The sequence below is a fragment of the Callospermophilus lateralis genome, chromosome 15 (assembly GCF_048772815.1).
Source record: "Callospermophilus lateralis isolate mCalLat2 chromosome 15, mCalLat2.hap1, whole genome shotgun sequence".
Taxonomy (NCBI): Eukaryota; Metazoa; Chordata; class Mammalia; order Rodentia; family Sciuridae; genus Callospermophilus; species Callospermophilus lateralis.
Genome location: NC_135319.1, coordinates 20,599,724 through 20,742,439, shown reverse-complemented (window position 1 = coordinate 20,742,439; position 142,716 = coordinate 20,599,724). Strand labels below are relative to the sequence as shown.

The window sequence follows — 142,716 nt, the reverse complement described above, 5'->3', positions numbered from 1 at the left end:
AGACCAGAGGCCCCATGCCTACTAGAATAAAAATAGGCCCAAGTTTCCATCATATTGCCTTAGGAATCAAATTCCTCAACAAGACTTCTAAAGCACAAGAAGTAAATCAAAAATCAATAAGTGAAATAGTATCAAACTAAAAAACTTCTTCACAGCAAAGGAAACAATCAAGAAAGTGAAGAAAGAGCTTACAGAATGGGAGAAAATCTTTGCCACCTTCACCTCAGATAGAGCATTAATGTCCAGGATATATAAAGAACACAAAATACTTAATACCAAAAAACAAATAATCCAATAAATAAATGGGCAAAGGAACCAAATAGACACTTTAACAGAAGAAGAAATACAATCATTCAAAAAATACAAAAAATGTTCAACATCACTAGCAATTAGAGAAATGCAAATAAAATCTACATTAACATTTCATCTCACCCCAGTCAGAATTATCAAGAATACAAGTAACAATAAATGTTGGTGAGGGTGTGGGGTAAAAGGTACATCACTGGTGGAACTGAAAATTGGTGCAACCACCCCAGAAAACAGTATGGAGATTCCTCAGAAAACTTGGAATGGAACCATCATTTGACCTAGTTATCCCACTCCTCAGCATATTCCCAAAGGATTTAAAATCAGTATTGCCACCACATCAATGATTATAGCAGTTCAATTCACAATAATTAAGCTATGGAATCGATCTAGGTGCCCTTCAATAGATGAATAGATAAAGGAATTGTGGTGTATGTACACAATGGAATATTTCCCAGCCATAATGAAGAATGAAATTATGGCATTTTCTGGTAAATGGGTGGAACTAGAAACTATCATGCTAAGTAAAATAAGCCCATCCCCCAAATCCAAAGGCCAGATGTTCTCTCTGATATGCAGATGCTAACTCACAATAGTCAGAGGGGAGAGAGGAGTGGACCATATTGAAACAGGAGGGAGTGGGGGAAAGGGGGGGGGGATAGGAATGGGAAAGACAGTAGAATGAATTTGACATAACTTTCCTATGTTCATATATGAATAAATGACCGGTGTAACTCCATATAATGTACAACCACAAAAATGGAAAATTATACTCCATGAATGTATGTGTTTTAGTCATTTTTTTGTCATTATGAGGAGAAAAAGTTTATTTTGAGGCTAAAGGTTTCAGAGGTCTCAATCCTCAGACAGCAGTCTCCATTCCTCGGGGCTTTAAGTGAGGCAGAATTTCATGGTGGAAGAATATGGCAGAGGGAAACAGCTCACAAGTTGATCAGGAAGGAGAAAGAGAGAGAGAGAGAGAGAGAGAGAGAGAGAGAGAGAGAGAGAGAGAGAGAGAGAGAGAGAGAAAGAGACTGATTCCACTCAACAGATATAAATATATACCCCAAAGCTGTGCCCCAATTCCCACCTTCTCCAGCCACACCCTACTACTTCAATTGCCACTCAGTTAATCCCTACCAGGGGATGAATTTATTGATTGGGTTAAGATTCTTACAATTCAATCATTTCTTCTCTGAACTTCTTGCACTGTCTTACACGTGAGCTTTTGGTGGGACAACACATCTAAACCATAACAGTGGGATGCCTCATATCCAAGCCATAATAGTATGATATGTCAAATACATTCTACTGACATATATAACTAAAAAAATAAAAAAATAAAAAATAAATAAAATAGAAAAAAAAAGAATCAACCACCTGTATCCTATAGACTTTGGGTGATAATGATGTGTTAATTTTGACCAATGTACCTCTCTGGTATAGAATGTTGATAACAGGGGAGTCTATGCTGGTATGGGGCTGTAGGGGCAGGGAGAATATGGGAAATCTTTTTTCCTTATGCTTACTTTACTGTGAACTTATAACTGCTCTAAAAATAAAGTCTTTTAAAAGTAGTAAAAATGGGGGGGGGGCTTAGCATATTGGGCTCAGAGAGGAGATAAGCAAAAATAAGAGAAGATAAACCCGGACACATGGGGCTGAGTGGTAGGGGAAGAATGGAGGGATGGATGAGGATAGCTGGGGAATGAAGAGGCTTGGCTTGTCAGCAGGTATTTGTTATAGTAAGAACTCAAGTTAGAAAAATTAATCTGGATTGTGGAGTGGAGAAATGAGAAAACTCTGGAGATCATTTCTACTTCCTGAGAAGAAGGAATGGTGGAGTCATCACCTGATTTGGGGACTGCTTTAATTTGGTCTTGGACGCTTCTCAAAGGTCCACTTGTTAAAGGCTTGTCCCCCAGCATGGTACTACTGGGAGGTGGAGGACACTTCAAGGGTAAGGCCTGGTGGAAAGTCCTAAGTCACTGTGCCCCTTGAAGGAGGCTGGTTTTTTCTCTTTTTGCTTCCTGGACACCATGAGGTAAGTGGCTTTCTCCATTACATGCTTGCCCTATGATGTGCTGCCTCACCACAGGCCCAACTGACTGTACACTGAAACTTTCAAAACTGTAAACCAAAATAAAGCTTTCCTTTTTTAAAGTTGATTTTCTCAGGTATTTTATTACAATAACTGAAGGCTTATTGACATAGAAATTATGGAGGGATATCCTATTTGGTGATCAGTTTGATTCTGTATATAGAGATCTTTCTGGATATGGCCTAATCTAGAGGGATATTTTCACTAAGGTGGGATCACACTACATTTCCTTGTTAAGGATGTAGTTACTGAGCTCTCAAAGCTATGCTGCACCATATTTTTATCTACCAAAATAGAGAGTTGTGCTCTGGAGCACTGACATACAAAGAGAACAGCAGAGGACATTTTGGAGGTGAATGTAAATGGACATATGTCAAGGTTATGGGTGGAATAAGGATAGAGGGCAAGGAATGCTGTGTATGTCCTCTGTTTCTTTATTATCCTCATCACTGACTGGCTTGACTAAATCATCCCCTCTACTTGATAAGAAACATCTCAAGACTAACAGGTTTTAAACCTCCTCTCTATCTCAGTTCCTAAAACCAGGCCTGCTTACTCTCGGTGGGTACTGACTAGATTATGAGCTATAACTTCAGTATCCTGTCCTCCATCTTCCTGTCTGGGTAAGGCCTGGTTCACCAGGGAACTTCTGAAATGATAGTAATGATGGTAGTCATTACTATGGCACATGATCGAGTAGTAGTGATAGAACTGATGATTACATTTAAGGCAGTGGAATACATAGACATGTTGTAGGGGCTTTTAGAAAAATATCCCTACATATCTTCAGAAAAAATTTTCTAGAAGCAGTTATTTATATATTCCCTTTGAATAGCTTCTGACAGCTGTTCCAGGACCTGAAGAGAGGTACCAGTTTTAAATGAAATTAACACCATGGATGTCAGGGTAGGAAGATGGAGAGGACTGGGGTCCTCATTGACATACTGAGATACTGAGCTACATAATATTGACATAAATGAGCTACTGAGCTACATAACTAGAGCCCTGCCCTGCAGAGGGTCTTGGAGTTCTCATGGAAATAACTTTGCTCATGTTCAAGACAGTTCAAGTCTTTTATTTGCAGCTGAAAGCCTTCTAGCTTACACAAGGGATTCTTAACTTCATTGCTCCCAATTCTATCTTCAAGATAGATTGAAGATTCAAAGAGAGACATTTGTTAATTCTAATCTTCTGAGATTTCTATTTAAACTATTCTTTTCTTTACCAGAACTTTAATTTTTTTTTATTGGAAGAATTTTTAAAAGGACAGTCCAATGTCTAGTTGTGTTATTGAAGATAAATCCTTTTCCTAAAGTACTTGTCAGTGAGAAGCTGGAAGTATTAACAATTGCTGTGGGTGGAGACTGTTTTTTCTAGAGGAACTTTATCAGAACCCCCAGTTTGAGCTCTGCTCCAGGCACTTTGTGTTGAAACCACATTTAACCTTCACCATTGCTTTGCAGATTGGGTGTCTGGAGCAGTCACACAGGGCATCTTGAGGGTGGAGTAGGACTGTGTGATTTCTGATCAAAGAGTTGTGAACATAAGTGATGCATACCAATTCCATGCTGGTTCATTTAATAGCAAGTGTGGGACCTGCCAGAATGTTTTATTTTTCCCATCTGCCACTGTGGCCATAAAGTGATCAGGGATGGTGGGTGTGTAAAGTCAGATAGCATGGAGCAGAGCTGCCAGCTAACCCACTTTTAGCAAGTGGCTTGAAATTTAGTGCTTATTTATTATATCAACATCATCTAGTTTACTCTGACTCCCATAACATAATGCTCATTTTTTATACTAGAGAAAATGAGACCCAGAGAGGTTCAATAATTTGAGGCTGCATATAAATATTGTCATCGCAATAAAACCCGGGCCACTCTGGAATAAAGGGCATGCCTTTCTCACTCAGTCATCCTGCCTCCCTAGGGATCTGGCAGACTATTTTATAATCTTTTATGATGCTATTAGTCAAGGTGTGTCCACAAGAGGTGTCAGAAGGGGATTGGAGCAACAGTGTCTATTATACTCTATTATACTCCGTTTTATAGAGGAAGCATGCCACATGGGATCATATGGGGAGGCATCAGGGCAATCACAAGGCAGAAGACAGGAGCTTGCCTTTGATATGTGAGCTAACTGGTGCAGAGCCACACCTCTTCTCTGACTCATATAGCCCAGGAGGTAAAATTCCTCTTCCTAATCATCCCAAGACCAGGTACCAGGCAATAAGGAACCACCCCTCTAGCCCAAAGCCTGCTGAAATTATTCAGATTGGCCAGTCCCAAACTGCTTATACTGTCCTGCCTAGTCTTTCCCGTGGAAACCTCAATAAAGGGCATGGCCTAAGTGTTCCTCTTGCTCCTGTCTTCTGCCTCTGGACCATCCTGGCATCTTCCTCCTGCAGCCCTGAATGGCATACCCATAGCTCCTGCCCACACCTGTCAAGCCACATCATGAAAAATTATAGAACATGAACCACAGAAAATGACTGGCTCTCATAACTATTAGAAACCACTTTGAGAAATGGGAAAAGGTGAGCAATTTTTTTTACTCTGATTGGAAGTTTACAAAAACAGTATGCTAAGAATCAAATAAAAACTTGCACTTCCCCATTTTCTGTTTTTGGATGGCTGATCCTATGGTATAATGTTCACATTTTTTAATATGGCATTCAAAACACTGAAGCATCTAGCTGCAACCCAGCTCTCCAATTCCAATTCCATATTTTTGACACCCCCCATCCCTGCAAACTCTCTTCTCTCACAATCATATGGAGCTCCTTGTAGGATCCTTGAGTATGCCATACTGTCTCATCCTCTTTCCACTCCGTGCTTGAGATACCCACACAGCATAGTTTCCTGTCTCCATTTGATTAATATCTACTCATGCTTTAATAAATGGCTTTAGTGCTTTAGTCAGTAGCATGGTTATTATCCATAGTCCAAAAGGATTTAGAGAGTAAGGAGTCCAGGAGTAGAATATCCCTTTGAAAAGAGTAGTTGGAATGCCATGACATTTCTCCTTCTACACCTGTTTCCTCTCCTAGAGGAGGAGAGGGGAATAAGGTCTTTCTATTTCATCTCTAGCCATGTGAGAAAGACTTTGAGAAAATAATGTATAAGGCTTGACATGTATTTTCTGCAAGGACTTGGTGTTTGGCATGTTGTCTGAGTATCCTAATGGTGAGAGGTGATGCCTGAAACCTTGGTCTGATGGGAGAGCAAAGAAAAGTAGAACAGCCCTAGGACACTGCCAGTCTCCAGTTCTGGACAAGGGTGCAGAAGTCCTTTTTCTTAGTTTATTCCTGCTGCTGTAAAAATATACATTAGACAAAGAATTCATAAACAATAGAAATTTATTTTTTCACAGTTCTGGAAGCTGGGAAGTCTAAGAGGAGAGTTTCTCAGGGCCTGTTTCTTATTGATGGCATCTTTTATGTGTCTTCACATGGAAGCATGAACATTGTGATATCACATGGCAGAAGAAGGAAACAGTTCCCAACCATATATATGTATGTATGTATATATATATATATATATATATATATATATATATATATATATATATACACACACACACACACATACATATATAAACTATATATATGTATATACGTACATATATATGTATAATACATATATATATACATATGTGTATGTATATACATATATTTATATTTAAGGAAATAGAAGACTTTAAAAAAATTCTTTATTTTTGTTGTTGTCAATGGACCTTTATTTTATATTTATTTATATGTGGTGCTGAGAATTGAATCCAGTGCCTCACACATGCCTCTAAGCTACAACCCCAGCCTCCCCTACATCTTTTATAAGGTCACTAAATCCCTTTCTTGAGGGCTCTGCCTTCATGACTTAATTATTCCTGAAGGCCCCGTCTCTTAAAGCACACAGGGGTGACATGCACCAAAATTGGAGAGAGAGCCAGAGCCCCAGTTCTTACAGTGGATGCTCTGGTGAGGGTCACAAAAGGCACCTTCCCGTGACTCACAAATTACACAAAGGTGTCCCTTTCTCCCCTTGAGCTGCCCTCATTGGGCACAAAGCTATGCCCACAGTTCAGCCTCAAGTTACCCATTTGATGATGCAATGGCATCATTCATAACACTTTGGTAGCCCTGGTAAGAGAAGGGTTTTAAGCAGCTGTCCCGAGATAGGATGGCCCCAATGGAGTTGTACTTGGAGATTTCCTTCAGGGGATTCCTGAGAAACTACAAGAGTGTCTTTCAGGAGAAACAGTTCAAAACATCTGCCCACTGTGGATTATTCAAGATGCAGATGTGTCAGATCCTGAGTTGGGAGAGTGGATATGAAATTGGGTGAGAAAGGAAAAGACCTTTTCCCAGGTTTGGAGGCCAAGGAAGCATAGAAATTAGATGAACCAGAGGGAGTCTTACATTGAAATGAGACTGTTCTGGCTGCTCGATGAGATAGACCAGTCCAAGATTTTGCATGCAAGGGCTCAGGTGATAAAATACTATAGGCAGTAAGTTCAAATGACATAAGAAGCAGACAAAGAAGTTGACTTTTGCATGCACTCTATTAAGTCCAGTTAATAAGATATAATAGCATGGCAGCATCTGTATTCTTGCTATAAAGCACAAGGCTTGGCAGCACCAAACAGTAATACGTAAGCATTTAAAGCATAAATTCAGCTCTCTCTAGAATTTGGCAGTACTTGTACTTTGCTTTCTGCCACATCATTATTTTACAGTTAATAAGTAGAACTGGAAGTGGAAGACAGGGCATTTATGTGTAAGAGTTTATGGCAGACTCTCTTGCCAACTTAGCAACTCTCTCCAGTGAAAGCCTATGGATTCTCTCTTCTTGTGATATATGTAAACAGACTGATGGACTGGTTGAAGCTATAAATGGGCGAGTGGCCAACTAACGGATCAATCAACTCATATTTGTTGGGCATTAGCCATACAACAGACTCAGGAACTAGGAAGCCAGAAATTCACAATGAGCTAAATGTATGTCGTCGTCGTCCTCCTCCTCCTCCTCCTTCTTTTCTCTCTCTCTTTTAATATTTTTTAGTTGTATATAAACACACAATATCTTTATTTATTTTTATGTGGTGCTGAGGATTAAACCCAGTGCCTCACACATGCATGGCAAGCACTTTACCACTGAGCTACAGCCCCAGCCTCCTTCTTCTCTTAAATAAAATTATTTTCAGACTCCACTGGGATTTTTATTGGCATTGGGATTTGCACAACTTATATTTATAGAGTCTTTTATGGAAAGTGTCTTAAAGTTGGGTAGCAAGAAAGAAACTTACAGAGAGGCCACACAGCTTACTCCAAATTCACAGTCCTCATATACTCATACTTAGGGCTGGGAGTGAAGAACTCCATCCCAAAACAACCAGGGAAACCAAGCAGAGCTCTTTACTAGGGGGTGCTGTGGAAGGGTAATGTCTCTGAAGTGATTGTTTTTAGTGATTGTTTTTCTTTGTCAAAGGTTCTTGTTCTTTGTTATCTGCTCTTTCTAGATCCCACGACTGGATTAGAAAACTGAACTTGAGCATGGGCTTTGGGGACTGTGAAGAAACAACTTAGGCTCCTCAAGTCCCAGGTCCAAGCTGCCCAGTGAGGTCCTCATTGACTGTATCTAGAGACCCATGTCTTGGGATGAGAGGCTATTGTGGCAACCAGTTCTTGCACTTGTAAGAGGTGGATGGGTCCCACCTCAGTAAAGAGCGGACATTTTCTTGGACTTCAGTGTCCTTTCCCAAGGGATTTTGCATCCCAAAACCAGAGGCAGAGACTATAAAGACTGTGAGACTACAGAACCAGCATTACTTCCCTGAGATTGTCACTAATGCTCCCCCAGCTGAGTTTCTCTGGTACTGATTTAAATGTCTGACCCTTCCAGATAACATGTTAAAATTTAGTTGACATTGTGGCTATATTAGGAGGTAGGACTTCCAGGAGGTGATAGAGCCATGAGTGTTCTGTCCTCATGGGTTGAATCAATGCTGCTATCAAAGGGGCAGTTTGGCTTCCTTTCCCTCTTTGCTCTTATGCTCTCTGCCATGTGAGAACCCAGTGTTATTCTCTTCTGGAGGAATGCAGCAAGAAGGACCCTGCTAAATATTGGTACTTAGTCTCTAGAACTATTAGAAAATAAATTTACATTCTTCATAAATTATATTATTTCCCCTATCAATAGTTTTGTTTTCTGCAGTTTTAGTTACTTATGGTCAATCACAATCCAAAAATATTTAATGGAAAACTCCAGAAATGAATAATTTGCAAGTTTAAAATTATAGTTCTGAGTAGTGTAATGAAGCCTCAAGCTGTCCCTCTCTGTGCTGCCTAGGATATAAACCATCTTTTTGTTCAGTGTTTCTATGTGGTATATGCTACTCACCCATTAGTCACTTAGTAACTTTCTTGGTTATTAAATTGACTGCCATGATATTCCAGTTCTTATGTTCAAATAACCCATATTTTACACATTTTACTTAATAATGGGCTCAAAGTGCAAGAGTAGTGATTATTACAGTACATTGTTATAATTGATTTATTTCATTATCAGTTACTGTTAACTCTTACTGTGCCTAATTTATAAATTAAGTTTTATCATAGGTATGTATGTATAAGAAATATATATACATACATATCATAGGTATGTATGTATGTATATACAAAGTTTGTCAGTATCTGTGGTTTCAGGCATCCACAGGGGGCCTTGGAACACTGCATCCCCACAGATAGGGAGACTACTATACTCAGTCTTAAAATGGACCAGAACACCCAGGAATCACCAGATGGTATCTGGGGACAGCAAAGAGGGGTAAGCCAAGAGACTCCTCAGTCAGGCTAGAAAGGGGACCTGGGGGGATGGACTAGGAGAACAAAGTGTGACCTGGTTGGTGGACCAGGTAGTGGGACTGATACTGGTCTTGGAAATCAGGATTGGGTCTTTGTTCCCTTGGTGTTGAATGCTGAGGCAAGCATAGAAAACATGTTTTATTTAAGAGACAGAACAGAGATAGTAGACTTCTCTGGAAAGGAGTGGGAACCCACAGCTGGTGCTCATCAGAGTGGGGTCATCTTCCTTTATTTACTGACCCGCTCTTCCCTTCTTTCCTGTGGGTATGCCCAAAAGCAGGAAAAGACCAGCCCCAGTGGGTAATTGCTTGTGTTGAAAGTGCATCCTAACCCTCTCCTGGAAGTGTTAAGAGTGTTGAGAGGGAAAGTGCTATCTGGATATTAGCAGTTAGCAACCCATTTCCTTTTCTTTGAATAATTAACTATCTGTACTTTCCTCCACCTCAGGAACTGCATGGAGGAGTGAGGGTCTGGAGCTATAGCGGCAAGCCCAGTGAGCTTGATTCCTGGGGCCATGAACAGAAAGAACATTAGCAACAATGTCTTGGGCCTGTGATTTTAGAATTATTGTCTGGTGTTTAAATGTGTTTGGCTAGTAGGAATCCAGCATTACTCCCAACAGGACAGAGAAGGAGACTGTGCAGGGTCCCTCGCTCAGAAATAGAGAGGATGGGCACAGAAACCCTGGGAGGGTGTCTATCCTAGAGAAGTGTAAGAATCAAACTTCCTGGGAAAGGAAAGCAGCATTTACTGCCAGGCATAGTACAGGATGTTTCCATCCTCTCTCTTATTAAACATTCACAATCCTATGTTCTCTTTTTAAGAATAGGAAAATTAAGACAGAAGTCAGGAAATAGCTTACTTGAAGTTACCAGTTATTTAGTAGCAAAGCAGGGAATTATGGCCAGGCCTACACTAATGGTAACTGGCAAAGGACAATAGTTTTAAAAGGTCTCAGAGGAATGGTAGTAATTGTGAGGGACACTTAAACTATATAGTTCTTGGAATTTTCACTGGTTAAAAAAAAAGTAGAAAGCAAAGAAGAACCTTCTGGGTCAGTGGCCTCTGGGGCTAATGTGTGGTCTCGCAGGTAGTGTTGGAGAGATGGGATGAAACTTTAGAGTCCACTTGTACCCAGGGTTCATTTAGTCGCCATTCAGGGATTTTCTGATGCTATAAGAGGAAATACTTCCCTTCATGTGTCCCTGCAGCAGCTGTGTATATAGGAACACCTCTATCTATAACATTTTGATTTGTTCATGTTACTCATTTTGTCAAATGTGCAGAATCCTAATGTTATGAACTATGAGGAAACACAGGACCATTACACATGTGGACCATCTTTAAAAAACTTATTGATGCATTACAATTATACATCATAGTGGGTTTCATTGTGATATAGTCCTCTATGCACATAATGTAATTTTATCAATTTAATTCCTCAGTACCTCCTCTTGCCCTTCCTTTCCCTCCTACCCCCTGCTACTCTACTGGTTGGTCTCCTTCTATTTTGATGAGATCCCCCCCACCTTTTTTTCCTGCTTGTTTGTTTGTTTATTTATTTATTTATCTATCTATCTAGTGTCCACATAGGAATGAGAGAAAACAGAACACTGGGGCCATTTTTAAAGGGGGATCCTATGCTGGCAACAGCATAGCTCTTCTGCAGGGAGCCCTGGTTGTGGCAGACAGAGGAGGCCTCGGATGGAGAGAAAGTATCTACCATAGTGAGTCCGGGAACTCTTAAGAAGCTGGCTGCTCTGTACCTGGACAGAGGGTGGCCATTGCTAGCTCCAGTTCAGCTTGAGCCTGTGGCTTTCTGCTTGAACCAGTATAGAAGGCGGCCGCTAACTGCAGCACATCTTGTCATATCTTCAAGGGAACTGGACCCCAAACATGGCATGATCAGGAACAAATGAATAGAGAGGTGTGTTCATCAAAATAAAAGATTCTGACTTCACGTTTTTCAGCAATGTCTACACCTTGAATTCCCTGTACTCTGACCACTCTAACTTGAAACCATCTCATGTTGCATTGTAGTCAAATGACTTCATATTTGGGCACAGGTTAGTGACTCCTTTTGCAATAGTCTGCCCTGCTCTGATACTGCAAAGGGACTCTCCACCCCAGTCCCTCAGGGACTCAGTAGGCATTTGGGTGACTATCCTTGGATAACAAAGTTCTCAGTGCTTGGGGTGGCGTGGCGGGAACGCCTCACAGAGCCATTAGTCTTTTGAGTCTAGCCTGGGTCCCAGGGCATGCGCAGTGTGCACTGCTTGGCGGGTGCTGCATTGCCTCGGAGGACCAGCAGGGGGAAGCACTGACTGCGCAGGCTCCGGGGCTTCGCCAGGATTGGACGTCTTGTCTGGGACTGTGACGGCCATCGTAACTGCCTGTGCTTCAGGCCCAGGTGAGCTGCGATGACTGGGCAGGAGGGCAGAGAAGGACATGTGAGGCTTGAGGGCGGACTTGAGCTCCTTTCACGCTGCACAAGGGACTCAAGCATGTGGTCTGGGCCCCCGGGAGGCCTGCATCTGGGTTCTGTGCACTGTGGCAGAGAGAGGCCAGAGCCTATGTCTTCCTGCTGCCAGGGGCGGACTCATCCCCGCAGCATGAGGCCTGGCCGCGCGACCTGGTCTAGTGTTGTGTGAGACAGGTTTGGGGTAGCAAACACGCTGGCTCTGTGGTAAAGAAAGGTTCAGGACTCTGGCCGAGGAGGAGCATGGATCTGATTCCACTGCTAAGAAACCCCAGTTTCTCCTCTGAGCAGAGGTCGGGGTTGGTTTGCAGGCGGAGGGCTCCATTTTGACTCTAGTGCCAGTAAAGAACATTACTTAATCAGTGCATTCAGCAACAAATTTTGAACATCTCTTGTGTGCCAGGCACTGTTTTAGAAGCTGGGAATATCGAGAGACAGGCAAGGGCCCCTGCCTTCATGGAATTACAGTCCAAGTGGGAGATACCCAGGCAAGGATGAGCCCTTGACCCAAGGAAAACTACAGAGATGGGGGTAGGTTTCAATTTTGCAAGTTATGATATCAATAGTGATATTTTGAATGTTAGGTTTGACATACCTGTTGGGTGGTTTTAAAATAAGCAGAAGAGGTTTACTGTCAACTCTGTACACCTACTACCTAGAGCCTACCATTTAGCTGCACTTGCTTTTTCACATTTTATGTTTCTCTCCATCTTTGAATCACATGGTAGTTCTATTTTTGTGTGTGTGGTAAAATACACACAAATCATCTACCAGTTTTTTAGATTGAAATGACAAATGGGGTTTAGTAATCTGAATCTGAAGTCCTGGATGGGAGTGTTGGGCAGTGATGGATATAACTAGAGTTAACTTTTGAAATCATCACCATATCTTCTCCAATGCCATTCATTTACCTGCAAATGCCATGGTTTTATTCTCTTTTATTGCTGAGTAAAATTCCATTGTGTATATATGCCACATTTTTTATATCCATTCATCCACTGAAGGGCATCTAGTTTGGCTTCACAGTTTAACTATTGTGAATTGTGCTGTTATTAACATTGATGTGGCTGTGTCGCTGTAGTATACTGTTTTTAAGTCTTTAGGGTATAGTCCGAGGAGAGGGATAGCTAGGTCAAATGGTGGTTCCATTCCCAGATTCCCACTCCATTCTTCTTTTTATATTGGCTGCACCAATTTGCAGTCCCACCAGCAATGTATGAGTGTACCTTTTCCCCCATATCCTTGATAACCCTTATTGTTGTTTATCTTCATAATAGCTGCCATTCTGACTGGAATGAAATGGTATCTTAAGTGAAGATAGCCTATCCCCAAAAAACAAATGCTGAATGTTTTCTCTGATATAAGGAGACTGACTCATAGTGGGGTAGGGAGGGGGAGCATGGGAGGAATTGATGAATTCTAGATAGGGCAGAGGGATGGGAGGGAAAGGAAGGGGGCAGGGGATTAGCAAGGATGGTGGAATGTGACAGACATCATCATCCAAAGTACATGTGTGAAGACATGAATTGGTGTCAACATACTTATATACAACCGGAGATATGAAAAATTGTGCTGTATACATGTAATAAGAATTGTAATGCATTCCGCTGTCATTTTTAAAAAAATCATTAAAAAAGTCAATAAAAAAGAAATTATCACCATATAGATAGTATTGAAACTTAGGGACTGAATGAAACTGCCTGAGAGATCCATAAAGAAGAGGAGTAGCAGAAAAAAAAAAAGGGAGGGGAAAGTGTGGTGGTCACCTGGACGGAACACTACTGTATAAGATGTTTTTGACAATTTGGAGGATTTTAATCAGTTTAATAAGAATTATTTTAGTGGAAGGGGCCTTTAGGAAATTGTATTTTTTTAAATAGGAGAAACTAGAATATGTTTGTATGCCAATATGATAGAACTATAGGAAGAGGAAAATGATGCAGATGAAAGAGGGGAACATTTATCTTTGAACATTTGAGAGGGGGAAAAGACCTCAGAACCATTGGGTCTTGATTTTGAATCGTGTGGGACACATTCTGTTTAGATAGAGGGGAAGCCCAGACAACAGTTGTGAGTCAGGTGGGTGGTAGAGGGAGGTCTTTCTGTGGGGAGTCCTAGATTATAGGATAACATGGGACAGGAGAAGTGTTGCTGGAGGAGAGACCAGTAACGTAATCCTTCTGGAGAGTGGGAAAATTAACTAGGGAAATGGAATTTTGTGTGTGTGTGTGTGTGTGTGTGTGTATGAAGAGACAGGAAGAAACCCTTTCTAGAACCTTCAGAGAGAGCATGGCTCCTCTGTTCCCACGATTTAAGACTTATAGTTTCCAGAATGGTGAGAGAATACATTTCTTTTAAGCCACCCATCTATGGTACTGTAGCAGTCTGTGGATACTGATATAGTTATATTTTTTTAAAGTTTTATAATAAGTTTTTGTGCTACACCTTTAGGTCTGTGATCCATTTTGAGTTAGTTTTTTTATAAGAAATATGATGATTTTTTTGCAAGTAGATGTCTAATTATTCCACTACTATTTGTTGGAAAAGAATATTCACTCCCCTTTGAATTGCTTTGCTTCCTTATTAAAGATCAATTGACCATGTTTGTGAGAGTCTCTTAAGGGCCTCTATAATTCTGTTCCATTGATCTGTCTATTCTTTCAATTGTAACATGTGGTCTTTATTATTGTAACATTATAGTAAGTATTGAAATCAGATACTAACAGTCTTACATTTTTTTTGTTCTTTTGTATTTTGTTGGTTCTGGGTCTTTTACCTTTCCTTATAAACTTTTGAATGAGTTTGTTATATCTATGAGAGAACTAGCTAGGGTATTTGGGAGGATTGCATTGACTCTATAGATCACATTGAAAAGAATTGAAATCTTAATTATTTTGAGTCTCTATCCATGAATATGATACAGTATCCCTGATATCCATCTACTTTGCTTTTTCTTCATCATTTCATAGAGTTTCTCATATAGATCCTGTATATATGTTACATATTTAGCTATGCATTTCATTTTAGGGGAAGCTAATGTAAGTGATATTTTGTTTTTAATTTCCAAAGTTAATTATTGTTTTATAGGAAAGGAATTGACTTTTATTTATTAACTTTGTATTCTAAAGTCTTATTACCATTGGTTAGTAGTTACAGGAGTTTTTATTGTTGCTTATTCTTTGGGACATTTTATACAAATAATCAAGTCATGTGAGAAATAAGATAGTTTCCTTTTTTCCTTCCAGATCCATATTATTTTCTTTTTCTTGTTTTATTGCAATATCTAGAACTTCTAATATTATGTTGAACAGGAGTAGTAAGAGAGAGGACATCCTTGCCTTAAACTCTAGTTTCCCCTCTATTTGATTACTTTTTTTTTTAAGATATTCTTTAATAAGTTGAGGAGATTCCCCTTTAGACCTAGTTTTCTGAGCTTTTTTATCAAGAATGGGATTTGTCAAATGCTTTTCTCTGCATCTGTTGATATTATATGAATCATTAAGAATCAGTGAGCTGCTTTGCCAGGTATCCATGAAACAGAGATCCTTGGAGGCAGAGGATATTGCATTCATCTCTATGCCTTCATCTCTAACACAAAGCTGGCTGAATTGATGTAAGATTTTACTGTTCATAGCTAAGAGCTGTGATCACACTTCTGAAAGACATATATTGTAACTCAGTGCATGGAAGGTGCTAGGCAACCATGTTCATCCTTGGTTGTTGGTGACTGAATAAAATATTGGGATTGGAAGCCATTATCTTTGAGACTTCCTAATTACTTTTTAAGAACTATCTGATTGAGGCTGATACTTGCCTCCTCATCTTCATCTCTGATGTTTTTTCCTTTTCTTTGTCTCTGAGTTAGTCACTGGGGAACTTTAGCCACTTCCTAATAATGCAAGACACCCAAAGCGTGAGTTCATTTGTCATTTTTTAAAGAAACAGCTTTGTTTTAAGAAGTGGGAGGCTGAGCCATCACTACCTCATCATAGGGCAGCAGTTTTCCATTTTTGACCTCATACCTGACTATGAGAGACCACAGAGGAGGGAGGAGGTGGGAAGAGGAGCTAGAGAGGGAACAGTTTAAGATATGAAGAATTTTCTTTCTTGACTAGTCTGCATAAGCTCAAGTGATGTTGAAAGCTAGTGATGTTGAAAGCCATCTTGGGTCTCTCTTTTTCCTGTGAACTTCTTACAAAAAGATGCCTAATAAGGATAGGGGAGTAGAAACGTGCCTTTTTTTCCCTCTTTTTGTGTCAGAGATCATTTTTTTTAAAGAAATTTTTTAGTTGTAGATGGGCACAATACTTTTATTTTATTTATTTATTTTTTGTGGTACTCAAGATTGAACCAGTGCCTCACACATGCTAGGCAAGTGCTCTTCCACGAGCCACAACCCCAGCCCTTGAGTCAGAGCTTTTTAAAGGAGCTGACTATAGTTATCATTTCAGAGAAGAGCATTATAACTACAACAAGTGATCTTTGGTGTTTTAAGGAGATGGTTTAAAAATTTCCTATCTGAAAAAGATCCACTTTGTTAATAGTCCTGTTTTAAATATTTTATTTTACATATTAAGTGACTAAAGATTAAGGATGATTTTTTAAAAATCTGTTGGAGGAAATATGCTAAAGCAATTTATGTCATGAATGGAACAGACAATAGAAGATTACTTACCTTGCCACCTAAATAACAGAAGCCTACAGATTATGAGGTCACTTTAAAAGATGTTTAATGTGATTAGTTAGTTTCTTTACTTTTATAGTCTAGTAATGTCCTACTTTTAAGAATATCTGGATGTCACATGAGTGAGGTCCTTTATGGGATTACTGTGAGCAGGTTTATATCTCAGAGGAGTCAGAGTCTTGGGGGAATAAGCAGTATAGGCATGGTGGAAAGAGATAAGTCTCAGGTGAAAGAGACAATGATGCTTTACTTGGGGTCTGCCCTGACTTAATGATCTTTTATTGAGTCTGTTATTTTTATACCTTAATTACATATACTCATTGGTTGTACAACATGGGGTATATGACTGGAGTTCCTTTCTTCATAATAGCAGAATAAGTTGAATTTTGTTGGAAATTTTTATATAAAGAAAATATTAGCTTTTTACTTCTTAAAACATTTTTTTTCATAAAAGTGGTTAGTGTAGTCAGGTTTTTTTGCAAAATTATTACAAACATTTTCTTTGCAGAGATAGTTGTTCTGTAAAGGCTCAGAGATGATGTGCAGGCAATGCTGTGCAGACTTTTTATCCTCTGGGAAGTGTTGGGCAGAATGAGATAACCAAGTACAGTCTGTTCATGAAGATAGCCTCTCCTCTGAGAGGTGAAAACATACTCTGTCAGGGCTCTCCAGGACCATCCCAGTTTCAGTGTTTGGCTAGGAATACTCATTGAACTCAGCATACAGTTCTTTTCATGGCTAAGATTTTTTTATAGTAAAAGGATAAGCAAAGTCAGCAAAGGGAAACCAGACACAAGATTTCCAGGGTCTTTCCTTGGTGGGGTCATTTGTGACTCAATAAATTCCCATAGCAACAAGCTGTGGAAACTTATATGAAGTGTTGTCTGCCAAGGAATATCACTTGAGCCTGGGAGTCCAGGGTTAAAATCAGAGGTTAGTCATGTAAGCACAGAGTGCTAGTGTAACTGAGATTTTGCATACTCAGAAGAAAAGCAGGTGTTTAGCATAAACCACATTGTTTATAGAGTCTAGGCACAGTGACCAACTCCTAACATGTTGAGAAAGTTTTATATCAGGATAGGTGACTGGTTCCTGGCTGTCAACCAAGGGCTCTATTTGCAAGTGGGCCTTTATCAAGAGAACAATAATTGTCCTGTTATGTGTACATTTTTAAAAAATAAATTTATTTATTTTACTTAGGTTTATAGGACAGCAGAAATGCATTTTGATCCATTATACACAATTACAGCACAAATTTTCATTTCTCTGATTGTACACAATGTAGCTGTAGCATTGAACTATATGTGCAGTCATACATGTACCTAGGGTAATAATGTCCATTGCATTCCACCATCCTTTCTGCCCACATACCTGTCTGTTATGTGTACTTTTGTCTGCACATGTGATACTTGTACATTCCTGACTGACATGATCTCAGTTACAGGAATGGTTTAGGTGTACCTTATAAATCAGTAGTTCTTTGGGTTATGAAGTCAAGGTCTACTGATTGGATATATACATGGTGTATTTTGAAATTAAACCCTTATGTAATTACTGACATACTTCTGTAGGAGAGAGAAATATAGAGAGGGAGGGAAGAAAGACCTTAGGGACAGACAGAGAAATTAAGAGACGGAGATGGACTTGAGATTCAGGTGGTTAGAGGGACTATGCCAAATATACTAAAATTATGTCATGCATTAAATGAACAGTAGAAGATTATTTGTCGGCACTTAAATTCCAGATTATGGAATTACTTTAAAAATATGTTTTAAATGATTGTTTTTTTTTTAAGTATTTTCTCAGAGTGTGTCTCATAGTAACTGTGTCAGTCCCTGGATTGCAAGTTGACTAAGAATTGTTGATATGAGGTTCTGATGCTTTTGGAACCTTAGATCATCATCTTAAAAGGATGGTTATAGCAATCCTTGCTGCTAACACATGAGGAGTAGCAGGTTGCTCTCATCTATGATTGGTGGGTGACAACTAATTAATTTTGAAGCTTTCATTAATAACTCATTGTTGATTTTATACCATTTTTTTTCTGTGTATTTAATTTTACTGAAGTTTATTTTTTATGGCTTAAAAATCAACTGTATTGAGTTTTTCTTGTATTATTCCTAATCCCTTTATTTCTTTTTCTTTTTACCTGATTGTATTGCACAGAACTGTCAGTGGCTCTGGAGGTAGCATCTCAACCCTTTACTCCCCTGAATTCCTTGGCAACCCCAAACTTCTTGCATCCATGTTACAGAGAATGATTAATAAACCACTGAATAAAATTTACTGATGATTACTTTTACTATAGATATTGATTATCTTTATAATTGGAAAAAGCAACATTATTCTTTTTGTATGTGGTGCTGAGGATTGAACCCGGGCCGCATGCACACCAGGCGAGCGCGCTACCGCTTGAGCCACATCCCCAGCCCAACATTATTCTTTTTAAAAACCAACTAAACTATAAGCAATTCTTAAAAAGTATAATATATGCCAGATAATTAATATAGTCCAAGAAGCTTGTACTGGGAGTTTGGTCATAGAAAATATAGATTTTACAAGAAGAAACCCTAGTGTGACTGCAGGTAAGGGGCAGCAGGAAACATTTTTAAACATTTGGGGCTTCTTGCTTTCTTTTCTTTCTAGGTGGGTATACGTCTTTGAGAATTGGTCAGGATAGCATTTTCACAAGTACTTGAAGTAGTCTTAGTCCTGGAGATAAGAATTGCCAGGGCAAGGGGCTGAGTGAGTAATTTTCAGTTCAATGTTTTGGCATCATATACTCAAACTAAAGTCCACTATGAAGAGTTAGTCTTTGTTAGTATTTGCTTTAGTTTTGAGAGAGGGAAACGGACTGAAAATGGCACCCCAACTGAGAATCTGCAAATATGTACAGTATCCATTAATTCTTTTTAAAGGCATTCTAACTCTTTTATTTTATTTTTAAATTCTTACATACATGACAATAGTGGAGTACATTACAATCATAATTGCATTCTAACTCTTGAAAAAAAAATACTTTGCTTTTGTTGCCTGTGCAAACTAAACACTTGTGTTTTTGTCCTTCAAATCAATTGGGATCACTGTGTGCCATGTTGGAGCTGTTTTTCCCTTATCCTGAGCTGTATCATAGAACAAGTATTATGTATGTGTATGTGTGTGTATGTGTGTGTGTGTGTGTGTGTGTGTGTTTATGGGCATACATACACATTTTTTAAAGTTTTTCTTTTCTTACAGTTAATTCCTTAATTTTCTGTGCCACATCATCTTCCCTAGGAGTTGGAGGAAAACTTTTATCTTAAGGACTTGATCATAGGTCTCCAAATGTCATTTATAATCTTTCCCTCAGGGACCAAGTTCATAGCATGTAACTAATACTCATGTGACTTCCCAGTCTTGATAATAGGTGTGAAGATTACCTGGTGATGTCTACATATTTTTCATGGAATTAATGAATTAATCAACCTGTTAAACATTTCTTGAATGTCTTCAGTGTGTTATTCACTATAGATATAAAAGCAAAAGAGTAATGTCTTCAAAATGCTTATGGTCCCACTTAAGAGTCTAGAGATCATATAAAGCATGGACATTATAGGGGAATCACTTATGGATGTTTATTTAGTCAAGCTTGGAGGGAGGTGGGAAAAAGTTTTTACTTTATTTCCTGAAAAGTTTTCTCTTGCTTCATAATAAATGAAGATGTTTTTATTGTATATTTTACTTTTGTAGACTTTATAGACACTGAGGCTTTCAGTACATATGTATACTTATGGTGAATTGTGTGATTGTATATAGCCTTAACCCCAAAATTGAATTGTTAATCAGCTTAACATTGATTTTTTGATCTATTTTAAGATATACTTAATAATAAAGGAAGAGAAATTCATCCAGTTCAATTCTTGTGTTTCTGTAGGGTTATCTCTGACTCACTACACTGCTGTTTGTGAAAATGCCATAAATGTGCATGTATTTCTAATCAAAGCTGTTTGCTCTGGAAGTGTTGCTGACTTTTATGGAAGATTTGAAACTAGCCTCTGTTGGTATGGATTGATAAGAATTTTAGTCTATTCAAGTATGTGCTACAGAAATCTTATTAATGTGTATGTATGTGTATATTTATATAAAAAGTACAAATCATTAGAATCAGGGGTCATTCACGTATTTATTTAGTGGAAGGCAGGTATTGCATATTTAAACCTTGGTATTTCTGTAAATAAGCATATCTCTAGTCTTGAAGGAGTATCTTAAAATTATTTGATGGAATTTAAAAATCTTTTTGCCTTACTCTCATATTTTAAGTAAGTTTTCTTAAGATCCTATTTCTGCAAGTTTTAAAATATACCTATTTTAAGACATTAACTTTAGATTCAGTTTGTAGTAATCCCACTTTATTTTTAGGTGGCTAATGAAAAGGTCTTTAGACAAAAATATTTTGAATTTTAACTAGCAAGAGCAATGTAACATGTTCTATTATAAGCCAGTTATGGCAAATATTAGAAAATAAAACTCCTTAGCCTATGTGAGGATTGAATGAACATGAATTCCTTGAAGACAGGCTTTGCAAGTAATTTTTATTTATTCAGTATTGAATTTTCAGCATCTAATTCAGCATAGATAGCTGTGACATTTAAAGAATTGAGTGCCCATTGAATGACACTGACTGAATTAATGAGTAATAATATGTCAAAGCCATGAAAATTCCAGTTGTGTAATAGAAAATTCTTTGTTTTGTATATTTGATCAGGTGAACATCAATCGTTTGCTGGCCCCTGGATGCTAATTAGACCTTCTGCCTGATTCACAGGACACTTAAGGCTCAGTATCTACATAAGCCTTTTACCTATCTTGTTTGGGCTGTGGTGACATGTCTTCACCAACCGAGGTTAGAAAAAAATCTGGTAGGTTCTGATGCATCATTTACTTTGGGGGATATAGGAACAGAAGGAGTTGGATCAGTGCCTCTCAGATTGTAGCTGTGTAGGACCAGGCTTTGTTAACTAGCCCAAGACTGCATTTCTAATAAGCTGTCAAATATAGAGCACCAAGGATTAGTAGTCTTTGACTACTGTTTTTAAGTAACATTTTTTTCCTGATTATAGTAGTAATATAGGTTCATTTTGAAGAATTTGGGAAGTACAATAAAAACACAAAGAGGACAATAAGATTTGTAATCTGTCACAACGCTTTGATTATTTCCATAATTTTCATAGATATGAATTGAGGGCACAGAGATTTCTAAGGCTTTTGGTTCATAATACTAATGGAGTACTTAGTTACAATAAAGCTGTCCTTCAAATGACCTATGTTGTCATTGTGTTGTTCCAAACATTAGTAGCTTGAAATCATTTTTCAATATTCCTTTCTTTATTCCTTCCATGTCCACTTAGGAGTTTTCTTTTCTATTCCATCTCCTTGTTATCAATGCTGCTCTCTCTCCATGGAAGTAATTCCCCCCCCCCACAGCTTTATTGAAGATGTACAACTTGATGTTTTTTTATTTATTCTAATTTGTTATATATGACAGCAGAATGCATTACAATTCATATTATACATATAGAGCACAAATTTCATATCTCTGGTTGTACACAGAGTCACATCCTTCATGTCTTCATACATTTTCTTAGGGTAATGATGTCCATCTCATTCTACCCTCATTTCTACCCTTTGTGCCCCTCCCTTTCCCTCCTACCTCTTTGTCCTATCTAGAGTTCATCTAATCCTCCATGCTCCCCCTCCCACTATGAATCAGCCTCCTTATATCAGAGAACACATTTGGATTTGTTTTTTTGGGATTGGCTTACTTCACTTAGCATTCAGTTTTCCAACTCCATCCATTTATCTGCAAATGCCATGACTTTATTCTCTTTTAATGCTGAGTAATATTCCATTATATGTATATGTGCCACATTTTCTTTATCCATTCATTTACTGAGGGGCATTTCAGTTGGTTCCACAGTTTAGCTGTTTTGAATTGTGCTGCTATAAACATCGATGTGGCTCCATGTAGTATGTCGTTTTTAAGTCCTTTGGGTATAAACCAAGGAGTGGGATAGCTGGGTCCAATGGTGGTTCCATTACCAGTTTTCCAAGGAATCTCCATACTGCTTTCCAAATTGGCTGCAGCAATTTTCAGTCCCACCAGCAATGTGTGAAGGTGCCTTTCCCCCCCACATCCTTGCCAAAACTTATTGTTGTTTGTATCCTTAACAGCTGCCATTCTGACTGGAGTGAGATGAAATCTTAGAGTAGTTTTAATTTGCATTTCTCCAATTGCTAGAGATGTTGAATATTTTTTCATATATTTGTTGATAGATTGTATATCCTCTTCTGAGAAGTGTCTGTTCAGTTCCTTGGTCCCATTTATGGATTGGGTTATTTGTTTTTTGGGTGTTAAGATTTTTGAGTTCTTTATATATCCTAGAGATTAGTGCTCTATCTGATGTGTGTATAGTAAAATTTGTTCCCGTTCTGTAGGCTCTCTGTTCACTTCACTAATTGTTTATTTTGCTAAGAAGAAGCTTTTTAGTTTGAATCCATCCTATTTGTTGGTTTTTGATTTTAATTCTTACGCTAAAGGAGTCCTATTAAGGAAGTCAGAGCCTAAACTGACATGATGGAGATTTGGGCCTACTTTTTCTTTTATTAGGTGTGGTGTCTTTGATTTAATTCCTAGGTCCTTAATCCACTTTGAGTTGAGTTTTGTATATGGTTAGAGATAGGGGTTTAATTTCATTTTGTTGCATATGGATTTCCAGTTTTCCAAGCACCATTTGTTGAAGATGCTATCTTTTCTCCACTGTGTATTTTTGATGCCTTTGCCTAATATAAGATAATTGTAATAATGTAGGTTAGTCTCTGTGTACTCTGTTCTGTACCATTGGTCTATAAGTTTGTTTTGGTGCCAATACCATGCTGTTTTTATTACTACTGCTCTATAATATAGTTTAAGGTCTGGTATAGTGATGTTATCACTTTACTCTTTTTGCTAAGGATTGCTTTAGCTATTCTTAGTCTCTTATTTTTCCAGATGAATTTCATGACTGCTTTTTCTCTTTCTATGAGGAATGTCATTGGAATTTTGATTGGAATTGCTTTAAATCTGTATAGTGAGTTTGGTAGTATGGTCATTTTGATAATATTAATTCTTCCTATTCAAGAACAAGGTAGATCTTTCCATTTTCTAAGATCCTCTTTAATAATTTCTATCTTTAGTGTTCTGTGTTTCATTGTAGAGGTCTTTCACCTCTTTCTTTTAGTTGATTCCCAAGTACTTTATTTCTTTATTTTTTTAGGCTATTGTAAATAGGGTAGTTTTCCTCGTTTCCCTTTCAGAGGATTTGTCAGTGATATACAGAAATGCCTTTGATTTGTGGTTGTTAATTTTATGTCTTTCTACCTTGCTAAAATTCATTTATTAGTTCTAGAAGTTTTCTGGTGGAATTTTTTGGGTCTTCTAGGTATAGAATCATATCTTTGGCAAATAATGCTAATTTTAGTTCTTCTTTTCCTATCTGTATCCCTTTAACTTTTTTGTCTAATTGCTCTGCCAGTGTTGGAAGAACTATGTTAAATAGAAGTGGTGAAAGAGGGCATCCCTGTCTTGTTCCAGTTTTTAGAGGGAATGCTTTCAGGTTTTTCTCCATTTAGAATGATGTTGGCCTGGGGCTTAGCATAGATAGCTTTGATAATGTTGAGATATGCTTCTGTTATCTCAAGTTTTTCTAATGTTTTGAACATGAAAGTGTGCTGTATTTTGTTGAATGCTTTTTCTGCATCTATTGAGATGATTGTATGATTCTCATCTTTAAGTTTATTGATGTGATGAATTACATTTATTGATTTCTGAATGTTGAACCAGCCTTGCATCCCTTGGGATGAACCCCACTTGATTGTGGTGCACTGTTTTTGGTATGTTTTTGTATTTGATTTGCCAAAATTTTATTGAGAATTCTTGCGTCTATGTTCATTAGAGATATTGGTCTGAAGTTTTCTTTCTTTGATGTGTCTTTCCCTGGTTTTTGAATCAGGGTGATATTGGCCTCATGGAATGAATTTGGAAGTGCTCCCTCTTTTTCTATTCATGACCTGATTTGAAGAATATTGGTATTAGTTCTTTTTAAAGGTCTTGTAGAACTTAGCTGTGTATTCATCTGGTCCTGGGCTTTTCTTCGTTGGTAGGCTTCTGTTGGCCTCTTCTGTTTCATTGCTTAAAATTGATCTATTTAAATTGTGTATATCATTCTGATTCGATTTGGGCAAATCATATAACTCTAAAATTTGTTGATACCTTCAATATTTTTTATTTTATTGGAGTACAAATTTCCAAAGTAATTTCTAATTATCTCCTGTATTTCTGTAGTGTCTGTTGTGATATTTCCTTTTTTATCATGGATTTTAGTAATTTGAGTTTTCTCTCTCCTTCTCTTCATTAGCATGGCTAAGGGTTTATAAATTTTATTTATTTTTTTCAAAGAACCAGCATTTTGTTTTGTCAATTTTTGTTTCTTTTATTTCAATTTCATTGAATTCAGCTCTGGTTTTAATTATTTCTTTTCTTCTGTTGCTTTTGGTGTTGATTTGCTCTTCTTTTTCTTAGGCTTTGATATGTAATGTTAGTTCATTTATTTGTTGACTTTTTCTTCTTTTAAAGAATAAAATCCATGCAGTGAACTTTCCTCTTAGTACTGCTACAATAGTGTCCCAGAGATTTTGATATGTTGTATTAGTGTTCTCATTTACCTCTAAGAATATTTTAATCTCCTCCTTGATGTGTTTTGCAATCCATTGTTCATTCAGTAGCATATTATTTAGGCTCCAGGTGTTGAAGTAGCTTTTATTTTTTTTAAATTTTTTTTTGTCTAAGAATTTTATTATCTTAAATATCTTTTTGTTCTTCAACCTCTTATACAGGGGATCTATTTACAGCACTCAGGCTTGTAACAGAAAAATTCAGACATGCCGATCTCAGTCTCAGACAGGTACTTCCCAGTCTCTGGTTGAGCTGGTTTCTCTTCCCATGGAGAAAGATTTGCTAATCCACCATTATCAGCCTTATCTCTTGGGTGGATGCATCCCAGAAGAAGCTATGGGGCGATGCCCATTTGTACTCCTCCTTTGTAAACCCCAGTCATAAAATCAGAGGAAACTGGAAACAGCACATCTGCCACTCATTCATTTACACTCCAAATTTTTAAACCTGAAGATGCTACGAGAAACATAAAGGCAATGAAAACCCTATGTGTGTTTATGTGACTATTTCCCCAGAATTGAAAGTGCTGGCCTTTGTGAATCTGAGGATTGTTTTTTAAATATCATATTCTTTTCATTCAATCACTAAACATTTACTGAACTCCTACCATGAGCAAACACAGTAGCCTTTTTTCATGTCTCCAAAATAGAAAGCAAAGGAGGTCTTTATGCTGTGGGCTACAGCCACAGATGGGCATGACAATTTACACTTGAGTTTTTAACTCAGTTTTAAAGTAATCTGTTCCACAGAAGAGAAAATAACAGAAAGTCAGGAAGGGAGGGGAGACAGGAGTCGGCACCTACTTCATGCCAGTCCTGGACCAAGAACTACAAGTGGGTATAAGCCGTAGAGGTCTTGAGCCTCTTAAGAACTGTAGGAGTTACTGTATTTATTTCTCCCATTTTATGAACAAGGGAAAAGAAGCTTTAGTAGTGTCCTCACCATTCAAGATCCTTTCCCAGGCTACACTACAGCTTAGCCTCTTAACAGGTTCATCATGGGAAAACACCATTAGGAAAACTCTAGGATCCGAACTGAGATCTGAGTAATTCCAAAGTGAAAACTCAATGCCTCCTGTGTTCACGTCACAGCAGCAACATGCAGGAGATTTCTCTAGACTGAGAAAAAGCCTGAGTTCTCTGAATGGAGAAACTACTTTTGTTGCTATACATCCAGTTTTCCCAAGATTGTTGGTTCAGCTCTCCCTCTGGTGAGGAAAGAGCCCTTAAACGTATGTGTCCCTATGCCAAGAAATCTTTTTTTTTTTTAAATTTATTTTTATTTCTTGTATATATGACAATAGTGGAATGCATTACAATCATAATTTTCCATTCACAGCATAATTTTTCATAACTCTGTATATAAAGTATGTTCACCCCAAATTATGCCATTTTACATGAGCATTACAATTCTTAATAAACCTTTATACCACAATTTATCATATCTCTATTTGGTCACCAAATTCACATCTTCATACATGTATTTTGTATAATGATGAGGATCTCCTTCCACCATCCATGCTATTCCCCTTCTCTCTCCCTTTCCCTCCCATTCCTATTCCCTATCTAGAGGTAATCTTCCTCCCATGCTCTCCCTCCCTACCCCACTTTGAATCACCCCCCTTATATCAGAGAAGACATTCAGCATTTGTTTTTTTGGGATTGGCTAACTTCACTTAGCATAATCTTCTCTAATGCCATCCATTTCCCTGCAAATGCCATGATCTTATTCTTTTTTAATGCTGAGTAATATTCCATTATGTATAAATGCCACATTTTTTAATTCATTCATCCATCTAGGTTGGCTCCACAGTTTAGCTATTGTGAATTGTGCTGCTATCAGCATTGATATGGCTGTGTCCCTGTAGTATACTGTTTTTAGGTCCTTTGGGTATAGTCCGAGAAGAGAAATAGCTGGGTCAAATGGTGGTTCCATTCCCAGATTTCCAAGGAATATCCATACTGCTTTCCAAATTGGCTGCACCAATTTGCAGTACAACCAGCAGTGTGTGAGTGTACCTTTTTCCTTGCATCCTCGCCAGCACTTGTTGTTATTTGTCTTCATATATGCTAGGCATATATGTTGTTATTTGTCTTCATGTATGTTAGGCATTTTCATTCTAATGGCCTTGGTGTGGATCTGTTGTGATTTTGTGCATTTGGTGTTCTGTAACCCTCTTGTATTTGGTTTTCCAATTCATTCTTCATGTTTGAAAAATTTTCTGATATTATTTCATTGAATAGATTGTTCATTCCTTTGGTTTGGAACTCTATGCCTTCCTCTACCCAAACTCTTAAATTTGTTCTTTTTATGCTATCCCATATTTCTTGAATGTTCTGATCATGGTTTCTTACCATCTTCACTGTGTGGTCTACATTATTTCCAAGATTGTATATTTTGTTTTCATTGTCTGAGGTCCTGTCTTCCAAGTGGTCTAATCTGTTAGTAATGTTTTCAGTTGAACTTTTAATTTGGTTTATTGTTTCTTTCACTTGAAGGATTTTTTTAAAAGAACCTCTATCTCCCTTGAAGTAATCTTTTGCTTCTTGTATTTGCTCTTTATCAAATGATCTTTTGCTCCCTGTATTTGCTTTCTTATATCATCCTTTAATTCACATAACATTTTAATTATATTCATCCTGAACTCCTTCTCTGTAATTTCTTCTGCTGTGCTGACCATGGATTTTAATAATGTAGTATCTTGATTTGTTTGGGGCACTTTCTTCCCTTGTCTTTTTATGTTATTTGTGTCTCTTCCTTTCTAGCTCTATGGATCTTAGGCATTACCGTTTTACCCTATAGGCTTATAGTGCCCCTGCAAGGTTCCAGTACATCTCCTTTGAGGGGAAGGACAATGTTAACAGATCCCAATACAAACAATATACAACCTTAGACCAAATAGTTGCTATTGAGACATTTACAGTTTGGTCACAATATATAGAAATGGTGAGTTCAATTATTATCTATAATATAGACACTAGGTTTGCAAAAGGGTTTACAGTTTCTGATATGGACAAAGAACCAGGGGTTAGGTGTAGGATGAAATGTTTAATGGGTAGGAGGTGAGGATATAGAGTTATTATATCTTAGGAAGTGTGAAAGAGGAATCTAAAGAAGAAGGTTAGTAGCAGAAAAGAGAGGTAGTAATTTTGGGAAGACAAGTAAGTGGGAAGAACATAGGGTAGATAAAAGAAACACACATAAATACTAAGAAAAAAGAAAAAAATTAAAAATAGGATATAGAAGAATATACAAAACAACTGTAATATACTATTCAGATATCCCAGTCCTCAGTATCCTAATTCATGGAAAATACTTGGTTTCATATATGTTGGGGATGTGAGGGCAAGAGAATGGAGAGGGAGAAGAAAAAAAAATCTCGAAGGAAGAAACAAGGATTGTTTTGGTTGGGAATCAGTATTTTTCCTGCTTCCCTTCTCGTCCAATAGGTGGAATTGTCTGTTATTAGCTGGTATCTCCACCCTCAGGAATAATGAAGGTTACCAGGGTAGAAGGGTTGGACTTGGGTGCAAGGCATCTGGAAGTGGGGTGTGGCACCTGCTGTCCCTGATGGAGACTACACCCCAAGGATCTCCTTTGGGGCCTGTTTGTAAGATGTGAGCACCTTGTCTTACCACCTTATCTCGCTTGTGGACCTCACAGTTCCTGGTCTCTAAATTAGTCTCTAAACTGGATCTCACTCATCCTCTCTCTTTATATTACCTAATCAGGGACTTTGGGGACTGAGCATCTATCTTGGAGAGCTGTTTTGTATTGGACAGTCACTGTGCTGTGTTAGCGGCTGTTGTGGAGAGGGGGAAGTTGGGAACTATGGTACCTGCCAAGCCAGTGTTCCAAACTAGGAGTTGCCCCAACTAAAGATGGAGATGAAGGTGATTCAAAGTGGAAGAGGCTTCTTTCAGCAGTGGGGTCTTGAGTCAGGTGGGGTAGCTGGGCGATGGCATTGGGTGATATGTTTAGAGATGAGTCTGTGACATGCAGTCTTGTGGCTGTTGGCAGTCTTAAGAGCCTGTTCTATCACTCACAGCGAAGCAGTATTTCCACTACTTGAGTCCCCGGTCAGTAATGACACAGAATGCTGCCTCCCTCTGGCCTGCCATCTTGGATCCCTATGACTTGATGTTTTCATATGCCTATATATTATGAAATGATCACCACAGTCAAGCTAATTAACATATTTAACACCTCGCGCAGTTACCATTTTATTTTTTCATTTTTATGATGAGAACACTTAAGATCTACACTTTTAGCAAAATTTAATCATACCAGTAACAGTATTATTAACTGTAAGTATCATGCTGTATTATCAGAGCTTTAGAATTTATTCATCTGTATAACTGATACTTTGTATCATTTGACCAACAACTCCCCATATCCCCCTCACCATGGCAATCACCATTCTACAGTGCTTGTATGAGTTTGATTATTTTATTTTTTGGGTACTGGGGATTAAACTCAGGGGCATTTGACCACTGAGCCACATACCCAGCCCTATTTTGTATTTTATTTAGAGACAGGGTCTTAGTGAGTTGCTTATCACCTCACTTTTGTTGAGGCTGGCTTTGAACCTGTGATCCTGCCTCAGCCTCCTAAGCCACTGGGATTATAGGCATGTACCACCATGCCTGGCTAGTTTGATTATTTTAAATTTCACATATAATCGAAATCTTTCTGGGTATAGATTATTTCATTTAACATAATGTCCTCTAGGTTCATCCATATTATAATAAATTGCAGGATTTTATTCTTTTATGTGACTGAATACTATTCCATTGAATACATGTACAACAGATTTTTTTTTCATTTGCTCATTGACAGATATTTAGGTTGATTCCATATTTTGGCTATTTCATAATAACATGAGAGTATAGATACCTCTTTGGGACATTCATTTCATTTCCTTTGGATATATACCCAGAAGAGGGTATATAAAAATTCTGTTTTAAATTTTTTGAGGAAATTCTTTATTATTTAAATTCTTTATTATTTACCATAATGGTTGTACCAGTGTATGTCCCCACCAACAGGTGCAAGTCTTCCGTTTTCTCAACATCTTTGTCAACAACTATACTATATTTTCTATATTTAATACCATATTTTCTAAGGGTTTTGAGATGATAATCCCATGTTTTTGATTTGCATTTTCCTGAAGATTAGTGATGTTAGCACCTTTTCATATACCTGGTGGCTATTTGTCTTCTTTGAAGAATGTCTATTTAGGTTATTTATTTTACTTGCTTTGGAGTTGAATATTTCCTTATGTATTTTGAATATTCATTTCTTATCAGATAGATGGCTTGCAAATGTTTCCTCCCATCCTATAGGTTTTGTTTTCATTCTGTTGTTTCCTTTGCTGTTCAGAGTGGCTTTATTGTTTGATGCAATCTGTTGATTATTTATTTTTACTTTTGTTTCTTGTGATTTTATTCCTTTCTGATTTTTTCATATACAAAAAAATCATTACCCAGGCCAATTCTAAGAAACTTTCCCTGTTTTATTCTAGTAGTGTTATAGTTTTATATCTTATGTTTAATACATTTTGACTTGATTTTTTTCTTATTGTGTGAGGTAAGGGCCATATTTATTCTGCATGTGGATATCCAGTTTTTATGATACCATTTATTAAAGAGAGTATCCTTCCTTCATTTGTGTATTCTTGGAATCCTTGTTGAAGATCAGTTGACAGTAAATATGTGGATTTTTTTTTTTGGGGGGGGTTCTCTATTCTTTTCTGTTGGTTTATGCATGTGTTTTTATGCTAGTACCAAACCATTTTGATTACTGTGGCTTTGTAATATAGTTTGAAATTAGGAATGTTATACCTCCAGCTTTAATCTCCTTGCTCAAGATAGCCTTGACTACTCTACTTTTTGTGGTTCCTGTTCCAGAGTTATAAGCCAGGTTTTCTGTGGAGCAGGGATTTCTTGACCTTGCAGCTCTGACCACAGAAGTCCTCTTAGTCTTTTTAGTCTTTCTACACTTTAAAACTTTTTAAGATGAGAGGCAGCTTTCTTTCTCATTGTGATATTACTTATCCATAGCAATATGTTGTTCCCAGTTTTTTTTTGTTGTTGATACATTATTGACCATAAATTAATAATTATAGCCTCTATTTTTTGGCTGAATAATTTTATTCCTTAATTTAATAAATTCTCTGGATTGGGATAATTGAAGTAATGGGTCTGAATTTTGCTTTTTTTCTTGGATGTCATATCATTTTCCCAAAGAGGTTAAGCACTTTACCCAAAGTATACCACTTACACTGTAACCTACCAGCATTTGTATTATCATACCAAAAAGAAATGTTACTAATTTAATTGTCATGAAATGATATTTGAACTTTCTTTGATTTTCATTTCTCAGATTACTATTCAAGATTATTTATCTCCTTTTGTTATAGTTTGTTTTATACCCACTTAACATTTTTTTTCTTTTTGAGTTAAGTTTCATCAATTAATGGTTGATCTATTCTGTTTTGTTCAAGACTCTGATGAAATAATCAGTTTTTCTAGAATCTTTTAAATGTAGTTTTGAGTCAATTTCTTTTTGATTTTACATGTTAACATGTCTTGCCTATGTTTTAGATTCCTTAAAAGGGACAAAAGAAGCAATAGTTGAATAGTTGAGGTACCTGCTTATTTAAAACATTTGCAAATTAATGTCACCAGCCCAACTGGGTAGACTTCTTGATAGGAGCAATTCTGATGATATTCTGTTGGAAGAAATTTTAAGATTATAATTATATTTTTACATTAAAAAGTGTTGTATTATGTAATGGTGATTTTTAAAAATTGTTTAATACTACCTGGTAATGGTATCTTTTCTCAAGGAAAGAAATGGTTTGGAAAATTAAAAGGTTGAATGTATAAATGAATTTAAAGTCCAAAATGAGAACACAAAGTTACTTTATTATTATTATTTTTAAGATGGCATCTTAACATTCAAGGCCCAGATTGGACTTGAACTCATGATTCTGCTGCCTTAGCCTTCTGAATAGCTGAGATGATATGTGCATGTCACAATACCCAGCTGAAAAACATTTTTTTTTTTTTTTTTTTTTGCAGTGCTTGAGATTGAACCCTTGAAAATGCTGGGCAAATATTCTTTCACTGATCTACAAGTTTCTTTAAACTATAATTCTTACCCTGACACAAGTTCCAAAATTACTTATTAAAAGTATTGATGATATTAGTAGGATTTGTATTCTTTCTGTGTTCTCATAGGTTTTATTTATATCCCTATTAAGGGATATATTGTTTTATTGTCAAATATTATAGATATTTTCCTATTTCTCTACTGAAATGTAAGTTCCCTGTGGATAAAGTTTGAGTCTTTTTCTGCTTTGCTTAAGCAAACTCAGTATTTTGTATATTTTAGGTGTTTAATAAATGTTTGTTGAATTGAATATTACCTTAGAACTGCTCTTGAATATAGAATAAAGCAGAGAACAAAAGAGGTGTTTCTTACTAATTATAATTTCTGTACTATGATGCCCCTTAAGAAATGATAGTTTAGCCATCTTGATTTATGTTATATTTCTATTAACAAATAGATGGTTTGTGAGCCCTTAAGAAAGAAAGGAATGATCTTTAGGAACTGATTTTCATTAAGAACAAGGCAGGTTAAACCAGATTTTAACCAGAGTAGTGTAGGGCACCCCTGAATCAAAAGCTTAATCAAGGGGAAGCTCTTCTAATGCTGATGAGGTAAATGCTTTCTCCCCACTCCTCCCCACCCCCGTCACTCGTAATAGTTCTGATTAGATGGCTCAAACTGCCAAACCCCAGGAAATTTGCTTGGGGTATTTAGTAATCCTAATCCTGGTTTTCTGTTTTAAGACTAGATAAATAAATGCTTGAGTCTACCAATACTTGCTAAAATAAAAAGTCATCCTTTATGATATGGACAAATGATAGAATGCACATATTTATTTAGTATTTATTTGCTTTGATGATCCATTGGTAAAATCTATGTAAGGATCCTCAGCCTTCTTCATGTTTTATAATCCCTTAAAATCTAACTCTGATGACCTAAGATTTCTAGTGATTTTGCCCATCAGGTCAATATTCTAAAGTATGCAGAACCACGTACATACGGCCCATGTCAACTGGCCCAGGGTTTATGCTTCTCATTTTCCATTCCTGAGTGTCCTGGAAGAGTATTCCTGTAACTATAACATAATTCTTGTGGTAGTAAATATTTTTGCCAAAACAGACCACTTTTTTCTTTGTGCTGGTTCATCTCTGGTGCCTTATATTTGCTTAAGAGGCAATTCTTTTTGGCCTTCCCACTTGTGTATTTGAGAGAGGGTCACATTTGTATCTTGTACTTTGTAAGACCCTCCAAATTCATGTCTACCTGTTAATAAACTTAATATAGTCACTAGAGGTATTTGAAGGAGTCTTTGGGAAGTCTGTTTTGTACCATGTCTTGTGTGAATAAAATGACAAGCAACATAGCTCCCAAATGCTGTATTACTATCCAACAAGTAGTTACATCATTGCATACATCTTTCATAGTAATTATATCTCTTACTCCTTATGCTATATAAATATCTGTAGAGCCATTCTAACTCTTACTTTTTGCTAGGGAGTCAGAGTCTTCCTGATTCTGGTCATTGCTCAAGTCATCTTAGTCCACAAGAAAGATGTATATGGTACCACACCAATGAGTACTACTACTACTTCAAATGATACAGCATGGCTCATGAAGATATTCTTTTGTATTTTACTCTAAAACTTTATTGCATAATCTTTCAAATTTTAAATCTATGATCCTTCTAGAGTTGAATTTTGAATATGGATATCCAATTGAATTAGCATCAAGAATTAAAAGACTGCTTTTTTTGGTATGTTTATGAGGGATATTGATATGCTTTTCTTGTATTATTTTTATATGTTTTTTGATAACAGGGTAATTTTGATGTCATAAAATGTTTTGAGAAGTTCTCCATCTTTCTTTATTTTCTAAAACAGTTTGTGTAGAATTGGTATTATTTATTTCCAAAATGTTTAGTGGAAGTGAAGTCGTACAGGCCTGAGGTGGTTTGACTTTCTTTTACAAGGTTTTTAAAATGCAAATTCAGTCTATTCAGATTTTCTATTTTTATTGTGTCTATGTTTGTAATTTATTTTAAAAGAAATATATTTTCCTAAATGATCAATTCCATTAACATAAAGTTTTAATAATATTTTCTTATCTGCTTATGTCTTTAGGATATGTAGTGATATACCATCTTTTATCAACCACCAGGCATTGCAGGCCTCAGTACCTTTTACTTTATTTTCTTTGCCCATTTTTCCAACTTACATGCCATGTACATATCCTATTTTAATTCCATATACTTCTTATCATCATATTATCATTAATTTAGATAGTAATTAGCTTTACCTATGTCTTTACGATTTCTTTCATATACATTTACTGTTTCTTTCATATATATGCCTTTTCACATCTTTGTTCATGTGAGTTTTTTTTCCTTTTATTTGAAAATAGCCTTTAGTATTTATATTAGAGCACATCTGCTACATATGGATTTTTCAGTTTTGATAGATCTTCAAATATATATGTTTTAATCTTTGTCCTTGTAAGACATTTTCCCTGGCACAAATTCTAATTTGGCAGTAACTTTATTTCAACAGTATTTTTGGGTTTTTATTCTTGCTGTTGAGAAGTTAGCTTTAGCCTGATTATTGCTTCTTTAAAGATGATTTGTCTTTTTAAAATCCTGTTATTTGTTTCTCATTGTTTCTCCCCTCTCCTTCTAATATTTCAGTTTTACCTAGTTAGACCTTTCCTCTCCATCTTTCCCTCTCTTCTGTATTTTTCATTTCTAACTCCATGTTTCTTCTGACTTTTTCTAGTTCATTAATTCTCTCTTTAGTTATATCTGTTCTGCTTTTAAGCACACAATTTATATCTTAGTTTCAATTGTTACATTGTTTAGTATTAGTCTTTCTATTGGATTCCTTTCAACCACTGAACTTTCATTCTGTTCCTTTATAAAATTTTCATTTTGTCTTTTATGTCTTAAGTAAAATTTAAAAAATCTTTTAATATTTAGAATTCTTTTCTATTTCTTCTGTCTCTTCTTTTTCTACCTCCCTGTTGATAATATATTGAATGGATAGCAAGAGTACAAATAGAGAGGCTTGTTAAGAGACTGTGGCACTAATCAAAGGACAAATGTTGGATAGTAGTAGGGACATTAAGAGTGAAAATGATATTTAGGAGGTCAAAACAAGATCAGTGGCAGATTGCACATTGGAGTTAAATTATATGTGTTAAGGATTTCTAAGTTCTTAAATTGTGTAACTTGATGCATACTGGCATATCTTTCATTGAGGAAAAAACAATGGAAAGGTTAGTTGTTGGTGCTGATGGTTATTGTGTGGTAGAAATCATTAGTTCAGATTTAGACTTATCAATTTGATGTTCATGAGACATCTAAGTGGAGCAATGTACTAAGGAGTTTTCTATGCAGAAGATAGTTGACATGTCTGTTCCAGAGATAGAGTTTGTGATTCATGTAATTATGTCAGTATAATTAAAGATGAGTAAAGATGAAACAGACCATCCAAGGAGATACTGAACAACTTGAGATGAGAGGAGTTCTTAGAATTACATCATTTAATGCCTAGGTAGAAAAAAATATGGCAAAGGTGATAGACAATGAGCTGTAGTGGGATGACAGGAAAATCAGAAGTGGTGTCCCACAAAAGCCAAGGTAAGAAATATTTTAATAGGGAGGTAATGTTCAACAATTTGATATACTGCTGAGAATACTTTAAAAAAGCCATTTGTTCAAAAAAGTTTGAAGCAAGATAGTAACATAACTGAGATTATTGGTAACTTAACAGAGAACTATTTTAGTAGTATGTTTAGACTGAATGTAGGTTTCAGTGGGATGAGGACTAAGTGGGAGGTGATAAAATAAATAGTTGAGACAGCTCTCAGGAAATGAGACGGGGGAGAGAGAGAGGGAGAGGGAGAGGGAGAGAGAGAGAGAGAAGAAATGGGTTGATATCTAGAGGATGTTGTGGGGTTGAAGGAACATTTTTTGTGGGAAGGAGAGTTTAATGTAGGAAGAAATGAAAAAGGCAGAATATGGAGAGGGATCTGAATTCCAGATTGGAGGAGTGGTTGTTGTGTTATTTTATTAGAAAAGGAAGATAAGGTGTGTGCAGAGTTGGTGGATTGGTCTGTTGTGTAGCAATAAACAGGGGAATAGCTTTATTTAATTTGTAAAGTATAGACCAATCATCTGCTGATGTGAGGAGGAGATATGGAGGTGTTTAAAGGCTTAGGCAAGTAGGAAAGGGTTGAAATTATTTTCAAAAGTAGGAGAATAAATTAATTCCTGAAATCCTCTAGACCACTTTGAAAGCCCTTTGGAAGTGTGTGTGTGTGTGTGTGTGTGTGTGTGTGTGTGTGGTGTGTTGGGATTAAATACAGGTGTGAATAGTAGAACTAAAATATCAGTGGCTTTATAGAATGTTAAGTTTATTCATTTCCCACATAGAAGCCTCAGGTAGGTAGAACAAGCCTAGAATGCTGGTTCTGCTCCAAGAAGTATAGGGACCCAGGCTGTGTCTGGCTTTCTACTTTCTTGTTTTAGTTAGCTGTTTAGGCCAAAAAACAATTTTTTTTAATTTATTTTTTTTATTGATTGTTCAAAACATTACAGAGCTCATGATATATCATCTTTCATACATTTGACTCGATTTATGAATTCCCATTTTTTCCCCAAATACAAATTGCAGAATCACATTGGTTACACACTCACATTTTTACATAATGGCATATTAGCAACTGTTGTGTTCTGCTACCATTCCTATCCCCTATTATCCCCCCTCCCCTCCCCTCCCCTCCCATCTTCCCTCTCTACCTCCTCTGCTGTTGTTTAATTCTCTCCCTTTTTTCCCTCCTCCTTTCCCCTCACAACCTCTTATAATATTGTGTAACATTGAAGGTCTCCTACTTTTTCCATATGCTTTCCCTTCTCTCTCCCTTTCTCTCCCCCCTCTCGTCTTTGTTTAATGTTAGTCTTTTCCTCATGCTCATCCTTCCTGTTCTGTTCTTAGTTGCTCTCTTTATATCAAAGAAGACATTTGGCATTTGTTTTTTAAGGATTGGCTAGCTTCGCTTAGCATAATCTGCTCTAATGCCATCCATTTCCCTGCAAATTCTATGATTTTGTCATTTTTTAGTGCTGCATAATATTCCATTGTGTATAGATGCCACATTTTTTTTATCCATTCATCTATTGAAGGGCATCTAGGTTGGTTCCATAGTCTAGCTATTGTGAATTGTGCCGCTATAATCATTGATGTGGCAGTATCCCTATAGTACGCTCTTTTAAGATCCTCAGGGAATAGTCTAACTGTAGTTTAACTGTAGTTTGATTTTTCTATACAGACAATTATAATAGTGTAAATATTGTAAAAATTTTGTAAAATTGTATATATTATAAAAATATTGTAAAAATTTTTCTATACAGACAATTACAATATTGTAAATAATAGTTTACTTTCTTTGTTACCAATCCTAGGGTTTTTTTTCCTCCTTTTTCTCTATTACTTAGATGCTATATCATATATGTTAGATAAGAATAGAGATAGCATGCATTCTTTTATTTTGCTTAAATAATGAGACAATATTTAAAGTCTTACCATTATGTATAATGTTAGCTTGATATTTTGGATAAACTTTATTATAAATTAAAGCAGTTTCTTCCTTTTATTTCCAGTTTGATAGACTATTGAATTTTTAAAATGATTTTTAAGTGTTTAGATGATAATATGATTTGTCCTTTATTTTGTTAACATTTGTTAACATGCTAATTCATAGAAATAGATTTTTTTTCTGACATTGAGTATACTTTGAATTCTTGAGATAGATCCACTTAATCTGGACGCATTTTTCCCCACTGCAGCACTTAGTATTGTTTTATTTAGGTATTTTGCATCTGTTTGTTATTGAGTTTGGCTTATCATTTTTCTTACATGTATTTTATATTTTGTTTTCATGTCAGGATTTTATTAACTTAATATAAGTTAATAAACTTTTAAAGAAAAATTCTCTAAAACAATTTGCATAACAAAAGGGTTTTGTTCATTAAAAGTGTGGTAAAATTTTATGTGGAAACTTTTTGGGCCCAGATGCCTTTTCCCCTGGAATTGATATTTTTGATTATTATTTTAACTTTTTAAGTGGTTATTATACTAGTTAGCCTTTCTGCATCTTCTTGAGTAAATTTTTATAATTACAATTCTTTTATAAAGGTTTCTATTTAATCAAATTTGTTTAAAGTACTGATAGTATTTGCTCATTACTTTTTAAAAAATTATAGTTGCATTTTTAGCTGTGTTTCTTTTTCTTTTTAATATTATTTATTTTCTACCCATGGATTAGTAGTGAAAGAAGTTTGTATATTTTTAAGTCCTTTTCAAATAAATAATTTTATTTAGTTGATTATTCTTTTTTTACCTTATTTTTTATTTATTATTTTTATTTATGGCTTGTTCTTTTCTACTTACTTTGAGTTTCCTGAAATTTTATGTTTGTTTGGATCTGTGACTGAATGTGAATCTAAGTTTTGTCAGTATTTTCTGTCTTTTTTTTGTAAATGCATTTAAAACCTACCTAAACACTGCTTCGGCTATTTCATGTAAGTTTTGATCTGTTGTCCTTTCATTGGTATTTAATATTCTATATTTATTTTCAAAAATTAACTCATGTTATAATAGTTCTTAATTTCTTTTCTTTTTTCTTTTTAACACATTCAGTGATTCACTTTTTAGTTTCCAAAGTACTAGCTCACTATATTTTTACTTAGTTTTAAATATGCTATATCACAAAATTTCTAAATCATTTTTAAGGCTATCATGATATGGGAAACAGTCCCTTGAGTGCTTCATTCTGAGATCAGAGAATAATTTCTACTTTGGCTTCTTATCTGAAAGGTTCTGTGCAGTGAAATTAACAAAGCAATTAGCAATAATCATAGAATAAATTCAGCAGTGAGTTTTCTTAAGATGATTCATATTTTGTTCTTCAATAAATCCTGAAACAACAATGATCATATAACTGATTTTTGAATCATAAATACTACAAGGTGTTAAAGTGAGAAGAATTGTGTTCACAATGCACAGGTTCTGCGAGTTGCATAATTTATAATTCACCAGAAGAATACTTTCTTGGATATTTTGGTAATTAGGAACAAAGGAACAAAATCAACAAAAATCAACTCTTTGGGTATGAAAAGATGCAGGTTCTTCTTTGCTACTGTTTTTTTCAAAGCAGGAGGAAAATAGATTAATATAGGAGATAAAGATGAGATGATTTGAAAAATAGAAAATGTAGGTGAAAACCACTCCCTTCATATAGCTAGATTTTTTGCACTAAGACTTCAGCTTCTGTGTAGTGGTTTCCATTTGATTGATTCTTTTCTTTTCTTGTTCAGGAAATGGTAAGGAAGAAAATGAGCCTGATTCAGAACAACTGAATTTCGGTAAGAGTTTGCCTTCATCAAGTACGAAAAAGACAACTAGATCAAAGGTAAAATCTAAAAGGAGATAACTGTCAGCTAATTGATGGTAGCTTATAATGAAATCATTGACTTCACTCTCTAGGGAATTGATATCTATTTTATTGTTCTCACCACAATGATCTCTCTCTCTCTCTCTCTCTCTCTCTCTCTCTCTCTCTCTCTGGGGATTGAACTCAAGGGCATTTAACCACTGAGCCACATCCCTGGCCCTTTTTGTATTATATTTAGAAACAGGGTCTCGCTGAGCATTGAGTTGCATAGGACCTTGATAAGTTGTTGAGGCTGGCTTTGAACCTGAGATTCTCCTGCCTCAGCCTCCTGAGCTGCTTGGATTACAGAGTGCACCACCACACCCAGCACCAGAATGATTTCTTAATTTTTTTTTGTCACTCTGATGTTGAAGATGACCAAAGTAGGGATTTAAAAGAGTGAGGCTTTTTGAAACTCTGAAGAAAACTCCTTTTAATGCTGCTCTGTGAAAGTGTTGTGCACGCTGTTCCACTCCACCCTACTCCCATTTTGGGTGGGAGACAGGGCATTTCCATCTACAGAGTTTACTCTGCTGGTTCCCACTTCAAAACCGTTCTCTATGATGCTGTAAACTGGTATCTCTAGGGTAGATGTAGGTGTAGAGACTTAATTGTTTCTTAAGCTGTTAGCTTAGACATGAACTTTGCAAAAATGATTGTCACCACAATTCTGTGCCAGTAGATTGAAAAAACTGGAGCCTTTATCATTGACCAGGTGGTTTTGTACCTTCAGTCCAGCTTAATTTAGTCTGACTTTCTTTTCTTCTGTTTTTGAAGTAAGCTTGATAGGACGGTTTGCTAAATTAATGGTACTGGGTATAATTTATTATTTCAGCAGGGAAAATAAAACTTATTGTCATCTGAAAGTAAAAGTTAACAAAACATTTTTTTTCTTTTTGAGAAAATAATTTTGTGCTAGTTTTATAATCCCCATTTCCTTAGAATCAGATGAAAATAGAATATCAACTGTGTTGCCAGGCAGTATTAGTTATGGTAAAATGACTCTTGTACTGGAAGGATTGTGACAAGGGATGATAAGTGTCTTCTTGAAAGTACAGATGGGCTCTTGCCTGAATGTGGGTGGCAGGTAATACTGGTTTCTTTGTAACATGAGGCTTCTAAGCCAAGGTGACTCTTGTATTCATCCATGTAATCTCACTGTCTGACACCAAAATGAAACTAGATTACTCTTAGGACATTTGATGCTTCTGCCTAAGACTGTCCATGGTTCCTTTCCTGTGCCCTGCAAAGATCCCCTGGTACTTTGAGTGGACTTTCAGATCTTGTGAATGTCCAGGTAAATGGAAGATAACTATTGGTGATTTAGCAGGGTGGGAAAATTATACTGTACCCTGAAATTTATTCAAGGTGGATTAAATCCCCAAATGTGAAAAACAAAACTTAGAAAAATATATAGTAGAATAATATTTTTCTTAATTAGCTAAGGAAGCATTTTTAAAAATTTGTATTTTATGTATTATTCAAACTGGCAATTACTCAGTCTATTAGAATTTAATAAATCTATAATGGTCATGTTATTGATAAAATATACATTTATATTTCAGGAAATGTTTATTCATGTTAAGATGAAAACTCAATTTATATATTTTAACCTGTTCAACAAAATTAATATATTTGATAAAAGTGCCAGGTGGTTGTTTACATGTATTAATGTCTTATTTTTAAAAATAATTGTTTTGGGGGTCAGTGTTCTGGAATGATGACTGTATTAATGTCTTCTAGGATTAGGACACATACATACAACACACACTATCACGAGAGGAAAAAATTAATAAAGTTTACAAATAAAAATTATGAGAGATATTTACAAAAAGATGAAAAGAATACCCAGATTGTAACTGGAGATATTGTATGAGAAATAGGCATGAATTAAAGAGTAGAAAATAAGGCAGAAGCCAGAGGTATTTGTGTATGTGCATATGTGTATGTTTTTCCTCAGAGTGCTTTCTTGTTCCTTTGTTCAGCCTCTTCTTTTTCATTTTTTATATATACAACAGTTACCTGTTATCATACTCTGTTACTAAATTAACACAACATTGGCTACAATTATTTTTATGCTTACTTGTTTTGTATCTGTCCATGAGAATATAACCTTCATAATTTGTCAGAACATATGCTTCTCTTGTTCACCATTTGTCCTATCAGGACATGTTTCTCTTGTTCACTGTTTTGTTCTAACACTTATAATAGTATCTGTACATACTGGGCCCCCCCAAAAGAATTGTCAAATTAATAAATTTTGAGCTTTAGGGGGGGGAAAGGAGGGGGTAGGAATGATGGGAGAATGAGTTAGACATCATTACCTAAGTAAATGTATGAAGACACGGATGTTGTGAAAATACTTTGTATACAATCAGTGACTTGAGAAATTGTGCCCTATATGTGTAATATGAAATTAATTGCATTCTGCCATCATGTATAACAAATTAGAATAAATAATAATTTAATTAAAAAAATAAAAATTAAAACGAAACAAAAAATTAAGAAATGAAGCAAGGGCTGGGGCTATAGCTGAGGGGTAGGGCATTTGAGACACTGGATTACATCCTTAGCACCGCTTAAAAATAAACAAATAAAACAAAGACATTCTGTCCATATACAAGTACAAAAAAATTAAAAAAAAAAGAAATGAGGCTGAGTCAAGGCCTAAAATACTAATTACTGAATCTCTATTTTTTAAATAATTTATTTGTTTTTATTTTAATTTAACTCATGGATGCTTTACTACTGAACCCCAGCCCTTTCATATTTTATTTTTGAGACAAGGTCTCACTAAGTTGCTGAGGCTGGTCTTGAACTTGTGATTATCCTGCCTCAGGCTTCCAAGTTGCCCAGTCTCTGAATACTTATTTTAATGTGATTTTCTTCCTCTAATTAAATTTGATGTAATCTACCATAGAGCCAGGTACTATGGAGAATGTTTAGTCAAAGAGGACTAAAATCTTTCCATTGGATATTACAAAATCTCATGGGAGGGACATATGTAGAATTACTGGATTAGATGTTGCAAATACTGAAGTAAAGATAAATCTAGTGTTAAGGATTTTATCTTCACAGTAAATTAAATGTCATAAGAACTTATAGTAATCTATTCTGGGCTGCAATAAAAAGCAATCTGTTTCAAATTAAGTTTTTTTTATTAATGAGTAATTCAATATGAATCACTTGTATTTACATAAAGTACTCTACACTTTGTTTTGACCCATTGGAAAATATTAACTAGGTAGATATACATTTCAAGAGATTTTCTAGGAGTATAAATAACATCATTATTATGTTTTAATTCCATCATGGAAAATCTTATCTTAAGAAGCTATAGAAATAATATTTCATTTAACTATATTTCTTAAAATCACAAGGTTTGTTTTCTTTCTCATGCCTATAGGTTTTACAAAATAAAGTTAACTCAGAGAAGGTGAAACCTTCTAAGAAATTCTCACTCAGAAGTAGTGCTGCTGAGGATCTTTTTCAAGAGCTTTCAGAAAGGTATAACTAATGTACTTATTTAGTGAATTTTGTTTATCCTATTCATATTCACACTTTATTCATATCCCTTCATCTGAATGGGAATAGTGAATAATGGCCCTCAAATGTTGGGTTATTTACATTTCTTTGTAAGGCTGATTTAGTTTTCTTGGAAATATGTTGCATTTAGGATCTTATAAATACAATATTGACACAAGGAAAAGATATTATCAAAGATTCAACTTCTCTATCTTTTCAATAGTTACACAGCCTCCAAGCCTTTGGAAATGTGCCTGGAGCTGTTAGAGGGGACAGTGTACTGAAGGTAGCATAAAACTCAGGATAGCTTTAAATTTTACTAGGAATTCAATCTTTCCAGAAAGATAATTATGTACTAAAAACAATAAAACTGTTAATGTGGTGAATTCTCTGGTCTATATATGAAATAAAAATTTAAAGAAACAAGAAAGCAAATTTTTATTAGGAAAATGAAAGAAACAGTAGTTGTTATGTTTATAAAATGTTCAAATTTAGGCATTACATGTAAAAAAGCGATTAATAAGGAGACATTTTGTAAAGTCATGTTTCCTTAGAAATTTATTAGTAATAGCTATAGTCACTGAAATAGTACTGCATAATAATGTGCATATTGTTTATATTGTGTGTATGTGTGTTTATATACATACATATATGTGTATATATATCTGTATATGTATATGTATATATATATATATATATATATATATATATATATGTATATATGTATATGTATGTAGGTTGCCCTTTAAGAAGCTCATTAAATGAACAAATAATAGTAATTCCAAGGCATCTTGACATTTTATACTAAGCACTGTACTCAAATACAAAATATCACAGTTTGCTCTTTGAATCACAATTTAATTGGGAAACAGATATGTAAGAGAAATTTAAATACAATGGTATAAGCATTGTTATAGAATCAAAATCCAAAGATGTTGAGTATAGAAGACAGAGAATATATGCCAGAGAAATTTATCACAGCCTTTTTTGATGTAAAGATATTTTGGTTGGGTTTAGAATTTAAATAAATAGAAACCTAGCAGATGAAAAGGGAGGGAAGAAAATTTTAGGCTGAGGGAAGAAGTTTGAGCAAAGGTAAGGACTTGTGGAAATACCTCATTGGTGGTGAGAAATAAGTGTCAAGAGTGATAGGAATTGGAGAAGATATCATTTGGGCCTGTTGTGTGAAGGAACTCAATATAAGTAAAGCGAAGTATACATTTTATTAGTTTATTGACTTGAAAATGAAGCATAGGTAGGGTCTGTCTGTATTTCTAGAACTAAGATTTCTGTTAACAAAGGCAGGATAAAAGTGGTAGGAAATGAATGTCAAGTAGATGATTGCAGTAGTCAAATAATAGTGAGGAGAAAAGAGAAAGAAATGTAAGATTATTCACAGAATAAAAATAAAAAGGTAATAATTTTTGCATAAAATACATGTAGGAAATTAGTACAGATGAGATGAAAAAGTAGGCAGGGGCTTGTTTGCCAGCGTCCTTAAAGTGTCCAACAGGGAGCCTTGATTTATTCCAAAGTTGACTTGCAGTTATAATTAAATTTGTGTTTTAGGAATAATTTTATCTAGACATTGATTATTAGATCCAGAAATCAAATTAGGAGACTTTTGCTAAGTGAAGTTGAAATAAAAGTACAAGAGCCTAGCAGATAGAAGAGGTGAATAAATTGAACAGTGAGAGGTTGGAAAAGAAACAGAAAGTGAATATGGTTAGTGTTTAAAAAATCTTTTAGCAATTATTAGCATGACAGAGGTTGTTTAAAGGGTTTCCTGTATTTATTGGCATGTTATAATTATGCATAATAGGGGATTCATTATATTATATTCATACATGTACATAATTTGATCAGTCTTATTCCCCAGTGCCTTTCTGTCCCTCCCCTTTTTCTTCCCCTGGTAAGCTTATTCTACTGATCCTCCTCCTTATTATTATCATCATTATTTCGTTATAATTTTGTTTGTACACATATACATGGGACTCATTGTGGTATGTTTATTCACAGATGTAGCATAATTTGGTAGATTTCATTTACCAATACTTCCCCATTTTTAAGATGAGAGAAAGTTGAATTTTTTATGTGAAATAATCTATAGATAATAAGAAAAGATGAGTTGTAAGAAAAATTTTTCAGAGGAACCAGAAGGTATGGGATTAAGAAAGTGCAAGGATTAATTCTAAACAGGGAAAAAGTAAAGAGTAATGAAGAATGTTGATGCATTTGAGTGTATGTTTTAAAATAGTAAATTTTGTCTTGCATTGTCTAGGAGGGACTACTTTTTTACTAAGGCAGAGGATTAAGATAAGGACCATATGAGGGTAGAGGCTTGGAGATAGCTGCAGTGGACAAATTTTAGAGGAAATTGACCAGAGGCATACCAGTGTTTTCCAAGTGGCTCTTTTCTAGTGTCAGAAATCCCAGTGACTCCAGTATTTCTCTTTCACTGCCAAGGTAAGGAGGAGAGAAGGTGAGTAGATATAGATTGAGACAAGATGATTAGTTTGCAAGCCAGGTAAAAGTGATAGGAGATGAAGTTTGTAATCAGACATAGAATTTTAAAAGTATCTCAGAAGGCATCAGTCCAGTTGATGACAATGGAGTAGGTGGTTGAACTGAAATAGATGTGACTCTTTATTGAATAATGAATATAGATATTAGAGATACATATATTAGACATAATGTGTGTACATATTCTTTGAACAACATACACATTTTTTTTTCTAGTGAGAGTGATCACAATGTGTGGAATGCCAGTGCTGCCTTGAAAAGAGACAGGTGGAACAGTGATGATGAAGAGTCTGCAGGGACATCAAAGACTGACTCTCCTGAATTTGCTGGTATGATGTAATACTATTTGTAGTAGTAAGCTCTGGAAGGGGCTCTACTTCAGACCAATTGGAGGTCTGTGAGATTGTGTCTGTGAGTATGTGTCAACTTTCTTTGTGTCTTTAGCTTCTTGGGGTTATGTACTGTTGTACTGACCCTACATTTTCTTTCAGCAATATGTTGCTTATGTCTAAATACTTTTTTTAGCACTTGTGCTGTTCCTGACATCTCTTTCTGTCATTGACTACAAGTGAGCCAGTGTTATATGCTGTCACTTTTTAAATGGACTCCTCCTGGGGTCTGTTATTTAAGTCTATAATAACAAAATATTAATACCCAGAAAATATAAAACTGCATTTTGTTAAAATAAAAGAACCAAATAGAAAAATGATCAAAAGCCATTAACAGGTACTTCACAGAAGAAGTATAAAAACGTGTTTCAACTTAAGTTTGAATCAGATAATGAAAAATCAAATCACAGTGAGATAACAATATACACTGGTTAGATTGTTTAAAAAGTATTATAGTTAATATTGGTGAGTTTGTGGCATGATGCAAATCATTTTGAGTTACACACAGGGTAGTCCTATTCCTTCCCTAAAAGAGGATATAACATCTTTATGTTTTTCTTTTTTTCTGTCTTCTCCAACTTTTTCCCTTTAATATTTTACAAAAGAAAACAAATGTTTAGTTAATTTATTATATCAAATATTCATATCAAAAAAGAAGAATCCTGCATTTGGATTTGATACAAATCCTTGATTTGTATCAAGTATGTTTTTGTGATATTTTATAAAAATGGAACTTATGAAAATATTTTAACTCCATTGTTGTTAATATGTAAACATATAATTAATTTTTGTATATTGTCCTTGTATCTTATTTATTTATTTATTTATTTGGTACCAGGAAATGAACTCAGGGGCACTCAACCACTGAGCCTCATCCTTAGCCCTGTTTTGTATTTTATTTAGAGACAGGGTCTCACTAAGTTCTTAGTGACTTGCTAAGTTGCTGAGGCTGGCCTTGAACTCAGGATCTTCCTGTCTCAGCCTTCTGAGCCTCTGGGGTTAGAAGCGTGTGCCACCATGCCTGGCTGTCCTTGTATCTTTCAAAAACCTTCCAAACTTATTAATTTGAGAAGCTCTTTTCAATGTAAATATTCATGTTGTCAGACAGTTTTATTTTTTTACTTTTCCCTGTGTGTTTACCTATCGCATCTTTTACTTGACCTAATGTACTAGCTTGGAACTTTGTTATGATGTTAAAGCCATTTATTAGCTGAGGAAGTGCCTTCTAATTCAAGTTTGCTGAAGAGTTATCATGAATGGCTTTTGAATTTTGTTATATGAATTGAGATGATCATGTAATTTTTCAGAATGAAATACCTATTTGATTTTTAAAATGTTGAGCCTGTTTTACATTCCTAGGAGAGGTCCAACTAGGTCATGGTATATTATTGTTTTTTATGCTATTTGATTTGCTAGTATTTTCCTGAGGATATTCATTTGTTGTTTTGTGTGTGTGTGTGTGTGTGTGTGTGTGTGTGTGTGTGTGTGTGATATTTCCCTGGTTTTAGTGTCAGGTTTTATTGCTGACCCTACAAATTCAGATGGGAAGTATTTTCTACTCTCTATGTTCTGGAAGATTTTACATAAAATCAATATTATTGCTTCTTCATATGTTTGGTGGAATTCATTTAAGCCATCTGGGCTTGGAATTTATTTGCTTGTGATGTTTTAAAATACATAGTTTTAGATTTCTGAGGTTTTATAGAAAAATATCCCAGACTAGGTGGCTTGAACAACAGAAATTTATTTTCTGACAGTTCTAGAGGCTGAAAGTCAAGGTGTCATAAGGGTTGGTTTCTCCTGATGCCCTGTCTGTGGCTTGTAGAGGTTGCCTTCCTTCTGACTTCACATTATTTTCCACTTATGTATGTCTGATTCTTGTTATCTTCCTTTAAGGACCTTATTTTCACTTAGTTAACATCTTCAGAGATCCTATCTCCAAATATAGTAACATTTTGAATTACTGGAGATTAGGACTTTAACATAAATTAGGGAGCGGGCAGACATAATTCAGTCCATAACAACATTCTGTTTCTTTGTTACAGTACAGTATAGTTTTAGGTTCTCTTTCTTGCTTTAATGAGACTTTACAGTTTGAATTTGTTCCACATTCAATGAATTTGTTCCATCCATGTAAATTGCCTAATTTATAATAATAGAGTTGATCATAATATTACCATATTAGTTTTTTAATATCTGTAATGTCTTAATTGATCACTGTTTTAGTCAGCTCTTTCACTGCTGTGACTAAAAGGCCCATTCAGAACAGCTATAGAGGAGGAAAAGTTTATTTGAGAGCTCATGGTTTCAGCTTTATTCCCTGGGCTCGAGGTGAGGCAGAACATCATGGTGGGAGAGTGTGGCAGAGGAAAGAAGAGAGAGAAAGTCTCCACTTGCTTTAATCTGTGGAGTTAGGGGAAATTGATCCTGGGTGAAGCTTTGTACCTTTCCTGCAGAAGCTGCTACATCCTAATGCACTCATGCACTATGAGGGAGAATATTTTTAGTTCCTAATTCTGTCTCTAGTTGCTCTCCTGAGCCTCTCATTAGGTCCTTGTAAAGTATTTTTCTGTTTTTTCCCCTTTCTATTAATTTATGTATACATGCATCTGTCCCATCAATAAGTTTATTTTTAGCCATCTGCTTTGTTTTTTGAAGTGTTTAATTATAAATCAGCAACAGTTTCTCTTTAGGTAAGCAAACTATTGCTCACCTCATGATATTGTTTTATTATCTTATTTTAAATTCTTTTAAAAAAGTAATTCATTTTCTTTTCTTTTTTTATGGGGTATGAATTCTTATTTTTCCCACGTGTACATATTGCAGGATCACATTGGTTATACAGCCACGTTTATACATACTGCCATACTAGTGTCTATTGTATTCTGCTGCCCTTCCTATCCTCTCCCTCCCCTCTCCTCCCCTCCCATCACCTCTCTCTACCCCATCTACTGTAACACATTTCCCTCTCTTTTTTTCCCCTACTTCCTCACACTATCTTATATGTAATTTTGTATAGCAATGAGGGTCTCCTTCCATCTTCTGTGTAATTCCCCTTCTCTCTTCCATTTCCTCCCACCTCCTGTCCCTGTTTAATGGTAATCTTCTTCTCATGCTCTTCCTCTCTGCTCTGTTTTGAGTCGCCCCCCCCACCCCCTTATATCAAAGAAGACATTCGGCCTTTGTTTTTTAGGGATTGGCGAACTTCACTTAGCATAACCTGCTCTAATGCTATCCATTTCCCTGAAAATGCCATGATTTTGTTATTTTTTAGTGCTGACTAATATTCCATTGTGTATAAATGCCACATTTTTTATCCATTCATCTATAGGGCATCTAGGTTGATTCCACAGTCTAGCTATTGTGAATTGTGCTGCTATGAACATTGATGTACCTGTATCCCTGTAGTATGCTCTTTTTAGGTCTTTTGGGAATAGTCTGAGAAGGGAAATAGCTGGGTCGAATGGTGGTTCCATTCACAGCTTTCCAAGGAATCCCCATACTGCTTTCCAAATTGGCCGCACCAATTTGCAGTCCCACCAGCAATGTACAAGTGTACCCTTTTCCCCACATCCTCACCAGCACTTGTTGTTGTTTGACTTCATAATGGCTGCCATTCTTACTGGAGTGAGATGATATCTTAGAGTGGTTTTAATTTGCATTTCTGTGATTGCTAGAGATAGTGAGCTTTTTTTCGTGTATTTGTTGATTGATTATATGTCCTCCTCTGAGAAGTGTATGTTCAGATCCTTGGCCTATTTGTTGATTGGGTTATTTGTTTAATTTTTTGAGTTCTTTGTATACTCTGGAGATTAGGGCTCTATCTGAAGTGTGAAGGATAGAAATTTGTTCCCAGGATGTAGTCTCCTTATTTACCTCTTTTATTGATTCTCTTGAGGAGAAACAACTTTTTAATTTGAATACATCCCATTTGTTGATTCTTGATTTTAACTCTTGTGCTATAAGTGTCCTATTAAGGAATTTGGAGTCTGACCCCACGAGATGGAGATTAGAGCCAACTTTTTCTTCTCTTAGACGCAGAGTTTCTGGTTTGATTCCTAGCTCCTTGATCCATTTTGAGTTAACTTTTGTGCATGGTGAGAGAAAGGGATTCAATTTCATTTTGTTGCATATGGATTTCCAGTTCTTCCAGCACCATTTGTTGAAGATGCTATCCTTTCTCTATTGCATGCTTTTAGCCCCTTTGTCTAATATAAGGTAATTGTAATTTTGTGGATTGATTTCTGTGTCCTCTATTCTGTATCATTGGTCTACCCGCCTGTTTTGGTACCAGTACCATGCTGTTTTTGTTACTATTGCTCTGTAGTATAGTTTAAAATCTGGTATCACTATACCACCTGTTTCACTCTTCCTGCTTAGAATTGCTTTTGCTATTCTGGGTCTTTTATTTTTCCAGATGAATTTCAGGATTGCTTTTTCTATTTCTGCGAGGAATGCTGTTGGGATTTTGATATAGAGTACTTTTGGTAATATTTCCATTTTAATGATATTAGTTCTGCCTATTCATGAACAAGGTATATCTTTCCATCTTCTAAGGTCTTCTTCTGTTTCTCTCTTTGTATAGGTCTTTCACCTCTTTTGTTAGGTTGATTCTCAAGTATTTTATTTTATTTTTTTTTGAGGATATTGCGAATGGGGTGGTTGTCCTCATTTCCATTTCAGAGGATTTGTCACTGATATACAGGAATGCCTTTGATTTATGTGTGTTGATTTTATATCCTGCCACTTTCTGAATTCATTTACTAGCTCTAGAAGTTTGTTGGTAGAACCTTTTGGGTCTGCTATGTATAGGTTCATGTCACCTGCAAATAGTGCTAATTTAATTTCTTCTTTTCCTATCTTTATGCCTTTAATTTTTTTTGTCTAATTGCTCTGGCCAGTGTTTCGAGAACTATGTTGAATAGAAGTGGTGAGAGAGGGCATCCCTGTATTGTTCCAGATTTTAGAGGGAATGCCTTCAATTTTTCTCCATTCAGAATGATGCTAGCCTGAGGCTTAGCATAGATAGTTTTTACAATGTTGAGATGAGTTCTTGTTATCCCTAGTCTTTCTAGTGTTTTGAACATAAAGGGATGCTGTACTTTGTCGAATACTTTTTCTGTGTCTATTGAGATGATCATATGGTTCTTATCTTTAAGTCTATTGATGTGGTGAATAACATTTATTGGTTTCCATATATTGAACCAGCCTTGTATCCCAGGGATGAATCCTACTTGATCATGGTGCATGATCTTTTTGATATGTTTTTGTGTCCGATTTTCCAGAATTTTATTGAGGATTTTTGCATCTAGGTTCATTAGAGATATTGGTCTGTAGTTTTCTTTCTTTGAAGGATCTTTGTCTGGTTTAGGAATCAGGGTGATGTTGATGAATTTGGAAGTGCTCCCTCTTTTTCTATTTCCTGAAATAACTTGAAAAGTATTGGTATTAGTTCTTCTTTAAAGGTTTTGTAAAACTCTGCTGTATACCCATCCGGTCCTGGGCTTTTCTTGGTTGGTAGTCTTTTGATGGCTTCTTCTATTTCCTCAATTGATATTGGTCTGTTTAAGTTGTGAGTATCCTCCTGGGCAAATCATATGACTTAAGAAATTTATCGATGCCTTCACTATCTTCTATTTTATTGGAGTATAAGGTTTCAAAATGATTTCTAATTATCTTCTGTATTTCTATAGTGTCTGTTATGATAAATACCTTTTTCATCCCGTTTGCTAGTAATTTGAGTTCTCTCTCTTCTCTTTGTTAGCTTGGCTAAGGGTCTGTTGAACTCATTTATTTTTTCAAAGAACCAACTTTTAGTTTTGTCAATTTTTTCTTTTGTTTAATTTCATTGATTTGAGCTCTGATTTTGATTATTTCTTGCCTTCTACTACATTTGCTGTTGTTTTACTCTTCTTTTTCTAGGGTTTTGAGATGAAGTATGAGATCATTTACTTATTAGTTTTTATCTTTTTTTGAGGAATGAACTCCAAGCAATGAATTTTCCTCTTAGAACTGCTTTCATTGTGTCCCATAGATTCCGATATGTTGTGTCTGTGTTTTCATTTATCTCTAAGAATTTTTTGATTTCCTCCTTGATATCTTCTGTAACCCATTGATCATTCAGTAACATATCGTTCATTCTCCAAGTGATGAAGTGTTGTTCCTTCTTTCTTTTATCTTTGATTTCCAGTTTCATTCCATTATGATCAGATAAGATGCATGGTATTATCTCTACTCCTTTATAATTTCTAAGAGTTTCCCTATGGCATAATATATGTATGGTCTAAATTTTTGAGAAGTGCTGCTGAGAAAAAAATATATCCACTTGATGATGGTTGATATATTCTATATATGTCGTTAAGTCTAGGTTATTAATTGTGTTATTGAGTTCTATAGTTTCTTTATTCAACTTTTGATTGGAAGATCTGTCCAATGGTGAGAGAGGTGTGTTGAAATCACCCATAATTATTGTGTTGTGGTCTATTTGTCTCTTGAACTTGAGGAGGCTTTGTTTTATAAACGTAGAATCACCATTGTTTGGGGCATAAATATTGATAATTGTTATGTCTTATTGGTAAATGGTTCCCTTTAACAGTATATAGTGTCCTTCTTTATCCCTTTTGATTAACTTAGACTTGAAGTTGATTTTATTTGATATGAGTATGGCCATTCCTGCTTGCTTCCGAGGACCATGTGAGTGGTATGATTTTCCCCAACCTTAATCCAAGTTACCAGCCTATGTCGCTTAATTGGTGAGTTTAAGCCATTAATGTTTAGGGTTACTATTGATATATGGTTTGTACTTCCAGTCCTGTTTGTTTGCTTGTTTATTTATTTATTTTTATTATTTTTTCCTTCTCTGATTAGTTTTTCCCCCGTTTACTGAGGTACTTCCCACTCTTGGTTTTGGTTATTGTTTTTCATTTCCTCTTCGTGTAGTGTTTTGCCCAAAATGCTTTGCAGTGCTGGTTTTCTGGTTGTGAATTCTTTTAACTTTTGTTTATAGTGAAAGATTTTTATTTCATTGTCAAACTTGAAGCTTAATTTTGCTGGATACAATATTCTTGGTTGGCACCCATTATCTTTCAGCATTTGAAGTACATTGTTCTAGGATCTTCTCGCTTTCAGCATCTGTGATGAAAAATCAGCTGTTAACCTAATTGGTTTACCCCTGAATGTAATCTGCCTCCTTTGTCTTGTAGCTTTTAATATTCTCTCCTTGTTCTGTATGTTGGATATCTTCATAATAATGTGTCTTGGAGTTGGTCTATTGTGATTTTGTAAGTTCAGCGTCCTGTAGGCCTGTAGGATTTGGACATCCGTTTCATTTTTCATGTCTGGAAAGTTTTCTAAAATTATTTTATTTAATAGATTGCTCGTTCCTTTGGTTTGGACCTCTATACCTTCCTCTAACCCAATGACTCTTAAGTTTGTTTTTTTATGATATCCCAAATCTCCTGGATATTTTGCTCATGGTTTCTTACCAGCCTTTCTGAGTTGACTAGACTCCTTTTGAGAGTCTAGTCAAAATATTTTGTCTTTATTGTCTAACGTTCTGAATTTTCCTGATCTACTCTACTGGTAATACTCTTATTTGAGTTTTTAATTTGGTTTATAATTTCCCTCATATCTAGGATTTCTGTTTGATTTTTTTTATAACCTCTATCTATCTCCCGATAGAGTTGTTCTTTTGCTTCTTGAATTTGTTTATGTAATTTGTTGTTAAAGTGTTCTTTCATTGTTTGCATTTTCTGTCTAATGACCTCTTTAAGATTCTATTCCATCTGAGTCAGGTATGCCTTGAGTTCTTTATCTGACCATTTTTCTGATGCCTTTAGGTTCTCCTGTAAATTTAAGCTGTCCTGAATTGTTTATAATTCTTTTTTCCTTGTGTTTTTTCATGATGCTCATGTTACTTTCCAGCTCTGTTTGACTGCTCTGTTACTATTTTCTCCTATAAATTTGTTTTGGTATTGTATATCTCTGGGATCTCTCATTTGTGATGGGAGACAATGTCTAGAGATGTTGGGTTTTATTGTAATTTAAAGCAAATTCATTCATTTCATAAAAGGCATACAGATTCTGATGGCATATAGCGAACCGAACTGCAGTTTGGTCTTAGGACTTTATGTTTAAGTGGGGTGATGTGATGGTATGGGGATTCGTATATCTTAGCCACCTTGGAAGATTGCTCTACTGAAGGGGGATATTCACAGGAGAATGGACCAGAGTATTTGGGAGTAGCTAGGGACTTGGTAGCACTATAGATAGCCTCAGAACATTCACCAATTTGCATTTAATAAATAACACATAATAGAAGTCGTAATGCTTGGGAGGAAAGGTAGGGGAAGAGGAAGGAAGAAGTCACTAAAGAGAAAGAGAGAAAGAAAAATAGTTAGAATAAAAGAACAGGGAAAAATAAAAATTAAAAAGAAAAAAAAAGAAAAATGCACTTAGAGTTCTATTATCTTCTCTTCCAGTAGGTGAAGCTGTGCCCTCCAGGCCAAGCTTCTTCCCTCAAGATGCAGGAAACATTCTCTGTGAGGCAGCTCCTCTTCCCCAGCTGGGCAGCTCTCCAGTCCTGGTCACCCAGGGCGGCTCCTGGTCTCCAGCACCCTGCCAGGCCCCACTCACTGGTGCAGTTCTCCACAGATCTAGCTACACTCCAGGCCTGCTGCCCCCTGGATGTCCTGTTCTCTTGAACGACTGGGCACTCTCTCTGTTTGCCATTCACCCAGACCTCAAGGTTGTGGAGCACAGGAGAGCTGGGGTTCGTCAACTTATTTGCCTGATTCCCTCTGTTAGCCATGCCCCTGAGAGATGGCTAGAAAGGCCTCGGCTGTTGCCGCTCTTGGGACGGGGAGTTGGAGGTCAGGTGCCCCTCCTGTTTTCCTCGGCTCCAATAATCACGCTCAAGGAGAGCTGGGAGATATTTTTGAGTTTTCCCAGCTGTATGGATATGGTATGCTGAGGGTCACATACCTGTTGTCACCGAAGCAATCCCATCCGCCGAACTCTGATGAAGTCAGTTCTCCGCCATGGTGGATGCCAGACTCCTTGCCAGGATGTCCAATGGGAAGGGTGAATCTGGTCTGTCTCTCCTAAGTCCCAACCTCAGATCTTGGCCCTCTGGCACATGGAGGCTTGGTTGGCATATTCTCACAGGATCCGAAGTTTCGTTTCTGTACGCCGCTCAGGGGTCTCCATAGCGCTGAGTTGCCTCCGACTGTGGCAGGTAGTGGGTCAACCAGCCAGTACCTCCGTGTGTGAGGTGGCCTGGATTCACCCACGTCCGAGCACACTGCAGCCTTTGAGAAGCTCAAACTCCTCCCTTAGGTTTCACCTCAGCCCGACTTTGCTGGATGTTCCTGACCAGACAGCATCCAGTCCTTCTGAAGTCGCTGAATGCAGAGTAGGTTATGGGAGTGCTACCTCCCCACCCGCGGCCATGTTCTGAACCCTAATTCATTTTCTTATTAGTTCTTTCTATAGCTGATGCATATGTGATGCATTTTATTTATTTGATTATCTTCCATTTCAGAATAATTTTTAAAAAATTTTACGTGCTGTATTGCATTACTAATTTTCTTCTCCATTTTAATTTCCACCTTGTCCATGAACATATATATAGCTCTAGATGTCTCTTACTGATTAAGCATGAATGAGTTCTTCTTGATTTCCATTCTATTTTATTTGAATCTTATCATTCACTGCAAACTAGACTTTATTTTAAAGTCTGCATTTTGCTTGAAAATAATACCAAGTATTCTGATGAGATAAAGAGAATGAACAGAAATCTGAAAGAGTATGGAAAAAACAATATATGGCTGATATAAAGACATCTTTCTCAGCACTGATCATATTCTTCTCCTGGTGTACCTTCCTATGACCTAGGGAGGAAAACTAAAAATTACATTTCCAAGACTTCCTCTTATTCATTGTGATTGGCTTGACTTACTATATTTACTCAATCAAGACATAAATGTTCAATGAGTCATTCACCTAACAGAAAGCATGGCACTCCTGGTCCTCATTATAGCTCAGGTTATATATTACTAGAGCCAACAGTTTTGGTGATGACTTTATAATTCCTTCACTGTTGCTTACGTGGCGTTATCTGGGAACTAGTTGTTAGAATACTGGTCTCCATCTTCTTCAGTTTATCATTGTGGCAAAGACAGCACTTCTCTTGGCAGGTCACTCTATGGTATTCTTGAATCATACTGAGGAAAGTACCTGCTCTTCAAGTATACTCAACCATGATGCCAGCACCAAATACCTAAGTCAAGTCCCTTTCTATAAACTGATTGGAATGATTGACATTATTTATTGCCAAAGCATGACCTATATACTTTGATAGAAATTCTTAGACCAGACTGCAAGAAAAAGAAATAAAATTTAAAATGATGTTAATGATTAAATACATTTCAAGTCCAGAGGTTGAAAGGATTCCAGGTTTGATATGATTAGCTACGTAGTGATGTCATTCAGAACATGATTCTTTTTACATTTTTCATTTCTGCTTTATGCAACTCTTTTTTTATGATTTCCTGAGGATTACCTGTGATAATTAGGACTTATGCTTCTTTATGTCTGGACAGTAGGATGGGGTAGGAGATAGCCTTACTTTTCTTATCTGTAAGACCTGAATAAACTTCTTCTTGCTTGTTCTGCCCAAATCACCACATGCCTATTTCTGAATTATTTACTGACAAGCATGTTAGTGTGGAATAAACATGAGTGGCTTTAACTAACAATCAGGGTAGAATCAGTGTTGGGGAGTTGACAGCAGTGTCCTACCTCCTCCTTTCTTTGTGTATTTCTCTCAACTTGTTTTCTCCCCAGCAAAACTGGAACCCTTTGGGAAGCTTTAAGGGTTTTGTTTTATTTTGGTTTGGGGGGCTCAAAGATGATTTAAATAGCTTCTACTCTTGTGGTAATTTTATGAATTTAATCTTCCCTTCTGGACTGCTTAGAATTTGTCTCATACTAAGGCTAGAAATATTTATGAGGATTTAGAATTTTTGTGACTATTGGTTCCAGCCAACAGTTCTTTCCTATCCTTACAAAGGGCTTCTGGATATAGTGTGGTTGTAAGACAAAATGAGATACCTGGTGCTGTGCAAAATCTTATAGATACGGATACCCTTTTCTTTGTTTCATTAATTGTTGTATATTTTTGCTGCTGTTAACATGATATTTTTGGCTCATATTATTTGTCATTGGAAAGAAATTTTTGAGAACTGGCTTCATGTAAGTATTTTACCTCAAAATTCTGAAACTTTTAAGGCATTATTTTATTATTGGTTTCTGGATTACTGCATTTTGACCGGGGATATGCTGTATAATATTTCAGATATTTGGAGCCCAGATTACCAATGTGACCTAAAAGATCATCATGAAACAAAAATTCCACATGTGTTATTTAATAGAATGTATTCATTTATCATTGGTTAAAAGCATTAATATATATCTATCATTTAGTCTTCTTAATTGCATAGTATAGATCTTGTCTATCCTTGAAGGGATGTTTGTGTGTGTGTGTGTGTGTGTGTGTGTGTGTGTGTGTTTGTGAATGTTAGATCTGTTTTAGTAGAATATGACATGTGTTGGACTCTCTGTATCTTCTCATCTCAGACTCCAAGAACTTCTAAATACTTGGTTCCAGGAAGGCAAAACATTAATTTTTTATTAATCCAAAGTCCTATATATTCTTTCCTTGACATAATTGTCAATCTTATACCCTATTCACATTGTAAAACAGAATACTTTCTGTTATATTTACAACTGAATGGTTTTCCTCCAAGAAAAAGGAATTTTGTGTAATTTCAAGATACATAGCATGTTTTTTTCAAAACAAAGGTAGTCTCTTTCAAGGCTATAGACCCTTTGCCTTTTGGAAGAATTAATTTCCATTGACCCTTAATTTCAATGGAAATTAATTTTCCCTTCATACACATATAAGGAACTTAAATGTGAATTTCCCTTCATACACATATAAGGAACTTACAAATGTGAATTTTTTTCTTTTTTAGATACAACAGACATTGTTTCTGAAGAAGAGCTAGCTCAGTTGGCTCAAATTCAACCACTGATATTCAATTTTAATGAGCGATTAGCCATCAAGAATTGTTTGAAAATGCTTGCAAATAAAGTAGCAGAAAATGGTACCACTCAGGAATTTATGGTATATTTTTTTCTTAACAAAAGTCTATGTATAATATTTTTTTGTATTATAACCAGAGATTTTTCTTTACTTCTGCCTTTTTTTAAATTGAGTACAGTATATTGAGTACATTGTTTTTATTTTTAAATACTACATTTTAAAAAGTAATATATGTACATGGTAAAAAATGTCAAATAGCATAAAAGAGTATAAAATATGTAGAAAGTTTTGCTGCCTCTGTGTCTCTATTAATTACCTAGGTCCCTCTTCTACCATTAAGATTGTCATGTAAACTTTCAGAAAATTTTTTGGCATGTACTTTATTCATGATACCAGCCTTTAATTTTTTTCCATAAAACAAAATTTTCAGACATATTGTCAGCATATATAGCTTATCTTTTAAGTATTGCATGGCAGTTAATGATATGGATAAATACCTTATTTTCTTTACAAAGTTTCTTATGTTGGACATTTATTTATTTATTTATTTTAATATGTTAGTTCATTTTTTTAATTGATTTAAAAAAATAAATGACAGCGGAATGCATTACAATTCTTATTACATGTATACAGCACAATTTTTCATATCTCTGGTTGTATGTAAAGTATGTTGACACCAATTCATGTCTTAATACATGTACTTTGGATAATGATGTCTATCACATTCCATCATCATTGCTAATCCCCTGCCCTCTCCCTTTCCCTCCCACCCCTCCGCCTATCTAGAATTTATCTATTCCTCCCATGCTCCCCTCCCTACCACACTATGAGTCAGCCTCCTTTTATCAGAGAAAATATTAAGCATTTTGGGGGGATAATGGCTAATTTCACTTAGCATTATCTTCTCCAGTGCCATCCATTTACCTGCAAATGCCATGATTTTATTCTCTTTTATTGCTGAATAAAATTCCATTGTGTATATATGCCACATTTTTTATATCCATTCATCCACTGAAGGGCATCTAGGTTGGCTTCACAGTTTAACTATTGTGAGTTGTGCTGCTATAAACTTTGATGTGGCTGTGTCCCTGTAGTATGCTGTTTTTAAGTCCTTTGAGTATAGTCCCAGGAGAGGGATAGCTGGGTCAGATGGTAGTTCCATTCCCAGATTTTCAAGGAATCTCTATACTGCTTTCCATAATGGCTGCACCAATTTGCAGTCCCACCAGCAATGTAGGAGTGTACCTTTTCCCCCACATCCTTGCAAACACTTATTGTTGTTTGTCTTCATAATCGCTGCCATTCTGACTGGAGTGAGATGATATATTAGAGTAGTTTTGATTTGCATTTCTCTAATTGCTAGAGATGATGAACATTGTTTCATATATTTGTTGTTGGATTGTATATTCGTTTCTTTTTTTTAATATTTATTTATTTATTTTTTTAAAGTTTTCGGCGGACACAACATCTTTATTTGTATGTGGTGCTGAGGATCGAACCCAGCACTGCGCGCATGCCAGGCGAGTGTGCTACCGCTTGAACCACATCCCTAGCCCTGTATTTTCGTTTCTGAGAAGTGTCTGTTTAGGTCCCTGACCCATTTATTGATTGGTTTATTTGTATTTTTAGTTGCTTAGCTTTTTTAGTTCTTTATATAACCTAGAGATTAGTGCTCTATCTGATGGGTGAGGGGTAAAAATTTGCTCCCAGGATGTAGGCTCTCTGTTCACCTCACAGATTATTTCTTTAGCTGAGAAGAAACTTTTTGGTTTAAATCCATCCTATTTATTGTTTCTTGGTTTTAATTATTACACTCTAGGAGTCTTATTAAGGAAGTTGGGGCCTAATCCCACATGATGAAGATTAGGGCCTACTTTTTCTTCTATTAGATACGGAGTCTCAGGTTTAATTCCTAGGTCCTTGATCCACTTTGAGTTGAGTTTTGTGCATGGTGAGAGATAGGAGTTTAATTTCATTTTGTTGCATATGGATTTCCAGTTTTCCCAGCACTATTTGTTGAAGAGGCTATATTTTCTCTATTGTATATTTTAGGCACTTTTGTCAAATATAAGATAATTGTAGTTTTGTGGATTAGTCACTGTGTCCTCTGTTCTGTACCATTGGTCTACCAGTCTGTTTTGGTACCAATACCATGGTGTTTTTTTTTTTTTTTTTTTTTTTTACTATTGCTCTGTAGTACAGTTTAAGGTCTGGTGTAGTGATGCTACCTGCTTCACTCTTCCTGCTAAGGATTGTTTAGCTAATCTGGGCCTCTTATTTTTCCAGATGAATTTCATGATTGCTTTTTCTATCTCTATGAGGAATGCCATATCATTAATGCAATGATCGGATTTGCATTAAATCTGTATAGTGCTTTTGGTAGTATGGTCATTTTGATAATATTAATTCTGCCTATCCAAGAGCAAGGTAGATTGTTCTTGGCTTTGCTATTATAAACAGGAATTGTCCTTCTTCATATACCTGTGTATATGTGTCATTTTTTAGAACAAATTTTTAGAAAGACATTCTGTATTTTGGGTTATCAAAGAGTTAATTCTTTGCCCATCGCTAAATGACAAATGATTTTTTGTTGATGATATAAATGTCTTTCCTTTATTTAATAACAAAGGAGTATCTATCTTTCCATATGTTTTTGAACATTTTGTGTTCATTTTCAATGAACTGCTACTTCCAATTATTTGCCAAAATTTCCATTGTTTTTAGTACCAGAAATTGAACCCATAGTTTCTTAACCACTAAGCCATAACCCCAGCCCTTTTTATTTTTTATTTTGAGACAGTCTTGCTAAGTTGCTGAGGCTGGCTCTGCGATTGTGATCCTCCTGCCTCAACTTCCTGAGCAACTGGAATTACAGGCATGTGCCACTGTGTCCTGCCTATTTATTCTTTAACAATTCTTTATATAATGAAGAAATTATTTCCATGTGTGTATTACCTATGTTAATAATCTCTGCTGTTCATGTTATACAAGTGCACATACACATATTTATCATGAAGAAAGAGCTCATTTTTAATAAGCTACTAATAATCAATATGTTAATCTTAGGGCTTCTGGATTTTCATGTTCTTTAGCAAAACCCCTTTCAGTCCCACATCAGAATAATTACTTCATGCTTTTTTCTAATGCTTTTTTGAATTTTTTTTAGCATTTGAATCTTAAATCAAGCTAGAATTTATCTTGAGTTATTTGATAATGACTACCATTGTGTATCTCTTCAGTTCTCTAAAGACTCTCCAAAGACTTTGATATAAGATTGGGCTTTTTTTTTTCTTTCTTTCTTTTTAAATTTTTTTATTTTTATTTTTGGTACTGGGGACTGAACTGAGAGGTATTTTACTAAAAAGCTATATCCCCAGCCCTTTTTATTTAGAGACAAGGACTCACTGAGTTGCTTAGTGCCTCACCATTGCTGAGGGTGGCTTTGAACTCTCAATTCTCCTGTCTCAGTCTACTGAGCCGCTGGGATTATAGGCATGTGCTCCCGTGCCTGGCAAACTGAAGAACTTTTAAAAAAGTATAGTGTCAGGCTGGAGTTGTAGCTTGGTGGCAGAGCACTTGCTTAGCATGTGTGAGGCACTGGGTTCGATCCCTAGCATCACATAAAAATTAAAAGTATGGTCTCAGACTTTGTCCACTAATATTCTAATTGTGTCAGATTTGATAACTCCCAATTTCTTTTTTGTTTTTGTTTCTTTCAAGATTTTGGACAGCCATCCTTAGTTTATTTCACAAACCAGGATATAGCTACTCACAAATATAGTCAGAATATGTTCTTAGGTTATATGAGGCAGATCTTATATTTTTATCATTCATTAAATTTTTTATTGTATATTATTTATAGAGAATGGTGGATTTCATGGAGGCTTATTCTTGTGTACATAAAAACATAATTCCTGTTTCTTTTTTATAGTTGACTGTGGATTCCTCATTCATGTATTCAACCAACTACAGATCAAAAGTATTAGAAAATGTACATCTCTACTAAATATGTACAGGCTTTTTTCCTGTCATTATTCCTTAAGCAGTACAGTATAATAACTATATAGCATTTACATTATGTTTGGTGTAAGTAATGTACAGATGATTTAAAGTACATGAGATGATGCATATAGATTATATATAAACACTACACCGTTTTATATAAGGAACTTGAGAATTCACAAATTTTGATATCCATGTGCATCCATGGGGGTTTCCAGAACTGATTTTAGTCGATACTGAGGAGTGACTGTGTATAGAACAAGGTTTTTCCTACTTTTAGTCTACTCTGTCATAGACCATGTGCTCTGTGCTCTTGTTACCATGGTGTTTATTCTTTCCCCAAGAGGATATATATGTCTTCATGGCTTCTACCTGAAATGACATCCCTTCACTATCCTTCTTTGCTTCTACACACTCACTGACTTTAATGTGGCTGACTTTTGATGACTCACTCAGGACCAATTCAAGTTATATGAAGAAGTTCAGGCATAAATCTGATGCTGTCATTAGTACTATTGGTTCTGTATACTGGTCCTAGGTATTTGATTTATGTGTTCTCTGCCTACTATATTCTCTCTTCAAGGTTGAGGCCATTTTCTGCTTCATGATTGAATTCCAATATCTAAATCAGTGCCAGAAGCATACTAAATACTTGATAAATGTTTGTGGAATTTACACTTGGTGAAGTAATTTTTTTGAAGTAAGACCATTTGAATTATTGTCCAAGCTTCAAGAAATAAATTTTAAGACTTTATATCTTAAGAGCAGATATTTTGTTATTTGTTTATGAAATAATAGATTTATGGTTAAGCCCTAAGAAATTAACATTTAATGTTTCCTTGGGTTATGAAAATGGAAAACCATGAAGTTCAGGGAGAGAGTATATTAAAAAAATGTAACTTTTTTTTTTTATCAAGGAACTCATTGGTTAGCATCTCCAACTTAGGATATTATATAGAGTACTTTTTAAATGAGGTTCTAATTTATCTGCTTTATTAAATAATGAATTACATAGCAAGTCATATCATAAAAGGGTTAAAGGATCACAAACACTAAACAAAGATGATGTTTTTTTCTCTTTTTTTTGTTATAGTAAATCAAGACTTTCTCTTGTTTTACTTTTAAAGGATTTGGAACTTAAGAATCTACCTGGTGAGTTCAACTATGGGAATGAACCACTAAACAGAGAAAAAAACAGATACAGAGATATTCTTCCATGTAAGCTAAAAATGTTTTGATTTCTTTCCTGTTTACCTTGGAAAAGGTTACGAGAGTTGGATGACTTTCTATATGAGTGAGTTTGATCTGTGACCATGACAAAGAGCTCTGGTAGCTAGCAGCATTTTACCTGGCCATATTCTAGGAAAAATGCTAGAGAGAGTAAAAGCCTCTATTTCTGGTATGCTTTCTAGACACTGTCAAAAGGTTATTTATCACAATTGTGGCCTTACTCTCCTGAATTGCTGCTTCTCAGTTCATGAACCATTGAACTTCTCAGTTCAAAGATCTGAGACATCTGCCACCTTGGGTAACATTTGAATTTGGATCACTTTTCTTGACCATTTTATTTAGACACACATATGTAATGGGGGCTATTTATATACTTCTTCCTGGAAAAAACCTATTTATCTACCTTCCAATAGCTGCCCCTTTAAAAAATTTTTATTGGTGCATTATAATTATACATAATAATGAGATTCATTATGCCATATTCGGGTGTGCATATAACATAATTTGATCATTCTTATTCTCTAGTATTGGCTGTTTTTTGATTGTCTCCAATTGACCTACTAATTCCTTCCCTGTGTTGGGTGGACTGTAGTACTATCCTCTGTCTTCTGGCCCAATCCAAGTTTTACTTATAGGATTTATCTGTCTCAGACATCCAAAGTGGAGAAACAAAAATAAAACAACACAGTTTTAATCTTAGGCAATAAATATCATTCCATGACTCACATTCCTTTCAAAAATTTTTTTGAACTAAATTTACCCTTTTTCTTCTAAATTTACCCTCTCCCTTATATCTTATATCTTAATTAATGTAGTCCTCTGTTAACAGTTTAAAAATGAGGTGTCCCTAAATGTTCATGTGAGACAATGCAAGAAATTTAGAGGTAAAGTGATTGGATTTTGAAAGCCTAAACCTACTCAGTTCATTAATCCTCTGGTAGAGGATTAACTGGGTGGTAACTGTAGGCAGGTAGGGTATGGTTGGAAGAGGTATTTCATTAAGGGTGTACCTTTGGGGCTTATGTCCTGGTGAGGACAGCCCCCTTTCTCTGCTTCCTGGTGCCATGTCCTGAGCTGCTTTCCTCCACCACACTCTTCTGCCATGATTTTCGGCCTCACCTCACTCCCAAACAAATGGAACTAGACATTTGTGGACTAAGATCTCTGAGACTGTGAACTCAAAAATAAAATTTTTCTCCTCTAAAATTGTTCTTGTCAGGTCTTTTAGTCACAGTGAAAAAGCTGACTAAATTATAAATTGATACTGAGAAGTGGGGTAATTGGTGAGATTAACCTGACTATGTGGTTCTGAAGCCTTTGGAGCTTTTTGGAATTTGTAGGAGAAATTTTTGGAAAGTTTAGCTATGTAAGCTTGAAAAACTTTAGAATGTTGTAAGCAGAGCTTAAGGTTTGATTCTGATGGAAGCGCAGAAGACCAGAATGCTTATCTGACTGTGGATAGTAAAGAGTGGGCTCATGAGATTTCACAGTGTGAGAAATAGAAAGTCTGATGGCCCATTTCAGAATATAGTATTTATCTTTAATTGGGGTGTAAGATCCAATTGTAGCCATTTTAACTATAGCCCTTCCCTTTGCCTTCCCCAATTTTAGATGAGCCAGTTGCATAGATTGTGACCTTAAAAGCTCCTCCTATCAGAGAAAAGGGCAGTGCTGTGTTAGGGTTATTCCTAACACGGAATGGGCAGACTGCCTGCCCAAGGGTGCTTGTTTGCCAGAATTTGTTCAGTAACACCATGTTTGCAGAAGTAAAGTTTGACTTGCTGAGCTACTTCTGAGCACATTTGATTTCCTTGTGGCACCCTGGTATTTCTAGCAATTTTGGCACTTAACATGAGGCTATGTGTCATCTAAGGGGTTTTGAGGACTTGTTGTGCCTTGTTGTGGTGGCTTAAGAATGAGAGAGGAAACTTGCTATCCTTGAGACCAAAAACAGACCCAAAATCAAAAGTGGATTGGCAACATGGGGAAAGCTCAGTGGCAACCAGGTAACTTTATGCACAGACCAATGTAGGAAAATTTATTCTTGAGAAAGAAGTACTTCCTTGGTAGTTTTGTGTGACTGAGAATCTCTATTCAGAAACACAAGACCACACTCATGGTGGGTGTGAAAGAAATACTGAATAAGGGGAGTTGAACACATGAAGAACCCAGGATGTATAAGAAACCTCCAATATGGGGATAAATGAGAATTCATAAATTTAATGAATGGATCCAAATGCCTTTCAGTTCATGTGGATTAAATAAAACTTTAACAAAAAGGGTCAGTCTAAATTGGTAAGACTAAATGTGCTTTTGAAATATTTAACCGCATGATTTTCTAGGTGACCTGCCAATCAAAAGTCAGACTCTTGTTTTCTATAAAATGTTTAAAGTGTAATTTCCATTGCTTCTAAAGATTTTTCTTTGGCACAAATAACTGACTTAAAGTAATAACTAGACTTATTTGATACCTTGGTTTTCATGAACCTAGGTTAGAAATGGATAAATTGGTTTTAACATTAATCTTCATAAATGTTTTGTTAGAAGAGACATCTGATTAATTTGCAAAGTTAAAATACTAAAAAAATCAGCTAGGATGAATTCAAATACTCGTAGTTCCTTGAATTCTATGAGGTAACATATATTTGGGTCTAATAAATATGTCTTTATACATTAGTAAATGAAAAAAGGAAAAAGATTTAAATTCCTTAAACTCAGTACCAGGAGTCCCAGCACTCTTTCTCAGCCTGGCCCCATGCAATTGCAAATCATCCACTATGGGGCAAGAGATACCATCCCTGGGCTGGGGAAAAAAGTTCCAGGAAGGTTTCCTGGGCTATAAAGAAATGGGCAAAGAAGATCCACTCTTGGCCCTGCCTTCCAGCCCCTTTTTGAGAACGGTGCTCGGTTCACCACTTTTGCTGGTGGGTGGGGTCCATATGGGCTGTAAGCTTCATTGATTTCTTTCTGGGTTCCTGTCTCATGGGTTCATCCATAGATGCTAGCAGAGGACAAAAATGAAAGGAGTAAGATTTATTTGAAAGATGGAGAAGATGGAGATCCTGTGATTGAGAGGGAACCTACAGAGGGCTTTGTCTACTTGGTATACTAGTCTCAGGTCTTATGGCTTCTGGATAATGCTGAATAGATATTGAAAAAAAATATTGAGGCTATAAATATACAGGCATTGGGAGGTACCAAGGCTATTGGCTTGGCCCATGACTTTCTAATTGATTACTCCATTTTAGTCTTTGAGTTTGAATTTTTCTGTAACGTACATTTGGGTCCACCCCCACTTCCATTTCCCTTTGCTGCTCTGGGACAAAGGAGTTGAGTATAATGTTTAACCTCTAGGGATGGTCTTTACATTTGAAAAAAGCCTTAATAGGGGACCTATTAACCTGGTGGTTAACTCTTCTATCTTATTCAGGGGGTGAAAGCTGCCAGTCATAAAGGATATAAAGGATATAGCAGTGGGTTCCAGTGCTATTAGATTATAACCTGGGGACAAACATGGTATGCCCTTTTAATTCCTAATAGGGTACCCATTTGGTTAGGGGATACCTCTGGATGGAATCCTGCCTGTTGTCTACAAAGATAAAATGGGCCTCCTGGAGTTTGGCTTGGACATTACAATTTCTGTATAGAGAGGTCCCTAACAATCTCTACAGACAATGGGACTTTCAATGGACAGAGGGAGGAAACTGACACAAACCCTTACAACTAGTTGATAGTGCATTTATGATGTATAATGCCTGGGAAGAACAGAAACAAAGACCAAACTATGTTTTGTTGGCAGCTATGTAAAGGGATCTTTAAGGAAACCTAAAGAAAGGAATGGAAAGGGCCTCCTCCACTGAGTATCAATATGCTTAGTGTAAGAAAAAGTCAAAAAAGACCTTTTGGATATAGTTGACAGGGGGAACTCACTTAAAGTTGATGGCATTATGATAATGATAAGGAATGCAGGTCAGGCTCAATAATATCCTGTGCTCCAACCCCTTGAATGCAACCTGGTAGGGAAAAGATTAAGGCACAGTATCTTTTTTATATATGCCAGATTGTTCAATCCCTCTCCTGAGATAAAATTTGTTGTGGTAAGTGTACAGATAACATTCCCACCACAAAGGTAACAACTTCATTTGCAAGTTCCTCCCAGGAAAAGGAAACAAAGCCTGCTTTGCTGGAGTACTGGAAGTCTACTAAAAGTGAGTAAGGCCATTTGGACCAAAGGGACCTTGAGAACAGTGGTCAGTGTTATTTTGACCAAGATTTTTTTTAAGGAGGAAAAAAAGAGAGGCATTAGTGGAGATTCATTCTCTTCTGGACAAATTTTTTATTATTATTATTATTTTAATTTTTTATTTGTTTTAATTAGTTATAAATGACACTAGAATTTATTTATGCACTTTGATATGTCATACATAGATGGGATATAAATTCTCATTTTTCTGAGTATACAGTTGTAGAATCACACATTGGTCTTGTAGTCTATCTATCTATCTATCTATATCTATATCTATCTATCTATCTATCTATCTATCTATCTATCTATCTATCTATCTATAGTCTGTTTCATTCTACTATCCTTCCTATTTCTACATCCCATCCTCTGCCCTCCCTTCACTTCCCTCTACCTAATCTAAGGCGACACTATTCTTCTCTAGTGGCCCCCCATCTTATTGTGAATCAGCATCCATATATTAGAGAAAATATTCAGCCTTTGGTTTTTTTTGAATTGGCTTATTTTGCTTAACATGATATTCTACAACTCCATCAATTTACTGACAAATGCCATAATTTCATTTTCTTTAAAGCTGAGTAGTATTTATATATATATAAAATCTCACATTTTCTTTATCCATTCATCTATTGAAGGACACCTAGATTGGTTCCATCGTTTAGCTATTGTGAATTGAGCTGCTATAAACATTGATGTGGCTGCATCACTGTAGTATACTGATTTGAAGTCCTCTGGGTATAAACTGAGGAGTGGGGTAACTGGGTCAAATGGTGGTTCCATTCCCAATTTTTTGATGAATCTCCATTCTGCTTTCCTTAGTGCTTCCACCAATTTGCAGTCCTGTCAGCAATGTGTGAGTGTACCTTTTCCCCCACATCTTCACCAACATTTGTTGTTGTCTGTATTCTTGATGATTACCATTCTGACTGGAGTGAGATGAAATCTCAGTGTAGTTTTTGACAGATTTTTAAAACATGAATTGAGTCAGCTTTGCTAGACACCCTAAATATATGTGACTAGAGAAATGTGTACATTATATATATCTGAAAGCTTAGGAGAACAGTTTACTAACCTGGTGTTCTCCAAACTAAACTTGTCTTTAGTGGTAATCTCTTTTAGACTTATATAAAAATGGCAAATTTAATTAATTGGTGATTTATGTATATTATTATGTTCTATAATTGGATAAATCTGACCTTTATCAAGCTCTATATAGAATTATCTCTTTACACTAGAATTGGAAGTTAAATGTATTTTATGTATCAGGAGTGCTTATAAATATCACAAAATCTCTGTCACACGTTTGTTTTGAATCAATTTGAGATCTATGTTTCTCCCCCTCTCCACTCCTTCTGGTATGATTACTCTGAGCCCCTGCTCAGACTCCTATTCTGGAGTTTTCAGTTCATCACTTGCAGCCTGGCAAGTTGATTTTAATCAAGACCTGGAAAGAAGGCAAGCTTCAGCTGAACTGGAAAGGACCTTACCAAGTGGTCCTAATCACTGGGATGGCGATCTGATTGTAAAAGGGGAGAACTCATTACCATGGGTTCCACCTCAAAAAGTTAATGTATCTAGGATGTTTGGAAATACCAAAGCATAGAAGAACAAAAATGAAAATGACATCAAAATGTATAAAAAGAAAAAGGGGCAGGGCTACTGAGAAATAGAAAGCCTGATGGTCCATTTTGGAAAATAGTATTTTGCCTTAATTGAGATATAAGATCCAATCGTAGCCACTTTCCCTTTGTTCTCATCAGTGTTAAAATTAGCCAGTTGGACCCTGAGCTCCTCCTATCAGATCAGTGCTGATTTAGGGATTAAAAACAGGTGGACTGCCTGCCCAAATGTGCTTGCTTATCAGACTTTGTTCAGTAGCACACATTTCTACAGAAATAAAGTTTTCCTTGCTGAGCTACTTCCGAACACATGTTTGGTTCTTTGTGGTACCCTGGTATTGATAGACCCAACCTAATCTTTTCTTAAAATTGGGAGCCATCTCGCCACAAAGCCATGAAAAGCTAATTTCGGCTTTACTATAAATTACTGCAAATTCTGAACCTGCTTGGAATGCCTGCCCATGCCTTGAACTCACCCATGCCTGGTTCTCTGACCAGATAGCAGCCCTCTCTGAAACCTTAGTGACGCCCCACAAATCTTGGCCTTCCCTGGCCAGATAAGGACCCTCTCTGAGGCTCTAATGACCTTCATAAATTCTGATGTCGCGGCCAGCAAAAATGTAAACTACCATTTGTGGTTTGCTTGTCAGAGTTCTGTTATCTGTAACCCCCTTTGTGTAACTTTCTGGGCTATAAAGCTGGGCTGCAGGAAAGCTGCTGCTGCTGTCTTGTTCCCGCGGTTTTGGGAGGGAGAGGCAGCCCGGCTGGTCGAAATAATAAGCTTGCTTTAATTTGATTTTAATTGGAGTCAGTGGTCTTTTTTTGCCTCCTGGTCTAACAGTATTTCTAACAAGAGGAGGAAGACTCTGTTGGAAATTGGACTAGAGGCCATTTGTGTTAAAATCTGGCAAGAAGTTGTCTACATTTGCCCATGTCTTGATACTTTCAGTGAAGTTGAATTTAAAGGTGTTGAACTTCTTATTCTGGTAGAAGAAATTTCTAGGCAGTGTAACATTCAGGCAGTGTCATGGGTATTGCTGCAGTTTAGCCGTTTATTGTGAAAATTGTGAACAAAAACCAAAGCAGAAAGATTTGAAAAACTAACAATTTGGCCAGAAAACTATGAGTATATTTGGGGCTAAGGAAGGTTGGTTGTTAAAACAATACAGCCATGAAAGACATGCTAAATACTTTCAACAGAGACAATAGGAAAGATAGCTTGAGGGCAAATCAGGAATTGGCATGACCACTCCCACTTTAGGATTTAGGGTATAAAAGTAAAAATTTTCTTGAGAAGAGTTCAGTGGGATGTCCTGCTTGCATAGGGCACCTCAGAAGTTGTTTCACCATGCTTAGCCACCCAGGCACTCAAAGGCTGCTGGAGGCTTGATTACTTCTTGAGATGGTCGCAGACCTTGGCATCAAACACCAGGTGCTAGTTCTGCAGGAATGCAGAATGTTGGAATTAGAGGGTCATGGATGCTTCCACTGATACTTCAAAGGAAGGCCTGGAAGGCCAGGCAAAGTGCAGCTTGTAGTTCCTGTGGACAGCTCCTGACAGCGGGATGCATGGTGATATGAGAAGGAAGCCAAAGCTGGGTTGGAGACCCCCAAGATTAAGAAATGCCAGTACTGTGGACCTTTTTCCAAGGAAAGCTGCAATGAATGAACCTAGACAAGCCAACAGAAAGAAAGGCCATGTGGGCTGAAACCAGCAAGGCTATAGGGGTAGAGCTGCGCAAGCCTTTTTTGGAGAAAACATTATGCCATATGCTCCAGATAGTTTATCTAGCTGGATTTCAGTCTTTCTTTGGTACCATTCCTTTTTCTCTGTGCCCCTATTTCTTCCTTTTGGAATGGAAATGTTTACTTTGTGCTTTAATGTACTGGATATATATAACTTGCTTTTGATTTTAAAGGGGCTCACAACTGAGAGTTTGCCTTGAGTATCAGAAGAGACTTTATATGTGGACTTTTGGGCAATCCAGGAACTATTAAGACTATAGGGACTCTTGGAAATGAACTAAATGTATTTTGCATGTGAGACAATACTGAGCTTTTGGGGGCTAGGAGCAGATTGTTATGGTTGAGATATGAGGTGTCCCCAAGTAGATCTTGTGTGAGATAGTGCAAGAAAGTTTAGAGGTGAAATGATCAGGTTATGAGAGCCTTAACCTAATTAATGTATTAATTCTCTGATAGGGATTAACTGGGTGGTAACTATAGGTAGGTAGATCAGATGTGGCTGGAGGAAGTGTGTCATTGGGGGCATGCCTTTGGGTTTATATTCTGTCCTGGTGAGGAGAGCTCCCTCTGTCGGCTTGCTGGTGCCATATCCTGAGCTACTTTCAAATACCACATTCTTCTGCCATATGTTCTGCTTCATTTTGGGCCTCAAACAATGGAGTTGGCCATCTATGGACTAAGACCTCTGAAACCATGTGCTCTAAATTTTTTTTCTAAAATTGTTCTTGTCAGATCTTTTGGTCACAGCAGTGAAAAATCTGACTAAAACATTTATTTGTTCAAGCCAGAAAACTTAAGTCACCTGTAATAACCAAAAAGTTGTTGCAAATTCCTTTGATTTTACTTCCTTAAGACCTCTATATTCTGCCTCTATCTCTTGATTCCAATTTCTGGCAATTTTAGATTGAGCCCATTTTATCTCTCAGCTGCTTGTTTTACTGCCTCCCTTTCCTATCCATTCACAGTAGCTACTGAAGACTTTTCTCCAATGCAAATCAGAGTATGCTGCTCTTCTCATAAAGCTTTTTCTTGGCTCTTGTTATTGTCATGGTAATGTTCTTTTGCATGGCACAATAATTTTAATTCTCATTGCCTCTGTAACCACTGCAGTTCTTCAGAACTTCTTTTGGTTTCTGAAATTTATTTTTCTCTTTTTCTTACCTCCATATTTTTGAACCCATGGTTCATGCAAGAACCACCCTCCTCCCTTCTTTGCTATGGTAATTCTTTCTTTCATAGCCTTTTCTTCTTGCCCTCTTTTTTTCCCCTCAAAGCTAAGTTTTGTGTTTTTCCAAGTTTCGAAGTATCTTGTAATCATCCCCCTCTAATTACCAAACTCTATTTTGATTTTTTTGTGTATGTGTTTTGCCCACTAGACTTGAAGTAGTTGTGTGGAACACAGTGACAACCATCATTTGATAACTTCATATTTAGTTGGTTCATTCAGATTAAAAATAGATTTATGATTATAAAAACGTAGAATACCTTCCCAAGATATTTAATTTATTCTGCTACAATCAATGGGAGAGTGTGAAAAAGTGCATTGATGAGTAAAAATCTGGGTAATAAACCATTATAAGATATTTTAATAGTTAATGCCAACAGTTTGGTACTCTTCTAAGAAGCAAAAGGTCTTTTGTTCAGTTATGTAATTTCTATTCCTATGTATGGTGGCTTGAACTCTATTCTGGTACAAAGAATGAAAAGTAAAGAGATACAGATATACAAAAATGTGAAGTTAATTTATTGAAACTAAGGGAAATCAGAAAAAAATTTGAACCAAATTGTGTTAAGTGTCACTAATTTATCTTCTTAGTTTCATAAAATAATCTATACTGAAAATTTTTTGATTTCTTCACACATTTTTTGAATTTATAGAGGTTCCTGAAGATTCCATCAAGGAAGCCAGAGAATTGAGCATAGTGACACATGCTTATAAGCAACTCGGGAGGCTGAGGCAGGAGGATTGCAAATTCAAGGTCAACCTTAGCCACTTAGTGAGACCCTCAGCAGGTTAGCAAGACCTTGTCTCAAAATAAAAAAATAAAAAGGGCTGGGATGTAGCTCAGTAATAAAGTGCCTTGGATTCAATTCCTAGTACCACAAATAAAAATAATAAAAGGAAAGAAAAGAAAGAAACCCAGAAAAATAATTTATTTGCCCTCAACACATAGAGTCTTCACTTTGTGTGGCACAATATGGACAAATATAGTGGTTACTGTATTCAATTAAAGAACAGCCATACTGCTTTAATTATCATGATATATTAAATAATTAGTTGCATAAAATAACAAACATCTTTGCTAGCTCCTTAGTTCACAAACCACTATTTAAATAAGAGATTTGCATCGTGACCAGGGACTAATCATGACCTTTCTTTGACAATCTATTGCCAGTAGGCCACCGTGTGTCTGTTATTCCATTTATGCACAGACAGTGAAGTGTATAGTTGTGTTACTTCCTTTTCTTTCAGTGATAAATCCACATAACATTTTGTAAAAATGTGTCATCAAAAGTTAATTGACTGACAAAGATGAAGCTATAGTAAGGGCATGAAAATTGATAATTTTTGGAATGAAATTCATATTGCACATAAATGGAGTTATAGAAGAAATGGCTGATGAGGAACATGTAACACTGCCACTATACAAGAGACCCTAGAGGCACAGTTAGAGGAAGTTTTTAAAGGAGGAATTATTAACATTAATGTCATAAAAAGCGTGAAAACCATGTAGGGAAAGCAATGCCAGCAAAAACTTTTATATTAAAGGGACGTAGCAGCTTTTTCACAAAAATGAAAGTACAAAGTCCAAAATGATAGTGATCCAAATTTAGAAGGGAGTATGACAACCAAAACATAGAAAAAATGCTCATTCTGTAAGTTACATGATGAAAGGAGAAAGCAAATACTGTTTCAGCTACTCATTGATAATTTAACAAATTAAATGCTTTAATTCTAAAGTTTTATAGTGTTTGAGGTAAATATTAATGTTACTACTTTTCACTTTTCTCTATGTTTATAATCAGAAATAAAGGGGTTTTAAGTGTTTTGACAACAATTTTAGGTCTATGAAACAATCATAGGTTTTCCTACTGATTATTAAATATTAAATGTTAAAGTATTTTTGCATAGATTGAATTTGCACACTCATATTTGTGGCTCTGTACTACCAAATCAAGAAAGGCTTTTGTTAAATAGCTCAGATATTTTCAGGACTACAGAAAGGCAGGATTTTACATTTATTTAGCATTTTATCAACCAACAAAGCCTTTTAAAAGCTAATAAGGGAGTTGGCTACCCTATATGTAAGATCTCTGGCTTTTAGCATGATACAATGTTTTGTTACTTGTCTCTGGATCAGGATCTACTAAACCAATAATTGTGGTGACTTAGATTTCTATGATTGTTCTCTACAATATGAGGAGGGCAGGGAAGATGATAATATCTGAATTTACTGATGCAGGAAAATGAGGAAAGAATAATCTTTTAACAAATGGTTTGAACAATTGCATGTTTTTATACTAAAAATTAACTTTGATCCTTACCTTAAACCTTCTATAAAAATTTACTTAAAATGGATCATAGACAAAAATATAAAAACTTCTGGAAGAAAAGCTAAGAAAAAATTATAGCTTCATTGAGTTTTGCAAAGTTTTTCCCAATAGGCATGAAAGTTTTACTTTTAAAGTGCTAATTAAGATAAAACAAGACTCTTTGTATATGCCCTTATTCAATTCATCTGGTGTCCATATAAGAAAATGACAATAAAACACAAAGAGATACTAGGAATTCAAAAGCACAGAGAAAAGACCATGTGAGGGTACAGCAAGAAAGTAGCTATCTGCCAGCCACAAAGAGTGACCTCAGAAGAAATCAAACCTGCTTCCACCTTTATCTTAGACTTTTAGTATTCCAGAACTATGAGAATAAATTTGCCTTATTTAAGCCACCCAGTTGATGGCATTTTATCGTACCATAACTAGAATACTAATAGCACTATGTGCTTCAATGTATATAAAATTTTAGCTAATCTGCATTGACAAAGTATATGAGTGGTTGCCTTGTGACAGGATTGGAGTAAGAAGGCTAGATTATAATATGAGATTTTTCTTGTAGTGATGGAAATATTCAATTTATTGCTGTGGTGAGTTCATGGGTCTACATGTATGACAATTATACCCCATTAAACTGTTATAAAGTTGATTTGGAACTGAGTGCAAAAAGGATATTACACTTTTATAAATACTTTGTACAGTTTTCCGCTATAGTTTAGATAGCTGGAAAAGCATTAGCTTTTTAAGACAGAGATTAAACCAGCATTTATACCTTAGTGTGGACACTGTATGTTTATTTCTATTACTAGCACTAGTAATATTAATAATAATAGCAGTATAGCAATGGTAGTAATACAGTTACTACTATTTTCTCTTACTGATATAAGTCCATCATATGATGTTGCTACCATTGATATCCTTGTTTTACAAAAAGGCTAAAAAAGATTAAGTAAATTTTCTGTTGTCACATTGCAAATAGACGACAGAGCTGGGATTCAAACTGAAGCTTAATGACCACTCTATCTTAGCATTTATCTTATTTCTTTTTCCAGACCATTCATAAGCTTTCCTGAATAATATATTTCCTTTTTCAGGAAATAATTTTTATCATTAAAAATGATAGATACTCCATCACTTTTTATTTAGGTATTTTGCCAGATGTGTTGCTCTGTTATTTCATTTTTTTTCTTTCTTAATTTAAGATCTCCATCCTAAATTCATTAAAACTTTATAATAGTTTGGTTAGGTAGGTGTAAGCAATTGGGTTTAAATGATCTCAAACTATACTTTCTGCAAAAGTGTCTTCTCTTATCCTTATAAACGAATGTTAATTTTAGGATTCCGGGATTTCATTCCTTTTCTCTAAGTTTTCTTTGAGTGTTATTTCACTGACCCTAACTTCCTGGGTTTTAGATGAGAAATATGCTGGTCATATAACTCTTTTTCTTTATAAGAAATCTTGTTTTTTTTTTTTTTTTTTTAACCTTAGAATTCAGGAATGTTGTCAGAGAACCTGTTAGTAGGTCTTTCTAAGAAGCTACACAGCAGGGAAACCATAAGGGCCTCTCCCAGCTCTCCCGTAAGGGCCCCTCCCAGCTCTCCCATGAGCGCGATAGCCAGACCTAGGGAATCAGGAGTTGCGCGGGACCCGCTGCGCGGAACTCCCAGCTACTGCTCCCACCAGTGCTGACAACTGAGGTCTCTTGCACCAGCTACTGGGGGTGTGGCTACTGGAGGGCAAGCAAATTTCGCTGAGCGTTCTCAGCCCCAAGCTCTACAAACTTAGGGTCTAAGGGAATGGCAAACAGGGAGAGTGTGCCCAGTCGTTCATGAAAACAGGGCTCCCGGGAGCAAAAGACCTGGTGTGTAGCCAGTATTGTGGTGAGCGTCACCGGTGAGCGGGGCCTGGATTGAGGAAAAGTGGGGAAGTGACTAGACACAAGACAAGGCCCTAGGCACTCAGGATTGGAGACCCGCCCAGTCTGGGAGGAGGAGCTGCTGCACAGTGATTGGTTCCCGCTTATTGAGAGGAGAAGCTTGGCCCGGTGGGCACAGCTCCACCTCCTGGAAGAGAAGTTAATCAAACTCTAAGACGGCATTTATTAATTTTTTTTTTCATTTTCATTTTTTTGTTGTTGTTTTTAAAATTTCTTTTTTTAAAATTTTTTTTTAAATTTAAATTTAAATTTTTTTATTATTTAAAATTTTTTTTTTCTTTTCTATTTTTTTCTTTTGTCTTTTCATTTCTTTTCAATTTTCTTATTCCCCCTTCCTTGAATTCTACCTGCTTACTCTCATTCTCTTTAGTGACTTCTTCCCTTCCTTCTAATACCTTTCCTCCCAAGCATCAAATAAATTTATAGGAGTGAACAGTAACTCAGCAGTCAAACAGAACAAGAAGTAACATGAGCAGCATGAAAAAGCAAGGAAGAAAAGGAGTACAAACAATGCAGGACAGCCTAAATATTCAGTAGGACCTAGAATCATCAGAAAAATGGTCATATAAAGAACTCAAGGAATACCTTAGACAGATGGAATGGAACCTTAAAGAGGATATGAGACAGCAAAATCAAACAGTGAAAGAACACATTGAAATTGAATTACATAAACAGATAAAAGAAGAAGTTAAGCTTCTTTTTCAGGAGATAGAGAATATAAAAATAATCAAACATTAATTCTAGAAATGAAGGAAACTATAAACCAAATTAAAAACTCAAATGAGAATATCACTAACAGAGTGGAGCAAGTAGAAGCCAGAACATCAGATAATGAAGACAAAATATATCATCTTGAGAAGAGTCTAGCCAGCTCGGAAAGGCTGGTAAAAAATCACGAGAAAAACATCCAAGAGATATGGGATAACCTAAAAAAACCAAACTTAAGAATCATCGGGATAGAGGAAGGTATAGAGATTCAAACCAAGGGAATGAGTAACCTGCTGAATGAAATAATTACAGAAAACTTTCCAGAAATAAAAAAGGAAACGGATATACAAATTGTAGATGCATACAGGACACCTAGCATACAGAATCACAGTAGACCAATGCCAAGACACATTGTTATGAAGATATCCAATATACAGAACAAAGAGAAAATATTAAAAGCTACAAGAGAAAGGAGGCAGATTACATTCAGGGGTAAACCAATAAGGTTAACAACGGATTTTTCATCACAGACGCTGAAAGCGAGAAGATCCTGGAACAACGTATTTCAAACACTGAAAGACAATGGATGCCAACCAAGAATTCTGTATCCAGCAAAATTAAGCTTCAGGTACGACAATGAAATAAAAATCTTTCATGATAAACAAAAATTAAAAGAACTTGCAGCCAGAAAACCAGCATTGCAAAGCATCTTGAGCAAAACACTACATGAGGAAGAAATGAAAAACAATAACCAAAACCATCAGTGGGAAGTGCCTCAGTAAAGACAGAGGGCGGGGAAAAGCCAATCATGGAGAAACAAATTAAGTTAAAAAAAAAAGATAAATAATCAAACATGACTGGAAGTACAAACCATATATCAATAGTAACTCTAAACGTTAATGGCTTAAACTATCCAATAAAGCAACATAGACTGGTAACATGGACTAAAAAAACAAATCCAACAATATGCTGCCCTCAGGAGACACATCTGATTGGAAAAGACATACACAGGCTGAAGGTGAAAGGTTGGGAAAAAATATACCACGCACACGGTCCTCATAAGCAAGCAGGGGTGGCCATCCTCATATCAAATAAAATCGACTTCAAGACTAAGTTAATCAAAAGGGATAAGGAAGGACATTATATACTGTTAAAAGGAACCATTCACCATCAAGACATAACAATTATCAATATTTATCCACCAAATAATGGTGCTGCGACGTTCATAAAACAAATTCTCCTCAAGTTCAAGAATCAAATAGACCACAACACAATAATTATGGGTGACTTCAACACACCTCTCTCACCATTGGACAGATCCTCCAAACAAAAGTTGAATAAAGAAACTATAGAACTCAATATCACAATCAATAACCTAGACTTAACTGACATATATAGAATATATCAACCATTATCAAGTGGATATACTTTTTTCTCAGCAGCACATGGATCCTTCACAAAAATAGACCATATATTATGCCATAGGGAAACCCTCAGTAAATATAAAGGGGTGGAGATAATACCATGCATTTTATCTGATCATAATGGAATGAAACTGGAAATCAATGATAAAAGAAGGAAGGAAAATCCTACATCACATGAAAAATGAACAATATGTTACTGAATGATCAATGGGTTACAGAAGACATAAAGGAGGAACTAAAAAAATTCTTAGAGATAAATGAAAATACAGACACAACATATCAGAATCTATGGGACACAATGAAAGCAGTTTTAAGAGGGAAATTCATCTCCTGGAGGTCATTCCTCAAAAAAAAGAAAAAACCAACAAATAAATGAGCTTACACTTCATCTCAAAGCCCTAGAAAAGGAAGAGCAAAACAACAGTAAATGTAGCAGAAGGCAAGAAATAATTAAAATCAGAGCGGAAATTAACGAAATTGAAACAAAAGAAACTATTGAAAAAATTAACAAAACTAAAAGTTGGTTCTTCAAAAAAATAAATAAGATAGACAGACCCTTAGCCATGCTAATGAAGAGAAGAAGAGAAGTCGAATTACTAACATATAGGATGAAAAAGGCAATATCACAACAGATGCTACAGAAATACAGAAGACAATTAGAAATTATTTTGAAAACCTATATTCCAATAAAATAGAAGATAGTGAAGACATCGACAAATTTCTTAAGTCATATGATTTGCCCAGACTGAGTCAGGAGGATACACACAATTTGAACAGACCAATATCAATGGATGAAATAGAAAAAGCAATCAAAAGACTACCATTCAAGAAAAGCCCAGGACTGGATGGGTATACAGCAGATTTTTACAAAACCTTTAAAGAAGAATTAATACCAATACTTTTCAAGTTATTTCTTGAAATAGAAAAAGAGGGAGCTCTTCCAAATTCATTCTATGAGGCCAACATCACCCTGATTCCGAAACCAGACAAAGACACCTCAAAGAAAGAAAACTATAGACCAATATCTCTAATGAACCTAGATGCAAAAATCCTCAATAAAATTCTGGCGAATCGGATACAAAAACACATCAAAAAAATTGTGCACCATGATTAAGTAGGATTCATCCCTGGGATGTAAGGCTGGTTCAATATACGGAATTCAATAAATGTTATTCACCGCATCAATAGACTTAAAGATAAGAACCATATGATCATCTCAATAGACGCATAAAAAACATTCGACAAAGTACAGCATCCCTTTATGTTCAAAACATTAGAAAAACTAAGAATAACAGGAACTTACCTCAACATTGTAAAAGCTATCTGTGCTAAGCCTCAGGCTACCATCATTCTGAATGGAGAAAAATTGAAGGCATTCCCTCTAAAATCCGGAACAAGACAGGGATGCGCTCTATCACCACTTCTATTCAATATAGTTCTCGAAACACTAGCCAGAGCAATTAGACAGATGAAAGAAATTAAAGGCATAAAAATAGGAAAAGAAAAACTTAAATTATCACTGTTTGCGGACGACATGATTATATACCTAGAAGACCCAAAAGGGTCTACAAAAAAACTACTAGTACTAATAAATGAATTCAGCAAAGTGGCAGGATATAAAATCAACATGCATAAATCAAAGGCATTCCTGTATATCAGCAACAAAACTTCTGAAACGGAAATGAGGAAAAACACTCCATTCACAATATCCTCAAAAAAATAAAATACTTGGGAATCAACCTAACAAAAGAGATGAAAGATTTATACAATGAAAACTACAGAACCCTAAAGAGAGAAGTAGAAGAAGATCTTAGAAGATGGAAAAATATACCCTGTTCATGGATAGGCAGAACTAACATCATCAAAATGGCGATATTACCAAAAGTTCTCTATAGGTTTAATGCAATGCCAATCAAAATTCCAATGGCATTTCTTGTAGAAATAGATAAAGCAATCATGAAATTCATATGGAAAAATAAAAGACCCAGAGTAGGAAAAGCAACTCCAAGCAGGAAGTGTGAATCAGGCGGTATATCAATACCAGATTTCAAACTATACTACAGAGCAGTAGTAACAAAAACAGCATGGTACTGGTACCAAAACAGGCGGGTGGACCAATGGTACAGAATAGAGGACACAGAGACTAATCCACAAAGTTACAACTATCTTATATTTGATAAAGGGGCTAAAAGCATGCAATGGAGGAAGGATAGCATCTTCAACAAATGGTATTGGGAAAACTGGAAATCCATATGCAACAAAATGAACCTGAATCCCCTCCTCTCGCCATGCACAAAAGTTAACTCAAAATGGATCAAGGAGCTTGATATCAAATCAGAGACTCTGCATCTGATAGAAGAAAAAGTTGGCTCTGATCTACATATTGTGGGGTCGGGTTCCAAATTCCTTAATAGGACACCCATAGCACAAGAGTTAATTACAAGAATCAACAAATGAGACTTACTTAAACTAAAAAGTTTTTCCTCAGCAAGAGAAACAATAAGAGAGGTAAATAGGGAGCCTACATCATGGGAACAAATTTTTACTCCTCACACTTCAGATAGAGCCCTAATATCCAGAGTATACAAAGAACTCAAAAAATTAGACAATAATTTAACAAATAACCCAATCAACAAATGAGCCAAGGACCTGAACAGACACTTCTCAGAGGAGGACATACAATTAATCAACAAGTACATGAAAAAATGCTCACCATCTCTAGCAGTCAGAGAAATGCAAATCAAAACCACCCTAAGATACCATCTCACTCCAATAAGATTGGCAGCCATTCTGAAGTCAAACAACAACAAGTGCTGGCGAGGATGTGGGGAAAAGGGTACTCTTGTACATTGCTGGTGGGACTGCAAATTGGTGAGGCCAATTTGGAAAGCAGTATGGAGATTCCTGGGAAAGCTGGGAATGGAACCACCATTTGACCCAGCTATTGCCCTTCTTGGACTATTCCCTGAAGACCTTAAAAGAGCATACTACAGAGATACTGCCACATCGATGTTCATAGCAGCACAATTCACAATTGCTAGACTGTGGAACCAACCCAGATGCCCTTCAATAGATGAATGGATAAAAAAAAATGTGGCATTTATACACCATGGAGTATTACGCAGCACTAAAAAAATGACAAAATCATGGAATTTACAGGGAAATGGATGGCACTAGAGCAGATTATGCTAAGTGAAGCTAGCCAATCCCTAAAAAACAAATGCCAAATGTCTTCTTTGATACAATGAGAGCAACTAAGAACAGAGCAGGGAAGAAGAGCAGGAGGATAAGATTAACATTAAACAGGGACATGAGGTGGGAGGAAAGGGAGAGAAAAGGGAAATTGCATGGAAATGGAAGGAGACCCTCATTGTTATACTAAATTACATATAAGAGTTTGTGAGGGGAATGGGAAAATAAACAAGGAGAGAAATGAATTACAGTAGATGGGGTAGAGAGAGAAGATGGGAAGGGAGGGGAGGGGGGATAGTTGAGGATAGGAAAGGTAGCAGAATACAACAGTCACTAATATGGCATTATGTAAAAATGTGGATGTGTAACCGATGTGATTCTACAATGTGTATTTGGGGTAAAAATGAGAGTTCATAACCCACTTGAATCTAATGTATGAAATATGATATGTCAAGAGCTCTGTAATGTTTTGAACAACCAATAAAAAAAAGTAATGGCTCTTTCTCAATGTTTCTTGTCCCTTTTTCTGGAGCTCTTATGATTTGTAGAGTTGTACATGTATGACATATGCATGTATGATTTGTACATGTTTGACAATTATGCCCCAATAAACTGTTTAAAAGTTGATTTGGTGTTTATCTTTCTTCTGCTTATTTTTACCTCTGTAGTTTTTTTATATGTGCTTTCTTTTTTCCTGTTTATGTGCTTTTTATCTTCTTTTTTCTTTCTTTCACTTGTATTATAGGGAATTTATTTAGTTTCAATAAAGACTTTCCTCCTTCATCTTGTCTACTAAAATTTTAGTTTTGTAATGGTTAATTTTATGTATCAAATTGGCTAGGCATGGTATCCAAATAATTTGGTCAAATACTACCTAGATGCAGCTATGAAGACATTTTTTAAAGGTATTTTAGATCAGTAGACTTTGAGCAAAGTGGATTATTCCCTACAATGTGATCCTCATCCAATCAGCTGAAGGCATTAAGAGGGGAAAAAACAGGACTGAAGTCCACTGAGCAAGAAGTATTTCTCCCTCCAAATGGCCTTTGGATGCAAGGCTGCACATCAGCTTTTCTCTTCAGATTTTGGATTTGCCAGCCCTGTCAATCACATGATCTGGTTCCTTTAAACAAATCTCTCTTGCTGTATGTATAAAGAGCTTATTGATTCTATTTCTCTGTTTATAGATTTTCATACTAAGAATGGTTATAGAAGAACACAATCTTAAGCATTAGTTTCATATAAATTGATCTCTAATCTGATAATATTTAAAGGCATTATTGACTTTCCTAATAAGAAATAGAATCCTGATAATTCATTGTATGATATGGCAATGGAAATACATAAAATATCACCATTGTTTACTCTTATTCAAATATTTACTTGTAAGAATCAAGGTTCTGAGTGACTATTTGATAAGTTAGAACATTTTTATTGAACTAATGAGTAGAATGAGATTGGCTAGTTATTCCTAACTGTACTATACAAAATAGGAAAAGAAAAAGATGGTCTCTGGAATTCCTTTGCCAGCTCATATTGCACACAAATAATCTGCGGGTTTTATCTGGTCCCAAAGAAGCCATTTATGTCCTGTAATCATAAAGCTGAGATTGCTGAAAAACAAACTCAGCATCTCATCCTGCAGATGGCTGAATTACAATGCAAATTGAATTCCCAACCTTGCAGGGTGTCCGCTGTTAAAGTGAGTGCACTGACTGAGAAGGAATGGGATCCTGATAATTGGGTTGGGGACTTATGAGAAGAGCCTGATGAAGCTGGGCACATCAAGCCCTTTGTCTCTAATGAGGCTTCTTTGCCAGTAGATGGACCCTTCTCACCACAAGTCTAAGGAGATTAACCCTACTTTGCCTGCGGAAACTTTTATGACCTCCTCCAAGATTGTTGCCTTGCAAGACAAAATTGATTCTCAGGACTCCAGACAACCATCTCTTCATTGCTTATAGATCTATAACTAGACTTAAGTAGACCCTGAAAAGTAATGTGAAAAGTGTGACTCATAGGAGGTATACTATACTCCAAAGGAGCTATGTAATTTTTCCAATTTATACAGACAGAAATTAGGGGAATATTTGTGGGAATAGAGATTGAGGGTGTGGACAATGATAGAAGGGACATAAAGTTGGGTCAGGCTGAATTTATTTTCTGAGTCCACTAAGAAGAGATTCTGAATTTAGTGTTGTAGTAGTTTAGAGGATTAGAAAGTATTCTAACAGTTTATTTGGTTGGTGGTCTACTTTAATTGAGTTCTAAATACCAGTACATCCTTAATATAATATGGAGGAAGGTGTCCAAAGGCTCAGAGAGATAGAAATGTTAGAGTGGATTTATCATGGAAGACATGCTTCACCTACTGTAGGAGGGCCTAGAGGACATAGCTTTCTCATTACTGTGAGAAATGTATTTGTAAGGCAAATTCTACTATTGCTCTTCTCTGTAGGTCAGAAATTACAGTAGAAATTGATGCCACTGCATTGGGAAACCTAAATACAGTGGGTATAATTGGATTCCAGACAGAATTACAGACCCTTAGTCATTTCCCAGACTTGAGTCAGGACTCATTTAATGAATGGGAGGTTAGGATAGGTCTGTAAGGAGAGATGCCAGTATGTTATCAAAATTATACTGTTAACCTTTCTTCCAACCTCTGAAAGGGACATATAACCTTTTACTAAGGTGACTGTGCATTGGGAAAACACAAATGATTAGACCTTTTGGAGACTACTGAACTGACACTAATTCCGAGAGACCTAACACATTACTGTGATCTATCAGTCACAATAAGGTATTATGGAAATCTGTGTTCAATGATGTTTTAGTTTAGGTTCATTTCACAGTGGATTCAGTAGGACTCTGAATTCATATTTTGGTTATTTCATGATATATAATCCAAGTATTTGTTCTCTGACCTGTGGAGTGAGGGCTATTATAGTGGGAAAGACTTTTATAGTGAAAGAGTAAATTAAAACAATAGTGCATTCCTAGAAAGGTTGTAGATATTAGTGTCACCATCAAGGACCTAAAGGGTAAAGTGGTGGTGATTTCTACCACATCCCAATTTAACCCCACCCATTGGGCCTATACTAAAAACAGATGAATTTTGGAGAATGACAATGGGTTACTATACGCCTTCTCAGATAGTGACTCTGGTTGCAGCTGCCATACCAGTTGTAGTCTCATTGCTTTAGAAAATTAGGATTATCCTCTTATATCTGGTATGTAGCTATTGATCTGTCAAGTGCCCTTACCTGCATACCTGGTAGTAAAGAGCATCAGAAATAGTTTGCTTTCAGCTAGAAAAGTTACAATTCACATTTACCATCACATTTGTATGTTAGAGGGTGGGAAGTAAATCCAACTGAAATCCAAAGATCTTATACCTCAGTGAAGTTTCTAGGGATGCACTTGTGTAGGAAATGTTGAGATAATCCCTTCTTAGGTGAATGATCGTATTGGTGAATTGCTATATCTGGCTTCTACAATGAAAAGGGAGGCACAATTCCTAGTGGACCTCTGAATTTTGAGGCAATGTATTACTCATTTTGGATGTGTTTCTCTGGCCCGTTTACTAAGTCAATAGAAAATAGCTAGTTTTGAGGAGGTCCTAGAACAAGAGAAGGCTCCACTGAACAAGTCTAGTATGCTGTCAAGCTGCTCTGCATAGGACCCAGCAGATTCATCATGCCTGAAGTGTCAGTGGCAGGTGGTAGTGTATCCAGATCCTTTAACAGACCTCTATAGTTGTATCATAGCACAAGTCTTAGAATTTTGGAGAAAAGACCTGCCATCTTTTGTGGGTAATTACTCTTCTTTTGAAAAACGACTTTTAGCCTGCTATTGGGCCTTTGTAGAGACTGCTTAATAGACAACTAAGTTCCCCACTAAGTGAGGATTGCTTAACCATGACTTACCAAGCTATAAAGTTGGTTACACGCACAATAGCACTTAACCATTAAATTAAATTGGTGAATGTGAGATTTGGTTCACACAGGACCTGAAAGGCCCCCAAAAAGTAAGTTATGTGAAGAAGCTACCTGAATACCTATTGTCCCCATTCCTGCTACACTCTTTTCTCTCTGCCAGGGTGTGCCTATGGCCTCATGGAGAGTTCCCTATGATCAGTTGACAGAGGAAGTGAAGACATACACTGATTTTAAGATGGTTCTATATGATATGCAGGCACCACAAGAAATGGAAAGCTGCAGCATCACAGCTCCTGTTTTGCAAAATCTCTGAAGGATAATGGTGAAGGGAAATACTCCCACTGGGCAGATCTTTGAGCAATGTAATTTGTTATTTATTTCAGAGAAATGGCCAGAAGTATAAGTCTATCACTATTTATAGGGTATGGCCAATACCTTACCTAGATGATCAGGGAATTTGAAGGAACATGACTAGAAAATTGGTGACAAGAAGGTCTGGGAAAGGTATGTAGAAAGACCTCTCTGGGCAAAAACCACAAAGATATTTGTGTCTTCTGTGAATGCAAAAGTAAGAGAACTTTAATAATCAAGTGTGGTATTTGTTCTATGGGTATTGATATTCAGACTGTTTCCCTAGCCACCCTCTCATTGGACAATGGACTCATAAACAAAGCAGGCTTGTCAGCAGGGATGAAGGTTATATATGCACTCAGCAATGTGTAGTTCCATTCACCAAGGCCAACCTGGCTATAGCCACTGCTGAGTTCCCAGTCTGCCAGCAACAGAGACCAACACTGAGTCTCCAGTATGGCACCATTCCCAGGGGTGATCAGCCATAGTGGTAGATTGATTACAATGGGCTGCTTTTATTATGGAAGAAACAGTGCTTTTTTTCTTATTAAAATAGAAAATTACTCTGGATATATTTGTCTTCCCTGCACACAGTGCTTCAGTGCTTCTGGCAAATTTACCATCCATAGACCTACAGAATACCTTACAAGATATTCCACACAGATTGCTTCTGGTTAGGGAACACATTTTGTGGCAAATGGTTTGTAGCAGTGGGTTCATGCTCATGAAATTCACTAGTGTTATATCCCCTACTATCTTTCAGCTAGCTTGACAGAATGTTGTCCTTTTGAAGACTCAATCACAGTGCCATATTTATGGGAATACCTTGCTGGAATGGGCTGTATTCCCCAGGAAGCTGAATATGCCCCCAGATTAGTACAATGCTGTTTCTGTCATAACTAGTATTCAGGAATCAAGGAGTGGACACAGGAGTGGCACCACTCACCATTATCCTTAGTGATCCATCCACTAGCACAATTTTTGTTTCCTATCTCTGTGATCTTACACTCTGCTGACCTAGAATCTTAGAAACTTCATTAATGTTGCCTGACACTCAGTGAGGTCTTTCTTTCTGCATACTTGAGTCTTCCTTGAGAGTTAGAAAAGAGGAATTATTTTGAGACTGTGGATTCTAATAGAATTGCTGCACAACATGGAACAAACGACTTAGAGTAGGTTTTTAATCTGAAAATCAAGAATGATAATAGCTCTTCCTCAAAGGATTGTTTGAAATTTATAAGGTGATATGTACAGCATAACTTCCTACTCAGACCCACTCAGCATGTTTGTTCTATATCCTGTTTACGGGACTTTTCTATGATCAGTTGGGTTTCTTCCCACTGTGTCTTATAAAATTTTGTTTCTGAAATTTCTTTTATATATCCCCTTTGTGTGCTTGATATCCTTTTAGCATATTAGTCATTATTGTCATCTTTATCACTTTCTTCTAAAAACATTCTTCAAGCAAATTTTCTAAATTTCTTAATTTGTTTGCTGTTCAAATATAACTTATAAGGTTGAGTTATCATGTTTTTATCTAAAAGCAATCTTTTAATATTTTAGAATGTTTAATTTCAAATGTATAATCTCCCTTTTTAAAATTATAAAAATGCATTCATACTATGAGTACATACTCTCTATTTGGATGATAAAATAACTACAGGTATTTTGATTTAATACTTGCCAGACTTCTCATTACATATGTATCATGCATACATACACATATACATATACACTATGATAAAAGATTTTATATAGTATTGTTACCTGCTATATGATATAATGTAACATTTATTATTAAACAGATGTATTTTATCCTTTTAAATAATAAGATAATGTACTCTTGAATTTCATTTGAAAAATAGTAACTTTTTTGAAAGAAGATTATTTACAGTGATTTCATAGAAAGGTCTCTTTTTAAAAATACTGTCTAGCCAGCAATTGTTTTTCCTATATATACATATTTATAAAAGAAGGATTCTGTGTGTTATGTTGCAGTTTGAGAATAGTTCTGTCAGAAATCATGTTAAGTCCCTGTTCAGTTATTGTTGTCATTGCAATATTTGCTAGATCAATAGTCCACATCATTCTGAGGTGATTAGTAAAAGCTCTGCATGTAAGGAAGGGGCTTTGGTATTATGTACATTCCTACTTCTGTGCTGGAGCAGTAGTGGAATAAGAACTCCAAGTGTCTATGTCAAGTGAAGGAAGAGCTCTTGGGACAATGAAGTTTTATTAATGGGCCAAGCAACTAGGTTTTTCCTTTCATATTTCCTATAAAAGACATGTTAGACAAGTCCCATGTTACTTGGAGCAAATGCTACAACATCCTTTTGCCACAAAAAGCTTTGATTAGCATGTTACTTTACCAGTTGAAGACTGAGGATGTAAGTCACCTATCATATTTTCTGGCTCCTGCTGCTCTAGGTTTTCAGGCTTCCCAGATTTGTAGGAGAATGTCATTCATTTACTGCTTCAGAGGGCTCCTCCTTTGCTGTGTTCAATTGCAAGCTAGTATATATTTTCTTTGGTCTTATCCTATCTTTAGTATATTTAAGAGGAGTTTTTCAAAGTGTCTAGATGCTGTAGACATTCTTCTTTGTATATTAAAAACTTAAAAAATAAAACTCCACTAATTGTATGTTTCTTAGGTCATGCCAGTGTGTTTTATGGGGTAAAGAAAACTTATGAACTCAACCCTTTTGTGAAGAATCTTCTAGGCCATCTTCTCTGTTGGTTGAAGAGATACATGTGTGAAATGCTTTCATGAAGTCTGGGTATATTGCATCTCCCACTTTTCCTTTATTTACCAAATGTTTCTCTTTCTGTAATAGATGATTCAACACGTGTTCCTCTTGGAGAAAGCATGGACTACATCAATGCTAGTTATATTAGAATAGTCAATCATGGAGAAGAGAATTTTTATATTGCTACCCAAGGACCACTGCCACACACTACAAATGACTTCTGGCAAATGGTTTTGGAAAATAATTCTAATGTTATTGCCATGATAACCAGAGATGTGGAGGATGGAGTTACAAAATGCCACAATTACTGGCCCATTTCACTGAAGACACCTTTGGAGTTGAAACACCTTCGTATCTTCCAGAAGAAATACCAGATACTTAAATATTTCATCATTCGAATATTTAAAATTGTGGAGAAGTCTGTAAGTTTTTAAAAATAAATAGGAAGTTGTACTATATTACACAAGCAGATATATTAGAACTAAAAATTAGGATTAAGATGTAATATAGACTGAATAAATACTTTGATAAGTAACCTTTCACTTCCCTTTTATAGAAGAAACTAACTACCATCACTTTTACTTCTGTATTAACCAAACTTTGAAAAGAAAAGAAAGTTGGAGAGGTGGGATGGAAAGAGTGAGTATTAGAAGTTGTCTGATCCTGGATATTCTTGGCTGCTTCTGCTGAATGTGGCAGATATGTATTGAGTCTTTGAAGTGCTAACCACCCTGACAGGCACTTCTGATACTTATTAAATAGCACAAGATTAATATACTCACTGATTCTTGAATTATTATCTTCAGTGGTAATATCGAGATCTGTATGGAGACTCAGAAAGAAGTGCTTAGATTTTCTTGAGGTTTAAGGGAAGATTTACTGGAGGAGGTGACATCTGGATGGAGAATTACCCATGCTAAAGATAGAGGAAATAAAGACTCACATATAAAACTGCATGAGAAGTGTATATAGAAATATAAATAGTTAAGTATTTCTGTAATGTAGGAGTTCAGTTTCAGGAAATAATGAAAGATAAAATGAAGAGATAGAAAGTAAGCAGGGACTATCCATCTAAAGCATGAAATGTCTTTTTTTCACCAAAAGAGTATGAACTTTGTAATAAAAAAACAGTTGGGAGACATTGAAGAATTTTAGTGAGTTGCATGGTCAAATAATGCAGTTGAGTTGAATTGGTAGACTGAAGTGATTTACGACTTGTGGCTTATAAATGATAAAAGGAAGAATTTAGGTTGTTCAACATTGTAGACTGACTATTTAAGTTTGGATTTATATAAAATGACAAATTCAGTTCCTCATTTGCAGTAGTTACATTTCTAGTGCTTGTTAGTCATGTTACTAGTAGATACTATATGGGGCAGTACAGAAGTAGAACATTTGCATTATAGAATGTTCTGTTAAGAAACAATGGCATTGGGCTGGGGATGTGGCTCAAGCCTCAAGCCGTAATGTGCTCGCCTGGTATACACGGGGCTCTGGGTTCGATCCTCAGCACCACATAAAAAATAAAGATGTTATATCCACCGAAAACTAAAAATAAATAAATAAATATTAAAACAATTCTCTCTCTCTTCCCCCCCCCCATCTCTCTTTAAAAAAATTAAAGAAACAATGGTGTAGAGTAATTCATGCTTTAATAGATTTGGAAAATAGAAATGGAATGGAGAAAGTGGTAAGTTACAGTACTCAAATGGGTTGGATTAACAGGTTAGTGATGGTGTGTTCATCAGGAGTGAAAAGAAGTTGGAGTTGAACAGGAATCTTGAAAAGAACTGTTGAGATTTGGAGTCATCACCAAATAAGTTGATTGAAACAGAGACAGTGACCAAGAAAGTGTTGATAATGAGTGATGCTAGTGGGTGGACCCATAAATTTGCACAAGCAACAAAACATGCAACTGTGTGATTATTTTCTTCTTAGCTGCATAACTTTGGGATCCCTGAACACAGACTATAGGACTAATTCAGGATGGAATGCTATCTAGTACATGTGGGAAGATTCAAAGAATCGAAGAATTGACAGTTTGGCAAGAGATAATTCAGATAATCCACTGTGAAGTGTAAGTTGCTTAGTGATATATGAGGGTTATAAACAAGGAGTAAATGGAGGACATGAAGACCTCCATTTGGTCATTCAACATTGGAGTTGAAGTGGAGCATATTGAGATAGTAGTGTAGGAGCTTCTGGCCACAACTTGATGTTGGAATTGTAGAACTGCAAATATTCTATACTAGACATTATAGTTTTGGTGGTCATCAATGGGAGTAGAAGAAAGGAAGTGTCCCCTGAAAGACAGAAATAAAAATATTGTGAGGTTATTGTGTTTGTTGTGAAGTTTAGAAATTAAATTACTCTGAATGATGATAGAAGTTACAGAAGGGATAAGATTAGGATTTTCAGTGAATGTGTAAGATTGTGAAATTAAGTCACTGGGTGATAACAATGAGAAGATAAAGCCAATATGTGTGAAACTCAAAAGGAAAAGCATTTTATACAAAGAGAAGGAATAAGGAATTGAGAAAAGAAGTGTACAGCAAGAATTGTTGTAAACACTTTTCCAACTTTCCTGGGTATAAAAGACAGACACAGTCTTTATTCTTGGAACTTTTATTGTCTAGTGAGGAAGACACTAACAAATCAGTTCCAAATGGTGTATGTGCTTAGAGAAGACAGATCAAAATTCCATTGGGTATATAAGCCAATTTTTTTTTATCCATTCATCTACTGAAGGGCATCTAGGTTGGCTCCACAGTTTAGCTATTGTGAATTGTGCTGCTATAAACATTGATATGGCTGTGTCTCTGTAGTATGCTGTTTTTAAGTCCTTTGGGTATAGACCGAGGAGAGGGATAGCTGGGTCAGATGGTGAATCTTGAAAAGATTCTATTCCCAAATTTCCTTAGGAATCTCCATACTGCTTTCCATAATGGCTGTACCAATTTGCAGTCCCACCAGCACAGTTTTGAGTGTACATTTTCCCCCACATCCTTGCCAACACTTATTGTTGTTTGTCTTCATAATCACTGCCATTCTGACTGGAGTGAGATGATATATTAGAGTAGTTTTGATTTGCATTTTTCTAATTGCTAGAGATGATGAACATTGTTTCATATATTTGTTGATTGATTGTATATCCATTTCTGAGAAGTGTCTCTTCAGATCCTTGGCCTATTTATTGATTGGGTTATTTTTTTTTGTTGTTGTTGTTGTTGCTTAGCTTTTTGAATTTTTTATATACCCTAGAGATTAGTGCTCTATCTGATGTGTGAGGGGTAAAAATTTGCTCCCAGGATGTAGGCTCTCTGTTCACCTTACAGATTATTTCCTTTGCTGAGAAGAAACTTTTTAGTTTAAATCCATCCTATTTATTGATTCTTGGTTTTAATTATTACACTCTAGGAGTCTTATTAAGGAAGTTGGGACCTAATCCCACATGATGAAGATTAGGGCCTACTTTTTCTTCTATTAGATACAGAGTCTCTGGTTTAATTCCTAGGTCCTTGATCCATTTTGATTTGAGTTTTGTGCATGGTGAGAGATAGGGGTTTAATTTCATTTTGTTGCATATGGATTTCCAGTTTTCCCAACACCATTTGTTGAAAAGGCTATCTTTTCTCCAGTGCATGTTTTTGGCACCTTTGTCTAATATAGGATGATTGTAGTTTTGTGGATTAGTCACTGTGTCCTCTGTTCTGTACCATTGGTATACAGGTCTGTTTTGGTGCCAATACCATGGTGTTTTTGTTACTATTGCTCTGTAGTATAGTTTAAGATCTGGTGTAGTGATGCTACCTGCTTCACTCTTCCTGCTAAGAATTGCTCTAGCTATTCTGAGTCTCTTATTTTTCCAGATGAATTTCATGATTGCTTTTTCTATTTCTATGAGGAATGCCATTGGGATTTTGATCAGAATTGCATTAAATATGTATAGTTTTTTTTTGGTACTATAGTCATTTTGATAATATTAATTCTGCCTATCCAAGAGCAAGGTAGATCTTTTCATCTTCTAAGGTCTTCTTTGATTTCTTTCTTTAGGATCCTGTAGTTTTCAAAGAATTTTAATGCACCTCTTTCGTTGAGTCCCAAGTATTTTATTTCATTTTTTGAGGTTATTGTAAAGGGGTAGTTTTTCTCATTTCCTTCTCAGAGAATTTGTCACTGATATACAGAAATGCCTTTGATTTATGGGAGTTAATTTTAAATCCTGCTACTTTGCTGAATTCATTTACTAGTTCTAGAATTTTTCTGGTGGAGCTTTTTGGGTCTTCAAGGTATAGAATCATATCGTCAGCAAATAGTGCTAATTTAAGTTCTTCTTTTCCTATACATATCCCTTTAATTTCTTTTGTCTGTCTAATTGCTCTGGCCAGTGTTTCAAAAACTATGTTGAATAGAAGTGGTGAAAGAGGGCATCCCTCTTCACAGTTTTTAGAGGGAATGCCTTTAATTTTTCTCCATTTAGAATGATGTTGTCCTGAGGCTTAGTGTAGATAGCCCTTTAAGATGTTGAGATATGTTTCTGTTATCCCTGAATTTAGTCTTTGTTCTCTAGTTTTTCTAGAGTTTTTAACATGTAAAGGTGCTGTATTTTGTCAAATGCTTTTCTGCATCTATTGAGATGATCATATGATTCTTATATTTGAGTCTATTGATGTGATGAATTACATTTATTGATTTCTGAATGTTGAACCAACCTTGCATCCCTGGGATGAATCCTACTTGATCATGGTACAAGATCTTTTTGATATGTTTTTTTTGAATTTTACTCAGCAATAAAAGAGAATAAAATCATGGCATTTGCAGGTAAATGGATGGCATTGGAGATGATAATGCTCAGTGAAGTTAGCCAAAATCCCAAAAAAACAAATGTCAAGTGTTTCTCTGATATAAGGAGGCTGATTCATAGTGGAGTAGAGAGGGGGAGCATGGGAGGAATAGACAAACTTTAGATAGGGCAGAGGGATGGGAAGGAAAAGGAGGGGACAGGAGGTTAGCAAGGATGGTGGAATGTGATAGACATCATTACCCAAAGTACATGCATGAAGACACAAATTGATGTCAACATACTTTATTACAACCAGAGATATGAAAGATTGTGCTGTATATGTTTAATGAGAATTGTAATGCATTCTGCTGTCATTTATTTTTTCAAAAAATCAATAAAAAAATAAATTAGTACCTCAAAAAGAGAGAGAGAGAGAGAGAGAGAGAGAGAGAGAGAGAGAGAGAGAGAGAGAGAGAATATCAAGTGGGAGGCTCAGAGTAATAGTCCATTGCAAGGATTCAAATGCTGAGGATATCCTATGAAGCCCTGGTAAGGGGGGCCAATGCTGGTGGCCTTTAAGTTGAGGCCCATGGTTGGATAATCTGCATCAGGAGTTCCATCTACATGGCATTGGATCAGGAAATTAGTGAGGTCCACCTTTGTGCAAGGTCTCAATAGTCAGGGGTACAGGAAAGATCTGATAATAGCAACTCTCAATTTGGTGCCTTCACAAGATTTTGAGGTATTGTTTACATCGTTCAGTTTCATACACCAATGATTCAAATGAGTTTTCTATTCAGTATTAAGTTAAAAGTTGTTTTAAATATCATCTCCTCTCACTGTCATTTCCAGATCTTAAGTTATTTCTGCCACTGTCAAGTGTTATGTAATATAGAACATATTAATAGCCAAAGTGACTTGGAGGTTTTCTAGATTTATGATTTCAGGTATAAAACTATATTAAATACATTAATATAGAACATATGACACAGCATTCTTATTATAGTTAGGTTTATCTAGAGAAAGATAACCAACAGGATATATATGTTTATGGAAAGAGAAAGAAGAGGGAAAATATATTACTTTTAAGTAATTGGCTTGCATGATTGTGGAGGATTGACACATCTACATAATGGGACAGTAGACTGGACACCCAGGAAAGAATTCCAGTTTGAGTCCCAAAGCAGTCTGCTGGTAGAATTCCTCTTGTTTAGGGGAATTTAGTCTTTGTTCTCTTAATGCCTTCAGCTGACTGAGTGAAGCCTACCCATGTTCTAGAGAGTAATCTGCTTTACTCAAAGTCCACTGATTTAAATTATAATATACTATAATACAAAAAATATCTTCACAGAAATATCTAGAATAATGTTTGACCAAATATCCAGGTACTGTGACCCAGCCAAGCAGACATGAAAATTAACCATCACAAATTAGAAGAGGGGTCTGAACATCTTAGGGTAAACCAAAGAGGAGGAAAATGAGTTGGGGCTGGGGCTCAGTGGCAGAGCACTTGCCTTACATGTGTGAGGCACTGGGTTCAATCCTCAGCATCACATGAAAATAAACAAATAAAATGAAGGTATGCTGTTCATCTACAACTACCAAAAAAAAAAAAAAAAAAAAAGGTGGGGAGAAACCCATTCTGACCTTTCCAAGAGGGACCATGGTGAGGTAAGACAGTGTTCCCACACTGGGCAAAGAGTGATGATTCCTTTGGATTGAATATGGTAAACTCCAAGTGTTACCTATGTCAATCTTGAGAAGAATTTCATGAGTATACTTCAAGGGTGCTAAGAACAATAGTTGGGACTACAGTCTGCTCTCATGTTCATAAACAACCTGACAACATCACTAGAGGAGTTTGGTTAGGCCCCTATCAGTTTTTATATTTAGTAATATAAAAGCTAAACTAAATTGCCTTTTATGGTTATATTCCTAAAGTATTGGCATATCTTTTGCCCTAAATATTTTGAAATCTTTATTTTTCTGCAACCTCATGCAGAATGAAAGTAGTGAATTATGCTTCAGGAGGCCTATGTTAAAGTCCCAATTTAAAAGTATGGGTCTTGTGACCTAGTATACACCTCCCAATCCCCCTAATCCTAATCTGTAAAACAAAGGATAAAGTAGGACTGACTCACAGGAATGTTGTGAAGATTAAATAGATTATTTCTTGGGAAGCCCTGGGTAAGCTCAATTTGTGTTGACTGTTAATATTCTTATTTTCATTGTTTTATTGTGTTCTCCTTTGTAAAATTGAGAAAAAATTCAAACCTGGCAACTTTCAGAATTTTTATAAATCAAAATTAGATTTGAGTTCTATTTGAAAGTTTTATATAATATTAGTATAATATGGTATGTCCACTATTATAATGATTGTATTATTATTGGTATATTAGAAATTGAAATTAAATCTCTTGTATAAGAAATCAATAAATCTCTCTCTCTCTCCCTCTCTCTCTCTCATTCTCTCTCTCTCTGACAGACAGGAACTAGCCACTCTGTAAAACACTTGCAGTTCACTAACTGGCCAGACCATGGCACTCCTACTTCAGCAGATGATTTCATAAAATATGTTCGTTATGTAAGGAAGAGCCACCTTACAGGACCTATAGTGGTTCACTGCAGTGCTGGTGTAGGCCGAACAGGGGTATTCATATGTGTGGATGCTGTGTTCTGTGCTATTGAAAAGAACTTTTCAGTAAGTATGTGAATCAAACAGATAAAATAATGCTGTTTATGTAACACTACTTTTAACAGCCTGATAATATTGGAAGACTAATATTTGGCCTTCAGGAACAATTTACAAACTGAAAGTGCATGAGATTTGGATACCTGCTTCTCATTTAACTTACTGCAGGTTCCGGGGGGATGTGTGTGATTGTGAGGATCTAAGAAATAATATAAATCAATCACTTAGGACAGTGTCTGAAAATATAGTAGATACACAGCTAATATGAGTTTATCTTCTTTTTTCTTTCCTCTGTAACCCACCATGGTTTTAGTATCTAGTATCTTGTAAATGAACTATGCCTGCTTTTAGTACATTTGAGCACACTGAAAAAAATACAGACTTCAGAGCTAATGAGAGGTCCCTAGGTTTGACTGTCAATTTTACCACATCAGATTTTGGTGACTTTGTGTAACTTGCTCATTCTCTCTCAAACTCAGTACACTTATATAAAATAAGGGCAATAATATTGTTGGGTTTTAGTCAAGCATTAACAATCCTTTAATTTTCTCCTAAATTTGGAACTAGTAAGAGATAGATACCAGGATCTAATATATGGTGATTAAACTGTTATTGCCTAAACTGATTGGGAAAGAGACTTGAGATCTGTGGCTAAAAGGGCTTACTTACTGAACTGTATTCCTATGCTGCAGGAATGAGGAGAGGAAGACATCTGTTTCTTATTACCTATTTACTGAGCAAACACTAGGAGGAAAGTGGCTGATAGAATGATCACAAGAAATGTGAAAGTGCATACCTCAGCCATAAGGAAACAGGTTTCTAAACATCTGCCCTGGCAAGCATATTCTGTAAAGTTACGTTTTTGTCAGAACCAGCGTCAAATCCCTGCCCTCTCAGAATTTTCGAAGTCATATTCTAACAGTGAAAGGTCTTCTTGGTAGCAGAAAAATGGCCGTTGTGGTTCCAGCACTCATTCTCATATAATATCAAATAGGGAGTAAAAATCTAATTCCAATTATTCCTTGGAGGATGGAGGAACATCTGTTTTTCAGAAGTTCAGGCCAAAATCTCCTAGTATGTCCCTTTTCTGACTGAAAATTAGCTTCTTTTATGAACTAATAACAGAGGGATGTAGTGGTCCATCTACCTCAGTTCATATGGTTGAGAATGAAAGAAATATAGTTTCCCAAAAAGAGTATCATTACCAAAAAGGACATAGACCCAGGCATGTGGTACATACCTGTAATTCTAGCTACTTGGGAGGATCACAAGTTTTAGGCCAGCCTGAGCAATTTATCAAGTCTCTGTCTCAAAATAAAAAAGGGCTCAGTGTAAAGTGCGTTTGGGTTCAATCCCTAGTACTAAAAGAAAAGAAAATAATATATACGAGGCAGTCAAAAAATGAAAATGTCCTAAAAATGCTAATATTAGCAGAGTCTGTTATCTTATTTCTATAATTAATATTTTATACTTTTAGTAGAAAATACTTTAGCATGTTTCTTATTTATATATTATCCATTGTAATTTCTTAATTTTGTATTTACCCTTATTTTGTGTCCCTTGTGGCAACTGGAAAAGCTATAAATATTATCTTTCATCATCAAATCTAAGTAGGGATCATTGCTTCCACTCCACATTATAGCTTCTTTAAACTTTAAAACTTAAAATATATCTTATAATCAATCTCATGTCATTTACTTGTTAGTATTTTTCTTTCTTAGTGATATATAAAATAATAATCTTACAATTAAAGATGCTCTGATCTGATGAAATATATAATGGTTCAAAAATAGGAAATCCATTTATTGTTTCTTTATTGACTTTCCATAGATCATGGAGCTGTCACTTAACATAAATGTTCTTACTGATGCCCTCCTCTACTCTCCTCAGAAATTTTATTCATCAGAGCATGTTTGTTATCTGCAGCAAGTTTAGTATGTAAAAATTAGGAGTAAGCATTTAGAAACTTTCAAAGCATTTTAAGATATTGATGTGACATCCAAGATTGTGATTAGTGTGTTAGATATGTAATTAATCTAATGTTCTGTTGATATAATAGAATACCTGAGACACAGGGTATTTTGTAAAACAAAGGTTTATTATATAAAAGTTCATTTTGTATCATACTTCTGGAACCAGAAATGTTCCAGATCAGACAGTGCATCTTGCAAGGGTCTTGTATTGCTTTAACTCATGGTGGAAATAGTAAGAGAAGCAAGTGTGTACAGAAGAGAATAAACATGAGGGGTGGCCTGTCCAGTGGTAACTAATCCAGTCCCATGAGAGCATGAATTTAATCAAGAAAGTTATTAATCTATTCTCTCTCTCTCTCTCTCACTCTCTCGCTCTCTCTTTTTTGTACCAGAGATTGAACCCAGGGTGATTAATCACTGAGCAACATCCCCAGCCCATTGTTTTATTTTTTGAGAAAGGGCTAATGGTAGGGAGTGGTACCAACTTATGGAACAAAAATAAGTAGAAAAGTATTTACTATTGAAATTTAATGAAGTCATTGATATGGATAAGTTGCTACGACCTTACTAAATTGATGTAACTGGCTTTGAACTTAGAATCTTCCTGCCTCAGCCTTTTGAGATGATGGGATTACAGGTGTGTGCCATTGCACGTAGCACAAACTAGTTCTTGACTTGCAGGATTTCAGATATTCTCAGCAGAACTTTTCCCTTCTTTAACCATCTTCAGCATGCAATAATAATTGTTAATTTTCAGCTAACATAGAGAATGATCATGTAATAAGGAGAATAATCCCAAATTTAACACATTGCCCTATATATAATAAAAATTTGTACTATGGCACTAAGCACACTTTAGTTCATCTGGCAGGTGTTGGTTTTTGCTTTTGTTTTTTTGTTAGCAAGAATCTTTTTGTAGTAGCCTATTGATTTTTCTTCTGGCACAAATTTCTTCATCTGTGTAACTACCTCAACCAACTACATTTTTTTGGTTATTTCAGCTTTCCTATCATAATATCATACTACACAAAAAGCGATCTTCAAGTCACTCAAATTTGTTGAAAATGTAGTGCTTTGAATTTTTATACAGTTTTAAACTAGTAGAGTTTATCGGTAATCAAGCTGAGAAAAAGGAAGAATTCTTCCTTACCATATTATGTTCATGTCACACATATACTGAAAGAATCACTATGTTATCCATATCAATGACTTCATTAAATTTCAATAGTAAATACTTTTCTACTTATTTTTGTTCCATAAGTTGGTACCACTCCCTACCATTAGCCAGTCCCCAAATTTATCTAACTCTGTGATATAATAAGAAAATGATATCTTTTTGCCAGACTTTCCAAGAACACATCTTTCAAATAGTCTCTCACCATTGTTTTAACAAGTGTGTGTGTATATTAATCTTAGCAATTCAAATTATTCCTTTATATAGAGTCTCTAGAACATTAATATTATGTATGAAACATTCACCATCAGCTTCTGTTAGCTTTTTATCTAATATTCTATAAAATAATTCTTTGTCTTTGAATTCTTTTTTAGTTATTATTATAAGTGACAAATAAGGCTGGGTGTGGTGACACACACTTATAATACCAGCTACTCAGGAGGCTGAGGCAAGAGGATTACAAATTCAAGGTCAGCCTCAGCAACTTACTGAGACCCTTAGTAATTGAGTGTGACCCTGTCTCAAAAAGAAAAAAAAAAAAAAGGACTAGGGATATCACTCAGTGGTATAGCACCCTGGCCTGCTCAATCACCAGTACCTAAATAAATACATAAATAATAAAAATGAATAAAAAGTACAAGTAAATTAATGATTATTTTGTGAAACAGTATAGTTATAGTCAGTATATCTTTGCAAATAAACACATATGGTCTTAGCACTTCACAATTAATACTACATAATTCAATTCATGAGGAGTCATAATTCAAGATAAAATTAGTATGAAAACTCTTTTGGTGTTAATTTCTTTTCATTCACCTCTATTGTCATTTATTTTGACCACTATGGCCTCATTGAGAAAGTTGTGTCATTTCTTGACCAAAATCCATGTTTATTTCATCATCAGTAAATTAAGGTTAAAGAATATACAGATTTATTTCCATAACTTATAAATATAATAAATATAATATGAATAAATAAATAAATCTGAATATACAGATTTATTTCCATAACTTATAAATATAATAAATATAATATGAAGTCACAATTTAAAGCTTTCAAAGAAATAAATTTTTCATTTCAATGAGACCTAAAAATTTTCTTTGTGTGTCGTGCTTTTGATGTTAAGTCAAAAAAGTCATTACCTATCTTGTATCTTAAAGAATTATTCCCTGTTGTTTTTGAAAATTTCTGTATTTTTATGTTTTAGATTTAAGTCCATTTGAGTTAATTTTTATGTACAGTGTGAGATTTAGGTCAAGGTTCAGTTTTTAAGTTTTTAAAAACATTTTCTATTTTTGCCTGGGTGCAGTGATGCATACCTGTAGTCCCAGAGATTTAGGAGACTGAGGAAGGAGGATCACAAATTCGAGGAGGCCAGCCTCAGCAACTTAGGACCTAAGCAGTTTAGTGAGACTATCTCAAAATAAAAAGGGCTAGGGATATAACTCGTAAAGCACCCGTGGGTTAATCCCCAGTACCAAAAAAAAAAAAAAAAAAAAAAAAATTCTAGGCTTAAAAGCAATACTGTTGTTCCAGCACTATTTGTGGAAAAGGCTGCTCTTCCTCTATTGATTGCTGTTATACTTTTGTGAAAAATTGTTGGGCATATTTATATGGCTCTATTATGGTTTTATATTATATTTCTTGGATCTGTATATATGTCCTGCCAATATTACTCTTTGGATTTCTATAGTTATGTACTAAGTTTTAACATCAGATAGAATGATTCCTTCTACTTTTATTATTCGTTTTCAAAGTTGTTTGAGCATTATAGGGTCTGTGTTTTCTGATACAAATTTTAGAATTAGCTAGATATGTTTACAAAAAGAACTTGATGTGATTTTGTTAGAAATTGCCTTAAATTTGTAGATTAATTTGGAAGAATTGACATTTTTGCTATGATAAATCATCTAATCCATGAGTGTAGTGATATATCTTTCCTTTCATTTAGGTGGTCTTTGTATTTTTTCATCGTTTTGTAATTTTCAGACCCTGTAGATGTTTTGTTAGATTTATCCTTTTTCATTTTCTTTAGAGCAAATGTAAATGGTATTGTTTTTCTTTCAATTTCCACATTCCTACTATAATGAACATGAAATGTAGAAATACAGTTGGTTTTGTATGTTGATCTCGTATCCTGTGACCTTTCTTTTTGAATTTTGAATGCACTTATTAATTCTGAAAGATTTTTATTTATTTTTTGTTTCTTTGAAATTTTCTACATATATGATTTTTGCTATCTGCAAATAGATTTATCTTTTCTTGGCCTAATTTGTTTTGTAATGTACCCTAATAAGATATGAAAAGACAGGTTAAAAATTGGAAGAACTGTTTGCAAGCCAAGAAAAGTCTTGCATTTAAAATATATAAAGGATCCTCAAAAATCAGTAGTGAACAACAACAATAAACAAACCAGTTAGAGATGGGTAAAAGACATGACCAGAGTTTTTAGCAGAGTATACAGATGACAAGTACATGAAAAGATTGTCAGCTTCTTTATCTTTTGGGAAGCAAATTAAACCTTGATGTGTGTACTACTGTCAGAATAGCTAATATAAAAATAGTGACACCATAAAATAGTGGTGCAGATTTGGAGAAATGCTGGCAAAGATTCAGAGAAACTGGATTACCCTTATATTACCTATACTCATCATACATTGGGAACTTACAATGGTACAGCTACTCTAGAAAATACTTTTGTAGTTTCCTTAAAGAAACTAAACTTACCATATAATCCATCAGTAGGATTCTTGGGCATTTATCCCATAAATGAAAATTTCATACAAGAATTTATACAAAGATGTTCCTAGCACATTTATTCATAACACCTCCATACTGGAAACCAGTACACATCCATACCATGGATTATTATTTAGCAATAAAAACAGGAATGAGACCACTAATAAATGGAATAACTTGGATACATCTCAAGGCAGTTACCCTGAGAGAAAAAAATCAACCTCAAAAAGTTAGATATTGTCATTCAATTCAGTAACTTTCTTGAAATAACACTACTATAAAGATGAAGAAGAGATCACTGGTTGTCAGGGGTTTATGATTGGGTCGCTGACTGTGAAGGAATAGCACAAGGAAATCTTGAGGTATAAAGGATCAGCTCTGTATTATGATAGTGGTTGTGGTTACATGAATCATCATATGTAATAAAATTGTATAGAAATTCACATAAATACACATACTTGACTGTATAAAACTAGTGAAATCTGAATAAACTCTGGGGAGTTGTCCCAGTGACAACTTCCTGTTTTTTATATTGCACTATAATTATGCTGGATAGTAGTATCATTGAGGGAAGTTGGAAGAAAGAAGGACCTTCCTGTACAACTTCCTGTTTACCTTTGTTACAAAAATAAAAATATTAAGAAAGCCTTAATTATTATTTTTATTATGAAGATGATAAGAATGACATGTTATAAATATAAAGGAATGCCTATTTTTAATATTTTTTTTTCAATGTTGGGGATTGAACCAGGGCCTTATACATGCTTGGCAAGTGCTCTGTTCTGCCACTGAGCCACATATCCTGCACCAAAAAAAATACAACTTTATATTCTTTTGGATTAAAATATTTCATGTTGACATGGCCTTGCAATACATGACTGTAATGAGCTTGTATCACATAGGACTCTTCAGGCAAGATCAGCAACTCCTAAGGTGGTCTGTGACTTGTTCAGCTGGTCATACTCCTAATGCTGCTCCAATATTAGATTGCTCCAGGTTTGTAAATACCTCCCAGAAAGTATCTGCTGTCGCTGTGGACCTGCACCACTCAGTAAACACCCCAGGTTGTACCAGTCTCTGCATAAAGGTGCAGAATTTGGTGGTGAACCAACTTTTGTTCAAGTTTCCATTTGAGTTGACAGGGCTGCTTATAGGAGAAACAGTTATGCTACTCTTGAAGGTAGAGAAAATCTTCTGTTTTCCCAGTCTTACATTGCTGCTTTCAGTTCTCCCTTCGGATAACACAAAGGTGTATGCAAGGGCAAATATGTTGTTATTTCTTTTGAAGATCATTTTGTTTGTTTATTGGAGAACATTTTTTATTATAAATGATTGCTTCCTGCATTTTCCTGAAAACCTATTACAATAAGTCTTTCTTATTTATTGGAGTAAGTTTAAAAAGGCACATTTTCTAGTGACTGGAAATGAGAAATTTCTGGTTACATGTCGACATCTCTTTTGCTAAAAAGAGGTATGTAGTACTCATTTGACAATCCCTGGGGTTGTGCTTTTCCCTCTTCATGAATAATACAAAATTACTGTCATCTTATTACAGTTCAGCTTTGAGAATATAGTGACCCAAATGAGAGAACAACGTTCTGGCATGATTCAAACGAAGGTAAGTTTTTCGCCACGTAAATTCTAATAAGAATAGTGAACACAAAGATTAACATTGTATAGCACTTGGTAATTTATAAAGCTCTTTTATATAACTGGTATAACTGAATCCTTACTATTTGAGGTAGATATTAGTAAATATCATTTTGCTATGATACTCTTATGAAGAACTTAAGGCTGAAGCAATGAAGTCTTCTCCACTGGGTCACTCAGACAGCAAGGGAAGGAGCTGCCAACATTGTAACTGAAATCTGATGCCTAAACACATGCCTTTTCCATAATGCCATGCTATTTAAGACTAGTATCAAAAGTTATTTGATAATTTCTGGATAGCAATTTGAGATACCTACTTGCCAGTAAATATTGTTATTGGCATGTCATAAAAAGAGAAAATTTTATGTCATAGATTAGTTATTCACTAGGAGAGTATTTAAAATGAAAATAATTACCCACAAATTTTTATATATATGGAATTTAGATTTTATATATATAAAGATTAATATAAGAGGCTGTTTAGAATTTTATATAGGATTAGCTCTGTGGATTATCTCAGTAGCAATTTCCTGGTTTTAATATTGTACTAAAATTATGCAGGGTATTATCATTGGGGGAAGTTGGGAGAAGGACCTTTCTGTACAACTTCCAATTTACTACCTATGCTACAAAATAAAAAGTATTTAAAAAGACAATTAATTTTTTTCTTGTAAAGATGCAAAAATGACAAGGTATAAAACAAAGAATTGTGTACCTTTTTTTTTTTTAATACTTCTTCTGATACCACTCCATTCTCAGAAAGTATTTGTGGGTGCTGGTAGATATCTCAAATTGCTATCCATAAGTTTATTAACAAATAATTTTAGATAAGTCACTTAAACAGCATGTCATTATGGAAAAGCCATGTTTTTAGGCATCAGACTTCAGTTTATAAGAACTTCAGATATAAGGAAAATGAGATAGTTTCCCCTTAGTTAAGACTTCAATAAACTACGTCTAGACTGAGAACTATATTATGATCATTTAACTATCTTCCTCATGTTTTGTTAATTATTTTTTCAATTAGCAATAATCACATCTCAGATCAACCTCATTGATTATGACACTACCACTATGAAAAGCTATCTTTTTCATAGTTTAAAATATATACTTGGATAAAGATGTTCTTACTTAAGTTAGTTATTTGTAGTTAAGTGTTTGCTCTTTCAGGGAGTTATCCTATGTGGTTGAAAAATTACAAATGTGTTCTCCAAAAGTGGCCATTAGTGTTAACTACTTATCATTGTGTTGTTTTTCATATATATGTATGTATATAGGAGCAGTATCAATTTTGCCATGTAATTGTGCTTGAAGTTCTTCGGAAACTTCTGAGTTTGAATTGAGAAAGACTTCTGTTCCTCACACTTGAAATTACCAAGTGTCTCGGAGTTCGCGCTGCAGTGAAGAGAGTTGTTAAACATACAATATGCATTTCTGGTATATCAGTCGATTTTTTTTTTTTTTCATTTCCCAGATCTCCCTGAAGGCAGCATCATTTGTTGTGGGGTTAACAGTGTTTACTCATCGACCTTACTGGACATTATCAGTACATTCTCCCATGTTTTTCAGTGAAACAAAAGTTACATAAAAACAACTACAGCTTGGCTATTTGGTTGAAGGGATTACAATGCCCAGTAAAGGATAATTAGCCCATATTAATTATGGATTGGTGGGTTTTATTGTATACTATTCAAACATATATAAAATATAATTTGATTAATTTTGCTCCCCAATTTCAAGACAAATGTGTATCCATATTCTTTAGCTAGAGTCTGTACTTCCAGCTGGTCTTTGAAAGACTCAATTTAAAAGGGGTCCAATGAGGATGGATTAAATTGACATCAATTACTTCCATTTCCTATACTTCTGTTAGGCTCTAGGATTTGAGAAGGCACTGTTTTTCTAGAGCAGCAAGACAAGGCCTTCTTGCTCTGGGAAGCACCTCATAGGTAGGCAGAGTCCCTCTTCTCTATTACATGGACGCGGTGATGAACAGTTCAAATGTAAGATAGATGATTATATAGAGAGCCCAAGAGGAAATGTTTGCCCAGCCCAATTTCTTTCCAATCCCCCTCTAACACTTAACATATTACTCAGGTTGCTTTGTTAAAAAGCAAATCTTACATTTTACTTAGTTCTTACCATTTAGTTGACCAACAAACTTTGATATAAGCATCATTATGTAATTCTGAGACATTCATTATATCTTTTATATAAGATGTATTTTTCAAACTAAGATTTACAATAGTTCTTTTTTCATTCCAGAGGTCTATTAAGTCATTTCTTTCCATTGTTGCCATACTCTGCTAAAATATTTAGATATTGGATCTTGGAATTAATTTTGGAAAACCAAATTTATTAATTTTGGAAAACCAAATTTTTTTGTGTTCATAAACCAAATTTATGGGCAGAAAATATCCACACTCTAGTTTCAAAAATATTCTGACCATTATTTCATTTTTATTATTATAGGACTTTGCTTTATACAATTATAATGATATTTTTTTGGTCAAGAAGTTTTGGTGACCGCATTATAAGTCACAGAACAACTGATAATTGTCTTTGTATAGTATAATTCAGTCGAGATCAAAATATTCTATCATTATATTGAAAAATTTCTAATATTAATCTTTAAGTACTAAATTTCTAAGAGGCTTGTTGTTTTGGCTGAATGAAAACAAATTGGCTGGGGCCTGGAGATGTGGCTCAAGTGGTAGCATGCTCACCTGGCATGCTCGCTGTGCTGGGTTTGATCCTCAGCACCACATACAAATAAAGATGTTGTGTCTGCCGAAAATTAAAAAATAAACATTAAAAAAATTCTCTCTCTCTCTCTCTCTCTCTCTCTCTCAAAAAAGAAAACAAATTGGCTGAATTAAAATTTATAATTCTTATTTTAAAAATAATTCTACAGAAATGTATTTGATATTAAATCAAATTGATGATTCTAGCCATCTACATTGTTTATATAAATAAGTCTGTGCTCATCATTAATTTCATTTTAAAAATATTTGAATCTGTAATAATTATATCTATAATTTCATTTTCATTGTTAACTGTAAAATAATAGGTATAATGTATAACAGTTTCTGAGAAGGATTCTATGCTGTTATTTAAATGAAAATGTTTACTATGTATTGCCTGAAGTATTTTTATTTTATTTATCTTGGCCTTGAAATGTTTTTGTAAAGAAAAATCCTCTCATCTTGATTTTAAACATGTCCCTTCTTTAATATGTGCCTCATATTTTTACAGCTGGACTATTTTTAGTTTTGCAGGGAAATTTAATAATTAAATATGGAAATACTGATTGCATTTGTTTTCATTTCCTTCTTGGAATGTGAATTCAAATTAAAAACTTTTGATGAATTGAAATACTAAGTTTTATACTAATAATGAATCATTTTCTGCCTAGGAGATGAATATGAAACTTGCATTGACACCTCTGTGAGTATACGAAAGCCAATTTAAAGGAGATTTTAAAATATTTAAGTATAAGCATATTATACATTTATTAGCTTTCAACTTGAAATACATATTTTTAATGATGCTTAGGTGTTCAATCAAAGCTTTTCAGAAATAAACATTATAGAATTTACTCTCATATCAGTTTAAATCATTTATTTTTCTTTGGTCCTTTTACTTCTGAATCTTCATAGAATATTATTGAACTTTCAGTAAAGTTTACATTTATTACTCAAAAGTCATTTCAGTGATTTATTTCTATTGAAAAATCTGAAAAGAAAATACCTTGAAAAACTCTAAAACAAGAAAGTTCTGTTTCCTACTTAATTTTTCCAGTCCCTAATAAGAATTAACTTTCTTTTAAGTTGTCTCAAGGTTTGAGTAATTGAACCAGAAGATTTGGAAAGTATCCATTAAGAAAACAGGGCAGTGGAATTCAATGGAGGTGATGGATTGCTTAATGTAGCCCTCATTGGTCTATAGCTATAATCCAAATGTACTAATAAATGGTGCTTCTATAAATGCTGAAATGCATGTATACTATAACTATAATGGGCTAATAAAAACATTTTTTAAAAAGTAGTAGTAATTATCTCATCATGAATTACAAAGTATCTTAAAAGATATCTAATATAAGTCAGGCACAGTGGTGCTTGGCTGTAATCTGTATCTCAGAAGGCTGGGGTAGAAGGTCAGCCTCAGTAGTTTAGATGGAACCTAAGCAACTTAGTGAGACCCTATCTCAAAATAAAACATGAAAAAACAACTGGAGATATGACTCAGTTCCCCCTGTATAAAAAATAAAACACGATGAAGCACATGTTTTAGAAACCAACCACAACATCAGATTTGAGGGTACAAAAATACAGCCTTCTGTTTAACAAAACAATACCTCCTGTTAGCACCATAGCTGAGGATTGCTCCAAAGTTATTTTACCAATGCAGTAATATACAAAAGAGGAATGATTGGGATAAATGTTGAAAAAATAGACCAAAATGATCATTTGTTTATTCACGTAATAATAATAGACTACTGCAAAAATTAGAAAATTCATTAAGAAGTCAAGATACATGATAACTATTTAAAATTAATCTTTCTGTACATCTGTTAATCACACTGTAGTTAGCACACTATGACTTCTTGGCCATATGTAAGCTGTTGCCTTTTTTTAAAAGTATTTTTTCAAAATTTAAAATTCTTTTTTAGATATAAATGACGGCAAAGTGTTGAATTCATTTTAGCCGATTTTTTTTGTGGGGGTAATAAGGGAGAAAAAAATCAGCAAAATAAGATCCCATCTTCTGTTCATTTAGAAGTCAGCATCCAAGGTAAAAGAATTCCCTGTTGGATTTGACATCTCTCCCATCCTCTGAAAACCTTGCTAAAGCCCAGCTTCATCATAAGCCTGTCTGCCATGAATTCAATATACTGCTTCATCAAAGTGCAGTTTATCTCAGTGAACTTCACAGGCAAGGCCTCCATGAGGAACTCCTGTTCTAAGCTGATAGCATTGATAAATATTTCTTTTACTCTCTGCTCCAATGGTTTGTGTAGCAGGTGTTTGAACATCAGGCAGGCAGAATCATAAAGTAAACCCTCATCTCTGCTAATAAGTTCACGGTAAACTTAGGCCAGGCATCAATTCCCATTTCTTGAACTAGAATGTTGATTCAAAAGAAACATAGAAGAAGTTTCCTTCCACAGCCGCAAAGGCTAAAACACATTCTCTGTAGGTAGCTTCTTTGTCCCCAATCCAATGCAAGACCGAATTTGCTTTCTTTTTTACATAAGGCGTTGTTTCAATGGCATTGAAGAGAAATTCCCTTTCTTTGAAATATTTTAAATGTCAATAAGGAGACTATACATTTCACAACATAGTTTTCCATGGCAATTTGGAAGACATAGAAACAGTGAACTTCTATAATTTGAACTTCCTGGCTTAATCACTCTGCCAAATTTTCATTTACTATGCCATCACTTGCTACAAAGAAATTCATAATATAAGACATAAAAAACCATTCCTCAGATTTCAGGGCTTCCTAGTGCAGAATGTCCTTGGAAATAGCCACCTCATCATCTGTCAAAAAGGAACCTTCAGCCTTCTTAGAAATCTGCCAAATATCATGGTATCCGATAGGAAAGAAGACAAAGCAGTGAGGGTTCTCTCTCAGTATAGTAGTTCATCCTCCATGCTGGGGGCAGTACTTTAGTTTTCAGCTCCATGGGCTCCTAGAAGATGCTCCTTGCAGTCTTACTGACTAGGATTCAGGTCCCACTGAGGGCTGGGGGGTATTTTCCTTGTCTGTCAGGCTGAGCCCCTTCAGTGGTAAGAGCTGCAGCTGCTACTGGTCTGAGATGTTGGCGAGTGGTGGCATTTGCAGACATGGAGGTGACAGTGGACAACGTGGCTAAGTGGGACCTGCAGCACTCAATATCTGTAATGTTAAGTGTCACAATAAACAGAAGTGATGAGATCAGTTATTGCCCATCATAAAAACTGCACATTTTCAAAAAGGATTACAATTTCGAGTAGTGAACAGGGAAAGAACAGAAGTGATGTATGATTATGAGGCTGGAGGAGAGAAAATAGAAGTAAAAAGTTAAAGGAAGAGTGAAAGAAAGAACAATAGAAATTGGCTGTTAGCAAAAGAAAAGAGAGAATCTAGGAAAAAAAGTGAAAGAAAAAAATATGTATAGTAAAAATAACAACAAAAAAGAATACAAAACAAAACTGATATATACTAATAAACATTCTAGTCCTCAAAATACTGATTCATGAAAAATGCTAGAAATGAGAAAAAAAGAAACAAAAATGAATATGTATAAGTGTCCAAAAACCATTTAGGTTACAATTAAACAGAGAAAAGAAAAAAAATTAAAAGGGGCAAAAAAGAGATCTCAATGAAAATTAAAGAATTGTTTCTGTTGGAGTTCAAAATATTCTCGGCTCCCCTTCTAAGCAATGTTAGGTAGGGTAGGGTCACTGGTATGTTCTGTGAGTGGAAATCCTGTAGATGGAGCTCCTGGAGGCGGGATTTAGGCTTCGGTATGCTCCAGGTTCCTCATTGAATGGCTATTGGTCTGAAGATTTTAAATCAGCGCACCTCCAGGGCTTAGCAGTTGCTGGTCCACATTTAGGAGACTCCACCCTAAGGATCTCACCTTGGTTCCACTTGTGCAGTGCAAGAGCTAATCCTTAGTTGCCCTCTGACACCTGCAGACCCTGTGTTTTGTGGTCTTTGTGGTTCTTGGGTTCAGTTTCTGAACTTAATCACTCCTGCCCCTGCCCTTTCAAATTCCCAACAGGGCCTCTCTCTCCTGGTTGGTCATGCAAGTGGCTGGATTGGAGGGGGAGGGAGAAAATCAAGTGGGTTTCCAAGATCTGTATTCCCCTGTGTAAACTGCTCTCTGTGTTTGATTTTCTCCTGGTCACTTAGGCACACTGTATGTTTGGTGTGCGTTTGCCAGGGCTGTATTTCTGGCTAAGTTTGGGTTTGCCAGGAATCAGCTTCCCCCAGCATCTGGACCACATGCTGAGGCTGCAGAATGGTTCCTTCCTTTGTACTCTCCAGGAGGGATACACTTTACCACAAGGATACTGTGCAAAACACCTTTCAGTTTAGTGGAGCCATGACTTTGATCTCTGATCTCTCAGTACCCAGACATGCCTCAAGCCTCCCCAAAATATGGATTCCATTAATTCCCTTACCCCTCCATTTTGCATGGGGGACTACTCTGCCTGCCACCATGGTGGCACTGGGGATTTCTTTCTTATTTTATTATATCCAATCTCCTGTGTCCTGGATCTGCTTTGAATGTCCGGTACTAATTCCCAATAAGGTCCCTTTTTTTGTTTGTTTGGTTTTTTTCACGCATCTTGCTGAGAAGCTACTTATCTGCTTTCTTGGTTTCATGCCCCAGAGCAGCCAGGAAAGCAACTTCCTCTCTTCTGCATCTTGAAAAACACCCTTTTTGGTAAAGTTTAATGCCCATTTGCTGACATTTGTTTCTGGCTGTTTTTGTGTTTTGTTACAGCAGTGGCTGAGTTCATTGCATTGTCAGGGATAATATACACCAGAAAACCTAAAATACTTAACCACCTGACTCACTAAAGAGAAAATTTGCCAACCCCTGCCCTATGTCTTCAATAGGAAACTATGTCTGAGCAACAGGGATATATAAAATACATATATTGTACAAAATATATAAAAGACGTAAGATTAAACATAACAAGAATTGACCAATTGATGCTTACATTCTTCATGAACAATAAATGCATTAAAAGTCCAGGAAATTATACATATACATATATATGATTAGGGATTGAACCCAGGTGTGCTTAACCACTGAGCAACACCCCCAGTTCTTTTTATTTTTTATTTTAAGCCAGGATCTTGCTAAGTTGCTGAAGCTGGCCTCAAGTTTACAAAAAATGAGCAATAGAAAAGTATACTCAAATCCTATACAAGTTACCACAAGAAAAAATTAAAATTTAGGGAACTTTATAGCATCTCTGTGCACACTGAAGTTACACCAAAAAGATAACACTCAAAAAATAGATAAACTATAAGCTACTATTTTGAAGTACATTTAAATACATTAGGAAAGTCACTTGTAAGACATGAAAGAACAGCAATCAAAATTAGAAAAATTCAAAATGGGATGATGAGAAAGAATTAGAAACTAAAAATTTTGAAATGAAAATTATAGAGGGAAAACAATAACTGATGAAATACCTTATGAGGAGGAACTTATAGGAGTTTAGGGTATAAGCATCAAAAACAGGCAAAGTATATAATAGAATTTTTAAAGAAAATCAAAGCAAGTATTCAGAACAAATAGTAATTCTAGAACAATTTTTAATAATTCAAAGAATATTCCTGAAGTAATTTAAAATTGCAAATTGATATAGTATGTCCCTAAGAATTAAATTAGTATGGCTAATACTTATTCTCTATTTGAGTTATTGAAGTTTGAAGAAAAAAAGTATTTCAGGCATTTCTTCAAAAAGAATACGAGAAAAATAAATTATTAACAGATTTTTTGATGTTAAATACTTTACAACAAAAATAGAATAATATATGTATTTACAAAGAAAAATTTTGTGAGCCGAGAATTTTTTATCTAGCAAAACTGACCTTGTTGTACAAAGGGTGCAAATTGAAGAGCTCAGAGAATATTGTTGCCAAAATTGCTCCCTCTGGAAAACTCAACAATGCAGAAAAAAATTCTAATCAAATGTGATAGCCATTCTTAATTTTTTGAAAAGAACTGGATTTTGAAATGGGGCAAATTATATTCCATGCATGTTTGAACATGTCAAAATGAACCCATTCTTATGTATAACTATAATGCACTAATAAAAAATGTGCTGTACTAGTGCTGAAGTATTTATTTACCCAGGAATTCTGCCTATCTGAAGCACAACATTAAAGCAATTGGCAACAAAGGGCCACGGCATTCTGAGAGACATGGCATTCTCAGAGTCTAAAGTACTACTGGCCTTACAAAGCAAATTGGTGTGGGTTCCCTTAGTGACTGTCTAAGCTGACTGCCACTGAGAATGGAGCCATGTTGGGGCCTACCCAGGCTGTTGGAGTGTGCGTTGTGGGAGCAGCTTATTTTGATGAGACTTCCAGGGGTCTCTCTGGGAAGACAGTGCCTAAGCCACCTGGCACTGACTGCCATCTCCAGAACCAAGTAGCACCCTACTAGCCCTGACATTTGAGCACAGTGGCCACCAGCTAACATCTCAGGTCAAGTTCTGTTGGGGAGACTGCTCCAAGTGGTGAAGAGAATACCAAGGCTCCTGACAGAGCTAAGGGCCATGAATAAAGACTTTAAAGGCAGACCCAGTGTTAAACAGGGTTGCTCATGTTTTTTTTTCTGGATCTATACTTTCAAGAAAAATATGTCAAATTAAGGAAGAGTAGATAGGATACTAAGGTATAAAACAAGTAACATATGAACAGATAGTCTAAGGATATGAGACTGCTGGGGTTCTTTATGTTTTTTGTTTTGTTTTGGAGGTCCTGGGGATAGAACCTATTCCTTGCACATGCTAGGCAAAAAAGTACTCTACCATTGAACTATCCACCAGCCTTCTTCACAGTTTTTAGTGAGAAGAAAAGAAACTCCCACTCATCACTGTGATGAAGAAGAGCACAGGTTTTGTTGTGTTGAGGCCAGGACAGGAGCCACACCTACAACCAGGGGTGTCCTACCTAGGAACCAGAGTGTGAAAACTCCAGACACCCATCTGTCAAGAGAGAGGCTGCCTTGAGAAGACAAGAGGGAACTTCAGAATGGCTGGGTAACACTGGGACATGGGTTTGGAGATCCTAACAAATTGGGTTGGGAAGCTCCTGCATGAGAAGGTTGTGACTCGAGCTTACGATGATTTAATAAGGGATTTTTTTCATGATAGTGTAAAAACAATACACATTCAGTATAAATCATGAATTTTGAATCTGATCATTTCTAGAGACTAGAAAAATTCTGTATGATCTTTTCTTAAGATGCTTTGTGGCAGCATCAAGCCACAATTCTCAGTCAGCCCCAGGATCAAGAGGTCAAGAGCCATCTATGGTGTACTATACTGCTAAGCTAGGATGTTCCAATGCATCTTCAACTCAATCATATTTTTAACTGGGTTGATCAGGTTATAACCCATTGTAAACAGATATACTATGACTTCCTAGTCCTGGAAAGTCAAAAAGGACAGTGCTTTTATTGTTCTCACTTTTTTTTTTTTATTGGGGATTGAACCCGGGGGCACTTTACCATTGAGCTACATCCCCAGTGCTGAGTAACTGGGATTACAGGAATACATCACTGCACCCAGCTCCATGGGCGTTCATGCAGGCATATGTCTCCTGGCACTACTTTACTTACCCAATGACACATGTATCTTCTAAGCAGGGCAGGTAGTAACATGTCACATTCCAATCATAAGCCCTCTGCGTTCAAATGTGAGTACAGTTATGAAATATGTGCAAATTTGGGATGCATCACTCGTTTTTTCACTTACCCCTAAAGTCTTACCACGATTCATTTGTACACCTACTGCAGCAAACATGACATTGCATAATTCTTGATTTGACTCTCCCATGAGCTCTTCAGTAGTTCACCTGTGCTTTATTCTGCTTTGATTTTCTGTTAACTAGCATGATGGCTAAAATAGGGGTCCTCTGTAAATATTAGATGAATGGAGAAATGATAGCTACTTCCTTGTCATATAATGTCACTGTTATGTAATCTTATTCCTAGCATAGTGGTTTATGACATGAGCACCTGATGCTCAGCAGCTAATACTAAGGCTCATTTTACAGACCCAGGTCCATGAGATAGTCAATAAGAGAAGTGTTCTATGATCATAGGAGTTTGAGAAATATATATTCCACATGGTTTTCTTGAAGTTGCAGAGTGCTATTAGTATATTAACACCAGAGGACCCTAGAGGAGAAGAACTTGTAGGGAGAAAGTGCCATTACTCTAGGCCACTGATACAAAATTATAAGATTAGGAATAAGGATGAGTTAATTAAATAGCTTATGAGCACAATGTAGTGACAAACTTGATTTTGTCTCAGTAGCTGGTAAATAGAAATTGTGTCATACAAAACCTGATTGATTCGAATTCATCCTTCAGTAGTTTTTCCAGGCTGTGCTTTCAACTTGTTTACATGTATGATGTTTTGGCTCTGTATAAGATTCAGATGTCATTCTTTCCTCACTTGGAGGATTGTACAGACAGTGTTTTACTTACTTTCTCTTAAAATTGAGTGCTCTTTTGTAACGTTTCTAGTTAAAACAATTCTCAAACAAGGAGCACATTTCATTGACCAGTTTAACCATGAATGACTAAATCAGCTGGAAGACAAAAGAGCTCCATCAGAGGCATTAAGAAATAAAATTTTCTCCCCAAATCTGTCAATTCACTTTTTAAAAATTTAGAGCTTTTTAATTGTACATAGTAGTTGGATTAATCCCATCAAATTCTTACATGCATGGAAATCTATTTAAATTCATGATAACCCATTTTCTCTCCTATTTCCTCTCCTATCCCATTCTCCTTCCTCTATTCTACTAGACTTCCTTTTGATCATCTATTAATTTGTATTTGATGGGCTTTTTATGTTATCTTATTCTTTCTCCCACTTTCCTTTATTTTACTCTAGCTTCAACATATGAAAAAAATGCAATCTTTGAGTTTCTGAGTTCAACTAATTTCACTTAGCATCATATTCTCCATTTCTATCCATTTGCTGGCAAATGCCATATTTTTTTTATGGCTGACTAGAACTCCATTGTGTGTGTGTGTGTGTGTGTGTGTGTGTGACAGTTTCTTTTATATATTTATTATTTATTTATAATTATAACAGCGGAATGCATTACAATTCTTGTTACATAAATAGAGCTCAAATTTTCATATCTCTGGTTGTATACATAGTATACTCACACCAATTTATGTCCTCATACATATACTTTGGATAATAATGATCATTGCATCCATCATTAATTACCTCGCGCCCTTGTCCTTTACCCTCCCACCCCTTTGCCTTTTCTAGAGTTCATCTATTCCTCCCATACTCCCCCTCCCTATCCCTCTATGAATCAGCTTCTTTATATCAAAGAAAACTTCGGCATATGGTTTTTTGGGATTAGCTAACTTCACTTAGCGTTATCTTCTCTAACTCCATCCATTAACCTGCAAATGGCATGATTTTATTCTCTTTTATTGCTGAGTAATATTCCATTGTGTATATATGCCACATTTTTTTATCCATTCATCTAGTTTGGTTCCACAATTTAGCTATTGTGAATTGTGCTGCTATAAACATTGAAGTGGCTGTATCCCTGTAGTATGCTGTTTTTAATTATTTTGGGAATAGACCGAGGAGAGGGATAGCTGTGTCAAATGGTGATTCCATTCCCAATTTTCTAAGAAATCTCCATACTGCTTTCCATATTGGCTCCACCAATTTACAGTCCCACCAGCAATGTATGAGTGTACCTTTTCCCCCACATCCTCACCAACACTTATTGTTGTTTGTTTTTATAATAGCTGCCATTCTGAATGGAATGAGATGAAATCTTAGAGTGGTTTTGATTTGCATTTCTCTAATTGCTAGAGATGATGAACATTTTCATGTGTTTGTTGATTGATTGTACATCATCTTCTGAGAGGTCTCTTCAGGTCCTTGGTTGTCTGTTCGCTTCACAGATTGTTTCTTTTGCTGAGAAGAAACTTTTTTGATTTAAGTTCATCCCATTTATTGATTCTTTATTTTAATTCTTGTGCCACAAGAGTCTTATTAAGGAAGTTGGAGCTTAATCCCACATGATGGAGATTAGGGCCTACTTTTTTTTTATTAGATGTAGGGTCTACAGTTTCTTAATCTATTAATCTATTGACAGACATCTGGGTTGATCCCATAATTTAGCAATTGTGAATTTTTCTGCTCTCCACATTGAGGACGTTATTTTGCTATAGTATGCCAGTTTTAGATCTTTGGGGAAAATACCAAGGATGGGATAGCTGAGTCATATGGTGGTTTCATTTCTAGTTTTCTGAGGAATCTCTACCCTGTGTTCCAGAGTATTTGTACTAGTTTGCAGTTCCACCAACAATGTACAAGTGTTACTTTCCCCCCACAACCTCACCAGCATATATTGTTCATGTTCTTGATCATTGCCATTCTGATTGGAGTGAGATGAAATCAATGTAATTTTGATTTTCATTTTCCTGTTGCTAGAGATGTTGAATATTTTTTATATATTTGTTGGCCATTTGTGTTTCTTCTTTTGAGAAGTTTGTTTAGCTCTTTTGCCCATTTATTGATCATGTTAGGTTACTTTTTGATGTTACGTTTTTGTATATTCTGGATATTAATCCCATATTGGAGAAGTAGTTGGCTAAGATTTTCTCCCATTCTGTGGCTCTCTCTTAATGCTCTGAATTGTTTCTTGGCTGTGCAGAAGCATTTCAGTTTGATGGCATCTGACTTATTGATTCTTGGTTTTATTTTTTTGTGCTTTAGGGGGCCTTGTAAAGGAATTTGGTGCCCTCAACTATATGATGAGTGTTAATCCTATATTTTCTTCTAGCAATTACAAGGTTTCTGGTGTAATTTCTAAGTCTCTGATCCATTTCAATTTGAGTTTTGTGCAGGGCAAGAGGAGTCTAATTTCATTTTTATACATACAGCAATCCAGTTAATACAAGACAATTTGTTTAAAAGGGTCCCTTTTCTCCAACATACATTTTTGGTAACTTTGTCAAATATCAGATATGGTTATAGATATGTGGATTTGTCTCTGTGTCTTCTATTCTGTCCCATTAGTTTTCATGTCTATTTTGATGCCAATACTATGCTCTTTTTGTTACTATAAATCTGTAGTATAATTTCAGATCAGGTATCATGATGCCTCCTGCTTCACTTTTCTTGCTTAGTATTGCTTTGGATATTTTGGGTCTCTTATCCTTCTAAATGAATTTTAAAAACCTTTTTCTAATTCTGTGAAGAATCATTGGTATTTTGATGGGGATTGCATTGAATCTGTATATTGTTTTTTGTAGTATGGCTATTTTGACACTATTAATTCTGCCTATCCAATAACATGGGGTATTTTCCCATCTTCTAGGGTCGTCTTCTGTTTATTTCTTTAATGTTCTATAATTTTCATTGTATAGCTCTTTTATTTCCTTGGTTAGATTAATTACAAAATATTTAATTTTTTTTTTAGGTTGCTGTGAATGGGATGGTTTTGCTGATTGCTTTCTTGGCTGAATCACTGTTGTAGTATAGGAAAGCTATTGATTTCTGGATGTTGATATTATATCTTGGTACTTCGCTAAACTAATTTATAAGCTTTCTAAAAGTCTTTTGGTGGAGTACTTTGCATCTCCTAGATAAAGGATCATAGTTGACAAACAGATAGTTTGACTTATTCTTTTCTAATTTGTATCCCTTTGATTTCCTTTTTCTTGCTAATGTTTTAAGGACTATTTTGGGTAGGAGTGGTGAGAGTGGACATTCTTGTCTTGTTCCTGAATTTAGAGGAAATGCTTTTAATTTTTCTCCACTTAGTATGATGTTGGCTTTGGGTTTGTCATAAATGGTCTTTATAATGTTGAGGTAAGTTCCTTCAATCTCCACTACTCCAGCATTTTTAACATGCATGTGTGTTGGATTTTATCAGAGGTCTTTTATGAAATGATCATGTGATTTTTGTTCTTAATTTTGTTTAAGTGATGAATTACATTCATTGATTTGCGTATGTTGAACCAACCTTGCATCCCTAAAATGAAACCCACTTGATCATGGTGTATTATCTTTTTCATGTGTTTTTGAATGCAGTGTGCTAATATTTTATTAAGGATTTAAATTTACTTTTAAATACCTTTTGTTATACCATAATCCTTTGCTGAGGGCATCTTTCTTCTTTAGGTCTTGTTTTGTGGAATCATAATTTCCATCTAGTAAATAATATTCATCTATCTATATTTAATCTGTTTCCTCTAGTATCTTTGACTGGCTTCCTTGAATAGCTTTGTTGCTTTAAAAGGCAGCCTTTCTCTCTGTCAGCTATGCTGAAGGGTGGTGTTGAGTTTGGGCCGAGGGCTAGTCAGCAGGCAGCTTTGATTTTCTTTTTCTAGTTCTGGAATGGAACCCAGTGCCTGGTGCATGCAAGGCAAGCACTCTATCACCAAGCTATACTCCAACCCAAGTCAGCTTGAATTTTGCTGTTGTCTATAAACGCATCCTCAGCAATATTGCTTTCCTTGGTTTCAATTAATTTGTAGTTTTAACTGAGTGAATGAATCCAAATAGTGTATTTTCACTATTTCTTTTCCTACAGGCTACCACGAATCCACTTTTGCTTTCAGAAAAACTGAGTACCACCCCAAGGGCCAAGAATAAATTGAGTAAACATTGTCAAGAGATGCCCCAAAGAGCTTTCTTTTTTTTGTGCATTGAATAGAGACACATTTGAATTTTCATTATGCAGTGACAACCAGAATGGTTAAACAGATAACATTTGACTGATGGAATGGCACCTTGGGTCCCATTCTCTCAGGCCATTTTTAAAGAGAGGCACACTATTCATAATGCATAATGGAAGGGGTTACTTTTTTTGTTTCATGTTGTTGTTTGAAGAAGGAGTTGGGGAAATCTATTAAGCCAATCATTCTGAATTTTGTAATTCTTATTTTAGATCCTTCTGCTGATAGGCAAAAAATTTACTGGTTAAAAATAATTCAAAGTGTACATTAACTCCAGGATACTGCCCTCTGTGTGTATACCAAGTATCTTAAAGCCCTCTGTTCTATCTCAGGAAGCTGGAGAAGGTGCCCAATGATAAAAGTAAGCAGAAACTCAGCCATGTTCACCTTGAAATCTGTCCAGGGACAACCCAATGTTGTCAGGGAACAACCTGAAACAAGAAACTAAAGGAAAAATAAGGAGTGAAAGTGATGATCATTGAATCAAAATAGTATCTTCATACAATGATGTGTTGCTTAAACATGGAGATTTCATCATTGTGAGAACAACAAAAGTTATGTGTACCAAAAAAGATTTAAAAAAGGGGGGGGGATAAAAACAAAGGGGGATCTGAGTAAAATAGAAGGGAGATCAATAAAGTAGAGGGAAGGGGATTCAGAAGGAGGGAGGAGGGGAGATCATTGGAAGTATCTGATAACAAAATCTGCCAAATTATGCTGTTCATGTACAAATAGGCCACAAATAATTCCACTTATATACAAAATAATAATAGTGCACTATTTAAAATAATAATAGGAAGGAAATCAGGACAGAAAAGTGAGTAGATTGGGGAGGGAAGAGAGGGAAAGGGAAAGTACTAGAGAAGGAGACTGAACAAATTTTGTATATATACAAATATGGCATAACAATCCCACTAATATGTATAATTATAATGCTACAATTAAGAAAGGTTACATATAGAAACCCAGACGGTGTAGCCTATATGGTATAGTCTATTGCTCCTAGGCTGCAAACCTATATAGCATGTTACTATACTGCATACTGTGAGCTACTGTAATACCAATGTAAGTATTTGTGCATCTAAACATAGAAAATGTATAGTAAAAATACTAGGAGATAGGAATTTTTCAGCTCCATTATAATCTTTTAAAAATCTGTTCTTTTTAGGGGCTGGGGATGTGGCTCAAGTGGTGGCACGCTCGCCTGGAATGCGTGCGGCCCAGGTTCGATCCACAGCACCACATACAAACAAAGATGTTGTGCCCGGCGATAACTAAAAAATAAATATTAAAAAAAATTCTCTCTCTCTCTCTCTCTACCTCTCTACCTCTCTCTCTCTTTTAAAAAAAATCTGTTCTTTTTAGATACAGATGACAGTAGAGTGTATTTTGACATATTATACATACATGGTGAATAACTTATTCTAATTAGGATCCTATTTTTGAAGCTGTACATGATGAGTTTCACTGGTTGTGTATTCATACAAGCACATAGGAAATTTATGTCTGATTCATTCTACTGTCTTTCCTATCCCCACCCCCACCTCCTCTCCCTGCCCTGACTTCCCCTTTGTCTATTACAATGAACTTCTACACTTCTGTCCCCCACCCCACCCAACCTTATTGTTTGTCAGCATCCACATATCAGAGAGAACATTCAGCCTTTGGGTTTTGGGGATTGGCTTATGTCACTTAGCACGATAGTCTCCAGTTCCATGCATTTACTGGCAAATGACATAATCTCATTCTTTACCGCTGATCCATTGTAACTTTTATGGGACCATCCCATGTGTAGCTCAAAGTTGATGAAAATGTTGCTACCTGCCCTTTCCTAGTACTGCTAAGAAATTGGCATTTGACCTGGCATGCTTTTATTGTGGCCTTGCCCCTTCACTATAGCAGGGTCTTCTGTAGCAGGTATGATTTGTAAGGGAGCTCCTTCCATAACAGGAAATAGGATCAGGGGAATTTCCTTAAATACAAGTGGCTATTCATCCTTTCATAGACATTAATAAGAATAAGAGGTGATTCATTTAGAAAACATTCTTGTTAGGAGAAAGTCTTAGCTCCCTGGGCTATTGGAAGGAAAGGTATAGACACTGGGGGTGGGGGTGGGAGCCTTATTGCTGGGATCCACTATTATTTGCCTTTTTCTTGGTCATATACACACAGTTCCTGACTTACATGGTTGGACTTAAAATTTTTCAACTTTACATTGGTGGAAAAGTACTGGTAATTTTTTTCACTTTCAGTACAATATTCAATAAATTACCTGAGATATTCAACACTTTATTATATAGTAGGCTTGTGTTAGATGATTTTGTACAATTGTAGGCTAATACAAGTGTTCTGAGCACATTTAATGTGAGCTACACTGAGCTAGATGTTTGGTAGGTCAGGTGTATTAAATGCATTTGTAATTTAGGATATTTCAACTTTTGTTGGGTTTATTGGGATGTGACACCATCATAATTCAGGCATACCTGTATAAGTTTCTTTCCAGTCCACAGTTTTTCAGATGAGGGGAAGCCAGCAAGGGACTAAGCAAAGAGCAGGTTATTTTCTCCCCTCAAAACTGTTACTCTCTAATTAACTATGGAGAATTTTCTCTTACAAAAAAAAAAAACCCAACCCCTCATGGAAAGTGTGAGGTACCACAATTTTATTGTTTGGTTGATAATTTTAAAGTTTACCTCTGATATTAACCTTGAATCAAATGTATTTCAAACTTTGCCATATTCATTTTGTATTTTAAGTACCCAGTGCATTTTCTGGCCCCCAGAAATGTTTGTTAAATAAGTGAATAAATAAATATTATGAATCTGAGCATGGTGACACATGCCTATAATTGCAGCAACTAGGGAATTTGAGGCAGAAGATTGCAAATTAGAGGTCACCCTTAGCAACTGAGATCCTGTCTCAAAATAAAAAATAAAAAAGGATTAGGGATGTAGCTCAGTGATAAAGTACCCCTGGGTTCAATCCTCCAATATAAAAAAAAAACAAAAATAAAAAACAGAAAATAAGAAATGTGATGAGAATGGGTAGTGAAGTAAGCTCATCCTCCTGGTGGCATACTTGTCCTTGCATGACCTGTCAGGGAGAGCAGTACCAGCCTCATGAGGCAGGAGGGTTTGTGCTTCCCGCAAAAGAAGGGAAGGGGTTTCTGGATCATATCCCCACTCCAAAATTTTCCCAACCATCATCTCTTTGAACTTTCAAAAGAGGTTTGTTGGTCTTTGCTTGGAGATGATGGGGCTCAGGGCCTATGTAATACAGCCTAGAAGGCTTTTCTCTGAGGCCAGCCAGAACCAGGGGGGTTGACATTCTTCGTTTTTACTTCCTGATGATCAGAGACTAGGCTGTCCCTTTGGGGCTTAGGTTTCCCCTGAGAATGGGTGAGGGGGAGGGCTGTGGGTATGTGGTGTGTGTGTGTAAGTCAAAGTGTCCTTGATGGGGTCATTTTTTTTTTTTTTACCTGGAGTTGGAGTTAAAATGACAGGAACTGGTTATCATGGGCAGGAACGTGGCTACTTGACCCTTACTGTGTGTACCTGTTGTTTATCTGCTGGCACCACTTGCTGACCATATGGCTTCTAGACTGTGACACAGACAGTGGGACTGGAAATCTCAGACTGCCTCAGAGCCCTCCTTGTTCTCACCCTCCCCAGTCAAGAGGGGACCAGTTATGGGCATCCTCCAAGGTGAGAGGAGTATGCAGTTGAGCTTTCAGAGGGTGGAATATGCACTAACAAGAAGGAAGGAGGAGGCCCTTTGATCAGGCCTCAGCTGGGTCATTCTGATCAACTCTAAAGGGCCTTCCTGCCATAGCCCTGCCTACCTCGTTTATTCTCCACTACATTGCTTACTCATGCAGCAAGCATTGTACGTGATCTTCTTCAGAAGGAAATTCTGCTCAACAGGCTGGCATGGCTGACCATCACAGAACCAGGAAGTTGAAGCTGCCTGCCTCCTGTTGAAGGAAGCTGGGGAAGCTGCCCCACATGGAGGTCTGGCAGCTGATGAACAAGACACACAGGCCCTGCTCAGACTGGCCCTACTTACAAAGTTATTGCCCAGGAAACTCTGGGTACCCAGGACTTTCTCTGAAACCGCCCAGTGGATCATATCTCTTATGGTGACTGAACACAGCAGGCCACCAGCTCAAAGGGGACATCTCAAACTGGAAGGCCTCCATGGCTGTGGCCCCCACAGTACCGATGCGGTGCCCTAGCAGGCCCCTCACAGGCCCTCTGGTGAGCCAAGCCACTGCTGGCACTCAGCAGGTCATAAATCACCAAACTGGAACGCCTTCAGCTGGAAGAACTCCACAGCTGGAGGAATTCTTTTCTTCCCCCAAACTTAACACATCATAAAACATAGCCATTTGGGAATGAGAACAACCAGGAGGTGTTTTCTCCTTGAAGCTCTGTTTGGGAAAGCTTGGAAGGTGAAGTTTGGAGTGCTACAGTCATACACTCCAGTCAACCTTACCAGCAAATGTGAGACACAGCTATGGCCACATGTCCCCACACTCCTTAACTAGCTGGCTGGCTGCTGTAACCCAATACTATTTAAAACCTATCACACAAAAAGGGCTTGGTTCTCTCTCTTTGGCCACCCTGGAATTGGGAACTTTGGGTTTACTGTAAGCAAGTATAAGTTTGTCCTGGAATTCAGTGCTGAATCCTCTTGTTCTTTTGAGTCTGTCAGCACATGTACCTGGCCCAGGTATGTGTAATGTGCTTCCTGTCTATGACCCACAGGTGTCTTCACTGCCTCACAGTGAGCAGAACATCTCCTAGGAGCCCTTTTCCCAATATAGAACCACCAGTGTAGGTAGAAGATGGTCTCCAGAGATGGCTATCATTAATTCCTCCCCTCCTGATGCATGAACACTGCTTGCTTTTGAGACATAGAGTTTTTCATGCCCTTTGAATAAGTGCCAAATCTTTGATGTTCCCCAATAAACTATGACTAAAGTGATGATTCTGAGCCAGTGCTAGACCTGGCGCTTAGGAAGACTGGAAGCTTCTGCTTTCTGGAAGCCATTGCCATGCTCTAAAGAAGTTTCTACTATAGTAATTCATACTGAGAGGTCACATGAAAAAGAAAGGACAGGCCACTTGGATGGGCATCCAGCTGTGAAACTGGGAACTTGTCAAGAGTGGATGCACCCATATGAATAGAAGACTCAGCATAGAACTAGGCACATAATAGCAACTGAACCAGTGTTCCCTTCCTTACTTTCCCAAATCCCTTTGCTCATCTGATTCTAGAGAAGCCATCTTTTATTCTGGCAGTCCTATGTCCAACAAGACAAATTTGGATAAATATACATTTTGCTGTGGCATAATGTGTGGAATGCTGAGCATTCCTCCTGGCAGAAGCGTTGATAACCACTTCATATCTTGGCTCATGTATAGGACATACTTCACATTGTGAGAATCTCTTTCTGGCCCTTTACAAAAACCCTTTCTTGGAAGGGCTTGAGATCATCTCTAGATGACTTATCATACCTAATAAAAAGAAAATATCAAGCTTCATATATATATGTACATGTGTATATATTAAATATACTGTGAAGTTAGGTGATTTGTGTATTTTATATGTGTATTTATATATAAAGCATATATATATATGAGAGAGCAGTCAGCAATGTGAAAAATGTTTAGGAGTGAGAAACAACTTGCTACATTCAGGAAACCACAGCTGATTAGCAGCTGGCTAGAACCAGGGAGAGGGAGAAGTGTTGGCTTAGCCTATATCCCAGGGGTTACCAAAGAGAAGGAGCAGATGGGATATATTAGTTTTGCAGAGAAAAAGTCACCTTAATTGGAGATTTGGGATGACTGCATATCCCTGAAATAGGTCATGGTCTTGTAGGATGCTGTAGGCCTCACAGACTCCTGAAAGTATCTCTCTCAGACTATATTTATAATTTTCAAAACCATAAGTCCCTTAAGTCAGAAAAAAGGGTAAGTAAATTACCAAAATAATAATAAAACTTCAAATTTCCTTTTGCTCCCCAAAGAGTCTTATCTTTACTTAAAGCTCCCTGGCATCTAAAACTGAGAAGTTTTGCATTTGGCAAACCTGTAACTTCATAAATACAAAGTCAGGCTTGTTCATTCTGCATGATGCCTGTCTGTATCCCAGGAAGCATGTATTCCCTGTAATATGCTGTGGACTACACCAGCATAAGACATCACATTTCCCAGAGGCTTCTGTTCCCACCAAAATTTGTTGCCCAGGAGTAATGAACTGCACAGTACCAAGCACACAATTACTCAGGGCCAGCAACATCATTTGGTCTAGGAGCTCACTCACCAACAGAAGAAATGGATATGGCTGAAGGTGGGTTGAGGGTGCCAGGAGGGAGCAAAAACTGATGACAGGATACATCCAGGGGGAGAGTTCCTGAGAAAGATTTCCAGAAACAGCATTTTAGTGGGGCCTTGAAAAGTAGTTGGATTTGAGGAAGAAGGTGTTACAGGTAAAGGAGAAATTGGAGTAAATGTGTAATATGTAGGAGGACAGGGGAAGACTTTGGTCTAGAAATGCCTTGGAGCCTGAAATTAAGCACACAGACTGGGACTTGAGGTATTAGAGGTGATATTGGCATCAGTAGAATCAGCAGTGGGGATGTGAGGTGTAACATGCCAAGCAGGAGTATTCAGTCCCCCCTTTCCTAACATGCACATCAGCAGCTCTGACTTATAGAGGCAGTTGTTCTTCCCTGGGGGAATGAGGGGAGTGGAGAATGTGTTTTCAAAAAGCTTCTTCAGGGACTCATTCCCTGTATTAATGGTGTTTCATTTTCCATATTCTGATGCTTTGATAACTTGAGGCCTTGCTTTCACTCCCAGGGCTAGCAAATTCCCAGTGATAGTAAACAACTAGCAAAGACATGATTTTCAAATGCAAACCCTATCAGTCCAGAGGGCTTCCATTACTACCTCCTCTATTGGGCCTTTACAAGTTAGACCACTATTTACCTGCTGAATCCCGGCAGGATCAGGTACCAGATGACTGAGGCTGTCCCTATGTTCTAGAGTCTTCTGAAGTTATTCACATTAGCCAATCCTTTGTCTGCTAACGTTGCCTTGCCCATTTCTTCCAATGAAAACCACAATAAAGCCTCTTGCTTACATTTCTCCCTTTTCTGCCTCCCAAATAACTGCAGTGCTTCCCCATGTGGACCTGTGTGTGTGTTGTGCCTTCTGTTTTTATGTATCTGAATGTAACAAAATTCTTCATGACAGTCATTTCTGTGCCTGTATGTCTTCTAACCCATGATTAAAACAAATCCTAGGCAACCCTATGGATAGGGTGACCAGGACAATCACCCTTGATGCCTTTTGCCATACTTAAATATTGATACCTCTTTTACTCCATTGAGTGGTTTGGTCAGTTATTTGGTTGATAAGTTATACAGGGTATGTCTCCCTGTCAATCATCATAGGTAATGGCAAAAGATATGGGTCAGGGTAGAATTATAGAAATTTCCAGGAAGGAAACTGAGGATCTTTTTTAATCTCAGTTGGAAAAGAGTTTTCACTTGTCACATCATAGAAACAGACTGGAAAAATCACAAGCTTATATATGATATTGGAGACAAACAGAATGGAAGAAATCATTGCACATGGTCTTCAGTGGGTGTAAGGGTTGTGGTGACAGGGCCAAGGCAAATGGAAGTGACAATTGCACAGTTTTAAAATTTAATATCCAAATATATATAAATATCTTACAACTCAATAGCAAAAATTCAAATAACCCAATTAAAAATGAGCAAAAGCTTGAATAGACATTTTTCCAAAGAAGGCATACAAATGGCTCCAGGCATATGAAAAGATGTACACTGTCACTTATTATGAACATGAAAATCAAAACCATGATGAGATATCACTGTATATCTCTTGGAATGACTAGTAAAAAGTGTTGGAGAGCATGTGGAGAAATTGGAGCCCTGGTACTATGTTGTTGGAAAACAGTGTGGAGATTACTCAAAAAAATTAAAAATTGAACTACCATGTGATTTAGTCTTCACACTTCTGGGTATTATCTGAAATGATTGAAGTCAGGACCTTGGAGAGATATGTGCACCCCTATGTGCATTGCAGCATTATTCACAATAGCCAAGATATGGAAACAGCCAGATAGCCATTGACAGGTGAATAGATAAAGAATTGTGGTTCTTTATTTCCAATGTCACGAATACAATAGAATATTATGCATTATTTAAAAGAAGAAATCCTGCCCTTTGCAACAGTGTAAATGAAACTAGAGAACATTTTACTAAGTGAAATAAGTCAACCACAGAAGGATTAGTAGTGCATAATCTCATCTATAAGAGAGCTCAAAAGTAGTCAACCTTGGGCTGGGGTTGGGGCTCAGTGGTAGATTGCTCGCCTAGAATGAATGAGGCACTGGGTTCGATCCTCAGAACCACACAAAAATAAAATATATTGTGTCCAACTAAAACTGAAAAATATTTTTAAAAAGTAGTCAACTTTTAGCTGGGCATGGCAGTGTACATTTGTAATCCCAGCAATTCTGGAGGCTGAGGCAGGAGGATCAAAAGTTCAAGCACCAGCCTGGGCAACTTGTGAGACCTTGTATCAAATTCAAAAACAAAAACAAACAACAACAACAACAACAAAAACCCAGCAGGGGCCTGGGGGATATAGCTCAATACCTGGTACTGAAAATAAAAAAAAGTAGTTAACTTCATACAAGCAGAGAATAGATTAGAGGTTATCAGAAGCTTAGGGGAGGGAAAATGGGAAATTACTTTCAAATTGATAGTGTTTCTGTTGTGCATGATGAGATACTTTCTGGAGGTAAGCTTTACAAAATAGTATCTGTAGTCAAGGATATGGTGTTTTGTACTTTAAAATATGTTGTGTTCTTGCAAAAAAAATTAAATAACACACAAAAGACTACAAAGACATTTTTGGAGGTAATGCGCATCTTTAGTGTTTTGGCTGTGGTGATGGCATCATTACCTAAGCTTATCAAGATGTATATATTTAATATGTTCACTTTTTGGTACATCAAATATACTGTAATATAGATATAATAATAAAACAGTTTTAAAAACAATTTGCAAGACAGAAAAATGAAAAGAGGTCAAGAAGGAATCAGGAAGGTGAGGTATCCAGAGTCCAGGGGGGGAAATTTGTCTTATAAAGAGGAAGGATATTTCTCAGAAAAAGACACACTGGGGGGAGATATAGACATTCCAAGGAGAAAGAGAAAGAAGGTGAGAATGCCATTATTGGATGAAGTTCTCAATAAATTATAAAGTGCATTCATCTGTTAGGAGTTCAGGAAGTGGGGTTGGGCTGTGGATTTGGGAAGAGGAGGAAGATTGGGAACAGCTGCTGGGAAGTCAGCATGGGATGAAGAACTGGACTCTGCAGCAGTGCTGGGGGCAGGTGGAGGTTAGTGAGGACTGGTTTGTCAAAGAGCCAAGGCACACAACTGCACAGCAGCACAAGTCAGGAGGCAGAGAAGGCAGGTGGTGGCTGGTGCAGACTTGAGGTCTGACAAAGTGGGAGTAGAAAAATGACAGGAGGGTCATGAATTTGGGGCAGTGCATGAGGACAGAGTGCAAAATGGTTTCAGGAGGAAGTTGCAGGATGAAAAAATGGGGAAGATGAAATGGGAATGAAAATCAGGTGAACAAGGCCTGAGGAGAGGTGGAAGGGCAGGTAGATTGTGGTCAAAAAGGGCAGTATCAGAGGATCTTGGCTTGGGGCTAGAATGATTCTGTAGGCATGAAAAAAAAAAAACAACTAAGGTAAGCATGTTATCATTGTGTGGCTAGAGAGGGTGGAACCTACAGCCACTAGAGGGGCTGGGAAGCAGAATCAAATAGGGTAATGGCAGGAGGCAAAGGAAAGAGGCTGAGGGGGTCTGGGCACTTATCTTTTGAGAAGGTGGGGAATTTCAGATGTGTAGTGGATGGCAGGGAGGCAGGGAGGAGGTGGTGATGTTGGGGCTGGCATTTTTTTCCAAATGATGTGGTGAAAACACTGAAGTGACCAGAGAGTGTAAAAATGGAAAGGACTATAATTTTAAGACAGGAAGTAGAAGGGTGACATGCTTGATAATTATGTAGCTGTCATCCAGATGGACATATTGAGAGGTCAGGAGTCTGGAGCCTGGGGAGAGTTCAAAACTAGAAATAAAATTTGGCATTGCTGACATCAGGGAAATAGTAAAAGCCACCAGACTTAAGAAGATCACTTGGGATAGTGTACACAAGAGGAAAGTTAAAAACCAAGAATGTATAAGGTGACAGTTGGGTATATGATGAAGCACCAGAAAGGAAGACTAAGCAAAGGTGCCCTGTGTACCATAGGAAAACCAGGAGAGGTCCCATCAGAGGAATGGGAGTAGACAATAGTGCTGGAGGCTTCTGTGAAGAAGAGGAATATAAAGAGTAGAAACTGGGAATGGAAAGTAGACTGGAGGGGTGGGGAGAGACAGTCTCAGGACTAAGAATTATGTGAAAGATCTAACATTTCACATCATTGAGTTTCAGAAAGAGAAAGAAGATTGTACTGAAAAAGTATTCCAAGACTAATGGTTGAAAAATTCCCAAATGTGGAAGAAGATAATAAACATACATATTCAAAAGCTAAGCAAACTCTTGATTGTAGTGATGGTCACACAAATCCTCACAAGTGATAAAATGGCAAAGAACCACACACACACCTTGTGTCAATATCAATTACTGGTTTTGATACTGTACAATAGGTACAGTATCAAACTACTAAACTACTGGGGCCTAATAGAATCTCTCAGTACTATTTGAAAATGTCTTTGAATCTATGGTTATTTCAAAAATAAAAATAAACAATAACTGAGTAAAACAAATATGACACAACAGGGGAAAATCACCTTCAAGGGAATGACAGAATGACAACAGACTTCCCATCTGTAGCAAAAAATGCCAGGAGCAAATGGAGTAACAACTTCAGAATACTGTTGAGAAGAAATTATTTCTTGACTTTCATATCAGGTTATATTGATAAGCAAGAGTAAGAATGTAAAGTTGCAGAAACTAAAACTTCCAAAGTTATTTCCCTTCAATCTTCAGTAAAAGAGATTATTAAACTATGTACTTAGGAAGTCCTTGCTTTTCACAGTAGCCTGGGGACTATAAAGATAACTAACTGCAAGATGAAATCATGAAAAGCAATTCTAATCAATGTGATAAGCTGCAAATTTTCAGTAATCTTCAATAATTATTGTCAAGACATTAAATACTCTCCAATGGTTGACTATAAGCATTGAGGAAAACAAAAAATACAATAAAGCTCATGTGCATTTTGTACATTGTAACTTAAAATACCAGTAATACGGAGAATTAAAGTAGTTTTATTTCTTTGTAAAGAAACTTGAAAGAGTAGTTTGAATAGTGCCTGCCTATTCAATGTCTTATTGCTTTTTAATTGCTGCATTTTTCATCTTTTCTGAGCCGACCTCCTATTTGTGTAAAATGTCAGTGGGAGACAAGGAGACAACACAACTGCATTCTTGAGGTATGTGTGAACTGAATAACAGATGGTTGGTGCCCAATCACTGATGGACTTTGAAAAAAGTGATTGATCAATCCCTGATCATGATTTATGGATAAAAGTGTTAGTAGCAGTTTGTATTTTATGCAATACTCACAGTTGTTGTCATGGTAACTGAAATTTGAACCAGTTGTTTGAGGACTGGTGTCTTCTAATAAAACTGATAACTAAAATTCATGCAATCAGAATTGTGCTAAGCAAGGGCTGCTTGCACTTCCAAAAAAAAATGGATTGAGAGGAAATTTTTGACAAGCAGAAGCTAAGGTGCACATGTCATATACTATAACTTTTTAATGTAAAATTAAAAGTAATATTTTATATCCAAAGATCAGAAATAAAACTACAAACAAAGCATCATGTTGAGGAAAAGAGATGAAGAGGTAAAGTCTGGAAGAGTCTTTTTTATACAGGGGAAATGTAAATAATGCATTATTGAGGTCTTCTTAGATTAAAAAGGTAAAGTACAGTATGTAGATTTGAAAGGTAAGGGTATCAATTACCAAAAGAGAAAAACATATAACTTCAAAACCATAGGGAAGCAAACATTTATTAAGCAGAAAAAAAATTAGGGTGAGGGATTGGGGCAAAGAGATAAGACAAAAAAACAATTGAAGTAGGTACAAATACATCAGTAATCACAAAAGTAAAGAAATTCACTTGCCTACTAATAGATTAAAAACTTGAAAATCCATCTATCTACAGTTTACAGATGACACAGCTAAACAAAAACATAGAAAAATCATAGAGTAGAAAAAGTAAACCAGGAAAACACAAACTGAAATAGTAATTTTAATAACAGATAAAATAGAATTTAAGGCAAATGGTGTTTTAAGGGTAATGTGGAACAATACAGTGACTTAAAAAGGACAGACTGCAATTATGGATTGTATACATCTAACAATGTGGCCCTAGAATACCAAGAGTGATATTTCCTCAACTTACATAAAGAAAAAATCCACAAATATTATTTAAAAACTTACAAAACTTGATCATAATGGAATCTTTTAATTTACTACTATATAAACTGAAAATCCACACAGTGGATTAGTAAGGACCATTGATGAGGAGATAGAGAATCAAAATCACATTTCCCTGCTTGGTCTGATAATAACCATGTAGCATTGCCATTATCAAAGCATTTTTCTTAATGAAATTTGAACCAGTTGTTGAACCAGTTGTGGGAATGGGTTGTTATAATAGAGGCTGTTGCCTCTTCAGAAGGGGATAGTTTCGAAGGTCATGGAAGACAAAAACTGTCCTTAAAAACCTATAAAGCACTTGTCAAGACATGAAGTGACCAAAAAATGTTCCACATTATGTAGTAATGGCTAAGGACTCTGGGTTTCATGATTCTCATCCAAGAAAATGGGCATGGTATTTCCTGCACTGTCCGCATGCTAGGAGTATGGCCAGAAGTCAAGGAGGGAAAAGGAGGTGAAGAGACTCTGGGATGTTAAACACCATCTATATACCAGGGTCAGGGCTTGCTACAAGGGTGCAGTTGAGTTTTAGAGGAATTGAGTGAAGGTTGGGACAGATGGGGAACAGATTAAACTGAACAATTGGGGATTGATTTCTTCAGTAGGAAAAGCTGATATGAACAGAGACAGCTTTTATTGTCCTGGAAATGAGGGAATTGGGAATGCCCAGGTCATTAAAGTCCAGCTAATTAAACCTGGGCTTTGACACAATAATGGGAAGTCTGGAGCCTGATAGTTGGAGGCCAATATGGGCTTGATGGAGTCCCCTGAACTCCAAGCTTGGCTGGCACATGATGACTGTCAGGCCTTGGAGGTTCATCCAGTGGACACTAAGGCCCATCCTGGGCCCACATTCTGATGCCACAGGTGGGCATGACCACTCACTTCACAGGGAGGCTGTGGATTCCCCACTTCATCCATCACTTTTTACAAAGGCTCTAGCAAAAAAAGGAAAGATATTTCTGGGGAAGACAATCTAGAAACAAGAGAATGTTGTTGTATTAATGTTTCTATTACTGTGCAACAAATTACAAATTTTGCCACAGACCACCCATTTCTCATTTCAAGGATCTGTAAGCCAGAAGTCTTGGGGGGCTCCACAAAGTTGTATTCCTAGGAATCAAGGTATGATGGGCCAGGCCCTAGACACTCTGGGGAAACCTACTTCTTAGCTCCATTAGGTTTCTGGCAGAGTTCAGGTCCTTGTGGTTATGGGCCTGAGGTCCCAATTTCTCGCTGGCTGATTTCTCTACCTCCTTAAGGCATCCAAAGAGCCTGGCCTTGTGGTCTCCTCTATCTCAGAGGAGAATTCTCAGACCCCTACATTTCACATTTCTCTGACTATCTGGTCTCCCATAACCAGAGAAAATGTTTTGCCTTTTAAAGTCTCCTGAGATGAGGTTGGGTCCAACCAGAAAAAATCTCCTTAAGGTCAACTGAGTGTTAACCTTAATAGTATGTTCAAAATCTCTTTGCTATGTAAGTAACACAATCATGGAGTGATAACCTATCATAGTTACAGGCTTTACTTACATTGAAGGGAAGAATATTACACAAGGGCAAGGGGTGCAATGGTTTTGATGTGGTTTGTCCCCCCAAGGGTTCATGCATTGGAGGCTCAGTTCTTAATGTGATGGTATTAATGGGTGATGGAACCTTTAAGAGGTGGAGCCTAGTGGGAGGTAATTAGGTCATTGCCCTTGGAGGGGATTAATGTGGTTGCCCATGGTGAGTTAGTTCTTGTGGGAATGGGTTGTTATAATAGAGCAATCCTGACCCCTGAATCACTCTGGCCTCTTATCTCACCATGGGATCTCCCCTTCTTACACAAGCTCTCATCATGATGCCATGTAGCATGTTGTGATAGAGTCAAGGGTGCCCTTACCAGATGCCAAACAGATGGGACTACTCAATCTTGGGCTTTCAGAATCCAAACATGTTAAATAAATCTCTTTTCTTTATAAAGTATCTATCTCAGGTATTTTGTTATAGCAATAGAAATACAAGAGTTATTAGGCATCATCTTGGAATTCTACCCCTACTACAGTGGTAGAAGATGAAAGGCAGTAAGGATACACCTAAAGGGATTTTGCTGGTGGGGGCTGGCTCTGTTTGGATGAGGAGTTCAATTTAGGGATCTTTTAAAGGCTGGCACCTCTGTATCACCCTTAGTAGGCTTTCCAGGTGAAAGCAAAAAAGGATCAGAAGGCAGCTCTGACTGGAAATCTAAAATAGCATGGACTTTGATGTTAATTGAATGGTGCGCGCCACTTTTTGTTCTATTAGTTACTTACCATCACTAAGTGATTGACCATTTAAAAACATTTGAGTGTATTTAAAAAAAAACATTTATTTAAAAAAAACATTTATTTAGCTCATGAAACTGCAATGTGAGAAGGGCTTGGGAGGGAAGGCTTGTCATTGCTTCATGACGTATCATTTAGGCAGCTGGACTCGGGGTGGATGGTCGACTTCCAAGATAGTGTACCACATGGCCCAGGGTATTAGTTATCTCTCTGTGTAACAAATGACCCTACACTTAGCTGTTTAAAACAACATTTATCATCTTGCAGTTTTGGTGGGTCTGAAATCTGGGCCTGGCTCAGGTCTTTTAAGGATGGCATCTAGGTGTGGACTCTGACTGCCCTTATCTCCAGGCTTGTCTGAGAAGGGTCCATTTCCAAGCATGCTTGAGTGGTTACTGGTAAGATTAGAAATTCTCTTATGTGTTGCTGTTGGCTGAATCCTATCTCAGCTCTTTACCACCTGGGTCTCTCCATGCTAGAGCGTGACAGCTGGCTTCCATCAGAAAATTGAGACAGAAAGCAGGAGAGAACACAAGATAGAAACCAGCATTTTGTCTGTGGCTTAATCTTTGAAGTGACATCCTATGACTTTTGCCATATTCTATTCATTAAAAATGAATTACTAGGAGTGGTCTAGGGTCAAGGTATGAGATTACACACTAACATGCATATCAGGGTGGGATGCTAAGGGCAGAGCTGGAACTTGACCCCATCTCTTTATGAATGCAGCATCTATGCTGCAAACCACACCCCCACATGCACACACGTCTCACCACACATCACACCCCAACATAACACAAGTACCACACAATATACTACATACCATACTACAAACACACCATACATATGTACCACACATACCACAGCTCATCACACACACTCTACAATGTACCATATCACACACACAACATACCACATACCATATCACACATAGATCTCACCACATACATACTACAAAGTATACTATACACATACCACACCATGCCACACACCTATATACACCACTCTACATGCACCATACCACATATTCATACACACACATATACATACACATACACAACAACATATACACAAAAGCACCACACCCACATACACCTATACATAAGCATATTTACCACACAGTCTACACATATACATACACGTTGAGAGGGTAGGGGGACAGAGCAGGTTTGGCATGGCCGTTGAGAATCAGAGTTCTGGTGTCACTTAGAAAATCCTCTTGGGTCATAAATAGAATTACAGTCCAAGTTGATTCCATTTCAAATAAAATGCAAGTTCAAGATGGAAGTTTAAGAATTCAGACAAGTAATTTTTACAAATGAAATAATTTGTGGGGCTCGTAGGAAGTGAGCTGAGTGAGTGGCTGTGCAGCCTGGGGGTTGGGGTCTCTGGCTGGCTGGCTGGGCTTGGGAAAGTGCCTTGACCTGTGAGAGTGACCCTGCCTCATGGCCCAAAGCCTGGCCTGCATTAACTTGTCCTTAGTAAATGTGACCTCACCTCTTTCCCATTCCATCTGGCTGTCCTCACAGGCTCCAAATGAGCTTTTGGAAAGTGGAGTACGGTTTTATGGCTGCTGATGGTCAGTTCCCAGACGGGCCCCTAAGGGGAGTGGGCTGGAAAATGTTGTACATGGATGAGGTGTGGGTGGGGACATGTGGTGTGTGTCACAGTGCTATGCATTTATTTGTATGTGTACATCTTTGTGATAGGACACCCTTCCTTATCTACCAACATCCAGATTTATCGTGCTAAGTGCATCCACTAGGTGGTGCTGCCTGCCTGGCAGCAGCCACATCTGAGCTGGAGGTGGGTCCTGGAAAGCAGGCTTCCCTGACTCCCCACCCTCACATTTTCAACCTAAAAGAAGCCACATCCCCTGTTCTGCTCTGTGTCAGAAGTTCATGGTCAGCAAATAAACCTCTGCTGGATACTGCTGCCATCAAACCTGAATCCATATTTGATCATGAGCTCAATATTACACTGGACTTTGACGTCCTAGTGCAGTATTTGTTAATTTTAGGGAGGAAGGGAATCCTTCATTTGCTCCATGCAAAGCACTTTATATATATTATTCCTTTGGATTTTCCCAACCACTTGGTGAGTGAGGAAACTGAGGCTGAGAGAGGTTAAGGAATGGCCCAGGGTCAGGTCACATAGCTGGGAGGAAGAAAGAATCTTGCCTGACTTTAGAGCTCACTCTTCTTCCATAGCACCCTGCTTGGGCCCTGCTCCAAGAAGCAGCCTCAGAAACTCAGTGGATAAAGTTATGCTGGACATAGGGTAGAAAACTTGTGGGTACCTCAGGAAGCAGGGACAGAGAGAAGACAGGCAAGGGCGGGAAAGCAAAGTGTACCTAGCTCCTTCCCTTAGCACTCCCACTGTGATACTGACATGACTGTAGGGTTTTGCTAACCCAAAGTGTATGAGCTGGAACTGGTCACCTGTGAGACGCTGTTCCCACAAGTTGGCAGCTTGGTAGCCCATATTTGCTGTTTTAGTCAGCTTTTTCTCCGTTGTGATCAAAAGACCTAATAAGAACAACTTAGAGTTAGAAAAGTTTATTTTAGCTTATGGTTTCAGAAATTCAGTCTGTGGTTGGATGACTCCATAACTCTGGGCCAAAGATGAGGCAGAAGAACATCATGGCAGAGGTCTTGGCAGAGGAAAGCAGCTCAGGGCACATAAACTAGGGGGGAGAGAGAGAGAGAGAGAGAGAGAGAGAGAGAGAGAGAGAGAGAGAGAGAGAGAGAGAGAGAGAGAAGGAGGAGGAGGAGGAGGAGGAGGAGGAGGAGGAGGAGGAGGAGGAGGAGGAGGAGGAGGGGAGGAGGAGAAGAGAGGAGAGAGAGCTCTGCTCACTAGGGACAAAATAGAAAACCCAAAGGGATGTCCCCAGTGACCTACTTCCTCTAGTCAAACCCTACTGGCCTAGTTATTGCCTATTTAATCCATATCAGGGGATTAATCCACTGATTGGCCATACTTAATAATTTAATCTTTCACCTCTGAAAACTCTTGCATTGTCTTACACGTGAGCTTCTAGGGAATACCTTTTGTCTAAATGATAACAGATGCCCATTAGTGGCTGCCCCTACATACACAGCTCATGTTCCTTGGGTAGTGAGAGCCCCCACTGGGCCCTTCATTTGCTTATCCTTGTCTGGTACTTGTAGGAATCTGAATCTGTGACCTACGGACAGATTGGAACTCTGAATCCACCTTCCCTGGGCTGAGTCCCTGTGATAAGCCATGGGACAGAAGAGCTGGACTGGGTGGGGGGGCACACCAACTTCCTAAGGAGGATCTCCGCCCACTGCCACTCTGCCCACTGCCTGTGGATCAGAAGATCTGGAGGTGGGGAGGACCAGGTACTAGTGGGTTTCTTATGCTCAGACAGGAGCTTCCATGGCAGGGAGACAGAAGGCAGCAAGAGGTAGCCAAAGTTAGACACCTGACAGGTGTCAGCAATCTCCAAGGCCACCTCTGGTTGCCATGCCTATCTGTACAGCTTGAGGGGGCAGGTACATTCATGTGCTCTGGCCCCATCATACCTGGGTTTAAGCCCTGTTCTACCAGCCATGGGAACTAGGGAACTAACTCATCTCCAAGCTTCTCTTTCCCTTTCCATAAAATAGGGCTCATCAGAGTGCCTACCTCCAGTGATGAGTGTAAAGATTAAGTGGGATTGGATCTGAAAAGCATGCCTGTCAGTGAACACTTATCACATACTGGCTCTCGCTTTTCTTATTCCTCACCTCTGGGCCTGTGCCCTTTAGAGCATTCTCCTCTTAGGCTCCAGCTGCTTTATGTCTTGTATCATCCAGACATGTGGAAAAAGCAAAGGATGGCCATTTACCACTCCCTTCTTAGGCCGTCACCTTCTGTGCATTCAGCGTGGGACATTGTTCTTGCTGGACACTGGACTTCACAGCAGCTTTAAGGAGCAGCTTCCTGGAGCCAGTCAAACACTGGGCAGTTGCCACTCTCTGGGCTTAGAGGGTAGGAGTGGGTGGGGAATATTGTGGTTTGGATGTGGGATGTCTCCTCAAAATTCCTGTGTTACTGCAGTAATGTTCAGAGATGGAATGATTAGATTTTGAGAGCTGTAACCTCGTTACATGCCATAGGGATTATATCTTGACTCTTCCTTTTCTCTTTATGCTTTCTGATGATTGCCATGAGTTTAACAGTTTTCTTCCATCTTCCTCTTCCGCCATGGTGTCTGCCTCACCTTGGGCCCAGAGCAACAGAGTTGGCTGACCATGAATTGAACCTCTGAAATTATGAGCTAAAAATAAACTTTTCCTCCTCTAAGTTGTCCTTTTTGAGCATTTTGGTTACAGTAAGGAAAAGTTGACTAATATAGGGAGTTAAGCTCAGGAGGAGCCATGCTATTCAATGAGCATGTTCCTAGCCCTGAGCTTTCTTCCTTTCCCCTGATGCAGGGGTTTCTGTGAGCAAGTGGGGAGAGGGGAAAGGGAAAAGGAAGACAGTCGTATGTACTGAGTGCTGGCTGGTGTCTAGTGTCAGGGCAGACAAAATCCCCCATCTCCTTACTCATCACCCTTCCCACAGAGGTGGACATTAACAGTGTCTTTCTTTGCAGAGAAGGGAACTGGGACCAAGCAGAGGTCATGGGGTTGGCCTGAGGCTGCCCAATCTAAATCTAAAACTGCCCCTGTGTGTACCCAACACATACTAACAATTCTCCAGATGCTTTCCTGGGGGCAGGCTCTGTAGGAAGGAGCCCCTGGAGGAGGCAGCAGCCTTCCTGAGTGACACACCTGGGCCATCCTTGGATGCTGAAGCATTGGAACTGGAAGGGAATTAGCTAGTGGAGTTTTATGGGAGATGAAGAAGTGGAGGGCCAGGCTTGTCACTTGCACTTCTGTAAAACTAGAGTAGACCCCTTTCAAGAGCCCATAGTCCAGGTCACCATACTCCAGGAAACCAGATGTCCCATGGCTCGCAAAGCTGACCCATTGTGGGAGGTACAACCAGGACCAGGGCAAGGTGGAGGGGTGGAGAAAGGGAGGGAATGACCACAGCACACTTGCCTTAAAGCCACCTGTCTCTTGAGGTCCTGGAGGAAACCTGGTGGTAGCACCATCTTTGCCCAATAAGGGACAGCACAGTGAGAGCAATGAAGACATGACAATGCCTACACTGTCAACATTTTGTGGGACACCAAGTCCTAGCTTCCTTTCCTGGGAAGCAGTGATCCAGGGAGAGGGAAAGAGCCTGAGGAGGAGTGCACAGGGGCTCCACGGGAGGATTCTACAGCGAGGCCCCAGCATGTCCTCCTCAGCAGCCATAGCATGACCGATCCCAAGTCTGCACCTCTGGGCTTGACTTCTGATATCTGCACAAAGGTGTTGTCCTGTCTGATGGCCCCAACTGCTCAGTCCCCAGTTTTCTCATCCTCAGCATGTCTGCAAGGAAGCTGCCACTTCTCCCCTGTCCCGTGACCTCCTGACCTTCTGCATCCCTAAGGCTGTTCACACAGTCCAGGCAGGAAGCTGGGAGCCTCTTCCCTGCCCTCTCATGCCAGTCAGTCAAATAGTTACACCTGATTTTAGGTCTAAAACATATGAGATCCCGCTTTTCTGCTCCTTACTTTTCTGCCTGAATGTAGGAAGACACCCACATGACTGTGCCCGCTTCCAGCCTCACCACCCTAGGCTCCATCCGGCTAATTCAAGAAATAGCTCATGAGAAGCTTTCCCAAGATGGTCACTGTGCTACCACGAGTCTCCATGTGATCACATGGTATTTGTCTCTCGGTGCTGTCACTGTTCCACAGCTCCCCATCACTTGCACGATAGAATGGAGGGGCCTTAGCACCAGCTAATGGGCCTTTCCTACCTGCGGAAGGGCCATTGTTGGGTCAGGACCATTGCTGGCAGTGGGAATAGACGCAGAAACCTTCAGGTAAGGAGTACCCTCACTCAGGAGCACTGGAAGGAAGATAAGGTGCTTTGGGCTGAATGTTTGTGTCCTCCTACAAATGCATAAGTTGAAATCCTAAGTCCCAAGGGTGACAGTATTACAAGGTGAGGCATTTGGGAGATAATTCAGGTCAAGAGGATGGAACTCTCATGAACGGTATTAGAGTTCTTATGAAAGAAACCCCAGAGACCTCTCCTATCCTCTTTCTACCATGTGAGGACACACTTTCTATGAACCAGTAAGCAGTGCTCACCAGACACGGAAATTACCAGTGCCTTGATCTCAGAATTTCTGGCCTCCAAAACTGTGAGTGATTAATTCCTGCTGTTTTATAAGACACCCAGTCTATGGTACTTTGTTATGGCAGCCCAGGTGGATTAAGACAATGGTGGTCTTCAGAAAGACTAAGCACTTGATTAGAGGGTTTAACTTTCTGTTCCACTCACTTTTGGACCACTGGGAAGGAAATTGGTACCTCTACATATATCTGTTCATTCTCATCCTTTCTAATAAATTATAATCTTAAATATAGTCTCTTCCTGAACTCAGTGAGTTGTTCTAGAAAATCATCAAACCTGAGGGTGGTTGTTTATGGAAATACTCAAATTTGTAGCTGGCCAAGCAGACGTGCAGGTAGCCTGGGGATTGGCATCTGAAGTAGGGACAGTCTTGTAGAACTGAGCCCTTAACTTGTGGTATCTATACTAATTCCCTGGAGTAAGTGTGTTTGGGCTGAATGTTTGTGTCCTCCTAAAAATGCATAAGTTGAAATCCTAAGTCCCAAGGGTGACAGTATTACAAGGTGAGGCATTTGGGAGATAATTTAGGTCAAGAGGATGGAATGCTCATGAATGGGATTAGTCTCTTCTAATTGAATTGAATTATAGGACACCCAACTAGTGTAGAAGAATTGTGTTTAGCTTCCTTCTCTATCCACACGTCCTACATGGTCTGTTTAATAACAAAGTCTCAGTCTCTCTGTCTTGAGATCCTGGAGCCTACTCTGAGGCCAGGTGACTCCCTGAACTCTGTGGGAAGAGAAGAAAGTGCAGAGCAACCGGAGATCCTCTGGGGATCCACTGGAGGCCTGGTATCTTAGAAAAATTACCTAAGGGGAAGCACATGGCATTGACCCCCTTGGAGAAGGCTAACACTCAGGCTGACAGAAGGGCTCTTATCAGTGCTGGGTTCACAGCACATCCTCATGGCAGCCTCGGGAAAGGAGCCTGCAGCACTGACATCTTGCTTTGATAATAAGAGTATAGTCTGAAACACTAGCCTCTATCCCAGGGTTCTTAGTGAGCATATCTGTATTTCAAGAAGCTCATAGTAGGGCATGGGAAGTAAGTTCTGGAGAGAGATATATCCCAATGTACCTTGGACTGGAACTGAGGATCCTCAGGTTGTTGGCATAGGTCTCAGGGACACCCCTGACCTCTTGCCCAGAGCCAAGTCATGTTCAGCCTGTGCCCAGCACACAGGGCTGCTCTGGCTGATGCTCCTGAGTGTCTGTTGAGTTTGCTCAGGCTGCTCTAACAAAGAACTGCAGGATGAAGGCAGTTTATTTTCTCCCAGTTCTGGGGACTGAATGTCTGAGATCAACGCGTTGGCAGGGGTGGTCTCTGCTGGGCTTGTATATGGCATCATCTTCCTGTGTCTTCACATGATCTTTCTTCTCAGTGTCTGTGTCCTGATCTTCTCTTTTAATAAGAACACCAGTTATTAGGAGCCACCCTAATGATCTCATTTTACCTTAATTACCTCTACAAAGGCCCTATCTCCAAGTATAGTCACACTCCGAGGTACTGGGAATTAAGACTTCCACATCTGAATTTTAAGGAGAACACAATTCAGCCTATAATAGCATCCTAAGAGAGAAATGGGTTTCAAAGACTTGGGAGGAATTTCCTCTGTAAAAATGTGTTGGAATTCCCCCTTTCAGCCTGATGGGACTATAACAGGAGATTTAGAAGCTGCTTTTGCTAAATGTACTGCCAGTTCATCTGGGCCTGCAAGATAAAGTTTAGCATCTGTCTTTATTCTTCATTAAGGAGTGTTCATCTAAAAACTAGTTATTCAACATTTATTATCCCCAAATTGGCCTAATCTATCTCAACCATGTCAAGGCTGAAGCAAGCTTTGCAGCGTCTTCTTTCAGTCCCCTGGGAGTGGTACCTAGAAGTTTTTGGTTATTGTCTTACACCTTACAAGAGTCAGGCACATTACACCACAGTGAGACTGCTTCTCCTAAGTAGGAGCCATTGTCTCATGGGAACTGACCTGTTTCCTTCCAGGACAATAGGTCTGATAGATAAATTCTGAGCAGCAAGTAGAAATTGCCCCCTCAAGAATCAGGAGCCACCTCACAGAATCAGGAGTAAAATAATAAT

At 36.7% G+C, this 142,716-nt stretch overlaps 1 protein-coding gene and 2 pseudogenes across 1 annotated transcript; 1 reads left to right on the top strand and 2 right to left on the bottom strand.

The window, feature by feature from the left end:
- The first annotated feature begins 35,870 nt into the window (after nucleotides 1-35,870).
- Ptpn20 (protein tyrosine phosphatase non-receptor type 20) lies at nucleotides 35,871-105,371 on the top strand. The gene is made up of 10 exons (XM_076835203.1): nucleotides 35,871-35,925; nucleotides 39,664-39,758; nucleotides 43,186-43,286; nucleotides 46,044-46,156; nucleotides 58,252-58,403; nucleotides 63,452-63,542; nucleotides 89,105-89,439; nucleotides 96,286-96,501; nucleotides 103,934-103,996; nucleotides 105,306-105,371. Exons 1-10 carry the CDS (start codon nucleotides 35,871-35,873, stop codon nucleotides 105,369-105,371), a joined length of 1,287 nt encoding a protein of 428 aa, XP_076691318.1.
- Nucleotides 104,958-105,112, bottom strand: LOC143381663 (U4 spliceosomal RNA; annotated as a pseudogene).
- A 3,428-nt stretch (nucleotides 105,372-108,799) lies between the features above and the next one.
- On the bottom strand, nucleotides 108,800-113,972 carry LOC143381544 (ribonucleoside-diphosphate reductase subunit M2 pseudogene; annotated as a pseudogene).
- Between the last annotated feature and the right edge of the window lie 28,744 nt (nucleotides 113,973-142,716).

Bases quoted from the DNA above. Each gene is read 5' to 3' on its own strand.
- Ptpn20 (XM_076835203.1), top strand. From the start codon at position 35,871: ATGAGCTGTAGTGGGATGACAGGAAAATCAGAAGTGGTGTCCCACAAA. The intron at 35,926-39,663 runs GTAAGAAATATT...TTTCTTGTTCAG, and splicing joins GGTGTCCCACAAAAGCCAAG to GAAATGGTAAGGAAGAAAAT. The intron at 43,287-46,043 runs GTATAACTAATG...TTTTTTTTCTAG, and splicing joins TTTCAAGAGCTTTCAGAAAG to TGAGAGTGATCACAATGTGT.